This window comes from Hyperoodon ampullatus, assembly GCF_949752795.1.
Source record: "Hyperoodon ampullatus genome assembly, chromosome: 6".
NCBI classification, from domain to species: domain Eukaryota; kingdom Metazoa; phylum Chordata; class Mammalia; order Artiodactyla; family Ziphiidae; genus Hyperoodon; species Hyperoodon ampullatus.
In genome coordinates, this window is record NC_136919.1 from 44,365,009 (window position 1) to 44,485,646 (window position 120,638).

At 37.7% G+C, this 120,638-nt stretch overlaps 1 protein-coding gene and 1 pseudogene across 7 annotated transcripts; one reads left to right on the top strand and one right to left on the bottom strand.

The window, feature by feature from the left end:
* Positions 1-5,232: 5,232 nt before the first annotated feature.
* Positions 5,233-92,997, top strand: KIF27 (kinesin family member 27; the record flags this gene model as incomplete). 6 transcript variants are annotated; one of them, XM_079705699.1, is made up of 17 exons in its annotated part: positions 5,233-5,530; positions 11,624-11,824; positions 15,095-16,038; positions 20,565-20,708; positions 27,088-27,294; positions 34,540-34,706; positions 35,202-35,305; positions 36,918-37,073; positions 40,528-40,733; positions 47,298-47,495; positions 55,270-55,383; positions 58,000-58,176; positions 63,868-64,083; positions 75,449-75,655; positions 77,134-77,332; positions 79,299-79,463; positions 92,516-92,997. In XM_079705699.1, 17 exons carry the CDS (start codon positions 5,233-5,235, stop codon positions 92,995-92,997), a joined length of 4,185 nt encoding a protein of 1,394 aa, XP_079561825.1. The 6 variants fall into 6 exon arrangements, with proteins under 6 accessions (XP_079561825.1, XP_079561826.1, XP_079561828.1 ...); XM_079705700.1 differs by lacking the exon at positions 47,298-47,495; XM_079705702.1 differs by lacking the exons at positions 58,000-58,176; positions 63,868-64,083.
* LOC307054249 (heterogeneous nuclear ribonucleoprotein A1-like) lies at positions 42,623-43,628 on the bottom strand (annotated as a pseudogene). Its single transcript has 2 exons — positions 43,615-43,628; positions 42,623-43,568 (listed from the first exon to the last, which is right to left on the bottom strand). The product of its transcript is annotated as a heterogeneous nuclear ribonucleoprotein A1-like (transcript).
* Positions 92,998-120,638: the final 27,641 nt, after the last annotated feature.

Consider the following 120,638-nt stretch of genomic DNA (forward strand, 5'->3'; position numbering starts at 1 on the left):
TCTGTACATTGATTGGTGAGATTAATACGTACGCTTCTGATGGCTGTAATTGATCAGAATCTGAAGAAGTATAAGTGCTATGGATTTTTTAAAAGACATGTAAATTCTTTTAAACATTTTTTAAATTTACTTTTTATTTATTTTTTGGCCGTGCTGCAGGGCTTGTGGGATCTTAGTTCCCCCACCAGGGGTTGAATCCCCGCCCACAGCAGTGAAAGCCCAGAGTCCTAACTACTGGACCGCCAGAGAACTCCCTAAACGTAAATTCTTGTATATTAATTTTTTGCAAGCTATATGTTTATGGGCCCTTATCGGTTTTTTATTGATTAGAGTAGGTGAATTTCTATTGCCTTTGTAGCCAGATTGTTTATAGATATTCCTATTAAAAAACAAAACAAAGTGAAAACATCTCAATTACACTTGGCACCTTTTATTAACAATTTCATTGGAAGTAGTTAGGTTTAGCTTAACATAGACCATGACTTTTGTTTTAATGTGATGGTATAAAAAAAAAAGAAATAGGGACTTCCCTTGTGGCGCAGTGGTTAAGAATCTGCTTGCCAATGCAGGGGACACGGGCTCGAACTCTGGTCTGGGAAGATCCCACATGCCTGCAGATCACCTAAGCCCTTGCACCACAACTATTGAGCCTGCACTCTAGAGCCCGTGGGCTGCAACTGCTGAGCCTGTGTGTCACAACTACTGAAGCCCACATGCCTAGAGCCAGTGCTCCACAACAAGAGAAGCCACTGCAGTGAGAAGCATGTGTACCGCAACAAAGAGTAGCTCCCGCTCGCTGCAACTAGAGAAAGCCCACGTGCAGCAACAAAGACCCAATGCAGCCAAAAATAAATAAATAAATAAAATTTATATATAAAAAAATAAACTAATCTGTATGATAAAAACTCCTAATATAGGTGTTCAGAGACATTTGGAAGAATCAAGTCATACTACATCCCTGTAGTTTCTTTGGAAAAGTTTCCAGTACCAAATGATTTATTATCCTGGAAAAGATTTACCATATTTATGAGTATTTATTTTTTCAGTGCAGAATTTCACTAGAATGATTAAAACTGCCAAGGTTAGGTGCATGTCTTTGGCCATTAAAGATAGTTTGTTGACTCTGTTTTGGGATTTTACAGCACAGGGGAGCTGATATTTTTTTACTCTCTTTGGACTCTTAGTAGAGTGATGTAAATGTTTTTCTGTTATTGTGATCTTTTTCAGACTGTCCACTCACAAAATTATAAGTGCACAGTATTGCTGCAGAGTTTTTTTAAAAAGCTAGTGAGTATTAGATATGTCTTTTTTTTCATTAATTAACTTACTTTTTGGCGTGTTGGGTCTTCGTTGCTGTGTGCGGGCTTTCTCTAGTTGCGGTGAGCGGGAGCTACTCTTTGTTGCGGTGCGTGGGCTTCTCATTGTCGTGGCTTCTGTTGTTGCGGAGCATGGGCTCTAGGCGTGCAGGCTTCAGTAGTTGTGGCACGTGGGCTCAGTAGTTGTGGCTTGCGGGCTCTAGAGCGCAGGCTCAGTAGTTGTGGCGCATGGGCTTAGTTGCTCCGTGGCATGTGGGATCTTCCCGGGCCAGGGCTCGAACCTGTGTCCATTGCATTGGCAGGCAGATTCTTAACCACTGAGCCACCAGGGAAGCCCTAGATATGTCTTAATTAACATTCCATTGCGTGTAGTGCTGAAAATGTTATTTTAGTCCATTAGTCTGCTACGTTACTTAATGATAGTGTTCAAGACTCTTCTCCAAAGAGCCCAGTCCCATCCCAAACTGATTATTTTTCATCTGCATTTAGACATAGATTAATTGTCACTTTTTAAAAAACTTTTTTATGGTGTAAGCGTAATGCTACCAAGACTGTGAGCATTCATGTACAAGTTTTTATGTGAACATAACATTTTCATTTCTTTAGGGTATATACCTAAGAGCAGAGTTGCTGGGTCAAATGATAACTCTGTGTTTAAATTTTTGAGGAACTGCCAGAGTGTTCCAAAGTGGCTGCATCATTTTACATTCCCATCAGGTTTCCATATTGTCTACCTTCTTGCTAACACTTATTATGATCTGTCTTTTTTATTATAGTTGTGTTAGTGGGAGTGAAGTGGTATCTCATTGTGGTTTTGATTGCATTTCCCCCAAAGCTAATGATGTTGAGCATCTTTGCATTTGCTTATTGACCATTTTTATATCGTCTTTGAAGAACTGTCTTTTCCGATCCTTTGCCCACTTTTTAATTTTATTTTATTTATTTATTTTTGGCTGCATTGGGTCTTCGTTGCCGTGCATGGGCTCCTCATTGCGGTGGCTTCTCTTGTGGAGCATGGGCTCTAGAGCGCAGGCTCAGTAGTTGTGGCACACGGGCTCAGTAGTTGTGGCGCATGGGCTTAGTTACTCCGTGGCATGCAGGATCTTCCTGGACCAGGGCTCAACCCATGTCCCCTGCATTGGCAGGCAGATTCTTAACCACTGTGCCACCAGGGAAGTCCTGTGAACCGTTCTGAATTAACTTTTGTATACGATGTGAGGTAGAAGTCCAACTTCATTCTTATGCATGTGGATATCCAGTTGTCCCATGACCACTTGTTGAAAAGACTATCTTTCCCCCATTGAATTGTGTTGACACTGTTGTTGAAAATCAGTTGCCCATAAATGTGAGGATTTATTTCTGTATTCTCAGTTCTTTTCCATTGATCTTTAAGTCAGTCGTATGCCAGTACCACACTGTCTTGATTACTGTTGCCTGGTTTTAAAATTGGGGAAGTATGTCCTCTAACTATGTTCTTTTTCATTATTGTATTGGCTATTCTATGTCCCTTGAATTTCCATATGAATTTTAGGATCAGCTTGTCAGTTTCTACAAAGAAGTCAGCTGGGATTTTGATAGGCATTCTGTTGACTCTTTAGATCAGTTTGGGGAATATTGCCATTTTAATATGTTAAGTCTTCCAATCCGTGAACATGATATGTTTTTCCATTTATTTAAATCTTTACTTTCAACAGTATTTTGTAGTTTTCAGAGTGTAAATTTTACACATCTTTTGTTAAATTTATTCCTAAATTTATTTGATTCTTTGTAATGCTATTGTAAATGGAATTGTTTTCTTAATTTATTTTTCAGGTTGTTCATTGTAAGTATAGCTACCAATTTAATTTTTTTAAAACATTGTCCCTGCAATTTTTTTTTTTTTTTTTTTTTTTTTTGCAATACGCGGGCCTCTCACTGTTGTGGCCTCTCCCATTGCGGAGCACAGGCTCCAGATGCGCAGGCTCAGCGGCCATGGCTCACAGACCCAGCCACTCCATGGCATGTGGGATCTTTCCGGACTGGGGCACAAACCCGTGTCCCCTGCATCGGCAGGTGGACTCTCAACCACTGCGCCACCAGGGAAGCCCTGGCCCTGCAATTTTTAAAAAATATTTATTTATTTTACTTTTGGTGGCATTGGTTCTTAGTTGCGGCACATGGCATTGTTCGTTGGGACGCACAGGTTCAGCAATTGTGATGCACAGGCTCCAGAGTGCACGGGCTTTGTAGTTGTGGTGCACAGGCTTAGTTGCCCGTGGTGTGTGGGATCTTAATTCCCTGACCAGGGATCGAACCCGCATGCCCTGCATTGGAAGGCGGATTCTTTTCTGTGTGTTGTTAAAAATAATTTATTCTATTTATTTATTTTTGGCTGTGCTGGGTCTTCGTTGCTGCACGTGGGCTTTCTCTAGTTATGTTGAGTGGGGGCTACTCTTTGTTGCTGTGCGCGGGCTTCTCATTGCAGTGGCTTCTCATGTTTCAGAGCAGGGGCTCTAGGCTCACAGGCTCAGTAGTTGTGGTGCATGGGCTTATTAGTTACTCCACGGCATGTGGGATCTTCCTGGACCAGGGCTCGAACCTGTGTCCCCTGCATTGGCAGGCGGATTCTTAACCACTGTGCCACCAGGGAAGCCCAGAAGGCGGATTCTTAACCACTGGACACCAGGGAAGTCCCCCAATATAATTTTTAATGTATTAATTCCACCAGAGATCTTCAAAAATAAGTACCATGTAACTTAGGAGTGGAACAGCAGTTTTTCTGTTACTTTTGGTTTTTTTTTTTTTTTTTTTTTTCGGTACGCGGGCCTCTCACTGTTGTGGCCTCTCCCGTTGCGGAGCACAGGCTCCGGATGCGCAGGCTCAGCGGCCATGGCTCACGGGCCCAGCCGCTCCGCGGCATATGGGATCCTCCCGGACCGGGGCACGAACCCGTATCCCCTGCATCGGCAGGCGGACTCTCAACCACTGCGCCACCAGGGAGGCCCTGTTTTGGTTATTTTTGAATAGAAAATTTAGTTTTAAATTTACATTGACTTATAGAAATCTTTAAAACTATTTTCATGGATTGATTTCTAACATTTGCGACAAAGAGGAGATGTTATTTTTCAGTACATAGCTGTAAAATCTAAGGGTTTGCTTTGCACTACTTGTGTACATGTACAATTACCCAATTATTTCCTTGCCTTATGTTTCTTTTTAATTTATTTATTTATGGCTGAGTTGGGTCTTCGTTGCTGCACGGGCTTTCTCTAGTTGCTGAGAGCGGGGGCTACTGTTTGTTGCGGTGCGCGGGCTTCACACTGTGGTGGCTTCTCTTGTTACAGAGCACTAGGCACGCGAGCTTCAGTAGTTGTGATACGTGGGCTCAATAGTTGTGGTGCACAGGCTTAGTTGCTCTGCGGCATGTGGAGGCTTCCCAGACCAGGGCTCGAACCCGTGTCCCCTGCATTGGCAGGCGGATTCTTTGCGCCACCAGGGGAGTCCTTGCCTTATGTTTCTAATTCCCCAATTATTCAATATTTAGATTGATGAGCTGGGAAACATATTACCACTATAGAAAGAATGGCATAATGGAATCCCATGCACTTATCACTTTGCTTCATCATTTACCAACTCAAGGCTCCCATCCCCTAGATTATCTTGCAGCAAATCCAGACATCGTATCATTTCATCTATAAATTATAGGTATACTTTTTCAAGACAGATTTACTCTTTGTAGCTATCTTATATTAGAACAAAACCTGCTTTAATTGACTTTGCTTTAGAAGTTGCTTAGTTTATTAGGATAGAGAAGTCAATAACTAAATTTTGTTTTTATTTTGATACACAGGGTCCAGATCTTAACGTAAAATGGATGTTTCTCACGCTAGATACTGAATATTAAGTAGAAAATCTATTTAGTAAAATCTAAGCTGCCATGGAAGAAATATCAGTAAAAGTTGCTGTAAGAATTAGACCTCTGCTGTGCAAAGAAGTTCTTCATAATCATCAAGCTTGTGTGAGAGTTATTCCAAACACCCAACAAGTTATCATTGGGAGAGATAGAGTCTTTACTTTTGATTTTGTTTTTGGCAAAAATTCCACTCAAGATGAAGTTTATAATACCTGTATAAAGCCACTAGTGTTATCACTCATTGAGGGCTATAATGCAACCGTTTTTGCCTATGGACAGACTGGATCTGGGAAGACATACACCATTGGAGGAGGCCATGTTGGTAAGATTCTCATACTCTTTGACTTTTATTTCAGACAGTAGAAAGAAGCTGAAATACCACAGTGCCTGACACATAGTAGGTGCTCAGCACATTAACTGAATGAAATAATCAATAGGATAACAGATGTGTTCATAAGATCATCATCTTTGAAAGATTTGTTTTAAATATTGAAATTTCATTAACAATTTATGATTATATTTGCTTGAGGAAAGATGTTTAAGACAATGTTCAGTATGCAGCCCTTTGCTGTTTTTCCCCAGTTTTAAGATATAATTGACATGCAACATTGTATTAGTCCAAAGTATACAGCATAATAGTTTGATATATCTATATATTGCAAAATGATTACTACAGTAAGTTCAGTTAACATCAGTCACCTCAGTTACATTTTTCTTCTTGTGATGAGAACTTTTAAATTCTACTCCCTTAACAATTTTCACAGCTTGGTCACATACTTACAGCTATACTGTTTTTTTTTTAAGAGTCCATGAATACAATTTTAATTCCTTAAGGGAAAAGGTTATTAAAGTTATCTATTGTCCTAAAATATTTTAGCTAAAATACTTCATACCAAAAGAAATAGATCACCATTAGGAAGAGTTTTTGATGATTTTTTCTGCTAGTTTTAAAAAAATTAATGTTCATTGTAAAAAGAATTGCAAGTGATGCTTAAGAAATCTAATTAAACGAATGAAAGCTCCTCTCATTCCCAGGAAATAACAGTTTGATGTATACATTCAGAGTCCTCTAGACATTTTTCTAGGTATATTACAAGTACTCACACATGTAGTTTTTTGGGTTTTTTGTTGTTAGTTTAATTGTTTGATGAGGTATTTCATACCTGTGATTCTGTAACTTTCTTTTTGCAGTTAACGATATAAAATATCATTTCATTTCTTTCCATTTGGGTCATAGAATTTTACCTCATTTTTTTTGGCTGTACATATAATGTTCCATAGTTTGAATGGATCATAGTTCACCCATTCCGGTATTAATGGACAGGATTAATGGTTGGTTTTGATTTTTACTGTTATAAAAAGTTACATTGTATATATCTTTATACATTGAACTTTGCATCCATTTGTTAGTATTTCTGTAGAATAGATTCCTAGAAGTAGATTTGTTGAGTAATGGGTATGCACATTTAAAATGTGGATAGATACTGACAAATTATCCAAAAGTGTGTACCAGTTTATATCCTGCCACCAATATGTGAAAGCCATTTATTTGCTCATATCCTTGCCAGTTACTGGAAATCATAAATCTGAAATTTTTTTTTCACTATCTGATAAGTGAAAAATTGCACTTTGTTGTTTGAAGTTACATTTCTTGGTGTATTTGTGAAAATAGCATTTTTGATTTCCCAGGCTCTCTGTAAGACACCAATTCTGGGTCAGTCATCTGCTGTTTGATTTTTGACCATGCAAATAATGTAGTTTTTTTCTCCAATAAATAATTTATTGGCTTTTGTGGTGGCTAGAGTACCATGCTAGGCACTGTGGTAGATGAAAATCTCTTATTTTTCAATATGATGCTTATTTAAACTACTGTTCATTTCCCTGCTTTTCAGAACCTTGGATTTACCAACTTTTACCAGGTGTAATCTTCTCTAAAAACTTTCATTTGCATACTCTTTAAATAGTGTATAAGTGCTAAATGATGGCTATTAAAGTATAAAACTTTACAGTTTTTCTCTCTGAAATAGTCTTTCAGGAATATAAGAGTGACAGTGAAAATGTGATCTTTAGGTTACCAGAATACATTTTGAAGCTTTATTTGTAATTCAGCTTTTTTTTTTTTTTTTTTTTTTAAGTCTTTTGAGTTACTGTGCTTTGTTATCTGTCGAAGTGGGAAATGAATGAGCTATTTCTGATCAGCCTCATATTCTGGCTAATCTAGAATGCATATATTCAATACATGCTGGAGTTTATAGATAGTACTATTGGCTAGTTCCTGGAAGCTCTCCAAAAGGAATTTTCACTTTCTCTTGTACTGGAAAAACCTGCAGCTTCCCATATTTGCTACATGATGGCAATCAAAGGCGGTCCAAGTTAGTAAGGTTCAGATTTTCAGGATGTTTGTTGCCAAAAATCTGAATATTGGTAATCTTCAACTTGGAAGCAAGTTGTTTTTAAGGTTCATTTTAAGCCACCTTTTTGTAGCTTGGAGTATATTTTCCATGGAACAATGCTAAAAATGGTGGGCAGGTTTCTAAATTGGCCTACAGAAACTTATTTAAGTCCAATTTATTCTTTTTCTTATTCTAAATTTTATCTTGTACATTTTTTTTTACTATTTTAAAAACTGTGGTTAAATAAATAAATGTAAAACAAAATTTACCATTTTTAAGAGTACAGTTCTGTGACATTAAGTATATTCACAGTGTTTTATAACCATCACTGCTCTTTCCAAAATTTTTCATCTCCCCAAATAGAAGCTTTGTACCCATTAAGCAATAACTGTCCTCCCCCCACCATCCCCTGGTAACCTCGAATTTACTTTCATTGACTGTAAGTTTGCCTCTTCTAGATATTTCATAGAAGTGGAATCATACAGTATTTGTCCTCCTATGTCTGGCTTCTGTACTTAGCATAATATATCTAAGGATATCCTACATGTTGTAGCATGTATTGGAACTTCATTCCTTTTTATGACTGAATGATTTTCCGTTGTATGTATAAGTCATCTTTTGTTATCCATTCATCTGTTGATGGACATTTGAATTGTATTCCCCTTTAGGCTATTGTGACTAATGCTGCTATGAACATTGATGTACAAATATCTGAGTCTCTTGTATGCATTTCTATTCATTCATGTTACTGTGTTAATCTGTGTTCTGTGTTGCGGAAGTGATGAAGGAGAAGAGGCAGTGATGGAGGAGAAGAGGTGTAGAGATGTTCCCTTCCTCATTCCTGGATTGAGGTCTTGGCTTGGGCAGAACTGGTCTTTCTGTACCTCTCTTCTGCACACGTCCTTTGTTGCCATTAGACCCTGGCTTGCTCCCCTGTCCCTTTCTTATGCCTGTTTACCCTCAAACTACCTGTACCTTTCCATCCCAGAAATCTCAAAACATGCTTTTTGGCTAAATGTGAAGAAATATGACACAAATAATTTTTTTAAAAGGGTTCTTACTAACATAAATGAGTTACATTCCAATGATTGGGACCATAATAAATGATCTAAAGAGAGATATTTTAGGTACTACCTGTACCTATTTTGAACTTCACTGGTGCCACTTATGCCTATTGCATTCCTGGGGTTTTCAATAAATATTTTCTTATTAAATCTTTTATTTTTGCCTTAAACTGTTATATAAATATCATTTAGTTTTTTTCATGTCATGTCATTTGATTGTAAGCTTTTTTTGTGCTGCTTCCAATTCTATACAGAATATTTAGTTTATTTTTAAGTTATTTATATTTAAAACTTTTATTTTTAGACTATATATATTTATTTCTAAAGGTAAAAATTCAGATATTACAGCCATAAGATAAAAGTTTTCCTTTCTTTTCTCTCCCTGTTCTAACTCCCCAGAGGTAACCACCATTTTTTGTGAATTTTTTCAAAAATATTCTTTGCATAGATATGTATGTTTTCTTTTATGCAAATGAATTTGCTCTGCAGTTGCTTTTTTTAACTTTATGGATCTTAGACATCTGTTTAACAATAGGTGCATGGTATACCATTGTTAACCATTCTCCTACTAATGGATTTATTAGTGTTTGGAATTTTTTATCAATTACAAGAAATTTTTACTGATCCTTATACAACACCTTTGGGTATGTGTATATGTATTTCTTTAGGACTATATCTGAGTCAAAGGGTGATTACGTTTCAACTTTTGATACTATTGATACTAATGTTTCTCCAAAAAAGCTGTGCTGGTTAACATTGTCATAGTATTCTATTTTTTTTTTTTTTTTTTTTGCGTACGCGGGCCTCTCACTGTTGTGGCCTCTCCTGTTGCGGAGCACAGGCTCCGGACGCGCAGGCCCAGCGGCCATGGCTCATGGGCCCAGCGGCTCCGCGGCATGTGGGATCTTCCCGGACCGGGGCACGAACCCGTGTCCCCTGCATTGGCAGGCGGACTCTCAACCACTGCGCCACCAGGGAAGCCCCTGTCATAGTATTCTAGAGGACCAATTTGCTCACCTTGAGAAAATGGGGCATTATCAAATTTAAAAATCATTGCTCACATGACATTTTAAACAGTGAATAATCATAAACAGTGATCACAGTTTTTCATTAATTACATTGATGTTCACAATTACATTGTGAATACAGTTTTTCCTCAATTACAATGATGTGATTTTTAATAGTATTTTAGTGTTAATAATTGAGAGAATGCTGGGTAAATCAGTCTTTATTGTATCTTAAAATAATTAGTTACATTTCTTACTTCCCCTCTGTTTTACCCATCTCGCTGCCATCCACCACCCCACTTCTCTCTGCTCCTCTTTGCAGCAGAACCTTGAAGGTATTATCTGTGACTTGTGGTGTCAGTTCTCCTCTCGGTCTTTCTTACACTCACTCCATTCAGACTTTCACCTCCACTACCACTGACACTGCAGTTATCAAGATATCACAAATGACCTTCACTTTACTAAATTTAGTGGTCAATTCTCATCAAACTGGCCTTTCAGCAAATTAGATGCATGCTCTTCACTTGGTTTCCAGGCCACCATGTTCTTGGTTTCCTCCTACTTAACTGGTCACTCATGCTGTCTTGCTGGTTCCTGATAAGTGAAACAACAAATGATGAAGTGCCCAGGGCTCAATCTTTGGTGTTCTCTTCTGACTCTCAACTTTTCCCCTTGGTCTCATCCAGCCCTATGACATTAAATACCATCTATATGTAGCTTCCAGTTTTTTACCTCCAGTCCAGACGACTGTCTTGTACTCTAGTCTCATATATCCAACTGCCTATTCAACCTTCCCAACTGTATCCCTAATAGATACCTCAAACTTAATAGGTCAGAAAATGAACTTCTGACATTTTCCCCTTAAACCAACTCAACACACACTCTTCCCTATATCAGTTGATGGCAACTCCACTGGCTCAAGACAAAATCTTGGAGTCATCCTTGACTCATCACTTTCTGTCACATTCCATATCCAATCTGTCAGGGAATCTTAATGGCTCTCCCTTCAACATAAATCCAGAATCTGGTCACTTCTCACCTTTCTCTGCTGCCAAGCTTATGTCACCGTCATGTCCACCTCTCCCCCGAACCCTCTAGACTCCTGGATTAGTGCACTGGTCTCCTAAGTGGTCTCCCCACTTCTGCCCCTACCCTTCTATGATTGAGGCAAAATGCAGCAGACAGAGTGGTCTCTTTTAAATCCCAAGTTACTGCTCTGCTCCAGTGGCTCTCATCTCACCCAGAATAAGACCTAAAGTCTATCGTGGTCTACAAGGACCTACATGGTCTTGTTTCTGTCACCTCTCTGACCTCATGCCCTGCTACTCTCCCCCTTGCTCCCTCTGCTCCAACTACAATGGCCTCCTTGTTTATGGATCACACCATTTTAGCACTTTTGCACTTGCTGTTCTGGGACATTCAGATACCTACATGGCTCCTCTGCCACCTCTTTCAAGTTTCTGCTCAAAGGTCAGCTTCTCCGTGATGCCCACCCATCATGACTTTCCTATTTAAAGTTACAAGCACCTCCCATCAAATACACTTACACTTCCAGTCCCCCTTACCTTGCCCTATTTTTTTCTCCAGGCATACTTAATGCCTTTTAATATACTATATAATTCACTTATTGTTTTTAGCTGTTGTCTGCCTCTCCTAGTACAGTTCCTTAAGGGCAGGGATCTTTTCCTTGTTTTGTTCACTGATGGTTCCCAGGGTCCTAGAATACTGTCTGGCACATAGTAGGTACTATATAAATATTTAATGAATGCATGAATGAAGTTTAAGTAAGAGCATGCATGTGAAAACTTTCACTTCTGAACTTTATAGAAAAAAGATGTTTTCTTTTTCTATTTTAAAAATTTATAATAGAATTTTGAGAAAATAAATTTATTGATTATAGCTTTTCTTATATCTTAAATTTCAGATGTGCTTTCTTTCTCTAAATTTTCAGCTTCAGTTATGGAGGGTCAAAAAGGTATCATTCCTCGTGCTATCCAAGAAATATTTCAAAACATCTCTGAAAATCTTAGCATTGACTCTAAGATAAAAGTGTCTTATATAGAAGTATACAAGGAAGACCTAAGAGATCTTCTAGAATTGGAGACATCTATGAAGGATCTTCACATCCGAGAAGATGAAAAGGGAAACACAGGTAAAGTAGCCTACTTAATTGATAGTCTTCATTAGCAAATGAATATGATTTAATTCAGTTTCTGGATATTTTCCAAGGATTCTTTAAAAACAGACATAGAAACAAAATGCATTTGTTTTTGCTTTTAAATTGAATAGCTTATTGATTACCAGTAGCAGTTAACGCACCCGTGTGAAAAGTAGAAGTTCAGAGTGGTTGGTGAGATGAAGTTATTAAGGTGTAATTCCAAATACAGGTGACCCTTGAACAACGTGGTGAGGAGGGTGGCGATTAGGGGTGCCGACCCTCTGTGCAGTCAAAAACCCAAGTATAATTTACAGTCGTCCTTCTGTATCCACAGTACTGCCTCAGTGGATTCAACTAACCTCAGATTGTGTAGTACTGTAGTATTTAGTATTGAAAAAAATCCACATGTAAGTGGACCTGCACAGTTCAAACCCATGTTGTTCAAGGATCAACTGTATTTATTTCCTATAATTGCCACCTCCCCCGCCCCTGGGCTGATCTTAAGAAAGTGTGACATAGGCTAAATTAATTTTTGTACTTTTTTTTCTCCCAGAGTTACCCTGAGGTTGGGGATGGCTTCTCCCTTTGGTGTTTTGGTGTTCATCCAAGTTGATCCAAGAACTCTCCTTTCTTCCTTTCTGATTTTTGTCCCAGCACACCTATTGCTTCCTCTTTTTTTTTTTTTAAATTTAGAGTTTATGTGTTTGCTCCTTCATATTGACATTTACTCGTCCTTTGTTGTGCTTCTCAAGGTCTGACGTTCTGTGCTGTCAACCTGTTAATCTCATTAAATATCTATTTGTTTGGAAATGGGAGAACTTTAGAACGGGAAGGTCAAAATACAAGTATTTTAAAGAATAACACTTTCTGATTTTCTGACTTAAAAGGTAATATGTTCAATGTAGAACATTTTGAAAACATAGTAAAGTATAAAGAAGAAAGTTAAAGATCATCTTTAATCTCAGAACTCAGAAATAGCAACTTCCAATTTTGGTGTGTTTCCTTCCAGATTTCTTTTTCTACACACATCTGATTTAAAAAAAATACACTCACAACCCCACATATTGTATTGCATCTTATTTTTTAACTTAATAATTATATTGTAAGAATTTTCATGTCATTAAATATTATTCAAATTTATGACTTCATGTGGTCATGTAATTTTGTCTTCTGAATATATTATAATAATCGATTTGACTAATAGTCCATTGTTGGACATTTTGGTTGTTTCCAGATTTTCACGATTATTAATAACAGTGACTGTTCTTAGGTGTCTTCTTCTAGAAAACACATTTAGTGGAACCTTCCTCCTTCCTGGAGATAAAGGATCCTGCGAAGGGAGTGATTCCCTGGGTGAATTTCCTGGCAGTTAGGAAAATAAGATGGCTCGCTCCTTCAGCAGCAGCCTGCAGGGGGCAGTAAAACTCGCCTCTTTGTAGGCCCTGTCCTGGCAGCTCTGGCATTGCTGGATGTTTGAAGAAATTGGTTATTGTTTTGTTTTTTAGAAAGAAAGCATACATAGTACTTTGTGACCTTATTAGATAATTTTGTATAGTTTATCTTTTCTGGATGAAATCCAGACTGATGTTTTGAGCTTCTGTGAAATGTAATTATTGAATGTTTTTATCTTTTATTAAAAGTTACCAAAAAAATACATATTTATTGTAAAATAGACTATGGAAGTATACACTGTCACTCCTCATAAACTTAATGATGTCAATACTCCACACCTGATAGCAATCCTGCAAAAATTTTGGTAGGATGTAACAGTCTTAAGACAAATTACCATATATCTTATAAAATATCCCAATCACAACCAAAATGCTTTTGTTTGACATATTTCTTGAGTTTCTCTGTATCAGGTGGTAGTTGGTATTGAACCTGGATGCTGCACAATAAGCATCACCTTGGAAGCTTTTTAAGAAATACTGATTTCTGGGCCCCACTTTTCACAGATTCTAATTTAATTAAAGATGGGGCGTGGGCGTTGGCACTCTCCCTTTTATAAAGCTCCCAGGTGATTTTCAGCTGGGTTTGAGGACCATAGATAGTGCTAAGCTATAGTCTAACATTAGAAAACTTTCAGAAAAGTTACACTATGATTTATGGTTAAATTGTTATATTTTATAATCACTGATAGTTTAGCACTCCCTGTTGTAGTACAGGTACATTAGAACTTTAAATAAACTGGGCTGTTAAAAAAGGTGTCATGATGGAAACAATGCAAGAAAAATGAATATTTTTTAAAGAAACAGTGACATGACAAGATCTGATTAAAGAGGAAGCTTGGTGCTGTAATTCAAGCACAGACTTGGGAGGTTTACTGCTGTGATTCAAATCCCAAATCCACCTACTCCTGTTCGAAATATTTTTGGATATAAACAAGTGACACATGTAGTAAGCTTAGGTTATTTTGGGTTCTATTCTGCCGTTAAAATAGAAACTCTTTTGCCTTTTTTGAATTGCCTTGCACTCTTATATTATGTAGGGGGAAACTTTTTAAAATGAATTAACAGGGCTTACCCTGGTGGCGCAGTGGTTGAGAGTCCTCCTGCCGATGCAGGGGACACGGGTTCGTGCCCGGGTCCAGGAGGATCCCACATGCCGCGGAGCGGCTGGGCCCGTGAGCCATGGCCGCTGAGCCTGCGTGTCCGGAGCCCGTGCTCCGCAACAGGAGAGGCCACAACAGTGAGAGGCCCACGTACCGCAAAAAAAAAAAAAAGAATAAACAACTTTATTTATATTGAAATTTTCATTTATCATTGGTTATTTACCAAAAACTTTAAACCTTAGGATGGCTTGAATATTAACGAAACTCAAAAGAAACTAATTTAATTTAATTTTAATTAATCTACTACTGATTAATTCTTTTGAGTTATATATATAATTAATCTGTTATCTTTCAGTCAGTATATTAGACTCTACAAATCAAAATACTGGAATAAAGAATTTTTCTTTTGTCATGTGTTTTAAAAAATTGAGTGTGATGTGATTCCAAAAAAAAACCACAGATTGTTTAAAACATACATATATATGACATCTTTTAGAATTTAAACATCAAAATGAATGCCATCTATTAAAATAGTCCTGTTAGCAGATTATCTAAAATTATTTAATGAAGTTGCTGATGTTACTTTTATTTTGAAATGCTATGAATTTTTTAAAGGGACTGTCTTAGCTGGGCAGTATAAGCAAATGATAATTGTTTTGTGGTTAATTTAACTCTACTGGATTTTGATTAAAACTTGCTGTTGCTATTTTAAGTGATTGTTGGGGCCAAGGAATGCCAGGTGGAGACTGCAGATGAAGTGATGAGTCTCCTGGAGATGGGGAATGCAGCCAGGCATACAGATACCACCCAAATGAACGAGCATTCCAGTAGGTCACATGCGATTTTCACAATCAGCCTTCATCAAGTGGCGAAAAATAAAGAGGTAGCTGAAGATGGATCGTGGTATTCCCATCAGCATATTGTCTCAAAGTTCCACTTTGTGGATTTGGCTGGATCAGAAAGAGTAACCAAAACAGGGAATACTGGTGAACGGTTCAAAGAATCCATTCAAATCAACAGTGGCTTGCTGGCTTTAGGAAACGTAATAAGCGCTCTTGGGGACCCACGCAGGAAGAGTTCACATATTCCATACAGGGATGCTAAAATTACCCGGCTTCTGAAAGATTCCCTGGGAGGCAGTGCCAAGACCGTCATGATCACCTGTGTCAGCCCATCCTCCTCGGATTTTGACGAGTCCTTAAATTCTCTCAAATATGCCAACAGAGCACGCAACATTAGAAACAAACCCACCTTAAACTTCAGCCCCGAGTCAGACCGTATGGGCGAAATGGAATTTGAGATTAAGTTGCTTCGAGAAGCTTTGCAGAGCCAGCAGGCTAGTAGCAGCCAAACTAGCCAGATCCATCGGGAGGGGACTCCTGATAAAAATAGGATCCATTCTCTTGAGGAGCAAGTTGCTCAGCTACAAGGAGAATGTTTGGGTTACCAAAATTGTTTAGAGGAAGCCTTTACCTTCCTGGTGGACTTAAAAGATTCTGTCAGACTAAACCAAAATCAGCAACACAAACTGCAGGAGTGGCTTAACGTGACCCAGGAGGTCACTTCATTCAGAGGACACCAAGGCATTGGAAACCTGGAAGAAGGACCACAGCATATTACCGTTCTCCAGCTGAAGCGAGAGCTTAAGAAATGCCAGGTACTTAGACACTACCTTTGTAAGTTAAAGACTAAATTTATCTGGGCAAGTAAGAGTCATTTTGGAATTTCAGAAGTTTTTTTGGAAAGGATTATATATAAAATCTCATTTGCCTTTACTCTGTTTCTTTCTCCCTTTTCCTATTGCTTTCTCCTCATAATTCATCTCTTTCTTGGTTCCTCCTCCTTTCTCCTTCAAATGTATTTTAATTTGTTGTATTTATTAAGTAGGCTCTTGTGGGACTGGTCATTAATTTAGAGGATGAAAAGAAACACAGTTTCAGAGCAAAATTAGGTTAAATTTTATTGAGTTTTTAATCCCTCTTTAGATCAGTGCTTCTTGAAAGAAAAAAAATACTTCATTCCTTGAATTTGGTGTTTTGATTTTTTAGACAAATCATCATATTTGATAATATTTAAGGAATGTAGCTATGTACATGTATACATATTGTATATGTGTATATTGAGTTAAAAATTACATTTTCCCACTTTTCATTTGAAAAACATTTGTTATTTAAAGATTATGTGTCACTGGGGAAATAATGGAGAATAGACATACCTAGTTCTGCTTATGTGGAGTTTGCAATCCGGTGGGCAAATGGATATTCCACCATTTTTTTTAAAATAGGAAAACATATAGGTAATAAAATGGCTTTCTAGTTAGAAATCTTTCCTCAATATCTGTTTGTATGTATTAGAAAGAAACCTCTATTACAGCAATTCTCAAACTTTTTGCTCACAAGTTTTCTTTACTTTCTTCAAATTGAGGTTCCCTGAAGAGCTTTTGTTTATGTGGGTTGTTATCTATTGATATTTACCATATTAGAATTAAAACAACAAATTTAAACTATTCACTCAGAACTAACAATAATAACCCAATTACATGTTAATATAAAGAACATTTTTTCATTAAAAATAACTATTTTACAAAACAAAAAAATTTAATAACAGTGGAATTGCTTTATATTTTTGCAAATCTCCTTTCATGTCTGATTTAATAGAAGACAGGTGGATTTTCATATCTGTCAGCATGCAATTTGTTGCAATATGTTGTTTTAGTTGAAGTATATGAAGAAAATCCAGCCTCATCTAGATTTGTAGTTGGAAGAGAGGAATATTTTAATGACTTTTTCAGATAATTGTGCATATTCTTTGACATTACATCAAAACTCAACAAGCGGAAATTTCCTAAAGGTTACCTGCAATGTGGGATTTGAAACCATTTTGTTACATTAACATTCACTGATTTTTATCTTGTACTTTGAATGGATCTTTTATCCACACACGATTTTGAATCAACATGCATTGGACACTTGAAAAATATTGTTTACTAAGTTATGCAGATCTTTCAATGCTGACACATTTCACTATACAGTATCAAAAAAACCACATTCCTTAATATCACCACTGATCTCACCTGCAAAGTCTTTAATTACTGGAAGCTGTCAAGTTTACAGTAGCAGAAGTGTTTTCCAAAATTCTAATTTTTGCATGAAACTTGAATTTTATCATTTGCAACAAATACTATTAGTTGTTTTCCTTGAAATGATGGTTCTGTCACACATACAAGTGTGAATAGTTTGTCTGTTGTTCTTTAGAGTAAAAATAGCACCCTATGAAAAATGTGGTTAGTTCAGCTTGCAACTCAAACAATTGCACAAGATTTTTTGCCCCAGATAACTATCACCCTTCAGTATACAGCAGAACGACTTTATGCATACCTCCCATTTGACACATAGAATACTAAAAAGTGCTCATGTGTTGAGATTTAATAAAATCCTGTTTATTGCTTCATCAAGATATTCTTAAGTGAAACTGGCATTTGTTGGTTTGTTTGTATTGTTAGTGCACAGCAGTGAAGAATACAGTGACTACCACTACAGTTTGGTGACACTTTCTTTATTCATACTAGGAGCCAGCAGTTTTACATATCATTGTTTTTGCACCATCAGTACAAATGACAACATGGTGAAAAAGGCAAATATCATTTTAGTATAACTAGGAAAATGGTTTCAACCTCATGGATACCCTGAAAGGATCTAAGGTTCATGCTAAAAGATTCACTACTGAATACACCATGAGAACTGCTGCTCTTTTACAAAGCTTTGATCTTTAAATATAAACATATAAAGTACTGCTCTTAAAATCATGGATTTTTTTTTTTAAAGGCAGTAACTCTGCTCTGCCTTTTTCTTAAATAGAGCAGGCCTGGCCCTTCCTCTTTGGTATAAGAAACTGGCAGAACATTAAGTACAGGTAATAGGAAGCTTGAACTTTGTGGTACACTATAGGAGTTGGTGGTAGAAAGCATGCTTCTAAGATGACTGATTTTGGAAACCCACAAAACCTATCTGCTTGGGGGTGAGATGGGTAGTAACCTCCTCTCTCCATCTGTTGGAAACTCTACATTTAAACTTGCTCTAGATTATGTACTCCAGATTATGATATCCCAAAGATATTAACAGTCTTGATGAAAACTGGTACCATGATCAGATTGTTTTGGGAAATGCTAGGTTGCAAAAAACAAACAGGTTTCTTAATCCAAAGACTTCCCAGAACTTTGAAAAGTACTGATGTATATTATGAGTCTCCAGGTGAGAGATATAGCATTCAGTGTTTCCCAGTTTAAAAAAATGGATTCCCTTTTTTGGTCTGCAATCTTCTAGGCCTAGTAATCTATGGATACCACTGAACAGCAAATAGACAAATGATTGGTGTCATTCCTTACCCCATATGTCTCTAAAAAATTGTTTTTTAAACTTCATTTTCTGTTCTTTTTTTCTGTGAGAGAATATAGTAGTTAAGAACATAGGTAACAAACTTCCAAGGTTTGAATCCCAGCTCCTCTGTTTACTAGCTCTCTGACCTTGGACAAATACTTAACCTCTCTGTGCTTCAGTTTCCCTACCTGTAAAATGGAAACACTAATAATAAGCTCCGTTTAGTGTTGCTTTGAAAGCTATTAGAGCATTATTAGTTCCCATAAAGTGACGAGAAAGATGCCTGAGCTATAGTAAGGCTTAATACACGTTAGCCTATTATGATCTCCTCTCATTTATTCTTCTTCTACCTGGGCCTAGGTTATACATCTGTGACATCTAAGGGATTGGACTCAGTAGCTGTAGGTAGGGCCATGTGCCAGGGGTTCTGTGAAGGCAGCTCATCCCCTCATAAATACCTCTTAAGGCTCTTTGTTACTTTTTTACTCCATAATTTGAACACAAGGACAGTATGTGAACATGAATATACTCAACAGATAAACACTTTTAAATAAATAATAAACAATAAAACTGTAGCTTATGAAGTATATGTAAAAATATTTAAATATGCAGCCCTGGGAGAGCAGTTACATTTTAAGCTTCTCGGATGGGCAATTAATTGCCCATAGCAGAGAGTATTAATTAATGAGAATTATAGTTATATTTTATTTTAAAAAGAGAAAAGTCATAAAGGTCATATAAATATATAGGGTTATAAGGACCATCAGGGTCATGCGTCCCCTCCTTATTTGGTCATTCAAAGATCCCAAGCAGAGAAAAGAAGGGACTTACCCAAAGTCCCAAGGGAAGGCTGTAGCAAATTCAAGGCTGGCCTCAGTCCGTGGGTTCCCAGTGCAGAGGCCCATCCACCTCCACACCACCACCTGAGAGGTCACGCACATGCTCTGGTTTTGTGAATTAAATCTTGTTTGTGAAGAGAGCACCATTTTGTAAATAGCTACTCATTCTTCTCTTTTCCTGTGGCTTAGCGGAAAGAGCATAGGCTTCGGATCTAGAAAGGCCCTGGAGTTGACTGTCAGGAATTTGGTTTATCCAGTGTGTTGTCTTTGGAAGAGGTGTTAACTCACTGAGCTTTAGTTTCTTCATGAAAAAGGAATCATGTCTATTCAGTGAGATATTTTTAAAATGCCAAGTTACAATCTAGCATAAAGTAGACCCTTGACCAATGTTAATTTTCTGTTTATTTAGTTCAAAATTTGTTTTAAAAGTATTATTTGCATATCCCGAGTTTATTTGGAGACAGGCAAGCTAAGAAAACTATACGTTTAACCATATTTCCAGACATCTTCAAAATATATCTCTTTTTAGTGAAAGGGTGCAAAATTAGCAAATGTTCTTTATTTAAACATCCAAATGCATTGTTATACTCTATAGGTCAGTTTGGGAAATGTGACCTCTTTATTTTTAAAAACCCGCATTAAAATCTCATGGCAATTCTAGAAAACTTATAAAAATCTCATTGAATGTACTCTAGAACTTGAATAACTGGCTTCAATCTTAAAATGCAGGAAATAAAAATAAGGAAAATCTTCCTATCTTCGTGGTGATTAATTCTTACATTATATCAGTAATAGGTCCTCTCAGCTGTTTCCGCCTTTCTTATAAAGAAACCAGAAACAAAGGATAAGAAAATTTTAAGAGATATCTTCAAGGTGTCATTAAACCACAGTTTTTTGGTATTATGTGGGCTCTCTCTCAAGTATTTTCCACATTGAATCTCTCTTGTGCTTTCTTTCCCTCCCCACAGTGTGCTCTTGCCGCTGATGAAGTAGTATTTAATCAGAAGGACCTGGAAGTGAAGGAACTAAAGAATCAAATGCAAATGATGATGCAGGAAAACAAAGGACATGTTATATCTTTGAAAGAAGCGCAAAAAGTGAATAGGTTGCAGGTAGAGTTTTTTAATGTACCTTGCTCTGTATATTTCATTGGAATAGTACATGACTAAATAAAATAGCATTGTAAATGATAAGTGGGAATGTTTGCAAAAATAGGTTTCAGATGGAGTTCTGAACACAAGCACCTGAAAGAGTTATTACAGTTTTCCTCCTAAATTGGTGTGAAGGGAAAACATTTTTATTGTTAGCTTGACTTATATTTCAAAAATACAAAACCTTATACCCAGGAACTTAATTTGCAAATCATATTATGGTTATCATTTCTTTATACTTTCCCTTCCATTGTTTGCCAAAGTAATAGGCAATGTGATATTGTCAAGTGTTGGAAGGTAAACACATAATTTAAACTTTTTGATTTGTTAGATTATCATTTTATACTCCATCAGTGATTTGCTCTTTAATTTTGGCTAAATCTTTCAATTTCTCTATCTTAGCTTTTCTGTATTAACATGGATGTGCCTGCAGAGTAACATGGTATGTCCCTAAATATTATACTCCCTGGCTATGAACCCTACCACCCCCCAAACAGTTAATTTCATTTAAAGCCTTTAGCTTCCAATCAAGGAGTAACTACTGCTCTGAGTAATAATCTGATTTAGGACAAATTAGACTTTGATTTTGACAATATTTTTGTTTTCTTTTTTAACCCTTATAATTCTGTAATAATTTAAAAACATAAAACATATATAAAATAATATGTGTTGTTCAGTGATTTATCACAAAGAGAACAGCTGGGTAACCACCACCAGTTCAAGAAATAGCATACTGCCAACCCCTCGGAAGCCCTTAGTCTCTCCTCCTTGGAGAGAGCTGCTCTCCTAATTTTCATAATGATAATTTCCTTGCTTTGCTTTGTGGTTTTACTATGTATCCTTGAACACTACAGTTTAGTTTTTGGAATTTTTATAAATTTAATCATTCAATATATATTCTTTAGTATCTGGTTGCTTTTATTGAACATTTTATCTGTTCTGATTCATCCACGTTGTTGTGTGTAGCTGTAGCTTGATTAGTTTATAGCTGTACAGGATTTCATTGTATGAATATACCACAATTTATTTTTCTATTCTACTGTTGATAGACATTTTTTTCTATGAATTTTCTTAAACATGTCTCCTGGTGCACACGCACACACATTTCTTTTGGATTTGTGCCTAGGAGTTGAATTGCTAGGTCATAGGGTAGGCAAATCTTCAACTTTAGTAAATGATACCAAACTTCTTTCCAGTTTAAACTTGCACCAGCACTGTATGAGCATTCCTGCTGCTCCACTTGCTTGCCAGCATTTGTTATTGTAAATTTTTAAATCTTAGGCAATCTGGTAGGTATGTAATATTATTTTATTGTGGTTTTAATTTGCACTTCCCCGATGACTGGTGAAGTTGAGCACTTCTTCATGTTTTTTTGCTATTTGGATACCTTCTTTAGTGAAATGCTCATTCGAGTTTCTTGCTTGCTTTCCTATTGGACTGAGTCTTTCTATATTATCTTCTGGGAGCTTTATTTTTTTGCCTTTTACATTTTGCTGTACAGTTCTCCTGAAATTGATTTTTGCATGTGGGGTAAAGTAAAGGTCAAATTTCAATTTTTTTCTATATAGATATCCATTTGTTCCAGCGTCACTTTTTGAAAAGGCCATCTTTTCACCACTGTTCTGAGTGCTGTCTTTGTCATAAGTCAAGGTTCATTCATGCATGCATCTATTGTATATTTCTGGGGCTTCTGTTGTATCCCATTGGTTTTTCTGTCTTTGGACCAATGTCACATTTCTTATTTATTGCAGGTTCCTAATAAGTCTAGATATTCTGTAGAGCAAGGCCTCTGCTCTGTTTCCCTCCTCCCCAAGAATGTATTGGTTGCTCCATATAAATTTTAGAATCAGCTTTCCAAGGACCACAAAAAAAAAAAAAAAAAAAAAAAAACCAACAAAAAAAAACTTTTTTGGGATTTTGGTTGGGATTGCATTAAATCTATAAGATACATTTGGAAAGAGTTAACATCTTTTGATCCTGAGTCTTTTCACTAACCCATGAACATGGTATATTCCTCCATTTACTCATGTTTTCTTTGGTTTTTCTTAATAATGACTTTTTTGAGTGTATGTAGAAGTATTACACATCTTTTGTTAGATTCATTCCCAGGTACTTTATTTTTTTATGTGACTATAAATGGAATCTTTTCAGATTTTCATTTTAATTGTTTGTTGGTATGTGTAACTGTATTGATTTGTGTATGTTGATAGCTTATACCCAGCAACCTGATTAAATTCATTTTTTAATTCTGATATTTTATGTAAATTCTTTAGGATTTTCATTTATAATTATGTCATCTGCAAATGATGACATTTTTATTTCTTCCTTTATGATCCTTATACCTTCTGTTTTTTTTTAACCTTACTTCATTGACTGACATCTTTAATTCAGTGTTGAATACAAGTGTTGATACCAAGCATCCTTGTCTTCTTTCCAACTGCAGAAGAAAAGCTTTCACTGTTTCACTATTAAGTATCATGTTTGCTGTAGATTTTTTTTTTTTTTTTTTTTTTTACTTTTTGGCTGCATTGTGCAGTGCATGGAACTTCCCTGACCGGGATCAACCTGTGCCCCCTACAGTGGAAGTGTGGAGTCTTAACTGCTGGACCACCAGGGAAGTCCCAATATATATATTTTTAAATTTATCCTTTATCAAACCAAGGAAAATTTCTTTGCTGAGAATTTTTATTATGAATGGATATTAAATTTTATCAAATGATTTTTCTTTATCATGATTTCCTCCCTTTCTGTTCATGTGGTGAATTGTATTGATTTTTCTAATTTTTAAACAAACCTTATATTCCTGGAATAAACCTTTCTTTGGGTCATGATGTATTGTGTTGGGGGTCCCCAAGACCACCCTCAGGTTGGATGATGCACTAGGAGGACTCAGCATATAGTTGTGCTCATGGCTAAGATTTATTACTGTGAAAGGAGAGCAGGGAACGGGGACATAGAGTGAAGTCTGGGAGAAACCAGGCACAAGCTTCCAGGAGTTGTCTCCCGGTGGAGTCACCCACATGTGCTTAATTCCCCCAGCAAAGACTGTGACAACTCATGTGAAATGTTGTCTACCAAGGAAACTCAGAAGAAACTCAGGTTTTATTGAGGGCTGGTAATGAAGGCATTCTCTGCCCAGCATGTACCAAAATTCCAGACTACCAGAAGGAGAGCAGGTGTTCAACATAAACCACCTTGTCTGTACAAACACTTTGAGCACAGTGAGCCACTCTTACCAGTTAGGGTGTTGGGAACCCTCTTAGGATCCAAGTTCCCAGACACCAGCCAATGGACAACCTCTTAAGTAGGTCTTTCAAAGGATTGCAGTCAGGTCTGCTGTGTTAACTGTTTTCTACAAGTGTCCTTGATTTGGTTTGTGATTATTTTGTTTAGGATTTTAGCATCTCTATTCATGTGTGAGATTAGCCTATATTTTCCTTTCTCAAAATATTCTTGTTAGATATTGTAAAAAATTAGGTTAGCCTAATAATATAGGTTAGGTAGCATTCCTTCTCTTTCTATACTTTGGAAGAGTGTGTGAAAAATTAGTGTTATTTCTTCCTTAAATGTTTGGTTGAATTCACCTGAAAAACATTTGGGACTGGAACATTTCTTTGTGGAATGTTTTATTATGAATTCAATCCTATTTTCTTTTTGCCCCCCTTTTGATAAGGTTTATTTGTCTAAGAATCTAACAGCTGTGTCTAAGTTTTCATATTTATTCACATAAGTTTGTAATAGTCTCTTATCTCTTTAATGTTTTTAGATGTGTGATGATATCCCCCTTTTCATTCCTGGTTATTTGTGCCTTCTCTCTTTTTTTTTTTCCTTGATCAACTTCACCAGGGGTTTATCAATTTTATTAGTCTCTTCAGAGAAGAAATTCTTGACTTTGTTGATCGTCTCTAGTATATGTTTATTTATTATTTAATTAATTTCTATCCTTATCTTTATTATTTAATTTTTTCTGCTTTTCTGGGGGATAGGATCCTATGCTATCTTTCTAAATTCTTTAGATGGATGCTTAGTTCATTGATTTTTAGCCTTTCTATATATTTTTAGATATAATATATGCATTTAAATTTATATGTTTCCTCCTAAGCTTATTTTTATGTGCATTCCACATTTGCCTCAAAATATTTCCAAATTTTTATTGTGACTTTTTTCTTTGACCTATGGGTTATATAGTTATTTTATTTCCAACACATGGAGGATTTCTTTTTATTAATTTTTAGCTTAGTTGCATTTATTAATTTTTAGCTTAATTGTATGATTTCAGTTCTTTGTGTTGAAAATTGCTTTATGGCTTAGCATAAGGCCAGTTTTTGTAGGTACTACAGAAGTGTTTGAAAAGAAAGTGTATTCTGCAATCATTGGATTCTCTTAATCCTGTTTATCCTGTTATTCAAATCTATATTTTTACTCACTTTTTTTTTTTTTTTTTTTTTTTTTTAGCTAATTGGGCCTCTCACTGTTGTGGCCTCTCCCGTTGCGGAGCACAGGCTCCGGACGTGCAGGCTCAGCGGCCATGGCTCACGGGCCCAGCCGCTCCGCGGCATGTGGGATCCTCCCGCATCGGGGCACGAACCCGCGTCCCCTGCATCGGCAGGCGGACTCTCAACCACTGCGCCACCAGGGAAGCCCTTTACTCACTTTTTTGGGGTCTTTTTGTCATATCAGTGATTTAGAGTGATGTTAAAATCTCCCACTATAATTTTGGATTTGTCTTGAGAATAGTGACCATTTTTGCATTATATATATTTAAGCTCAGTTATTAAGTACATAGAAATGTAGAATTGTTATATCATCCTGGTGAATTGACCTTTTTTTTAAATCACTTTTTACCTCATTTTATCTCTTCCAATGGATTTTGCCTTAAAGTCTATTTTATATTAATATAGTTATACCAGCTTTATTTTGATTAATATTTACATGGTATCTCTTTTTCCATCTTCTTTTTAATCCTCCTGTATCTATTTTAGTTGTGTTTCTTGTAATTAGCAGGTTAGATAATTTTACAATTCTTTCTGACAGTCCTTATCCTTTAATTGGATTACTTAGTTCATTTCTGATTTTAACATGATTACTATTACATTCTGGTTATAATCCCACCATTGTGATTTTTACTTATCCTATCTGCTCTATGTTCCTTTTTCTCTCCTTCTTACCTTCTTTTGGATTAATTGTGTATTTTTAAATTTACTTCATTACCTTAGAAGTTGTACTTTCACTTTTTTTAGTGGTTATTCTAGAGAGTATACCATGCACCCTTGACTTAATACAGTCTAATATTAATTGGTATTTTTACCCTTTTCCTAGAGAGTATAAGGACTCCATTTAATATCCCCTGTCAACTTTTATGCTATTGATGTTTTATATTTTACTTATCTGAATACATGACTTTTAAAATAAAGTTACATTTTATAGCTCAGCATTAACACAGTGAAAGTTTAAGGGTTTTTTTTTCTCCTATTTAAACATTATAATACATGTGAAATATTAAGATGAATGACATTTCTTGTTTACATAATTTTGTGCTTATAAAACAAAGATTGATGTTAGAGCTTTCTAGATTGGATATACTTCAAAATTTTTCTTTAGAGGATATGTAAGAAGCTAAACCACACACGGTGTCTCCCCCCCCCCCCATATAATTTATTCTGCCTTTGATTTCCAAGTTCTTTCTCCCACGACTCTCAATTGCCTATCTTCTATCTCTTTGTGTTTCTGGCTTTCTTTTTCACTGAGTAAAGGCTTTCACTTCACTGCACCTGTTACCACTTTCTGTCCCCTTTGCTGTCACCTCAGCTATTTGCGATTTTCTACACTTTTCAACTTCCTCGTCTCTTATTACTTCATGGATTTCACTCTGAAGGTTCGAACTTTTATAAAGATCAGCTAATCATAGTGCTTCAGGTTGGCAGGCTAACCAATCACTGTGTGGGGCACTGTCTTGCACACTCTTTAGGCAGTATTTATTGGTGCTTACTATTCAAAAGTTTTTACCACTCAGGACAATCCTAAATTCTTGTGAACACCAGAAGGCTAGTCTTTGTTTTTTTGTTTTTAGAAAAAAAAATTTTTTTTTCTTGCCTGCGCCACGCACCCTGCAGGATCTTAGTTCCCTGACCAGGGATGGAACCTGCGCCCCCTGCTGTGGAAGTGTGGAGTCTTAAACACTGGACCACCAGGGAAGTCCCAGAAGGCTAGTCTTTGGATGAATGAGGTTTTACTGTTTTGTTAAGGTAGTTGTAATTTTGGTCGATGTTCAGTTATTTTTAATCATTACACACATACTGAGGTTCTCTGTTTTTAAAATTCTTATCTCTCTTCTACAAAGAATGAAAAAATAATAGAACAACAACTTCTTGTGGATCAACTGAGTGAAGAACTAACAAAACTTAACCTGTCAATGACTTCCTCAGTTAAGGAAACTTGTGGAGATGGGCCAGATGCCAGGATACCTGAAAAGAGACCATATACTGTACCATTTGATACCCGTTTGGGGCGTTATATTTATATTCCAGGAAGATCAGATTCCAGGAAGGTAAAGTCTAAGCATTAATTTCTTTTTTATTATGAGATTTTTAAAATATTGTATATAATATAATATCACAGTGTATTTGTATAGTCTTAGCAGGTTGTTTTTCCATTTGGTTTCATACACTTTTGTTTATACTCTTCTTTTTTGTTTGTTATGTATACTCTTTTTTAAAACATGCTTCTTTTTAATAAAAAAATTAATAGGTAGGAGAATGTATAGATATATTTGGAAGGAATAGTTGAAGATAATGCTTACATTTATCAAGGAGAAAAAAGCTACCCTTTGCCATTGTATTTTCAGACATGACTAATAAGTCTGATATCTTCATGAATTTTTTCTGTCTTTAATTACACCAAGTTGATGAGGTTGGAGGTATTTATTTTGACTTATTTGGTCTGTCTGATTATTTTCAAAATGACATTTATGTGTTATTCAGTCTTGCCAAGTCTGACATAATCAAGACTATATAAAAGTGAATATGAAGTTTCATCTTAATTTTTATTTATTTATAAAAAATATGTGTGTGGGTGGTCAATATGTGCACACACTGATTTCTCTTGAAAAATCAAGGAATCTCCACCATGGAAAAGACTAATTAGCAGATTCATGAATTTTGGTTTCCATTTATTAATTTTAGGACTGGAAATGATTTGTTTGAGATCTATACATTGGTTACAGTCAAAGGGATAAGAAATATGAGAGGTGTCATAGACTTTGCAGTCAGGCTGGCTTGGGTGTGGATACCATCTCTACGGTGTAGGCCTGGATGGATGACTAAAACCGTGTGAACCCCAGGCTCCTTATCTGTCAGAATGGGGGACCTGAGGGGGTGTATGGAGGATTTACATGAGATGGTGACTCCAAAAGTGCCTGGCACACTGCATCCTAACACATGTTCATGGGGTGCCTCTACTATGTCCCAGGCTCCATGCCTCAGAACAAGTAGGACAGATGCTACTGTTACCTCTATAGTTTTCAGTTTTGAGTGGTTGGATTTAAAATTTAAACCATTGTTAACTATTAATTTCAGTTAAACTTTTTAGAGTTATTGACATTTTCTTCTGGTTGAATACATGGTAAATTTGCATAGAACATTTGAGAAGAAGGATAAGGTCTTTGTAGGATTCAAATTGGATATCTATTAATTCAGCTTATTATATATCAAGTCTTCTATATTAAAAAAAATTTTTTTACTATTGGCTAGGAATGTGAAAGAATTTCCTGTTTCTGTTCATTTTTTGTTTTTTTTTAAATTTTTTTTTGGCTGCGTTGGGGTCTTCATTGCTGCATGCGGGCTTTCTCTAGTTGCAGCGAGTGGGGGCTACTCTTCGCTGCAGTGCGCGGACTTCTCATTGCAGTGGCTTCTCTTGTTGCGGAGCACGGGCTCCAGGCGCGCAGGCTTCAGTAGTTGTGGCACGTGGGCTTAGTAGTTGTGGCTTGCGGGCTCTAGGGCGCAAGCTCTGTAGTTGTGGCACACGGGCTTAGTTGCTCCACGGCATGTGGGATCTTCCCGGACCAGGGCTCGAACCCATGTCCCCTGTACTGGCAGGTGGATTCTTAACCACTGTGCCACTAGGGAGGTCCCTAGACCCCTCTGTTCTTATCTCTAGTTGTTTGATTAGACCTGAAACAGCCATGATTGGAATAAAGGCTTCCACAGTTATTGTTTCAAATTAGCAAATTATTATTTTTAAAATTTTAATTAGTTTCATTGCCCCCTTTCACTTTCAAGGGTTTTGGTCTGGAAAACATATTGTGTGGTTACCATAGCTTAGGAGAGGGCAGATATACTATAAGACTTGTAGCTCCTCTGTGGTTACAGGTAATCTCAAAGTTCCCTTATGACCAAGTGGGATTAAGATGTAACAGAAAGAAAGAACCAGTGAGTTTGCCAAAAGATTGCTGTGACATGGAAGGAAAAGACCTGACCAGAGAGACTCTGCATTATGTTGAGGAATGGCAACACTTACTCCTAGTGCTATTTCCTTCACCATGGATGGACATATATTCAAATCAGCAAATTCTTAGTTTTGTTTTTAAAATTTTCCTTCTACCCCTAAAGAACCCTTCTAGCCACTAAAAGAAGGGGAAAAGGGAGAAAATGCAAAGGTAATATGATCAGCAGTTTTGAGAGTTCTCTTGCTCCTATTGTGTGTCCAGGAATCCTGGCCCCCACTCTTGCTTGGACTGGTTACCGCAGCAGACATGAAGGCTTGCATGGAAAGACACAAAACCTGCCAAGCCTTGTTCAAGTCCTGTTTCCTGTTCCGTTGTTCTAGAGTGAGTGGAACGTTTCATATTAAATACCAAAACTAGTTAAATTAAGCTAAAGAAGATGTCTGAAATCTCATTTCATTTTTTCACCATTTCATTTTTTTCTGGATTCCTGTCTCCTTGGCAGAAGTTGAGCTAATATTTTCCAGCTCTAATATTTTCTTTTAGAATTTACCTCAAATATTTTCTTGAAGTAAAAATAGTCTGACAAGGGAAATATTTCCTTGACTTAAAATACTTTCAAAGGAAAAGGGGAACAATAGCTTAATTAGTTTTTAAATTGATTGCATAAAGAGTTTGATTTTGGGCTTCCCTGGTGGCGCAGTGGTTGAGAGTCCGCCTGCCGATGCAGGGGACACGGGTTCGTGCCCCGGTCTGGGAAGATCCCACATACCACGGAGGGGCTGGGCCCATGAGCCATGGCCTCTGAGCCTGCGCATCCGGAGCCTGTGCTCCGCAACGGGAGAGGCCACAGCAGTGAGAGGCCCGCGTACCGCAAGAGTTTGATTTTATTTCTTATATGCTTGTTTATACATATTGGAGGGAAAGAGTGAAAAGATCTCATTTATTTTAAAAGTGTATTATATATATATATAAAACATATATATATATATACTTTTGTAGCTAGCTTTTCTCACTTAATGTATCACAAATGCTTGACAGTCATTAAATATTCTATATCATGATTTTGACAGGTAATAATATTTTATCCTAAGGACATACCATTGTATACTTTTTCCTATTGTTGCACATTTAAGTTGTTTGCAACCATCTCTTAATCTAAAAAGCTTAATTCCAAAATGGAATTTTAGGATTTATCTACTTATGTAGAAATCCTAAAGAAATTGCCCTTCACAACTAAATAGTATAATTTACCAAATTATTAGGAAAAACGAGAAAGAAACTCATTTGTCTCAACAGATACCAGAAACTCATCTAATGTAAACTCATGTAAAATTGAATCTAGATTTAAATTTAAGGAAAAAAATGTAACAGAGGTTTCTATTTTCTTAATGTGGTAAATACCAAAAAGGCACTTTGGAAGGAAAAAATTACAAAGTGGTACCAGTCTTTACTTAGGTTTAAAATAATACCACAGGGGCTTCCCTGGTGGTGCAGTGGTTGAGAGTCCGCCTGCCGATGCAGGGGACACGGGTTCGTGCCCCGGTCTGGGAAGATCCCACATGCCGCAGAGCGGCTAGGCCCGTGAGCCATGGCCGCTGAGCCTGCGCGTCCGGAGCCTGTGCTCCGCAAGGGGAGAGGCCACAACAGTGAGAGGCCCGCCTACCGCAAAAAAAATAAAATAAAATAAAAATAAAAATAAAAAAAAATAAAATAATACCACATATGCTGATGATACTACCATTTTTCATGGATTATAAGACTCACATTTTTTTTTCACTTTATCATCTTTGGTGGTAAGATATGTTTTACAGTTGATGGTATGTCATAGAGGATAGCTTTTTTCTTTCTTGCTGGTATAAAAATAATGGTGTGTCTTACAGTTGATGACATTTTAGATTTGATAAAATATTGTATTATGAAAAGGAAATAAAAGCAATAGGTAAATAATATCACTTTCAGTACTTGACATAATTGTATAGTAAGAAAACCAACAAAAATGTTCTTAAGGGATTTTTTTTTCTTTCTTTCTTTCTTTTTTTTTCTTTTGGCTGCCTCGAGTCTTAGTTGCGGCATGTGGGATCTTTCTTTTTCATTGCGGTGCGTGAGCTCCTCGTTGCAGCACACAGGCTTCTCTCTAGTTGTGGCATGAGGGTTTTTCTCTCTCTAGTTGTGGTGCATGGGCTCCAGGGTGCGTGGGCTCTGTAGTTTGTGGCATGCGGGCTCTCTCGTTGAGGTGCTCAGTAGTTGTGGCATGCAGGCTTAGTTGCCCTGTGGCATGTGGGATCTTAGTTCCCTGACCGGGGATCGAACCCGCATCCCCTGCATTGGAAGGTGGATTCTTTACTACTGGATCACCGGGGAAGTCCCAAGGATATATTTTTTAAACCTTCTGGGATCTCCAAACTCACAAAAGTGGAAATATCTGTAAAATCTTTTCTGTTTTTCCTGAATGAATTACATTTTTATTGAGTCACAAAATTCTTATGCATTAAATCCCATACAATGAAGTCAACAGCCTTTTCAGTTTTCATTAAGATTTTATCTTTCACACAAAGGCCATTTTTTTCTCACAAAATAATTAATTAGTTTTGCTTTTTAATCACTTCTTTGCATAGATTGTTGCTCATGGTGAAGCAGAGCCGTGTGAGATGTGTCTGCTGAGCTTTGACCAGGTTGCCTTGCCAGCCCAGCACTCATTCCTGCAAAACATACCAACTTCACAGTAGCAAAATGACAAAGTACATCTTATAAACCTTTGTGGAACTCTCAAATTCAACTACAAAATTAAATATGTGAAAGCCACAGTCTGCGGTAAATGAGTTGCAACACACCTCATGAAACAAAATCAAATGCATCACTAGTGAGAAGAGATTATCTTATATGATGATTGAGAATATTACACTCAGGTCTGGGTACAACACCTAAGTCAAATTAGATTATTTTTGGAGAACAACCAAGTTGCTGAAGGACCTTGGAGAAAATCTGAAGTAACTCTAGATTTAGTCTGATTCAGAGGAGACATGATAACTGCTTTCAAATATTTGAAGGCCTATCATTACTGTTAGACTTTGTCTCTAGAACTAGGACCAATGAGATACAGTGCTAAGGCAATATAAAGAGGGGTTTATTAGTGAGAACTGTCAAAGTAATATGAGAGTTCTCAGGGCTTGTGCGGGTCCCCACAGTGAATTTGTTTAAGCAGAGGTTAAATGATAATTTGCAGTATTACAGAGGAGAGTCAAACATGGGATGAGTTGAACTCTAATCTTTAAAGTTCTGTCCAGTCCTGTTGCTATGTAATTCTCAGAAAAAATGGTTAGAATAAAAAAATTGCCTTCTAGTTGGATACACTTCAGTTATCTGAATTATTACTCAGCTTATTGAGTACTAACATTGTGATCAGTGTTGCTTGGGGTATGGTTGAAAATGCAAAAATATTCTTTGTTGGGAGCAGGGAGTGCAGAAGCAACTGAAAGAAGCAGGACCCAACACTTAGGTAGGAAGGGGCCAGATTATAGAAGGCTTGGTGAGCCAGAAGGGGCTAAGAACCATTCTTTTGGGTGGAATGACTTAAGGAATTAATTTACTGAATGTTACTCATTGTGGCAGAACCCATTTGGTGTTCATTATTAAGCTGGGTCATTTGCTTTTCTTTGTAAAAAGAAAATTTTAAAGCAAGTTACAATCCCAGAGAACAAAGTTTGATTCTGAACAAAAAGTTTTATTTGCTCCTGAAATAAAGCCCTCCTCCCAGCCCCCACCCCCACCCCCAACAAAGAGCAGCGTTGAATCCTGTTGGTTATGGGGCAGACGGCCATGCTAGGTACAATGTGCTTGTTAGATAAATACTTCTTGAGTTGGTTCTTCTGTAAATAATCTCTGTACCCCAGAATCGGGAGGCCACCTAGAAAACTTTACCCCCCATCCATCATGGTGCTGATGTGACGGATGGTCTTATTAGGTGACCAACAGTGGAGGCACAAAAATCAAGTATCAAGGAATATCCAGTATTAGGTTGGCTTTCCTGGGAGGTGGTGTGTAAAGGACCTACGTCAATTGAATCTTCACACCATGTGATATACACATTCTACTGTGTAGTAATTTTAATAGCTTATAATGATTTATATTAATAAATTGAATGTCTCCTCTAAGATCTTATTATTTACCTTTTTTGAGAAATCACCCTGAGGTTTGGTTATAGAGAAGTGGTTAAAAAGGAAATATTTGGTAACAGAAACTAGAATAAAAGTATAAAGGCAATATCTAATTCATTGTTTTCCAAGGTGAATTTTTGAGAACTTAAGGCCAATAGAATAATAATATAGAAAGTTTCCAGGCTAGTCCATGAAAATCTATTTATCCCATGATACATATTAAGTGTCACTTAGAGCATTAATTCAGCTCTCCCTGACTACTACATGTAAAGTCTGAATAAATACATTCAAATTTCCAAATTGGGAATATTTTGCCCTGGCAGAAGGAGTGGTAGTGGCTCTGGATTTCTTCATGTGGTGGGATTTGGATTAGAGGGGAATTGCAGACCTTAGCAGCACTGCAATTCTCCAAGTGTTCAGAAATGGGAAGATTGCGGTGGGGTGGGTAACAGTTGTCTCCTATTACACTGTGTATGGGCTTCACACTTGTTGGGGAGTGCCTGAGCTATGTTTAAGAGCTGTGATGTTGGGACTTCCCTGGTGGTCCAGTGGTAAAGAATCCACTTACAGTGCAGGGCCTGGTCAGGGAACTAAGATCCCACATGCCGAGGGGCAACTAAGCCTGTGTGCCACAACTATTGAGCTCACATGTCTCAACTAGAGCCGGTGTGCCACAACTACAGAGCCCATGCGCCCTGGAGCCTGCGCGCCACAGCTAGAGAAGAGAAAACCCGCAGGCCGCAACTAGAGAGAAGTACACACGCCACAATGAAAGATCCCGCGTGCCTCAACGAAGATCCCGCATGCCGTGACTAAGACCCAACGCAGCCAAAAATAATAAATAAATAAATAATAAATCTTAAAAAAAATATATTAAAAAAAGCTGTGATGTTTTCACTCATGCCTCTTTTTGGTTTCATTTTTGAGTGCTATTTTCCCTGAAGTTATACAAGCTTTCTAGAAGAGGAAGAGCTGTGTATAGATTCTGAAAGAAGTGTGTGGCCATGAGGCACAATAGTATTGTGAAATGAATTTTGACTTTTTTTGTGGGCGGGGGGGGAATATATATTTTCAGTGATTGGCTATTTTAAGAGTACCTGTCTAACCTCTTTAAAAAACATTTTGAGTGATAGGATAAAAACAAACACTTTAAAAATCACGTTTTTTGTTGTTGGGTGGGGGAATCACTTGTAAGGTCTACACAAGTCCTTCTGTATACTCTCTGGATCGACTAGTTGCCGGATTTCGAACACGAAGTCAGATGCTGCTGGGTCACTTAGAAGAGCAGGATGAAGTCCTCCACTGCCAGTTTTCTGATAGCAGTGACGATGAGTCAGAAGGCCAAGAGAAATCTGAAATTAGGTATGTTAATATAGACTGACTTAATAAACATAATTACGTGATGCAATTAATATATACAGATGTAGGTTTTTTTCATTAAAGTATATCTTTTTCCATTTAGTAGGAGAGTTAAGTGGTTTTTGCTACATGTACTGTCAACTAATGTGTTATGAAACCAGTGTTTGAACACAAGCCATCAGTCTAACAACTGTAAAATAATTTTGCTTTAAAGCATTTATGGTGGTTGAATTTTAATTTTCAGAGAGAATGATTTTGGATTTCCTAATTCTGCTGCCACAGTGGCAACAAACATGATGAATTTTCCACTGGGTCCAACATGGTGGGGGATATCTTTTTATTTTGTGGAATATTAGTAAGTTCCATTTATTTTATATTAATCATTTAAAGAATAATTAATCAATTTAAAGAATAATTTTGGGGGAAACTAATTTGAGGGCAGATTAGAAACCACTAACAGACAAGTTACCTTTGATCCTGATATATATATTTTTTTAGACATAAAGGTTGCTCGTGGATTCAAAAGCCAGGCTCTGTTTGTTCTCTTGTTGAATTGAATGATATTCAGGATCAAACACAAAAGTCAAGATTGGAGAATGAAGGTACACAGACTTTCTCAAGTACTTTAGATCTAATATTTATGACACCTCTCTTTTTCTTCAGGCAATAATTTAAGAAGCATCTGGGAATTCTCCAAGATGGGAACTTGATTAGGAGTGCTTTCCCGGCTTTTCCTTTGTGTTCTCTGCTCTACCTCTGAATTTTTGTTCGTTTTTACTCCTTAATGAAAACAGTTTTTCCACCAATCAATTCAAGCTAGAGTTATAGGCTAAATCTCTCAGAATGGGGATTTTATATTCAAACGTGAATTGATATACATTGTACTCTTGACTTCTTTAAAATGCATCTTAAGTAATTTACTAGCTGTCTACTGCTTCCCTGGCACCCATGCCTACCATTAGTGATATATTTGGCATTAGAGCCAACTTAGTCAAGTGGGTGCTTATAATGTTCACAATTGATGAGAATTTTTATGCATCAAAAAACAGCATAAAAGACATTTATGTTGCAAAAAGTATACGTGGAGATTTTAGCTCATTTCTCTTAGCCTATGTGTGGTCACAACACCAAGAGTAAGAGTACAGAGAATATAAATAACGTGATAAGTCGTACACTGTGAAAATAGCATCTTTTTAAGAGCCTATGGGGGACTTCCCTGGTGGCGCAGTGGTTAAGAATCCGCCTGCCAATGCAGGGGACACGGGTTCGAGCCCTGGTCCGGGAAGATCCCACATGCTGCAGAGCAACTAAGCCCACACACCACAACTACTGAGCCTGCGCCCTAGAGCCCATGAGCCACAACTACTGAAGCCCTCACACCTAGAGCCCGTGGTCCACAAGAGAAGCCACCGCAATGAGAAGCCTGCTCACCTCAATGAAGAGTAACCCCTGCTCGCCTCAACTAGAGAAAGCCTGCGTGCAACAACGAAGACCCAGTGCAACCAAAGATAAATAACTAAAAATAAATTTGAGCTTATGCGTGTAATATTACGAAATGAAATTGAGATAAGTTTTTAAAATGTATAAATAGTGTAGATAAGTGCTACCCAAGTAGCCATTCTTGAACTGTTTGTTACTGGTCTACAACCAGGTAAGAAACTTAATGTCAGGATGTAAATCAGTGCACCAGCTCCTTCACTGAGGAAGTCTCAGTGAAGTGTCAGCTGAGCTAAAAGAGTGAGGTAATTGATTTATGTTCTAGTACAAGACAGAAACAAACAGTGTGAGGCCACACTCTTATTAGCCTGGGGTAGAGGGAGACTACATTCTCTGATTACCGTAAAACTATGAGTTAGTAGGAAAAAAATTAAAACCTCTACCTATCTGGAGATTTTATATCTTTCTTAAATAACTCGGGTTAAAGAAAAAGTCAAATTGCAGAATATCTAAGGGTAATGAAAAACTGTATCAGAACCTACAGGATATGACTAGAGCATATACATATGTTTTAAGGAAAGGAAAACTCACTGTGAGCTGGGAAACTGTCCCAATTGCCATGTATTTTTTCCTTTTTTTTTTTTCTGTCTGTCCCTTCCTCTGTTACCTCTAGACTGCTTGTGTGTCTGCCTTTTTTTTTTTTTTTAACTCTACTTCTGTCAAATATTTCTGAGCAGATAGTTTTTATTTCTCAGTTTTGTTTCTTTTATTTTAAAGATTTAAAGATTGAATGTCTCCAGGAGAGTCAAGAGTTGAATTTGGAAAAATTAAGGAATTCAGAACTCATACTTACTGAAGCTAAACGGAAAATGAGGGAACTTACTATCAACATCAAGATGAAGGAAGATCTAAGTAAAGAATTAATTAAAACAGGTAATAGTATCCTGTGAACCAGCTTATATGAGAAAGAAAAGCTTCTAGGGCTTCCCTGGTGGCGCAGTGGTTGAGAGTCCGCCCGCCGATGCAGGGGACACGGGTTCGTGCCCCGGTTCGGGAAGATCCCACATGCCGCGGAGCGGCTGGGCCTGTGAGCCATGGCCGCTGGGCCTGCACGTCCGGAGCCTGTGCTCCGCAATGGGAGAGACCACAACAGTGAGAGGCCCATGTACCGCAAAAAAAAAAAAAAAGAAAAGCTTCTAAAGTTGCTTCTGACGTTGTAACATTTACTTTAATTTTTGATGCTCAGGACTATCCACGTTAGCTTAGAATTCGTTCTAACAAGGTGTGCTCTAGAGCCAGTATGTGGAGGTTAATTATCAAAAGAACTTTGTTATATTTGATTTCATCTATGAATTTTTCTAACTAGTGTGAACTCTGTGTTGTGCTGAAACTCTATGGCACTTAATGTTTTTTGCCACTTTTTAGAAACATTATACTAGGCATCTGGGATAAGTCTGAGATGTTTTCCGAGTTCATTTTTAGTAAATACTTATTTTAAATTATTAGTCTCTTTTTCTTGGATAGTTCATATTTAACCTTAATTATAAACTTTATATTTTAAATGTAGCTAATTTTTGTTTTTCTGAAGATATAAGGATTTGTCCTTGAGAGCTGTCCTCGTGCGTGAGCCAGGCTTTCATCTCCTCCCCTTAATCTACCAGGTTGGGCATATGTACCACATCCTCTCCTCACCCTGCAACTCCATTAGGCTTGCCCTAAAATGTACATCTCAAGCTTTTTGGGTTCCCCTCACTAATACACTCAAAGTGTAAGCCTTGACTACTCTGAAATTCAGTAAAGAATTGAAGGAATAAGACACACTAGCGTTTCTTTCTCCCAATTTCAATGCAAAACAACTCTGGTCACATTTGGGGAAACTGAAGGAAATACTATCCTCTTCTTCAAGCCCAAGACTATAATCACACTCAAACTACACGAATTGTGGGTCCCAAATCCTCTGCCAGCAAGGAGAAACCTGCCTGGCCTCTCCCTCCTCTTTCCTGCAAGCTTGCCTTCTGGCTGTTTGTCCTCCTTTCTCAACTTCCTCTCCTCTAGCTGCTGTCCAAAGCGTTTTCCTTTCTCATTCCTACTGGTGTATGGGCTATGCATCGTCCCAGCTCCAGTTATCCCAGATGTTTGATTTTGACCATTCTCCTTCCTCATAGGCAAGATCAATGCCAGTAAACCTCTCTTAGGAGTATCTAGGAAATGGTTTAGGGGTTTAAATAGCTTCTCCATCCCCATGATTTTAGGGTAGTGAGTGTAGAAATTGAGGATATTTACCACTCTGAAATAAACGATTTTCTTTCATATAGGTTATCCCACCATGGGATATCTAACTAAACAAGCACACTTTTGTAGCCTGGTATACCCATCCTGGTTGCCTTAAAATAGAGGATACCTGAACTTAAACAGAGAAAGTCCTCTTCTTGTTCATTAGAATGAAGGGAAATTTGGAGCTTTCCTAAAGACCCTTAGAAATGGTGATTAGCAAAAGGGTCAATGTGTACTTACTTTTCAAAGTCCTCTCACTGAAGACTTCCCCAAACTGTAGCTACTTCAGCCAAAATTAATAACAATGACAATTATACTGTATTTCATCAATTTTAATACACACTTTTTTCAGATTTTAATATCTCTGAAATCAGGATGCATCTTTTTTTTTTTTTTTTTTTTTGCGGTACGCGGGCCTCTCACTGCTGTGGCCTCTCCCGTTGCGGAGCGCAGGCTCCGGATGCGCAGGCTCAGCGGCCATGGCTCACGGGCCCAGCCGCTCCGCGGCATGTGGGATCTTCCCGGACCGGGGCACGAACCCGTGTCCCCTGCATCGGCAGGCGGACTCTCAACCACTGCGCCACCAGGGAAGCCCAGGATGCATCTTAAAAATCAGTGGCATTTTAGCATTTTGTCATGGTGTAATTGGTACTGTATTTTTTTTTTCTTAGTGGTTCATAAAATATTGGCCTGTTAAACAATTTATGGGATCACAGATTCATTAAAACATTGTTGTCATATGTATTTTGAAGTTAGTTGAAATCATAGAATTGTAGAGCCAGAAGACAACTTACAGTGCATTTAGTTCAATAACTCCCTTTATTAAAAAATTAAGAGCTTTACAGTATGCCAGTATAACAACCTGTCCTGGTGATTATTCACCCCATGACCTCTAGACTCTTACTTCCCACTGCTGCTAGTTTGCCAGTCTGGTTCAGGACAGTTGACTATTCAGAATAAATCAGAACCAAATTTTTAGGGTCAGTAGCTGGACCTAGAATGAAAAGAGATATAGAAATATCTATATTCTATTTTTCTCTATGTTCAAAATATTCATAAGAAAAACATTTTTTAAAAATTTATCTTTGGGCCTCCCTGGTGGCGCAGTGGTTGAGAGTCCGCCTGCTGATGCAGGGGATACGGGTTCGTGCCCCGGTCTGGGAGGATCCCATATGCCGCGGAGCGGCTGGGCCCGTGAGCCATGGCCGCTGAGCCTGCGCATCCAGAGCCTGTGCTCCGCAACGGGAGAGGCCACAACAGTGAGAGGCCTGCGTACCGCAAAAAAAAAAAAAAAAAAAAAAAAAAAAAATTTATCTTTAACAAGTTCAAATGAAATGAAAAAGGAGAGGGGGCCAGCTCTATATTAAAGGATTCTTAAGAAACATAACAATAAGATGTACTGTGACCTTGTTTGGATTGTGATTAAAATAGACTAATTGTAAAAGACATTTTGAGACAGTTGGGGAAGTCTGAATAGGAACTGGTGGGTATTAGCATTGTTAGGTGTGATAATGACTTTTTGGTTATTTCCATATTCTGTTTAGATGCTTATTGACGTATACATAGGTGATGACATTATATCTGGGATTGCTTTAAAGTTTTTAAGTAAATTGAAGAAAAAAAGGTATAGATGAAGTAGCTGTGGCAAAATCTTGATAACTGTTGAATCTGGGTGATGGACTTTCATTATATTATTTCTCTACTTTTGATATGTTGAAAAACTTTCATAATAGTAAAAGAAAAGAATTCGGAGACAGATTATGGGTGGTAGGAAGACAAAGTGTAGTAAGCAAGAGGCCAGTGAGTCACCCCAAATACCTTTTAACTGAAGTTTGATGCCAGCAAAGGTAAACTGCAAATTCAGAACAAAAGATGAACCAGGGAGAAGATAGAATGGCACCAGATGGGGACACTCATTAAGGAACTAATTATTAAAAGGACAGGTGGCAAGTTGTGTTTGATGGGGATGGGAGGGACAGCTGGATTTTTAATGCTATGCCTTAAATAATTACTGCCCAGCTTTTTAAGAGTAGGGAAATTTTATGTTTTTGGTGTTTTACTTAGTTTTTAAACATAATTTATAATTGTTATTACTATTATTATTATTATGAAGGTAATGATGTCAAGTCCGTAAGCAAACAGTATTCTCTGAAAGTAACAAAACTTGAACATGAAACAGAACAGGCGAAAGTGGAATTAACTGAAATGCAAAAGCAGCTAGAGGAACTGGAAAACAAAGATCTTTCTGACGTTGCTTTGAAGGTAAAATTACAGAAGGAATTTCGTAAAAAGATGGATGCTGCGAAGCTAAGAGTCCAGGTAATTTAAAAAATATAATTGAGAAAACTTACTTAAGGCTTCCTGATTTTGAGGATTATTGTACCTAGTTAGGAAAGAAGTAGTATTCAGTTTTTACTAGCGGGAGGAACTGGATGGCAAGTTTTCTTATCCAGTATGCTGGTGAGTTTACATAATTTTAGTCTGGGTAGTATATTTCCTCATTCAGGAAGTGTGTTATTCTAATCTTTTTATCAAAAACCACATGGTGAGAAATAAAGATAACCACAGAAAATAGTATCCTTTTCTGAAGGATAAAAGATTAACTAATGATTAAATAATATATATAAAACATCTGGTATGTATAAAGCACTTCCTTGACACTCAACAAATATGATAACTGTTTCAGACAGTTTTCTGAAATCATAACTGATTGGTTTAAGAAAGGTTAATAACTTTGAGTACCACATCTTGTCCTTAATTTCCTAATGCTGGACTTTGCTATAACCTCAAATATAGCTACAGTTAAAAAATTCTATTCTTTGAGAAATATTCCATTATAGAGAGATTTTGTGTAGGAAGCCATTCCCAGATGCTTTTGGTATAGTCAGAGTGCTTTGTTAGTTTGCTTATAATGAATTTACTAAAATGCCTTTTCCAGTTCTTTTGATTCATAATCTATTTTTTAAAAATATTTTATTTATTTATTTATTTATTTATTTTTCACTGCGTCAGGTCTTAGTTGCGGCACGCGGGATCTTTCGTTGTGGCATGCGGGCTCTTCACTGTAGTGCGCAGGCTTTTCTCCAGCGCACGGGCTCATTAGTTGCGGTGTGCAGGCTCTCTAGTTGTAACGTGTGGGCTCCAGAATGTGCAGGCTTAGTAGCTGTGGTGTGAGGGCTCCAGAGTGCATGGGTTCTGTAGTTGTGGCATGCAGGGTTAGTTGCCCTACGGCATGTGGGTTCTTAGTTCCCTGACCAGGGATCGAACCAGCATCTCCTGCATTGCAATATGGATTCTCAACCACTGGACCACCAGGGAAGTCCCTGATTCATAATCTATTGCTTTCATATTGTTTCCACTGTACATAGAATGGAATTGTAGTTAACCTAGTCAGAGCATTAGTTATCTATTTTTGAAACTGTGCCACAGTTATTTTCTTTCAACAAGATAAGTGTTCACCGCACACCTCCTGTGTGCCAGGTCCTGTTCTAGGTGGGGATGCAGAAGTGAACAGAGCAAAAAAGTCCCTTCTTCTAGGGTTTTTAATGCCATCTCAAACAGCTGCACATCGCCATTAAAATTTTTTTTTACTTAAGTAGCCTCTCAAGTCAACACCAAGTTAAAATAACGTGACTTGACACTTTGCACTTTCCTTCAGAATACATATTTTCCCTTAGCAATTCACCTCAGAGAGTCTTGTGATCAATTTTTTTAAAGTTCTTGACCGTTAAATTAAGGCTGCGACGTCTAACAAAGTACTCATTTGAACAAAACATTAGTAGAACAAAACAATTAAGAGCTTTCCTTTATGATTATTATGAAATTTATTTATAATTTCATAGGTTTATATCCTACCTTCAGTTCTTTTTTTTAAAGACATTTATTCAGCGTCATGATCAGACTATTACATTTAGCAATCAACAGCACGCGTGCAAAAAAAAAAATCTACATTAAAACCCTTTGTTGGAATGCTTTACACTTTCCGCAGAACAGAAACTAAAATAACCTGTTATGCAACTAGTCACAAATACAGCCCTTGAGGTTTTTTTGCCCATACACATGAGTATTGTCTAAAACATGTCTTCTTTGTAACAGCTAGGCCCTGCCACCGCTGTGCTTGGCCGAGTTCACAAATCTCTTGTAACCTGTAGCTTCCCTGTCACTTTCCTGGCTCTCCTCTCCTGCTAAGCTTTGTTTCCTGGCAGTAATTAAAACCTTCTGCCACAGCCATAGCTACTGCTGCTGCTGGAACTACCAGAGCCACCTTGATTTTGTGGTTTGGCAAAGTATTGGCCTCCACCACCATAGGGGCCAGAACTTCTGCCTCCAAAGTTTCCTCCTTTCATGGGTCCAAAATTTGAAGATTGATTGTTGTAATTGCCAAAATCATTGTAGCTTCTGCCACCTCCAAAATGGCTTCTGTCATTACCAAATCCATTACTGCCATCCCCACTGCCACCATATCCCCCACCACCACGGCTGCCACCAAAGGCATCTCGACCACTGACGTTCCCTCCACGACCAGAGTTGTCATTCCCACCAAAACCCCCCTCCATGACCACCACCAGTTTCCAGAACCACTTCGACCTCTTTGGCTGGATGAAGCGCTAGTCTTCTCTTGCTTAGATAGGGTTTTCCTTACTTCACAGTTGTGGCTGTTCACTGTGTGATATTTCTGAATGACAGTCTTGTCTGCGGAGTCATGGTCATCAAAGGTTACAAAAGCAAAGCCTCTGTTTTTGCCACTGCCTCAGTCAGTCATGATTTCAATCACTTCAGTTTTCCCACACTGTTCAAAATAATCTCTTAGGTGATGTTCTTCAGTGTCTTCTTTAATGCCACCAACAAAAATCTTTTTCACGGTTAAGTGGGCGCCAGGTCTTTGAGAATCTTCTCTTGAGATGGCCCTCTTTGGTTCCCCAACTCTTCCATCCACCTCATGTGGCCTCGCATCCATGGCCGCATCCACCTCCTCTGCAATGGCATATGTGACAAACCTGAAGCCTCTGGAGCGCCTGGTGTTTGGACCCCTCGTTACCACACTGTGAGCGCTGCCTGCTGCTCAGGTGGCTCCTCAGACTCACATCGGTTGTTTCAAAGCTCAAACGTCTGATGAGGAGCTTCTGCAGCTGTTCGGGCTCTTTGGGAGACTGACTTAGACACGACAGCAGTAGACGGGGGAGACTTCAATGATGCTTACTCGGCGGCGTCCATGGGCAGAAAGGTTGTCCTACCTTCAGTTCTGATTGTAATTCTTATACTCAATATTAATAAGTAAGAACTGATCTTGTAATCTGGTAATCTGTCTATTCAGATTTTCTATTTCTTCATGATTCAGTCTTGGAAGACTGTGTGTATCTAGGAATTTATCCATTTCTTCTAGGCTATCCAATTTTTTGGTATATAATTGTTGATCATACTCTGTTTTTTCTTTTTTTTTGGCTGTGTTGGGTTTTCATTGCTGCGCACGGGCTTTCTCTAGTTGCGGTGAGTGGGGGCTACTTTTCCTTGTGGTGCGCAGGTTTCTCATTGTGATGGCTTCTCTTGTTGCGGAGCACGGGCTCTAGGTGCGCGGGCTTCAGTAGGTGTGGTACGTGGGCTCAGTAGTTGTAGCTCGCAGGCTCTAGAGCTCAGGCTCAGTAGTTGTGGCACATGGGTTTAGTTGCTCCGCGGCATGTGGGATCTTCCCAGACCAGGGCTCGAATCCGTGTCCCCTGCATTGGCAGGCAGATTCTTAACCACTGTGCCACCAGGGAAGTCCCTGATCATACTCTTTTATGATCCTTTGTATTTCTGTGGTATCAGTAGTGACTTCTCTTTCATTTCTGATTTTATTCATTTGAGGCCTCTCTTTTTCTCTTCCTGAGTCTGGCTAAATTGTCAATTTTATTTACCTTTTCAAAAAACCAGCTCTTCGTATCACTGATCTTTTCTATTGTCTTTTTAGTCTCTATTTCATTTATTTCTTCTCTGACCTTTATTATTTCCTTTCTTCTACTAACTTTGGGCTTTGCTTGTTCTTCTTTTTCTAGTTCCTTTAGGTGTAATGTTAGATTGTTTATTTGAGATTTTTCTTGTTTCTTGAGGAAGGCCTGTATCACTGTACACTTCCCTCTTAAAACTGCTTTTTTTGTGTCCCATAGATTTTGGACAGTTGTGGTTCCATTTTCATTTGTCTCAAGGTATTTTTTGATTCCCCTTTGATTTCTTTGTTGACCCATTGGCTCTTTAGTAGCATATTGTTTAGTCTTCATGTGTTTGTGTTTTTTCCAGTTTTCTTGAAATAGCCAAAATTATTATTTTTCTAAGGAGGTTATTATATTTACTGTATAAATCTATAGCTTAAGCCTTGTGCGTGGATTTAGCAAAGATTATTCTTATGGTTGTGATTAAAAGGTTAAATGAAAGATTATTAATAGGGTTTGAATTATCATGTTCTTTTTGTTTTCCATGTTTCTTGTTGTGTATCTTTTTCTGCTGAGGGTACTGATGAGGAAAGGAAAGAACTTAATTAAATTCAAAAGAAACATCTCATAGATGGAGGACTGAAAGAAGTGTCCCACGTAGTTTTAGAGATTTCTGTGCCTTTGCCATATGCATGCACAACTGATGGGGATGGGGATGCTAAAGATGATAAGGATGGTGGTGGGGATGAGAAGTGTGATAGTTAAGTATCTACCAAGTGCCATATACATACTAGATGTTTTATATGTATTATTTAAGCATTATTTAATCCTTTGAAGTGGTTTTTTTTTTTTTTTTTTTTTTTTTTGCGGTACGCGGGCCTCTCACTGTTGTGGCCTCTCCCGTTGTGGAGCACAGGCTCCAGACACGCAGGCTCAGCGGCCATGGCTCACAGGCCCAGCCGCTCCATGGCATGTGGGATCTTCCCAGACCGGGGTACGAACCCGTGTCCCCTGCATCGGCAGGCGGACTCTCAACCTCTGCGCCACCAGGGAAGCCCTGAAGTGGGTATTTTTACACTCTTACAAATGAGGAAGCTAAGGTTTACAAAGGTAAAATAACTCACTCAGTCACATAATTGTGATGATAATAATGGTTTTCAGTACTCTAACATTTCATACCATTTTAACATATTGAAATACTAGTGGTTTTATTGGTATAATGAAGTTATTTTAGTTTTTAAAACTTAAAAAATTTGTTTTAATTTAAAAAAATCTAAAATCTGTATTCTTTGTCTTTAGATATATATAGCATTATATGCTGCATTATATGCTCTGTTTAATGCTAACAGAGGTGCACGTTTGAGCATCTGTGGAATAAGTGCAAATGACAACCTATCTCACTTTTAAATAAGATTATCAGTACATATACTGATATTTTCAATATCATGTGGAAAAGACACTAAAATTCTAGTATTAACATTTTTTGCTCCAGTACTGCAATACTGTCAAATATAAGTGACAGGGGCTTCCCTGGTGGTGTAGTGGTTGAGAGTCCACCTGCTGATGCAGGGGACACGGGTTCGTGCCCCGGTCCAGGAAGATCCCACATGCCGCGGAGCGGCTGGGCCCATGAGCCATGGCCGCTGAGCCTGCGAGTCCAGAGCCTGTGCTCCACAACGGGAGAGGCCACAACAGTGAGAGGCCCGCGTACCGCAAAAAAAAAAAAAAAAAAAAAAAAAAGCCAGGGTCCAAATCCAGGCATGGGAAACTGCAGAGTCCTGTGGCCTCCAAGCTAGTAGCACTCAGAGTAGTCCATCTGCAGATAGTTCATTATTGGTCTGCAGTGAGATAAAGGTAAATGGGAGCACAGCTTCTCTCATCAACAAAGTCTCGCATGAAAACATCATCAGCTGAATCTAATAATGTGCTTCATGGTGCAGGCTGACAACAGTCTGTGAGTGGTACTGGTCCACAGACCACATTTTGAGTAGCGCTGCTCTAAGCTACAATGCCTCTGTGAATACTTAGTTTAATTAAAACAAAATGTGTTTATGTCAACAATTTATAGCCAAGATAAAGGAAATAATTAATCGTAGTCTGCATAACTTACAAATGACCTCACCTTAACTTTTTTATGTCACGTAAGAGGTACTTACTTAGTGCAGTGCTAAAGTACAGCATACAAATCTAATATATGTTTGCTCGTTTGATCAGGATTAAATTGAAACACTGGTATTTTATATTAGTAAACTCTTCAAAAAATTTTAATGCTGTCTATGGATAACTTTACCTAGAGAGGAAAAACCTTATTTAAGGTAATTAAAATAGTAATTACAATGGTTGGTCACTCTCAGGGAAAATGGTATCATTTCTGATCATCTTAACTCAGGGATTAATGATTTAGGCTGCAGCTGGATATTAAAGATGAGCACAGTGGGATGCTATGCAGTCATATAGAAAGAACAAATCTATGAGGAAACACTTCTAAGATACGTTAAACAGAAAATAAGGGGAGGTGGAGAATAGTCTACCTAGAACATAAAGTTATTTATGTGCGTATAAATTATTTCTCAAGGAATATTTAAGAAATTGGTAATTTTGTTTCAGGAAACAGGACAGGTAGATTAGGCATCTGAGAGAAGAGTCTTTTTAAATATAAGTTTAGTTTTGTATTGTTTTAATTTTTATTATGTACATAAAATATTTTAAAATTAAAACAATAAAAAAAGCAACGATGTCAATTTTGTTCTGTTTGGCTGTCAGCACCAGGAAGTCTCATTATTCTTTATATCTGGTGAAAATTATGATATTTGCTTGACTGTAAATTAGAAATGTAGAAAACAGTTGTGAAACTATCAAGAATAAATTAAAATCTAGGCAAAAATGCCTACCTGCGTCATTAAATGAAAAGTTTAAGTTTACTGGAGGGATATGAAAGGTGCAGTTTTTCATTTTGAAATATTCCATATGATCCCAGGTCTTACAGAAGAAGCAACAAAATAGTAAGAAATTGGCATCACTGTCGATCCAAAATGAGAAACGTGCTAATGAACTAGAGCAGAATGTAGATCACATGAAACATCAAAAGGTACAGCTGCAAAAAAGACTTCAAGAAGAAAATGAGAAAAGGAAGCAACTGGATGCAGAAATTCAGCGGGGTCAACAAAAAATCAAAGTAATATTGTCATACTTTCCTGCTAAGCATAATATGAAATGTTCAATTGCTCAGAGCTAATGTAACCAAGGTCTTGATTCAGTTGGCTTGTGAGGTATCTCACCTTGGCCTGTCCTTGGCTGCTGTCCTCATTCACTTTAAAACTTTGTTGATCTACATAGTAAAAGCTATTTATTGAATTCTGAGTACTGTCTTGAAGGCTTTGACTTCCCAAAAGAAAGTGCCATGATAATTTCTGTAACTAGGATCTTAACTTCAGTTGAGGCTGTCAAATCACAAATTTATAAAGCTGACTTTCTAAAAAAATATCTAACATTTGAATAGGATTTGCCATTTTCAAAGTGCTTTGACATGCATTGTCCATGCGGCAGCATAGAAAAAGGTACAAGGTAAAATGGTACCATTTCATTCATAGTGTGCAGAAAAGTGATCAGACCTGTATGCCCAGCCGTTCTACAGAATGGATTGGGCTGGGGAGGAACTAGTGGTGTCAGCCTGGGCTCTGGAGCCAGGCTTGCATGTATTCAATCCCAACTCTCTCAGTTCCTGGCTAGATCATTTACTGAGAAAATCACTTACCCTTTCCGTGTCTGTTTATTCTTATCTAAGATGGCCTTATCATACTTGCCTCAGTAGGGCTCTTTTGAAGAAGAGAAGGATGATAATGATCATAATAACAACAACAAACACCTAGCGCTGTGTACCAGGCTCTGTTCTGTTGAAATGTTAAGCCAGACCCAAGGTTTGGAACATAATTGGAGATTTCCTAGATTTTAAACTTTGGAAAATAATATATTCTCAGACCTTAAAAAAAAATGACAGAATTTATTGATGGAAGGGAACTTAAAAGAGCATTTAAGCCAAATTACTGATTCTTTTTTTTTTTAATCAGCTTTATTGAGATATACTTCACATATCATACAGTTCACCCATGTAAAGCATACAGTGAGTTTTGGTATATTACATTATTGATTTTTATAAAATAATATAACATGAAATTGACCATTTTAACTTTGTTTAAGCGTATAGCTCAGTGCCATTAATTACATTCAGTGTTGTGCAACCATCACCACTATCTTTTTCCAAAACTTTTTCATCACCCTTAATAGACACTTGGTAACCATTAAGCAATAATTCCCTTTCCCCTCTTCCCCCCAAGCCCCTGGTAACCCTAATCTACTTCTCTCTTTATGAATTTGCCTCTTCTAGATATTTCATAAAAGTGAAATCATACAATATTTGTCCTGTATCTGGCTTTTTTCCTTTAGCATCATGTTTTCAAGGTTCAGCCATGTTGTAGTATATATCAGAACTTCATTCTTTCTTATGGCTGGGCAATATTCCATTGCATGCATGCACAACATTTTGTTTCAGCATTTATCTGATAGGCACTTGGGTTGTTTCCACGTTTTGGCTATTGAATAATGTTGTGATAAACATTGGCATAGAAGTAACTGTTCAAGTGCCTGCTTTCAATTTGGAATTGAAATACCTAGGTGTGGAATTGCTGAGTCATATGCTAATTCTATGCTTAGCTTTTTGAGGAACCACCAACTGTTTCTGATAGTGGCAGCACCATTTTACATTCCCACCAGCAATGTATGAGGGGTCTCATTTCTCTGCATCTTCATCAACACTTGTCATTTTCTGTTTCTTTTTTATTATAGTCATCCAAGTACATGTGAAGTGGAATCTCATTGTGGTTTTGATTTTCATTTCCAAAATGACTAATGGTATTGAACACCTTTTCATGTGCTTATTGCCCATTTGTATATTTTCTTTGGAGAAATGTCTTTTCAAGTTCTTTGTCTGCTTTTTAATTGGGTTGTCTCTTTGTTGTTGACTTGTGGGAATTCATTATGTATTCTGGACATTAAACTTTATCAGATACACGGCTTCCAAATATTTTTTTCCATTCTGTAGATCATCTTTGCATTTTCTTATTTATTTGTTTGTTTGTTTATTTATTTATGGCTGTGTTAGGTCTTCATTTCTGTGTGAGGGCTTTCTCTAGTTGCAGTGAGCCATCGTGGTGCATGGGCCTCTCTCTCTCGCGGCCTCTCCTGTTGCGGAGCACAGGCTCCAGACGCTCAGGCTCAGTAGTTGTGGCTCACGGGCCCAGTTGCTCCGCGGCATGTGGGATCTTCCCAGTCCAGGGCTCGAACCCGTGTCCCCTGCATTGGCACCAGATTCTCAACCACTGCACCACCAGGGAAGCCCTTTACATTTTCTTGATAATATTCTTTGATGCACCAAAGTTTTACATTTTTTATGAAATTCCAATTTATCTATTTTTCCTTTTGTTGCTTGTGCTTTTAGTATCATATCTAAGAATCCGTTGCCAAATCTAAGGTCATAAGGATTTACCCCTATGTTTTCTTCTGGAGTTATATGGTTTTAGCTCTTATATTTAGGTTCCTGGTCCATTTTGAGTTAATTTTTGTATATGGTGTGAGGTAGGGGTCCATCTTCATTCTTTTGCATTTGGAAATCCAGTTGTTCCAGCACCATCTATTGAAGAGACTATTCTTTCCCTGTTTAATGGACTTGGTACCCTTGTCAAAAACCAATTGGCTGTAGATTTATGGATTTATTTCTAAACTTTCAGTTCTATTCCATTTGTCTATATGTCTATCCTTGTGCAAGTACACACTGTTTTGTTTTTTTGTTTTTTGTTTTTTTTGCAGTACATGGGCCTCTCACTGTTGTGGCCTCTCCCGTTGAGGAGCACAGGCTCCGGATGTGCCGGCTTAGCGGCCATGGCTCATGGGCCTAGCCACTCCACGGCATGTGGGATCTTCCCGGACCGGGGCACGAACCCGTATCCCCTGCATCGGCAGGCGGACTCTCAACCAGTGTGCCACCAGGGAAGCCCCACACTGTTTTGATTACAGTAGCTTTGCAGTAGATTTTGGGAAGTAAGTCCTCCAACTTTGTACTTTTTCAGGATTGTTTTGGCTATTTGAGGACTCTTGAAATTCCACATGAATTTAAGGGTCAGCTTTTCCATTTCTGCAAAAAAGGCCATTGGAATTTTTTTTTTAATGCTTTAATTGTGTTTAATGCATAGTTCTTTTTTTTTTTTTTTTTACAGCAGCACTCAACAAATTTTTATTTTCAAATTATTCCTTTTATGACGATCTGTTCTTGGCTTTTTCTCTGTAGATCCACTTTTTAAAAATTTATTTATTTTCTTTATTTTTTTGGCTGCATCTGGTCTTAGTTGAGGCATGCAGGATCTTTCATTGTGGTGCAGGCTCTTTGTTGTGGCGCAATGGCTTCTCTCTAGTTGTGGTATGTGGGCTTCTCTCTAGTTGTGGCATGCAGGTTTTCTCTCTCTAGTCGTGGCGCGTGGGCTCCAGGGTGCGTGGGCTCTGTAGTATGCAGCACACAGGCTCTCTCATTGAGGCGCGCAAGCTCAGTAGTTGTGGCGCGTGGGCTTAGTTGCCCTGAGGCATGTGGGATCTTAGTTCCCTGACCAGGGATTGAACACAAGTCCCCTGCATTGGAAGGCGGATTCTTTACCACTGGACCACCAGGGAAGTCCTGGCCATTGGATTTTTTTTTTTTTTTTTTTTTTGTGGTACGCAGGCCTCTCACTGTTGTGGCCTCTCCCGTTGCAGAGCACAGGCTCCAGACATGCAGGCTCAGTGGCCATGGCTCACAGGCCCAGCCGCTCCATGGCATGTGGGATCCTCCTGGACCGGGGCACGAATCCGTGTCCCCCACATCGGCAGGCGGACTCTCAACCACTGCGCCACCAGGGAAGCCCGCGGCCATTGGAATTTTGATATGGATTGTGTTGACTATGTAGATCTCTTAGTGCAGTATTGGCATCATGACAATATTAAGTTTTCCTATCCATGAGCATGGGGCATCTTTTCATTTATCTAAATCTTCTTTAATTTCTTTCAGAATGTTTTATAATTTTAGTGTACTAGTCTTTTACCTCCTTGGTTAAATTTATTCCCAGATATTTTATTATTTTAGATGTTTTTATAAATGGAATTGCTTTCTTAATTTCCTTGAGTTACTCATTCTAAATAATAATGGTAATAATCATTATTATAGCAGTAAATAATATCTATTATTTGTCTTCAGTCAGTACTGTGCTAAGCACTTATGTGCTTTATCTCATTTGTCTTTTTCTCTTCCTGTATTTTCAGCTTTTCCTTTTCTCCTAGATTCTTTCTTTAAACATCTTAGACTTTTCTCATCCTAAAATTACTCTCCTTCAACTTTATACTTCTCTCTCTCACTTCTCCCCTTTATAACCAAACTTCTTGGAAAAGTTTACTATATTTGATTCTGCTTCCTTTCCTTTCATTTGTTCTCTTCTCCTCTCCAGTCTGGTTTCTGGGTCTTGGCTGTACCGTTTACTTCAAAGCTCTTGAGAAGTTCACTAGTGCTCTCTCTGTCATACCTCAGATGTATCCACCATAGTTCACCACTCCCTCCATCTTGAAATATTTCCCCCTTTGCCTTTGTGAAATTATACTCACCTTGTTTCTTCTTCTCTGATTGCTTGTTCTTTGTCTTTGCTAGCTTATCCTACACTGTCGTTTCCTTACCTGTGGGAATTACTGAGGGCTCTAGCCTATGCCCTCGTATCTTCCATACTCTGTCCTGGGTGACCTCTCACCTTGTCTTTTTCCATGACTGCAGTTTAACTCTGACAACTCCCAGATTTAATCCTTAATACCAGATTTGCCATTTGAGCTCTGGATTCATATATCCAACCGTTGACATCTTTATTAGGTTGTCTTATAGATGAATTCCCTTACCTATCTCCCCACTATTCCTCCTCCCTGCTCCCTTCATGGGGGAGAAAATATAGTTTTCCAGTGTACTTTACATGACATTTCAATGCATTCAGTTGGGTAGGCTAGAAATTTAGCAGTGATCCTTGACTCTGTCCTCTTCCTCATTATGCATATCCAATGAACCACAAAGTCCTATAAATTGAGTCTTCTAAATATCTTGAATCTGTTCAATTCTCATTTCACTGCCAACAGCCTAGTCTGTTTGTTGCTGCCCTTCCTCCAGTGTGAGGATCAGGCCTGCCTGTCAGTCCTGTGGTCTTTGGGTCTCAGCTTCTCATCTCTCATGAACCCTGGCTTAAACCAACAAGATATAGCACTCTCTAAATCTATGTTTAGGGAAAAGAAAAATACTTTTGAGCAGAATGCATAGTCTGCTGAAATGCAACTCTACCTGTAACTTAAACTTTTTACATTCTTATCTAGGGTAATTTTGTTCCTTCTCTCATTCTAGGGAAATATGGCCCATTTAAGGGGAGAATGAGTATTCCAGAAAAAGGAACAGTCTGCCCCAAAGATATATTGAAGTTTCTACTACTTCATGCAAAAACAAAACCTGCTCAGAGTCCTAAGGGTTATCTTGTCTTCTGTTTGGAGCTAACTCTCTAACATTCCATTTTTCACTTGACTAAACCATTTCCAGAGAATACTATGACTTCTGCATAGGTTCTCCATAGAGCAGCAGTTCTTAACTGAAGACTATGGATGAACTATAAAGGAAAGGTATGGGAACCCCTGAAATGTGACCTGGGCTTTTTACTTCTCTAAGCACCGATTTCCTCATCTATAAAATGGGATTTATAATGGTATCTGTTTCATAGGATTATTGTGAGGGTTAAATGGGATAATTAAATAGATGTAAAAAGCATAGCACAGTACCTGGTAGACAGTTATTTTACTATTTTAATAGAGATTACAATATAAGGTAAAGGTAATAATGTCTAGAGCAACATGCAAAAGAGGGGATTAGACCACCTGCAGTACACTTTCAAAGCATTTGCAGAAGAATAAGAATAGTAGGCAGTCAGCTCCAGTATAAGGTGCCTTTATTTCAGCATCCTGATGTTGCTGTGACTGTGACAGGGGCTAAATTATAACTGTGAACTAGAACTATGGAAGCATGAAAAATTAATGGGTAGTAAATATAACAGGGTCCAAATGCACTCATAATTCAACTCAAGTGGGCATAGAAAATTTCTTTATCTAGTCCATAGCAGACCTGTGTTCCTTATGACACCCCTCCCACCCTGCCCTGCCCAAACCATGTCACGAGAATTTCTGGAAATATCACGGGAACTAACCAAATAACCAGTCTGTCCAAACCTTATTCTGATAGTTTAAACATTTCCTTCAAATAATTCTCAGTTCTCTTGAATAAGAATATTCAGTCTCTTGGCCTCTTCCTCCCCCTGATTCTCAAAGATAGAGTCTGGTATATGTGGTGTTCAGGTGTGTAGCTTTATTGCATCACATGGTGTTGAGGGGGAAGGGACTTTATGAGTTTCATTTGGTCCTTGGATGTGACTGGCTGGAATCTGCTCTCTCTTGTTCACCTTTCCCTGCTGGCACTTGATGTGAAGCCAGTATAGTTCATAGATTGGTCTCACTTTCAGCTTAGAGCCTGGAGGTGCTTTGGCTTCATCTCATCTCCTAATGGCATTATAAATCCCTGTTGAGACTATTAGATCTTCCATCTAGCTTGCTAGCCCAGTGACCTGTCCTCACCTTCAGTTTTGGGGTCAGTTCCCCACAATAACTGACCCCTATTTGTTCTCAACTCAGGATCCTCATCATCTGAGGCCAAGGAGTCCAATTAGTCTCTGTTTCCTGATCATACTTCTCTGTTCTTTCAGCGAGACTGGGCAGATCCATGTGGGTGTGAGGCCTCTGCACTGCAGTCCTCATTTTCTCCGTCTGCTCTCAGTGATACCTTTATTTATCATCCCCTTTCTGGGCCAAAACTCAGAGAGAAGAAAATTGGCACACACATCTTTTTTACTGTCTCTTTTCTCCTTTCTGCCATTTCCAGGGCTGGAAAATGGTAGACTTCCCTTTTACTTACTTTTTATTAGTACTTCTGAAATTACCTATGGAAAAGATACAATTTTCATTTTATTATTCATTTGTTACAGCCCAATACCTTTGTAAAATAAGAACTAATAGGAAAATGAAATAAAAACTAAAATATACAAGTCTATCTTTTAATTATTAGATTCAACAGACATAAAATTCTTCTGTTAAATTGTTGTAAAAGGTTCTAAACACTTACTTTTAATTTCTGTACTTATCCATCATGGACCAGTAAGAAATAGCAGTGCGGACCAGTTCACTTTGAGTTCATGGCCTCCTTCCTGATTCCTGCTAAGCTTTGGTGGTGGATGGCAACATCGTCTCTAAACCCCAGTAGAACACAAGGGCCCTCTTGACTTGACTCTTAAGATGTGAATGGAAACTAAAGGAATTTGGAAAATACTCTTCAGAGGACCATGATCAGTCTTGAAAGACTATTTTCATGCTGCAAAATCTGATTTTTGAATGCTGGAAACTGAATATAACTTTTCTTTTTACATTTCTCCTGTGATAAATTCTAATATCCCCATTGCAGATGGGTGCTTTGGGTGGACTAACTGAAGGTAATGAACTCAGAAAGGCAGAGGAAAAGAGCAGATTTATAATTTTCATACTCTTATCCCTGTTATGCAAATTTGTAACACTGGCAAAGAATGAAAAAAATACCTAGTTTTTCTAGTAAATCCTGATTTTTACTGTGAGATTTTATTGCTTGAATGAGGGGCTAACATTATTTTCTTCTTAAATGGCCCCAACCTTCATTTACTCATTTTCTTTCTTTTTGCAACTAAGAAAGTAAATGTTAAAATGATTATCTGCATAAATATTTAATGATGACCATGTAGTAAAAGCAATAAGGTGTTTTCAATTCCTGTTTCCTATAGGAACTACAATTAAAAACAGAACAGGAAGAAGGTCTAAAACTGAAAGCTGAGGACCTTGATGCATTTAAGATGAAGAGGAGAAAAGGTTCATTTGGAAGTATAGACCAACTCCAGGTTTGTCGATTCTATTTAGTGTTTCCTGGTTTCTCTTCAATTTGATGATTGTCTAAGTAGGGGTAAAAAGTGGTGGACTCTGAATAAAATCTTCAAACACTAGACTTTGCCACTCGAGTACAAAATTTCTAATATTTCTTCTGAATTTTTTGTGTTATTAAAAAATTAATTTCCCATCTGGAAATGTGCTGTATTCTTATTTCAGTAGAAATGGGTTTATCTGAATGTTGTGGAATGTAAACATGAAAACTAGATTGTATTTATTCCCATGTCAAGGCTCGTTTATTCGCCTGGAAACATATATTTCTAAAGGTAAGAGCTCTCTACTCAAGCACAACCAAATTGTATATGCACCATATATAATATATTAAAAAGCTATTGTTTTAGTGCCACATTTAAAAAATGAAATCCATAGATTAATATCAGAGTTCAAAGAAACAAAATTTTAATTTTATGTAAATTAGAAATGGCAGTTCTAAAAGTCTTAAAGATGATTACTGTGCTTAAAACTGTAATTACCCTCAAATGCAAATACATCACCTTAATTTTGAAAAATTTATTTGCTCTCTCTTCTTAAATCTTATATATTTTAATAGTAAAATTTAGGACATGAATGTATTCTCAGTTATTTTACTAGTATATTTTAGAAATTAGTTGAAGAGCTCTCTCACTGACATGCTTGGTAATATTTCTGGGTGGAAGGGTATGTGGGGGAGTAGGTGAGGTAGGAATGCATAGAATAGTTAGACCTGCTTTTCAAAATGTTAAGGATCTAAATTTTAAATGAATACAATAATAGATTCCCACAGCTTGCACTGATTATGTCGGGTTAAAAATAATAATAAAACAAACAAACAAAAACCTTCATGCTTTTTAATGTTGTAAAACATTTTCCAGAATTTGACTCTAAACAGGAACAAGAACAAGATTATAAATTAATCAACATGACTATCCAAAGAGCTTTTAATAGGACATTGATTTGCTATGAAGCTCTCTTATAAGAAAAGAGTAGTTAAAATTGGAACTGTGTGGTAGGAATATTTATTATAAGAAAAGACAGAATAAGAAATTTTCAGAAAAGTTACTAAGATACAGTGAATTGCACAAATCATACCCTTTATTATATCAAATGCAGAAAAATCCATTCATTTATTATTATTTCCCTTAAAAAACCTGTATTATGTTAGCAGACTCCTACCCATTCTTCAAAGCACAGCTAAAATATTGCCTACTCTGTGAGGCTGGCACTGACATTTCTTCCATTTCTCAGACAGAACCGATCCCTCCTTCCATTTTTGCATACATAGTACCTAGGAGTTAGCTGTATACAACATTTATTATCAACCGTCATAATTTTTTGGTTTCTTTCCTGTTGGAATGGAGCTTACAAAATATCTGTTATTCATCTTTCAAACCCCACTCACAGTCAAGAAATGTTTGTAGAATATGTTTTAAGTTAATTGCTAGTCTTCATAGGGTCTCATATATGGAGTTTCTAAGGTATAGCTGGATATAACAAAACTAAAGTATTTCTGTAGTTGCTCTGGTATATGCTTCCTGTTCCTAATAATTGTAGAGCTGCTATTTTAGGCCTCAATATTATTTGGATGTGCTGTTGCTTATAGGACCATACTGTCTAGGTCTGGATGGAAAACTACATAGCTCTGGACCTGCTTTGCCTTGGCCACTTTGCTCTCTTTTTCTCATGCATATTTACTGTCTTATTGTTGTAATATAGATTTCTAGGGACAGTTTTTATCAAGTTTGAGAAGAACTGGAAAATAGTACTATATTGATTTGTTTTCTTATTATTTGTTATTTAGGTGGCATTGCTTCATTACTATGTGCCAGTGCAGATGGGCACTTGGTAGAGTTCATCATGGACAGTCATTCCATTCACATTTTTGTTTGTACTTATTTCTGGGTATCCTTAACTCAAGAGAACACTGAGATGTTTGTTTTGGAAATCTTTACAGCTCAATTTATTTTATTTTGTAATTATTTGATGTTGAGAGGCTACAATGCAGAGTGGATTTCCCTACTCCATCATCTATGTCTTCCACAAGGTGTATTCATTTATTCACCTCATTAGTTGATTGATTGAATCAAGAATTCATTTAATATTTTTTTGAAAGCCAATCATGGGCCAGGCAGTAGAGCAGGCACTGGAGCTAGAGAGGCAAAAAGCACTGTCCCTGCAATCAGTCAAGGAGCTCAAGTAGGAGAGAAAGACTGTAGAACAATCAGGAGTATTAGTGCTGTGAGAGAGGTGTGCACCTCTGTAACAGAGAAGATTTCCAGCATGTTCTCAGAACTAACTCTCAATATAAAGAAAACTGTCCTGACGCCTGAAAAATCTCAGACTCAAACATATTTGTGGAATAAATTTTAATTCCTTATAAAACAACACAGAAAGATGTTAACTTAGAACCACTTATTTCTTGACAGTTTTGGACAGTCACTATTTTATTATTCTCACTGTTCATTTAAGGTATTCCAGATAGTTTTTAAATGTTCATTTAAGGTGTTTTAGTCAATCTGAAGTTATATTATTACCATATAAATTTTATGGTGAAGAAAAACAAATTATAACATTTCTTTGGAATTTTAATGTAGAAATTGGATGAGCAAAAGAAATGGTTAGACGAAGAAGTAGAGAAAGTTCTGAACCAACGCCAAGAATTAGAGGAGCTGGAAGAAGACTTAAAGAAACGGGAGGCCATAGTTTGTAAGAAGGAGTCCCTGTTACAGGAGAAGAGCCATCTGGAAAATAAGAAGTTACGATCTAGTCAGGTATTCTATTTAATATGCTCTTTGATTCTGGTTGTAAGCCTTATAAACTAGGATTTATTTTTCTCTATGAAGTAAATCATACCACTGTAAAGTTAGAAATCAAAAGAAAACTTTTCTGGTTTTCAGTGTATTTTGCTTATAAGTGCTTATTTAATGACTATCACTAAAATCTATTTTGAAGTAAAATGTTCAATGTTCTACCAAGTATGATTTACTTATTATTAACTTTTTTGGGGTATTTAAAAAATTGTAGTATATTATACATAACATAAAATTTACCATTTTGACCATTTTAAAGTGTACAATTCAGCAGCATTAATTACATTTACAGTGTGGTACAACCATCACTGTTGTCTATTTCCAAACTTTTTATTGCCTCAAACAGAAACTCTGTAACCATTAAGCAATAATTCACCATTTCCCCTGGCAGCCTCTATTATTAACCTTAGTGGATATTTAAAAAATAAATTGTACCATTTGATGCTGTAGAGTGAACATTGATAATTTGGAAGAATAGACTTGAAAACGATCTATCACTTACAACTCACAGTTAGGGGTTTGCAGGTTTCCTATAAAAGAAAAAAGATTTTGTATAATGAAGATTTGTTTATTTTTCTAATTATAAAGAAAAGGGGGACTTCCCTGGTGACACAGTGTTTAAGAATCCTCCTGCCAATGCAGGGGACATGGGTTCAATCCCTGGTCTGGGAAGATCCCACATGCCTCGAGCAGCTAAGCCCATGCACCACAACTACTGAGCCTGTGCTCTAGAGCCCGCGAGCCACAACTACTGAGCCCACGTGCCACAACTACTGAAGCCCGTGCATCTAGAGCCTTGCTCCGCAACAAGAGAAGCCATTGCAATGAGAAGCCCGCACACTGCAACGAAGAGTAGCCTCCACTCGCTGCAACTAAAGAAAGCCCATGCACAACAATGAAGACCCAATGCAGCCAAAAAAAATTTTTTTAATAAATAAATAAATAAAGATTAAAAAAAAAAAAAAAGACAAGGGTATCTTTACAAAAAATTTTGTTGTAGGACTTGGGTTCTCTGAGCCAGTCAAAGAAGTGGTTTTATGAAGGACTTCACCTCAATTTCAGGTTTTGAAAAAGGAATGATTGTGGAGGAAGTAGAAGGACCCAGGAGAAGCTTTTTTGGATATATGTATATATATATTAGGTATATACATACTTTCGGTAATAACAGTAGCAACATTAGCATCTAACAATGAACCTAGCTTGCCCCAGACTTGACAAGGACTGTCTACACAAACCTTTGCCTCCAGCTGGCCTTGAGTCTGGGGTCAGTCTATAATATTGAGTCATGGAACAGAGAGATCAGTGACCTGCCCTTTATTAAACCTGCCTGTCATCCAGCATCCAGACCACCGGGATCTGAGGTGATGGTGACATGTTCTTAACTTCTCCACCTCAGTATAACAGGTGGACAGGCATGGGGACCTGCACTTATTTAACCTCTGCTCTGTCCTCTGTTCCCCAAACATGTTGAAATAGCTTTTAGCAGCAGGCTGTTGGACATTGGGGTAGGGGCAGCCCCTCCAACCAGCCTAGTTGCTGGTGCTACATCCAGGTAGCTTGTTTACATTGGCTGTCAGGGTCAGGTTTTAAAAGCTGCGAACCCCGAAAAAGACCCATGTAAATGACAGCAAAGGAGGTTAACAAATGAACGTATCAAGTGAATAAATAGAAGAAAATACCTGGGACCTTTATGATGTGTTCTGTATCACAAAAGAAAAAAGAGGAAAAAATAAAAAAGGAATAAGAAGGAGACTCTTATTTCTGAAATACATTTACTTCAAGATACGGGGGTAAAAAAGAAAAGAAAATAGTGGTTTTCTAGTTTCAACAAGATGTAATATTTAGGAAGTCAGAACATACTGAGGTAAGCAGAGAGTGCAAATAAAGGAAACCCGCAGGAAATCATAGCAAAATTGATTCTTTGAAGTTTGTTTTAATAAAACAGAAGAGAAACTTGAGACATATTTCTGGGTTCCTTTTAAAACAAAAGTTGTAAGAATATTACATATTTTTTCAGTATTTAAGAATTACCATAAGATGCGATCATATGCATTTCAAACAAGAAACATGATATAAAAAAGCTTATATTCATATCATATACAGATTTAACTCAAAATGAATCAAAGACTTAGATGTAAGTGCTAAAACTATAAAATTCTTAGAAGAAAACATAGGTATAACTCTTTGTGACCTTGGGTTAAGCAATGGTTTCTTGGCTATTACACCTAAAGCACAAGCAACAAAAGAAACATTAGGTAAATTGGACTTCATCAAAATTAAAAATGTTTGTGATGCAAAGGACGTTATTCAGAAAGTGAGAAGATAACCCACAGAATGGGAGAAGATATTTGCAAATCATATGTCTGATAAAGGACTTGTATCTAGAATAGATAAAGAACTCTAACAACTGAATAATAAAAAGACAACCCAATTAAAAAATGGGCAAAGGATATAATAGAAATTTCTTCAAAGAAGATTTACAAATGGCCAATAAGCACATGTAAAGATGCTCAACCTCATTAGCCGTCAGGTAAATGCAAACCAAAATTTAAATGAGATACTGCTTCACACCCACTAGGATGGCTATAATCAGAAAAATAGATAATAAGTGTTAGTGAGGATATGAAGGAATTGGAACTCTCATACACTGCTGGTGGGATTGTAAAATGGTGCAGTTGCTTTGGATAACTATCTTGTAGTTCCTCAAAAGGTTAAACATAGAATTACCAAATGACCTAGCAATTCCACTCCTAGGTGTATATCCAAGACAAGTGAAGACATACGTGCACAGAAAAACTTGTACATGAATGTTCATAACAGCATTATTCATAATAGTCAAAAAATGAAAACAGCCCAAATGTCCTTCAACTGATAATATATAAATGAAATAATGGGATATTATTCAGCAATAGAAAGGAATGAAGCACTGATACATTCTACAACATGGATGAACCCTGCCTGAAAACATTATGTTAAGTGAAAGAAGCCAGTCACAGTAGGCAGTTCCATAGAGACAGAAAGTAGAATACTGGTTACTTAGGACTGGGTGGGGGCTTGGTGAGGAAATGGAATGACTGCTAGTGGGCATGGAGTTTCTTTTTTGGGGCTGATGAAATGTTTTAATATTGATTCTGGTGATGGTTGCACAACTTTGTGAATATACTAAAAACCATCTAATTATACACTTTAAATAGGTGAATTGTATGGTATGTGAACTATATTTTAGTAAAGCTATTACTCAAAAAAACTATAAACCCATGAAGGGAAAAAACAGTAGGGGAGACAACAGAGGACAAAAAGTTACCCAAAAATGTAAGATGGAAAGCAGATAGATAAGTGGTTACTGACTTAGCAGAACAGAAGAAGCTGAAATCCAAATGTCTAGAAGAGGGACATCAATGAGAGCCAAGCCAAGTTAAAACTTTAGCTTTTTTTTTTTTTTTTCAATAACAGCTTTATGAGATATAATTCACATAAACATGAAAAAGACTCAGAAATGAAGGGACCATGATTTTTAGACGGCAGGAATGAGGCCTAAGGATGAAAACAGGGCATAGTCAGGAAAGCATCCTTTTCTGATTCTGGGACTAGATGATTTATTTTCTGAAGATTGAACCAGGTACAGCAGAGGGCCGGGGTAAGTCAAAATAAACAGGGAATGAATGAAAGTCTGAATCCTGAGATATCCATTTCCTAACCCCTACTTGGATCCCAAAATGCTGGCAGCCAGACTTATACTTCCCAGCAGAAGATTGGTGGATTTTTCTGAAACAGTCCCAGAAAAAAAGACCTTACAAAATTTACATTTGGGAGCCCCCAACTAAGTGGCCAGATCCCAGATATATCCTATTGTGACACATCTTGCCCACCACAGTTTATCAGGATTTTAATACCTGACTCTTAAGTGTGATGGATATTTCAGGAAGGCTACTAACATTAAAGACAGAGGCCAAAACAAAAGGAAAAAAAAAAAAAAGAAGCTCAAATAAATTAGAGATAGAGCAAGGAGCTGAAAAAACTTCTTAAAAAACCTTATTATCTTCAAGGTGGTAAAAGATGATACTCTATCCATAAAACAAGAAAACATGAAAGAACTTTTGGAAATTAAAAGGATTGGAGGATAATGTCAAGGAAGTATCTCAGAAAGTAAATAAAAAGATAAATAGAAATTAGGAGGAATAAAATTTAATTGGCAGGTAAACCCACAGAGTCCATCATCCAAGTAATAGGAATTCCAGAAAGATACAACAGAGAAAACAGGAGAAGAGGAAATTATCAAAGACATAATACAAAAAATTTGCCAGCACTTAAGATATAAGACTCTGGGTTGAAATAGCTTATCACAGGCACAGCAAAGAGTACTAAAAGCATATCATTGTTAAGTTTTGAGTACACTAGAGGAAAAAATATATCCTGAAAGCTTCCAGATAGAAGACTAGTCACTTGAAAATTTTGAGAGTCAGAATGGCATTAGACTTCTCAACCTTCTTCATTATAAGTTAAAAGACCTGAAGCAGTCTTAAAACTCATAAGGAAAATGGTTTCCAAACAAGGATTCTCTTTTTAGCCTAACTATCAATCAAATGGGAAGGTAGAATAAGGACATTTTCTGGTGAAAAAATTATCTACTACCTAGCCTGTCTCAGGAAGCTACTAGAGGATGTGCTCCTTAAAAATGAGGGTGCAAGCTATGATAAAGGAAGACTCAGTATCCTGCAAATGTTATCTAACTGGAAATTTTCAGGATAATACTAAAGGAAGTCCAGGAACAACTAGTCCAGTTTGGAGCAGGAGGATGGAGGCTCCAGGCAAAATGTTCATGTATTCACAAAATCATGTAAACTGACCATTGGTTTATCTAAAAACTGTAATACAACTTATGTTGGGAGAATAGAGGGAGGGGAAGTACAGAAGAGGAGGCATAGGAGTGCTAAATCCTTGTCTTCCATAATAGATAGTCAGCAGACAGTATCTAAAATTGGTAATGTTATTTAGAAACATGGACATAAACACCAGAAGAAATAGCTTAAAAGGTTAAAGATGGTTGTTTCTAGGGAGCCAGGACTCAGGCGAAAGGGTCGGGTAGGGGACTGCTTTTTAAAAACATTATTAAACCTTATGGCAGTATATACATATAATTACTTTGACAAAAAACTCTTTTTAAGATTATCTTAAATTGGTCATAATGAAGATCACCGTAAATCTAACTGGCCATAATTTTGACCGGAATGGAATAAGAGTAAAAACAAATTGTATGTTTAAATAACAACAAACCAAATGTCAACCTCTAGGAAATGTTAGCATAATTAATTCTACTATGTAACAGGCCAAGAAAGAAAAGTTTAATTTGGAAAATAATACAAAAGAAAAATACTGCCTCTCAAACCTGTGTTGTATAGTCTGGTTTGGCCAAGCAACACTTAGTAATAAATTCATTGTTTGAAAAATCTCCACTTTTTAAGAAAAGGCATTCAACTTAAGATTTTAGAAAATGAAGCTCCCCAGCCCCCCCAAAAAATCCATGGGAGAAAACAGTAATGTAAAAGCTAAAAATATGTTCACTTAGTAATTTTCTCTCTGTTTTTCCTAATTTATTTACAGTCTAGATTTCTTATAACTGATCTTGGGGTGTCTGGTTGATTGTCTTTTTAGGCTTTAAACACAGATAGTTTGAAAATATCAACACGCCTGAGCTTGTTGGACCAAGAGTTGTCTGAAAAGAATGTGCAGCTTCAGAGCAGCACAGCTGAGGAGAAAATAAAAATTTCAGAACAAGTTCAAGCCCTCCAGAAAGAAAAGGATCAGCTACAGAGACGAAGAAACAGCGTGGATGAGAAACTTAAAAATGGTAGTGTGTTATCACCTGAAGTAAGTCAGTATGATTTGGAACTAGAAGTGCTATATGATGGATCACTTGGATGATTTCCTTCATCTTTGTTACTTAAACATAAAAATGATAAATCTAGTCAACTTTGTTTCCTTGAGACTTGTGTCAGATGTAATGAGTCTGCCTGTCACCTGTTTGGTGCCATGAGGCATGCTTGACTAGAGACTGTGATGTCCTCTCGTAGAGGTCCATGAACGTGGCCCCTTCCAGGCATTGCCAGGGACTGGGAGACTAACGTTTCTTTTGAGTATGGTCTTTCTCAGCTGGGGTTTCTCATCTGAAATCACAGAACACAGAAGAAGATTTGAGGGACACTTTTTTTCATTTCTTCCAAAGAGGGTACCTGTCTTCTCTCTATGTATCTTTCTTGAATGATACTTGGTAATTCATCACATATAACAGATGTCTAGGGCATTAAGGGTTAATTCTTTCAGAAAGTATGGGAGCATCTTCCACTCTAAGTCCTAGCCAAGTAGATGCATAAAACTCAAACCCCAATAAAAACACCTTTTAGGATTTTTCATTTAGGGGAGGATATGGCTTCTCTCACCTTTATTTTTTTTAACTATGTAAAAGATGTTTCATTTGTTGGCTAGCAAACTGTCCCAGACTTTGTCTTTTCAAAATTTTACTTCAGTTGGCAGTGGTATCCATACCTTATTACTTTATCAGACAAAGATGAACTTTTTTTTAAAAATTTATTTTTTTTGGCTGCATTGGGTCTTTGTTGCTGTGTGCGGGCTTTCTCTAGTTGCAGCGAGTGGGGGCTCCTCTTCATTGCAGTGCTTGGGCTTCTCATTGCAGTGGCTTCTCTTGTTGCGGAGCACAGGCTCTAGGTTTGCGGGCTCAGTAGTTGTGGCTCGAAGGCTGTAGAGCACAGTCTCAGTACTTGTGGCGCACGGGCTTAGCTGCTCTGCGGCATGTGGATCTTCCTGGACCAGGGCTCGAACCCTTGTCCCCTGCATTGGCAGGTGGATTCTTAAGCACTGCGCCACCAGGGAAGCCCCAAAGATGAACTTTTGAGCCTGGATTTTCTCTGCAAATATTTATAGTTGATGTCCAAAGTAAGGGAAAGCTGCTGAGAGAAAGTAAGTGGCTGGGAATCATGTATCTTGTAGTGTTTTAGATTGAAGCAAGTGTGACAAGAAGTGAAAGGGGCTGGTTAAGAAGGAACAGGGGAAAGGATTTCATGACATTATTGTTCATTGAGTTGATGAAAGAAATTGAAGACAACCTTGATTGGGGGATATGTGACATTATAAGCTTCTACTGCCCTATTTTATAACTTAATTGGGGTAGCTTTGCCAAGGATCACAGAATGAGGTTGTCCTCCTGAGGCTGTTAAATTGGAGCCCCAAGCCTACAGATGTGAAGGTCTGAGAGCCTTAGATTCAGCAAAACATATGAGGATTTAAGGAAATCTTGCCTGCCCAGGACAGTTACTGGGCCCTATGGGAGAAAAGAAAGAAGGAGAAAACATTATGCTTCTCTTGAGGAATTCATACTACATCTGAGGAGACAGACAGATGAGAAACTCTAAACCCTGAAGAACATAAAAAAGCAAGTTATAGATAATGTAATAAAGCTATACTTATTACATTATTTATACAAAACAATGCAGTGATCATTTGGGGAAAGATTCAATTAAGGCAGCATTGGTGGATCAGAATCTTGAGCTGGATTATGAAAAACATGGTATATATTGATAGATATAAGAAAAGCCCATTTTAGATAGAACACTGTTAAATAAGGCATAGAGATGGGAATGAGCAAATTATGTTTGCAGAGTGGTAGAGTGTCCATTCTCTTTTTAATTTTTATTTTTTGTACAATTTTTAAGGTTACACTCCATTTACAATTATTACAAAATATTGTCTATATTCCCTGTGTTGTACAATACATCCTTGTAGCCTATCTTACTCCCAATAGTTTGTACCTCCCATACTCCCACCCCTATAATGCCCCTCCCCCCACACTGGTAACCACTATTTTGTTCTCTATATCTGTGAGTCTGCTTCTTTTCTGTTGTATTCATTAGTTTGTTGTAATTTTTAGATTCTGCCTATAAATGATATAGCATTTGTCTTTCTCTGACTTATTTCACTTAGCATAATGCCCTCCACGTCCATCCATGTTGCTGCAAATGGCAAAATTTTTGTTCTTTTTTATGGCTGAGTAGTATTCCATTGTATATATATACCAATTCTTCTTTATCCATTCGTCTGTTGATGGACACTTAGGTTGCTTCTATGTCTTGGCAGTTGTAAATAATGCTGCTGTGAACAATGGGGTGCATGTGTCTTTTCTAATTAGTGGGGTTTTTTTTTTTTCTGGATATGTACCCAGGAGTGGAATTGCTGGGTCATATAGTAGTTCTATTTTTAGTTTTTTGAGAAACCTCCATACTGTTTTCCACTGTGCACCAATTTACATTCCCACCAACAGTGTATGAGGATTCCCTTTTCTCCACATCCTCACCAATATTTGTTATTTGTGTTCTTTTTGATGATAGCCATTCTGACAGGTGTGAGGTGGTATCACATTGTGCTTTTGATTTGCATTTCCCTGATGATTAGCAATGTTGAGTATCTTCTCATTTGCCTGTTGGCCATCTGCATTTCTATAGGGTCAATTCTTATCTTCAAGAAACATTTAGGTTTCTATTTCATGGGGAATTCTGTAACTAAAAACATTATGTAATGTTTTGTGGTGAAAATGCAGCACAATGCATGATACCTGTTTGGCAGCCACCCTGGATTTGTTTGAGGGAAGGGTGAGCCTCCTACAATTGGTGGGGTTCCATTTAGTCCTGTGAGCGTCTGTGCACCCTGCTTCCACATGGTTGGTTCTTCTTAGTGTAGCTCTGAAATGGGCTCTGCTCTCACCACTGTTTTCACGCCAAGATTGATAGTACTAAATAGATCTCCAGTAGCAGATGTTCGGGAACATGAGATTCTGCTGTGACACAAGACATCAGTAAAATCTAGGTGGAATGGTTTGCTGTTTTGATGTCTTTAAACTTGCTCAGAATTATTTTTTCTTTCCACAATAAATCAGAATATTTTTTCTAATTGTATTACTTCATGGGAAATGATAGAAAGATTTTAGATCACTATACTAGTACAGGATTACCCAACAATTTAATATAGACAAATCACCTCCTTTTTGGGGGGGTAAAATCCAGAAACTAAAATTTAGAAAAAATAAAATATTTGAACTCTATTTTTCTAATAATGCAGAGCAGTTATCTAATAAGTGGAGTATAGGAAGAATACATATGAATATCTATGTTTATTTCATCTTTTACATTTTCAATTTCATGTTTTTTGTTTTTTTTTAAATTTCATGTTTTATCATTAGAAAATGCATATAATTTATAGAGAAATACATGCAGTGCTTGCTCAAAAGGTTTTGTTTGTCGTGTTTGTTTTTTACTAATGGGAAATTTGTGATCTAAAATGTTTGGAGACCACTGCTTTAGATCCTTGTTACTCTCAGTGTGATCTCTGTACCAGCAGCAATAGTATCACCTGGGAGCCTGTTAGAAATGCAGAGCCTCAGGCACCACCAAGACCTGCTGAATTAGAAGTCTTAATTTTTACAAGCTCCCTGGTGTACGTTTGGAAAGCAGTGCTCTGTGACAAAGCATAGTCAACTCTTGATAATCTAAGGTTTGAGTTATGGCAAATTCTTCATCCTGGGACAGCTTCCCATTGCCCCTCATCTTCTCAGCCTACAACCTTTTGCTGGGTTAGATGGAACCACAAATATTTATATGCTGGAGCCTCACTAGAGCGGGCTATCCTCAGGGTTCTATAGATATGCTGCCTTACATTATCTCAGTGCTTCCCTAACTTAGATCCAAAACTACAGAAACTAAATTTGTAGCAAATTGTTCTCAGCCATTACATAAAGGCAAACTCTTTCCACATTTATTTATTTATTTATTTATTTTTGTGACCTTTCTAAACTGTTTTAACTTACAGGTCTTATAAAATGTCAGTTTTATGGCAATAAATATTAGCTCCTGTGCTTGCAGAAAACATGAACTTACTACTTTGCAGGAGAAAGAGTTATCAGCAGAATTATGTCTTTTTCACAAATAATGGGGCTCACTGTGCTCAGGTGTACTAGGTAATCCTTTCTTGTTTTTTTTTGAATTTTATTTTATTTATTTTTTTATGCAGCAGGTTCTTATTAGTTATCCATTTTATACATATTAGTGTATATATATCAATCCCAATCTCCCAATTCATCACACCACCACCACCCCCTGCCGCTTCCTCCCCTTGGTGTCCATACATTTATTCTCTACATCTGTGTCTCAATTTCTGCCCTGCAGAGTGGTTCACCTGTACGATTTTTCTAGGTTCCACATATATGCATTAATATACGATATTTGCTTTTCTCTTTCTGACTTACTTCACTCTGTATAACAGTCTCTAGATTCATCCACGTCTCTACAAATAACCCAATTTTGTTCCTTTTAATGGGTGAGTAATATTCCATTGTGTATATGGACCACATCGTCTTTATCCATTTGTCTGTCGATGGGCATTTAGGTTGCTTCCATGACCTGGCTACTGTAAATAGTGCTGCAATGAACACTGGGGTGCACGTGTCTTTTTGAATTATGGTTTTCTCTGAGTATATGCCCAGTAGTGGGATTACTGGGTCATATGGTAATTCTATTTTTAGTTTTTTAAGGAACCTCCATACTGTTCTCCATAGTGGCTGTATTAATTTACATTCCCACCAACAGTGCAAGAGGGTTCCCTTTTCTCCACACCCTCTCCAGCATTTGTTGTTTGTAGATTTTCTGATGATGCCCCTTCTAACTGGTGTGAGGTGATACCTCATTGTAGTTTTGATTTACATTTCTCTAATAATTAGTGATGTTGAGCAGCTTTTCATGTGCCTCTTGGCCATCTATATGTCTTCTTTGGAGAAATGTCTATTTAGGTCTTCTGCCCATTTTTAGATTGGGTTGTTTGCTTTTTTAATATTGAGCTGCATGAGCTGTTTATAGATTTTGGAGATTAATCCTTTGTCTGTTGATTCATTTGCAAATATTTTCTCCCATTCTGAGGGTTGTCTTTTCGTCTTGTTTGTAGTTTCCTTTGCTTTGCAAAAGCTTTTAAGTTCATTAGGTCCCATTTGTTTATTTTTGTTTTTATTTCCATTACTCTAGGAGGTGGATCAAAAAGGATCCTGCTGTGATTTATGTCAAAGGGTGTTCTTCCTATGTTTTCCTCTAAGTGTTTTATAGTGTCTGGTCTTACATTTAGGTCTCTAATCCATTTTGAGTTTATTTTTGTGTATGGTGTTAGGGAGTGTTCTAATTTCATTCTTTTACATGTAGCTGTCCAGTTTTCCCAGCACCACTTACTGAAGAGACTGTCTTTTCTCCATTGTATATCCTTGCCTCCTTTGTCAGAGATTAGTTGACCATAGGTGCATGGGTTTATCTCTGGGCTTTCTATCCTGTTCCATTGATCTATATTTCTATTTTTGTGCCAGTACCATACTGTCTTGATTACTGTAGCTTTGTAGTATAGTCTGAAGTCAGGGAGTCTGATTCCTCCAGCTCTGTTTTTTTCCCTCAAGACTGCTTTGGCTATTCGGGGTCTTTTGTGTCTCCATACACATTTTAAGATTTTTTTGTTCTAGTTCTGTAAAAAATGCTATTGGTAATTTGATAGGGATTGCATTGAATCTGTAGATTGCTTTGGATAGTATAGTCATTTTCACAATGTTGATTCTTCCAATCCAAGAACATGGTACATCTCTCCATCTGTTTGTATCATCTTTAATTTCTTTCATCAGTGTCTTATTGTTTTCTTCATATCATCAGATTGAAGAATAAAAACTATATGATCGGGCTTCCCTGGTGGCGCAGTGGTTGAGAGTCCGCCTGCCGATGCAGGGGACATGGGTTTGTGCCCCGGTCCGGGAAGATCCCGCATGCTGCGGAGCGGCTGGGCCCGTGAGCCATGGTCACTGGGCCTGTGCGTCTGGAGCCTGTGCTCTGCAACGGGAGAGGCCACAACAGTGAGAGGCCCGTGTACCGCAAAAAAAAAAACCAAAACAAACAAACAAACAAACAAAAAACCCATATGATCATCTCAATAGATGCAGAAAAAGCTTTTGACAAAATTCAACACCCATTTATGATAAAAACCCTGCAGAAAGTGGGCATAGAGGGAACTTTCCTCAACATAATAAAGGCCACATATGACAAACCCACAGCCAATATCGTCCTCAATGGGGAAAAACTGAAACCGTTTCCACTAAGATCAAGAACAAGACAAGGTTGCCCACTCTCACCACTCTTATTCAACTTAGTTTTGGAAGTTTTAGCCACGGCAATCAGAGAAGAAAAAGAAATAAAAGGAATACAAATTGGAAAAGAAGAAGTAAAACTGTCACTGTTTGCAGATGACATGATACTATACATAGAGAATTCTAAAGATGCCACCAGAAAACTACTAGAGCTAATCAATGAATTTGGTAAAGTTACAGAATACAAAATTAATGCACAGAAATCTCTTGCATTCCTATACACTAATGATGAAAAATCTGAAAGAGAAATTAAGGAAAAACTCCCATTTACCATTGCAACAAAAAGAATAAAATACCTAGGAATAAACCTACGTAGGGAGACAAAAGATCTGTATGCAGAAAACTATCCACATTTGTTTTTGGTAGAATATAATCATAGTATGCATTCAAAATTCAAATATTTTCTTGGGTTATTCACTTTTATTTTCTGGTTCTTCTTATTCACCTAAGTACCTTTCAGGATTTAAGTATGTTTTTCTTAAAAAGGCGAATATTATTTTCTTCCTTATGGAGTGATTATCAAATCTTCAAATTCAGTAATTGCACAAAGAAATAAATTGGCTGCTGAACACTTTTTTTTTTTTCCAAAATGGCTCTTTCAGGAGATTTTATAAAATGGCTTTAAAAAAATAAGTGTTATTCAACCTCCCATTGGAATAGGTTATTACCTACCTTTCCCCTGAATTCCAGAAAAGGAGTTCCAGAAGTCATTCTAACTATTCTTTGGGGAGATCAGAAATAGTAACATTATTTTTTTTTGAAATGCTATGGGGAGGAGAGGAGAGAAATACTTGGGTCATGTACCCGAGACATATGAAAATGTTTTTTTCTCCTTTCCCTTCATTAAGTTGTTCAGCAGATACTCACTGAGTTTAAACTATGTAATATGTACTGTGCTAGGCAATAAGGATGTGAGTATGGACAAGACCATCTGCCCTCAGGGAACTTAAAGTTGAGGTGGCCTCCACCACAAGTACGGGGATACAAAAATATATATCCAAGTCTTACCACGTCCAAAATAATTTCTTACCAGAGATTTAGATCCCCCAGATAAGATGTTATTTGGATAATTCAGAGAACTGCTAGGTTTTCTGACAGGAATTCATCAGATTTTTTTCTTCCTACAGAGGAGATCTTTGGCATATGAAAAAAAGGTTTTGCTGCCACTATTTTTAGTGCCTACACTTTCCCTCTAATGACATCTCCTAGGACTCTTATGAAATGTTTCATGTCCTTAAATCCTCACTACTTTTTCTTATACTACACTGTGTTTTTTCCCTAGAGACTCTCCTCTGATCACTAGATCTTAATAACTTATTTTAATATATCTCTTCTTTCCTTCCTAGCAATATATTGTTTTGATAGATCCTTGAAGGGACCCTCGAGGTCTCCAGATCTCAGTGACACATAATATGCACTTTAGGAGCTATGTAGGGAGATAACATGATAACACTGTCAAACCTGTGGGCTGAGGCTTTGTTCAAGTGTATTCCTTCGTGATCAGCATTTGCTTATGATCTTGGGTTGTTTCATAACTCACCTAACCTTCTTCCTCTTCCATTTTACTACCCAAGGTTTACTACGAGGATTCAATGATTATTTGTTATATATATGTGTGTGTGTTTGTGTGTGTGTGTGTACACATAGTGCATTGTGTAGCATAGCAAGCACTCAATAAACATTTTTTTTAATTTAGTAGAAGAATGGTACTGTCCATTAGACTCAAATAGCATAATAAGATCTTAGTATATGACAAAGTCCAAGTTATGCTGTTTCATTTAAAATGAGTGATTTTCATAAAGATCAGATCAGAAATAAATGAAAAAGAAATGAAGGAAACGATAGCAAAGATCAATAAAACTAAAAGCTGGTTCTTTGAGAAGATAAACAAAATTGACAAACCATTAGCCAGACTCATCAAGAAAAAAAGGGAGAAGACTCCAATCAATAGAATTAGAAATGAAAAAGGAGAAGTAACAACTGACACTGCAGAAATACAAAAGATCATGAGAGATTACTACAAGAAACTCTATGCCAATAAAATGGACAACCTGGAAGAAATGGACAAATTCTTAGAAATGCACAACCTGCCAAGACTGAATCAGGAAGAAATAGAAAATATGAATAGACCAATCACAAGCACTGAAATTGAAACTGTGATTAAAAATCTTCCAACAAACAAAAGCCCAGGACCAGATGGCTTCACAGGCGAATTCTATCAAACATTTAGAGAAGAGCTAACACCCATCCTTCTCAAACTCTTCCAAACAATTTCAGAGGAAGGAACACTCCCAAACTCATTCTACGAGGCCACCATCACCTTGATACCAAAACCAGGCAAGGATGTCACAAAGAAAGAAAACTACAGGCCAATATCACTGATGAACATAGATGCAAAAATCCTCAACAAAATACTAGCAAACAGAATCCAACAGCACATTAAAAGGATCATACACCATGATCAAGTGGGGTTTATTCCAGGAATGCAAGGATTCTTCAATATACGCAAATCAATCAATGTGATACACCATATTAACAAGTTGAAGGAGAAAAACCATATGATCATCTCAATAGATGCAGAGAAAGCTTTTGACAAAATTCAACACCCATTTATGATAAAAACCCTGCAGAAAGTAGGCATAGAGGGAACTTTCCTCAACATAATAAAGGCCATATATGACAAACCCACAGCCAACATCATCCTCAATGGTGAAAAACTGAAACCATTTCCACTAAGATCAGGAACAAGACAAGGCTGCCCACTCTCACCACTCTTATTCAACATAGTTTTGGAAGTTTTAGCCACAGCAATCAGAGAAGAAAAGGAAATAAAAGGAATCCAAATTGGAAAAGAAGAAGTAAAGCTGTCGCTGTTTGCACATGACATGATACTATACATAGAGAATCCTAAAGATGCTACCAGAAAACTACTAGAGCTAATCAATGAATTTGGTAAAGTAGCAGGATACAAAATTAATGCACAGAAATCTCTGGCATTCCTGTACACTAATGATGAAAAATCTGAAAATGAAATCAAGAAAACATTCCCATTTACCATTGCAACAAAAAGAATAAAATATCTAGGAATAAACCTACCTAAGGAGACAAAAGACCTGTATGCAGAAAATTATAAGACACTGATGAAAGAAATTAAAGATGATACAAATAGATGGAGAGATATACCATGCTCCTGGATTGGAAGAATCAATATTGTGAAAATGACTCTACTACCCAAAGCAATCTACAGATTCAATGCAATCCCTATCAAACTACCACTGGCATTTTTCACAGAACTAGAACAAAAAATTTCAACATTTGTTTGGAAAAACAAAAGACCCCGAATAGCCAAAGCAATCTTGAGAACGAAAAACGGAGCTGGAGGAATCAGGCTCCCTGACTTCAGACTATACTACAAAGCTACAGTAATCAAGACAGTGTGGTACTGGCACAAAAACAGAAAGATAGATCAATGGAACAGGATAGAAAGCCCAGAGATAAACCCATGCACATATGGTCAACTTATCTTTGATAAAGGAGGCAGGAATGTACAGTGGAGAAAGGACAGCCTCTTCAATAAGTGGTGCTGGGAAAACTGGACAGGGACATGTAAAAGTATGAGATTAGAGCATTCCCTAACACCATACACAAAAATAAGCTCAAAATGGATTAAAGACCTAAAGGTAAGGCCAGAAACTATCAAACTCTTAGAGGAAAACATAGGCAGAACACTCTATGACATAAATCACAGCAAGATCCTTTTGGACCCACCTCCTAGAGAAATGGAAATAAAAACAAAGATAAACAAATGGGACCTAATGAAACTTCAAAGCTTTTGCACAGCAAAGGAAACCATAAACAAGACCAAAAGACAACCCTCAGAAGGGGAGAAAATATTTGCAAATGAAGCAACTGACAAAGGATTAATCTACAAAATCTATAAACAGCTCATGCAGCTCAATAGCAAGAAAACAAACAACCCAATCCAAAAATGGGCAGAAGACTTAAATAGGCATTTCTCCAAAGAAGATATACAGACTGCCAACAAACACATGAAAGAATGCTCAACATCATTAATCATTAGAGAAATGCAAATCAAAGCTACAATGAGACATCATCTCACACCAGTCAGAATGGCCATCATCAAGAAATCTAGAAACAATAAATGCTGGATAGGGTGTGGAGAAAAGGGAACACTCTTGCACTGCTGGTGGGAATGTGAATTGGTTCAGCCACTATGGAGAACAGTATGGAGGTTCCTTAAAAAACTACAAATAGAACTAGCATATGACCCAGCAATCCCACTACTAGGCATATACCCTGAGAAAACCATAATTCAAAAAGAGACATGTACCACAATGTTCATTGCAGCTCTATTCACAATAGCCCGGAGATGGAAACAACCTAAGTGTCCATCATCGGATGAATGGATAAAGAAGATGTGGCACATATATACAATGGAATATTACTCAGCCATGAAAAGAAATGAAACTGAGCTATTTGTAATGAGGTGGATAGGCCTAGAGTCTGTCATACAGAGTGAAGTAAGTCAGAAAGAGAAAGACAAATACCGTATGCTAACACATATATATGGAATTAAAAAAAAAATGTCATGAAGTACCTAGGGGTAAAACGGGAATAAAGACACAGACCTACTTGAGAATGGACTTGAGGATATGGGGAGGGGGAAGGGTAAGCTGTGACAAAGCGAAAGAGAGGCATGGATATATATATACACTACCAAACGTAAGGTAGATAGATAGTGGGAAGCAGCCGCAGAGCACAGGGAGATCAGCTCGGTGCTTTGTCACCGCCTGGAGGGGTGGGATGAGGAGGGTGGGAGGGAGGGAGATGCATGAGGGAAGGGATGTGGGAACAGATGTATATGTATGACTGATTCACTTTGTTATAAAGCAGAAAGTAATAAATAAATAAAGTTTAACCTGGGTGTAAAAATAAATAAATAAATAAAAATAAAATGAGTGATTTCTATTGTATTATATCTAGGAAGAACATGTTCTTTTCCAACTTGAAGAAGGGATTGAAGCTTTGGAAACTGCAATTGAATACAAGAACGAACGTATCCAGAGTCGCCAGAACTCGCTCAGAGCTTCATTTCAAAATCTCTCTCATAGTGAAGCAAATGTCTTAGAAAAACTAATCTGCCTGAGTCCTGTTGAGATTAGAGCTATTCTTTTCAGATATTTCAATAAGGTTTGTTTTTCCGGGATGGAGGATTTTCTTATAAAGAGGGGTCGAGATGCTTATACAGCTCACCTTTATGTAGAATTTACAGCACTGAATGTTGTCATCTGAAATCTTTGCACTTATCCAAGTATGTAGGCCTAACTTTGTGAGGTTCTTAAAGTTGAAGGGCCTTTTGAAAGAAGGGCTTTTGGGAATAGTTTTAAAAACCAAAGAATTTAAGTTATATTCCTCAGTCACTATTTCTTGGCTGTATGTTTTCTAGATTTGATTGTTCCTACTCAGCATTCGTGAAAAATCAAGGGCCCTCCAGGTTTGGGTTCCCTTTCCTTCATTGCTGTAGGGTAGGGTAACCTGTACTTTCTCATTATACCCTATGAATTGAAATGGAGGTGAAATGGTACATCAGTGACAAAGATAGTAATCGATTTTAGCATTAACCTGGATGGGCTTAATATAAATTAAAATATTTTATACAGATTTGACAGCTTACTGATAGAGATGTTTCACAGCATTGAAAACTATATCTCTCTTTTCTCTAATGTCTTCTCTTAAGATATATATTATGAAGTGTTAAACAAGTAGATAACTCTTTTCTCTGAAAAATATGTTCAGTTTAAGGGAATAGCAGACAGTTAATGAAAAATGAAACAGAGAAGTTTTAAAATAAAGTTCTAATTCTGTTAGACAATTGGAATAAAGATGACTAAATTAATGGAAATGTGATACACAGCCCTCCTCTTGGGTAATTACCATCAGTAGTAAGCTTCTATTATTGATGCAAGTGCATCCCATCACTGGTTATGTGGAGGGCAGAAATATGGTGCATATTGTCTGAGGCTTTGATACAGATAACTCTTCTGTGGTGTTCTTAGAGCAAGGGTTCTTAACCCAGAGCACCCAGGTGAAGGTCAGTGGATTTTCTGGTCTTAAGAACTCTTTGTAGAAATGAGTATTTTTCTGGAGAGAATGTCATTACATTATTAACAAGTTCTGTGACACAGATATTGTCTGAAATGTTTTTACTTTATATCAGTGCAGAGAGGAACCCACTAGACTAAATGTACAATCTGAGACTGAACTCTATAGCTTAAAAATTCTGTCACTTATTTATAACATTCATTTTGGAGTTAAAAATGAGAATTATCTAGATGTTACAGAAGTCTTTAGATTCTTGATATCTTTTTAGACTGGAGAAAAGGAGTTGTAGGATTATAAATGTAAACTACAAAGATCATGTCTAAGAAATGATGGAGGGGTGATTGTTAGAGTAGAGCAACATTATATTTAAAATGAAGTTGTTACCAATTCAGAATCTCAACAAATTAAAAAGGCTGTTAGGTTATCTTGTGGGTATATTACAAAGCATTTGCCTAGTTATACCATGGGGATTAAGGGAGTTCATCTTTATGAAGTCTAAGAGAAGTAAATTAGTCTATTAGGCTGTCTAAAACACACTTAAAAGATCAAAAAACTGTCTTTGCTAGGTGGTTAATCTGCGAGAAGCTGAACGGAAACTACAGTTACAGAATGAAGAAATTAAAATAAAAGTTCTGGAACAGGATAATGTGGTTCGTGAGTTGGAATCTACACTGGAACATCTGAAATTGCAGTGTGACCGGAGACTGACCCTTCAGCAAAAGGAACACGAGCAAAAAATGCAGCTTCTGTTACATCATTTCAAAGGTAACTGCCCCTTCTCATCAGTTGTGTAAAGGTGACGTGTAGGAGGGGGATTGGGAAAGGAAGGTAGGACAGAATTGGATCATTTAAAGCCCAACATGCATAAATAGTTACTACTTATATGTGTTTTGTGCTTTACATGTTTTGGTCCACATGTTGGGATAGTTGACTTTGATGTAGGGCTATTCATGCTTGAAATGCCATCTCCTCTGCCTGTCCCCAGTGCCACACAGAGAACTGCTGCAATCCTGTTACTTTGTTGTGGTCTACTTTTTATGTAGGAATGTGGGATGACTTCTGGCTTGGTGGTGTACAGTTGAAAAGTTCCCCATCTTTAGGATATAGAACCTTGATATTTAAATCACTTTCCCTTCATAAAATTAAACTGATAGTTTCTGTCAGATTTCTGGTTATATTTCTTGTTACAGTTTTCAGTAAGTTATAGATGTTATGCATTAAGGTTATAGCTTAGGTCAAAATTAGTCTACCATTGATGGGCACATAGTGTTATCAGTGCACAGTAGTTCAACCGTCAACTGTGGTATGGAGTTGTCATAGCAATTGGTCTTCACAATACCTGGGCTTATGGCTGGTACACACAGTTGCTATGGCAACAAAATCACTGCCTGGCGATAACTTCAACGCCTGGAATGCTTCAGTGCAGGTGGCTTGGCTGTTTAGTCTTGATTCTTATGAATCTATAGCTGGAAATGTGCTAAAAAGGATCTGGAAGAAGCAACCTGAGTAAGCAGAAAATTGGAAAATATATGCATTTGAGTGTTGAGGCAGTTTGCCTCTAAGTTAATTCTGTAAGGAGTTAATTAGCAACCAGTTACCTGATGACAAGATTTCCTTGACTAGATTCCATATGTTATTTCATTCAAACATGCTTTCCTTACCTTATGTTAATTCTGTCTTAAGTCTCTAAAAGTGATATTTGAATAGAATTTTTAATATGTTTTTCAAGTGGTTGGCATTTTACCACAAAAGTTCATGCTTTAGCCAAATGAGAACATTTAAAAAATCATTCATTTCTATTACTGGGACAAGTTTTTCATAACAAAGTTATAACTGAAAATGTTAACAGCTTATGAATTTTCTAATTTCAACTGAATATAGGCCATAAAATTAAGTTCATTTTTATGATATCCTTCATGGGGATTCTGATTTGTGATGTTATTAATTTAAAATGTTTTTTAAACAAGATGATGGGTTAATATAAAATATACAGATATACTTAGATCAATTTTTACAAAACAACCAATTATAACAAAGGAAAATTCCAAACCAGTAGGACCATTTTATAGATTTACCAATAGGAGAGAGTAGGTCTGAAAGTGTGTATTTCTGAAGGTCAGTAAACTGTGTTTTACTGGTTCTAGAAGCTAGCCCAAAGGGGACAGTTTTAGACATTCCTAAATATTAATTAGAAGCTTTAAAATTATATTGTGTCATATACTAGAACTTTACTTATGCTTTCCCCCCCTTTCTCCTTTTTTGGTGGTGTTTTCCTTTGTAATTTAATCTTTCTAGCCTCTTTTGACAGGTTTCCAGTTTTTGAGGGTTTTTTTGGTTATATATTTCTTGGGCCTATAAACTTTAGGCTTATGACTTTCCATATATCCATGGTTCCTGATATAAACTTCAAGACATTGATGCAGCTGGACAGAGTTCCAAATATGAACCTTACTTCTGCTCTTCTGAGGATAAATTTAGTTAGTAGCTACTCAAAAAGTGCTTATGAATCATGAAAAATGCAGTAGTTGGTAGGGATTAGGGTGGAGAAGGGCTCATCCTACTTTGAAAAATTTTACAGGCAGAAGACTCCAAATTGTAGCTGAAAACAAATCCAGCCAAGTAATAGATACATGTAACATACTTCTGATCCTACAGTACAGTCTGGGAGTTCTGTTAGAATTTTCAATCATTTACTTTAAACTGATTTTAAATGTAAATTTCTGTTTTATAGAGCAAGACGGGGAAGGCATTGTGGAAACTTTAAAAAATTACGGAGATAAAATCCAGCAGCTGGAAAGAGAGCTTTATTTCTATAAGAAAACCAGCAGAGATCTTAAGAAGAAACTTAAGGAATTGGTAGGGGAAGCAATTCGGCGACAACTAGTACCATCAGAAAGTAAGAGACTTAGTGTTACTTGTCACACCAACACGGTAGCATGGTTTGTAGTGGAGCCTTTCCCAATTGATTGGATTATTTAAGATTAGATATTTAACTTCTCTTTGTCTCTGTAGACAAAAATAGTTGTCTAGTCTATGTGTAACACAGAACCACTGGAGAAAAGAATAAATGAACAAACGTATATGTGTGAAGGAAATGTTCATATATTGGATTGCCTGCCATGTACCAGGGGCTCTTGTATTCTCTAACTCACTTAATTCTTAAAATAACCCTAAATATAGGATAGCTGTTGTTTTCCTGTTTTATAGTAAATTAAGCCTTCTGATTATCATAAAAATGTAAAATAGAGAATAATAAAAGTAAAGGTAAAATAATATTTATGTATTTCTAAGATCAGTCAGGTTTTTTCATATCATGACCTCTAGAAATTCAAACATATAATAAAACCCATCATTGAGACAGGGGTGTTTTCTTGCATAATTATATGTAGATATGTAGAAATACCATCTTCCTCAATGAAATGATAAAACATGACAAAGAACTTTGCAAAAGCAAGAAGTGCCATGAAGGTGATATACTGTTATGATTAAAACATATTGTCTTACTACCATGTGTAAAATAGATAGCTAGTGGGAAGCTGCTGTATAGAACAGGGAGCTCAGCTCAGTGCTCTGTGATAACCTAGAGGGGTGGGATGGGGGTGGGGTGGCAGGGAGGCTCAAGAGGGAGGGGATACAGGTATACGTATAGCTGATTCACTTTGTTCTACAGCAGAAACTAACACAACATTGTAAAGCAATTATACTCCAATAAAAAGAAAAAAGAAAAAACATATTGTCTTTAAGCCACCAATAGAGAGGAATCAATGTCTCTAAAATAATGTATACTCATTTTATAAAAGAATTAGCCTTCCTTTAGAGAAAGTATTCTTCTAATAAGTTAAGAATGGCTTTTGAAAGTTGACTTTACAGCTCTTTTTAGGAACACAACTATTTTGTACTTGTAAAGAAAACTAAAGATGGGTACAACAAGATATAAAGAGTACACCTGAAACTAATATGTTATATATCAATTATATCTCAACTTAAAAATATAATTATAAAAATGAAACCATAAAAAATATAAAAACCAGTGGAAAATGATATACATGCACAATGAAAAGATATATACTGAATATATAATATAAGCAGAATTAACATAGTTTTAAATCTTAAAACTTAGTAATATTTTAGAAAAGTAGTTCTAATACTACCTTATATTTATTGTATTTATCATTTACAGGCATTTTCCCAAATAGTTCAGTTTAGCCCTCAAACTCAGGGTAGGCCAGTGTATGCTAACCTCATTTTTAGATGAGGAAATTAAAGCTTAGAGCGGTCCAGTAACTCACAAACCAACCAGTAATTAGAGCATGGTCTAAGGTCCCTGGTCTTCTGATTCCTGGTTCTGTGTTCTAGTATAAAAGTCATTTTAGGATAGAGATGTGATACAAACATACGAATTCTGCCAAAGAGACTAACCTTTCTGATTTTCAATGTAGTAATGCAGAGGTATTTACTCATATAATTAAAATATTTACTTGGAATACTGCCTGCAACATATAGCTAAACCTTTTACTTGAAACGCTATCTGCAAAAAAATTAAAATGTAAACAGGTATTAAGTAGGACACAGAGCAATTAGCTCAAAACCATTTTTGCTTTAAAAAAATTCACTTTGAAATTTGAGATATCTGAAATTAGATGTTTACTGTTTAAATGGCCCATGTTTATACTGCTGAGTCTAGTAGACATCTCTTAAAATGACAGTGTGGTATATGGTGGTAAACAGGTTTAAGAAACCTGGATCTGGGACTTCCCTGGTGGGCCAGCGGATAAGACTCCACGTTCCCAATGCAGGGGGCCAGGGCTCAACTAGATCCAGCCTGCCGCAACTAAAGATCCCGCATGCAGCAACGAAGATCCCATGTGCCACAACTAAGACCCGGCACAGCCAAAATAAAATAAATAAATAAATATTTTTTAAAAAAGAAAGAAAGAAAGAAAGAAACCTGGATCCTAATCATGCTCTTTAATGAAACAAATATAAAAAGCTTTAAAAAAGCTAAATAATCTTGGAGATGTGTAAAGTGAGGATAACTCCTGTTTTACCAACTTACCTGGGAAGTCTAGTCTTTTTCTTTCTTTTTTCGGCTGCACCACGTGACTTGCGGGATCCTAGTTCCCCGACCAGGTATCAAACCCCGGCCCCCAGCATTGGAAGCTCAGAGTCCTAACCACTGGACCGCCAGGGAATTCCTGGAAGTCTAGTCTTAAAAATAATAATGTTGAAGATGTTATCTCAGCTAATTTGCTATATCCCCTAGAACCATCTTAAATATATATATTTTTTGGCTATAAAAAGTAATACATAGTCATTATAGAAAACTTTGAAAATATAGAAAAAAATCAGAAAAAAACCACCCATAATCCTACCCACAACTATTAACATTTCAGCATAATTCTTTTCACTGTTTTCCTTATGCTTTAAAAAAATTCACTTGGAATCATATTGGTGGTATAGCTTGTACTATATCCTACCTCAAAATGCAGCTCCAATAAAATGACATTAAATAAGACTTGTTTGAATTGTAAAATATAGCAGTTTAAATATATCAAATTTTGAGTTCCCTAAACTGTATTATATGCTTAATAATCAGTATCCTAATTAATATATAACTGTCTTGGTATTCAGTTGATTGGGTTTTGTTAGTAGTCTTTTCATTGTCTGCCTACCAGACTTTATCTGCCTTGAATATTTTTAGCATTTTCAAATAGCAAAAGAATTAATCTTTTGACTAAAATATCTTGGTAACTTCTAAAAAGTGACCAAAAAGACTAAAAGCACTTGGTCATGCTTCTGTCACAGTGCATCTACTTTCTAACATTTTGTGAGGATAAAATCAGTATATATGGACATGCAGTCTATGTACTTGTTTAAGTATTTAAAACTCTATACTTTTTTTTTATTGAATAATATTTTATTTTATCCCCAAACAAAACATAAAAGTCTTGAAAGATACACAATTTAAGACATAAATTCTTATTTGGTTAAATCCAAGCAACTCTTTAAATTCAGCTTTAGCCATAATTAGAAGAATTTAATTATTGTTTCTTTTCTTTGGAGAGGATTGTTTTTTGAATATAAAAATCCTTATATATCCTTCATTTCAGAGCTTACATTGAATTTCACTGAGAAAGGAAATTCTTTTTTAGCAAAAGGTATGAACTTAATTATAAAATATATAACATTTTGAAGACGTTACACTGGAGCTACAAGTTTATTACACAATAAAAATTTGATGAATGTATATGATAATAAATGCATTAATTAGATTTCTGTGTTATACCATACATTTGTAAATATATAATTTACAATGTGGTCAATTACATTAGTAAAACCATTCATCTTTTTTTTTTTTTACCTTTTATTTTAACATCTTTATTGTAGTGTAATTGCTTTACAATGCTGTGTTAGTTTCTGCTTTATACAAAGTGAGTCAGCTATACATATACATATATCCCAATGTCTCCTCCTTCTGGCATCTCCCTCCCACCCTCCCAATCCCACCTCTGTAGGTGGTCGCAAAGCATCGAGCTGATACCCCTGTGCCATGCAGCTGCTTCCCACTATCTGTTTTACATTTGGTACTGTATATATGTCCATGCCACTATCTCACTTTGTCCCAGCTTACCCTTCCCCCTCCCCATGTCCTCAAGTCCATTCTCTACATCTGCGTCTTTATTCCTGTCCTGCCCCTAAGTTCTTCAGAACCTTTTTTTTGGGGGGGGGGGATTCCACATATATGTGTTAGCATAGGGTATTTGTTTTTCTCTTTCTGACTTCCTTCACTCTGTATGACAGTCTCTAGGTCCATCCACCTCACTACAAATAACTCAATTTTGTTTCTTTTTATGGCTGAGTAATATTCCTTTGCATATATGTGCCACATCTTCTTTATCCATTCATCTGTTGATGGACACTTAGGTTGCTTCCATGTCCTGGCTATTGTGAATAGAGCTGCAGTGAACATTGTGGTACATGACTCTTTTTGAATTATGGTTTTCTCAGGGTATATGCCCAGTAGTGGGATTGCTGGGTCATATGGTAGTTCTATTTTTAGTTTTTTAAGGCACCTCCGTACTGTTCTCCATCGTGACTGTATCAATTTACATTCCAACCAACAGTGCAAGAGGGTTCCCTTTTCTCCACACCCTCTCCAGCATTTATTGTTTGTAGATTTTTTCATGACGGCCATTCTGACTGGTGTGAGGTGATACCCCATTGTCGTTTTGAGTTGCCTTTCTCTAATGATTAGTGATGTTGAGGGTTCTTTCATGTGTTTGTTGGCAATCTGTATACCTTCTTTGGAGAAATGTCTATTTAGGTCTTCTGCCCATTTTTGGATTGGGTTGTTTGTTTTTTTGATATTGAGTTGCATGAGCTACTTGTAAATTTTGGAGGTTGATCCTTTGTCAATTGCTCCATTAGCAAATATTTTCTCCCATTCTGAGAGTTGTCTTTTCGTCTCGTTTATGTTTTCCTTTGCTGTGCAAAAGCTTTTAAGTTTCATGAGGTCCCATTTGTTTATTTTTATTTTCATTTCTCTAGGAGGTGGGTCAAAAAGGATCTTGCTGTGATTTATGTCATAGAGTGTTCTGCCTATGTTTTCCTCTAAGAGTTTTATAGTGTCTGGCCTTACATTTAGGTCTTTAATCCATTCTGAGTTTATTTTTGTGTATAGTGTTAGGGAGTATTCTAATTTCATTCTTTTACATGTAGCTGTCCAGTTTTCCCAGCACCACTTATTGAAGAGGCTGTCTTTTCTCCATTGTGTCTTCTTGCCTCCTTTGTCAAAAATAAGGTGACCATATGTGCATAGGTTTATCTCTGGTCTTTCTATCCTGTACCATTGATCTATATATCTGTTTTTGTGCCAGTACCATACTGTCTTGATGACTATAGCTTTGTAGTATAGTCTGAAGTCCAGGAGCCTGACTCCTCCAGCTCCATTTTTCTTTCTCAAGATTGCTTTGGCTATTTTGGGTCTTTTGTGTTTCCATACAAATCATGAAATTTTTTATTCTAGTTCTGTGAAAAATGCCATTGGTCGTTTGATAGGGATTGCATTGAATCTGTAGGTTGCTTTGGGTAGTATAGTCATTTTCACAATGTTGATTCTTCAAATCCAAGAACATGGTCTATCTCTCCATCTGTTTGTATCATCTTTAATTTCTTTCATCAGTGTCTTATAGTTTTCTGCATACAGTTCTTTTGTCTCCTTAAGTAGGTTTATTCCTAGATATTTTATTCTTTTTGTTGCAGTGATAAATGGGAGTGTTTCCTTGATTTCTCTTTCAGATTTTTCATCATTAGTGTATAGGAATGCAAGAGATTTCTGTGCATTAATTTTGTATCCTGCTACTTTACCAAATCTAGTAGTTTTCTGGTAGCATCTTTAGGATTCTCTGTGTATAGTATCATATCGTCTGCAAACAGTGACAGCTTTACTTCTTCTTTTCCAATTTGGATTCCTTTTATTTCTTCTTCTTCTCTGATTGCTGTGGCTAAAACTTCCAAAACTATGTTGAATAATAGTGGTGAGAGTGGACAACCTTGTCTTGTTCCTGATTTTAGCGGAAAGGGTTTCAGTTTTTCACCATTGAGAATGATGTTGGCTGTGGGTTTGTCATATATGGTCTTTATTATGTTGAGGTAAGTGCCCTGTGTACCTACTTTCTGGAGGGTTTTTATCATAAATGGATGTTGAATTGTGTTGAAAGCTTTTTCTGCATCTTGAGATGTCATATGGTTTTTCTCCTTCAATTTGTTAATATGGTTTATCACATTGATTGATTTATGTATATTGTAGAATCCTTGCAGTCCTGGGATAAACCCCAGTTGGTCACTCTGTATGATCCTTTTAATGTGCTGTTGGATTCTGTTTGCTAGTATTTTGTTGAGGATTTTTGCATCTATGTTCATCAGTGATATTGGCCTGTAGTTTTCTTTCTTTGTGACATCTTTGTGTGCTTTTGGTATCGGGGTGATGGTGGCCTCATAGAATGAGTTTGGGAGTGTTCCTCCCTCTGCTGTATTTTGGAAGAGTTTGAGAAGGATAGGTGTTAGCTCTTCTCTAAATGTTTGATAGAATTCGCCTGTGAAGGAATCTGGTTCTGGACTTCTGTTTGTTGGAAGAGTTTTTTTTTTTTTTTTTTTTGTGGTATGCAGGCCTCTCACTGTTGTGGCCTCTCCCGTTGTGGAGCACAGGCTCCGGACGCGCAGGCTCAGCGGCCATGGCTCACGGGCCCAGCCGCTCCGCGGCATGTGGGATCTTCCCGGACCGGGGCACGAACCCGTGTCCCCTGCATTGGCAGGCGGACTCTCAACCACTGCGCCACCAGGGAAGCCCTGTTGGAAGAGTTTTAATCACAGTTTCAATTTCAGTGCTTGTGATTGGTCTGTTTATATTTTCTTTTTCTTCCTGGTTCAGTCTCAGAAGTTTGTGCTTTTCTAAGAATTTGTCCATTTCTTCCAGGTTGTCCATTTTATTGGCATAGAGTTGCTTTTAGTAATCTCTCATGAGCCTTTGTATTTCTGCAGTGTCAGTTGTTACTTCTCCTTTTCCATTTCTAATTCTATTGATTTGAACCGTCTCCCTTTTTTCCTTGATGAATGCAGCTAATGGTTTATCAATTTTGTTTATCTTCTCAAAGAACCAGCTTTTAGTTTTATTGATCTTTGCTATTGTTTCCTCCATTTCTTTTTCATTTATTTCTAATCTGATCTTTATGATTTCTTTCCTTGTGCTAACTTTGGGCTTCTTTTGTTCTTCTTTCTCTAATTGCTTTAGGTGTAAGGTTATGTTGTTTATTTGAGATGTTTCTTGTTTCGTGTGGTGGAATTGTATTGCTATAAACTTCCCTCTTAGAACTGCTTTTGCTGCATCCTGTAGGTTTTGGGTCATCGTGTTTTCATCGTCATTTGTTCCTAGGTGTTTTTATTTCCTCGTTGATTTCTTCTGTGATCTCTTGGTTGTTAAGTAGTGTATTGTCTAGCCTCCATGTGTTTGTATCTTTTACAGATTATTTCCTGTAATTGACATCTAGTCTCATGGCGTTGTGGTTGGAAAACATACTAGATACGATTTCAGTTTTCTTAAATTTACCAAGGTTTGATTTGTGACTGAAGATATGATCTATCCTGGAGAATGTTCCATGAACACTTGAGAAGAAAGTGTATTCTGTTGTTTTTGGATGGAATATCCTATAAATATCAATTAAGTCCACCTTGTTTAATGTATCATTTAAAGCTTGTGTTTTCTTACTTATTTTCATTTTGGACGATCTGTCCATTGGTGAAAGTGGGGTGTTAAAGTCCCCTACTATGATTGTGTTACTGTCGATTTCCCCTTTTATGGCTCTTAGCATTTGCCTTATGTATTGAGGTGCTCCTATGTGGCGTGCATAAATATTTACAGTTGTTATATCTTCTTCTTGGATTGATCCCTTGATCATTATGTAGTGTCCTTCTTTGTCTCTTGTAATAATCTTTATTTTAAAGTCTATTTTTTCTGATATGAGAATTGCTACTACAGCTTTCTTCTGATGTCCATTTACATGGAATATCTTTATCCATCCCCTCACTTTCATTCTGTATGTGTCCCTAGGTCAGAAGTGGGTCTCTTATAGACAGCATATATATGGGTCTTGTTTTTGTATCCATTCATCCAGTCTATGTTTTTTGGTTAGAGTATTTAATCCATTTACATTTAAGGTAATTATCAATATGTATGTTCTTTTTACCATTTTATTAATTATTTTGGGTTTGTTTTTGTAGGTCTTTTCCTTGTCTTGTGTTTCCTGCCTAGAGAAGTTCCTTTAGCATTTGTTGTAAAGCTGGTTTGGTGGTGCTGAACTGTCTCAGCTTTTGCTTGTCTGTAAAGGTTTTAATTTCTCCGTCAAATCTGAATAAGATCCTTGCTGGGTAGAGTAATCTTAGTTGTAGGTTTTTCCCTTTCATCACTTTCAATGTGTGCTGTCACTCCCTTCTGGCTTGCAGAGTTTCTGCTGAAAGATCAGCTGTTAACCTTATGGGGATTCCCTTGTATGTAATTTGTTGTTTTTCCCTTGCTGCTTTTAATATTTTTTCTTTGTATTTAATTTTTGATAGTTTGATTAATATGTGTCTTGGCGTGTTTCTTCTTGGTTTTATCCTGTATGGGACTCTCTGCGCTTCCTGGACTTGATTGACTATTTCCTTTCCCATGTTATGAAGTTTTCAACTATAATCTCTTCAAATATTTTCTCAGTCCCTTTCGTTTTCTCTTCTTCTTCTGGGACCCCTATAATTCAAATGTTTGTGTGTTTGATGTTGCCCCAGAGGTCTCCAAGACTGACCTCAATTCTTTTCATTCTTTTTTCTTTATTCTGTTCTGCAGTAGTTACTTCCACTATTTTGTCTTCCAGGTCACTTATCCATTCTTCTGCATCAGTTATTCTGCTATTGATTCCTTCTAGAGAATTTTAAATTTCATTTATTCTCTTGTTCTCCATTGTTTGTTTGCTCTTTAATTCTTCTAGGTCCTTGTTTAACGTTTCTTGTATTTTCTCCATTCTGTTTCCAAGATTTTGGATCATGTTTACTATCATTACTCTGAATTCTTTTTCAGGTAGACTGCCTATTTCCTCTTCATTTGTTTGGTCTCGTGGGTTTTTACCATGGTCCTTCATCTGCTGTGTTTCTCTGTCTTCTCATTTTGCTTAACTTACTGTGTTTGGGGTCTCCTTTTCACGGGCTGCAGGTTTGTAGTTCCTGTTGTTTTTGGTGTCTGCCCCCAGTGTCTGAGGTTGGTACAGTGGGTTGTGTAGGCTTCCTGGTGGAGGGGACTAGTGCCTGTGTTCTGGTGGATGAGGCTGGATCTTGTCTTTCTGGTGGGCAGGACTGCATCTGGTGGTGTGTTTTGGAGTGTCTGTGGCCTTATTCTGATTTTAGGCAGCCTCTCTGCTAATGGGTGGGGTTGTGTTCCTGTCTTGCTAGTTGTTTGGCATAGGGTGTCCAGCACTGTAGCTTGCTGGTCATTGAATGAAGCTGGGTCTTAGCGTTGAGATGGAGATCTCTGGGATAGCTTTCGCCGTTTGATATTACATGGAGCTGGGAGGTCTCTGGTGGACCAATGTCCTGAACTCAGCTCTCCCTCCTCAGAGGCACTGGCCTCACACCCGGCCGGAGCACCAAGACCCTGTCAGCCACACGGCTCAGAAGAACAGGGAGAAGAAAAGAAAGAAAGAAAGAAAAATAAAATAAAATAAGTTATTAAAATAAAAAATAATTATTAAAAATTAAAAAGTAATTAAAAAAAGAAACAAAGAAGAGAGCAACCAAACCAAAAAACAAATTCACCAATGATAACAAGTACTAAAAACTATAGTAAAAAAAAAAAAATCCAGACAGACAGAACCTTAGGACAAATGGTAAAAGCAAAGCTATACTGACAAAATTATACAAAGAAGCATACACATACACACTCACAGAAAGAGAAAGAGAAAAAATATATACATATCTATATATATATAAAAAAAAGGAAGAGAGCAACCAAATCAATAAACAAATCTACCAATGATAATAAACTCTAAATACTAAACTAAGATAAACATAAAGCCAGGAACAAATTAGATGCAGAAAGCAACCCCAAGTCTACAGTTGCTCCCAAAGTCCACCTCCTCAATTTGGGATAATTCATTGTCTATTCAAGTATTCCACAGATGCAGGGTACATCAAGTTGATTGTGGAGATTTAATCTGCTGCTCCTGAGGCTGCTGGGAGAGATTTCCCTTTCTCTTCTTTGTTCGAACAGCTCCCGGGGTTCAGCTTTGGATTTGGCCCCGCCTCTGCATGTAGGTCGCCTGAGGGCGTCTGTTCTCGCTCAGACAGGACGGGGTTAAAGTAGCAGCTTATTAGGGGGCTCTGGCTCACTCAGGCCAGGGGGAGGGAGGGGTATGGAATGCGGGGCGAGCCTGCAGCGGCAGAGGCCAGCATGATGTTGCACCAGCCTGAGGCACGCCGTGTGTTCTCCCAGGCTAGTTGTCCCTGGATCACGGGACCCTGGCAGTGGCGGGCTGCACAGGCTCCTGGGAGGGGAGGTGTGAACAGTGCCCCGTGCTTGCACTCAGGCTTCTTGGTGGCTACAGCAGCAGCCTTAGCATTTCATGCCCGTCTCTGGGGTCTGCGCTGATAGCAGCAGCTCTTGCCCGTCTCAGGAGCTCGTTTAGGTGGTGCTCTGAATCCCCTCTCCTCGCGCACCCCGAAACAATGGTCTCTCGCTTCTTCGGCAGTTCCAGAGCTTCTCCCGGACTCCCTCACGGCTATCTGTGGCGCAATAGCCCCCTTCAGGCTGTGTTCACGCAGCCAACCCCAGTCCTCTCCCTGGGATCCGACCTCCGAACCGCGAGCCTCAGCTCCCAGCAACCCCCCCCCCCCCCGGCGGGTGAGCAGACAAGCCTCTCGGGCTGTTGAGTGCTGGTCAGCACCGATCCTCTGTGCGGGAATCTCTCCGCTTTGTCTTCCGCACGCACCCCTGTTGCTGCGCTCTCCTCCGCGGCTCCGAAACTGCCCCCCTCCGCCACTAAAGTCTCCGCCCGCGAAGGGGCTTCTAGTGTGTGCAAACCTTTCCTCCTTCACAGCTCCCTCCCACTGGTGCAGGTCCCATCCTTATCCTTTGTCTCTGTTTATTCTTGTTTCTTTTGCCCTACCCAGGTACATGGGGAGTTTCTTGCCTTTTGGGAGGTCTGAGGTCTTCTGCCAGCGTTCAGCAGGTGTTCTGTAGGAGCTGTTCCACATGTAGATGTATTTCTGATGTATTTGTGCCGAGGAAGGTGATCTCCATGTCTTACTCCTCCGCCATCTTGAAGGTCTCCCCCAAAACTCTATTCTTGTATCAATTTAAACCACTATAAAACTCTGCATGTCAGGATACTAGAGTCAGAAGATCTGGTTGGGATCCTAATTTCTTTTACTGGCTGTGTGACTATGGGTGAATAAATCTTTCTTTAGTTTGTTCCTTCAGTGTTGAAATTCTGGAAGAGGGAAACTTTATATTGTGAGGAATCTAAGTGGGCTTGGGAGTGAGCCTTTCCAATGAGCCCATCTCTGCTCTTTCTCATATGATCTTTAAAAATTAAGATGCCTGGCTCCCTCCCCAAGACACTGTGACCTGGGCATCAGGATTTTTTTTTTCGTTGAAATATAGTTGATTTACAATATTCTTTAGTTTCAGGTGTACAGCAAAGTGATTCAGTTATATATATACACACACGCTCTTTTTCAGATTCTTTTCCATTATAGGTTATTAGGCCAAAGTATTTTTTTTTTAATTTGATTTAATTTTTTTATACAGCAGGTTCTTTTTTTTGTTGTTGTTGTTGGGGGTAGGAGTTTATTAATTAATTTTTGCTGTGTTGGGTCTTCGTTTCTGTGCGAGGGCTTTCTCTAGTTGGGGCAAGCGGGGGCCACTCTTCATCGTGGTGTGCGGGCCTCTCACTACCGCGGCCTCTCCTGTTGCGGAGCACAGGCTCCAGACGCGCAGGCTCAGTAGTTGTGGCTCACGGGCCCAGTTGCTCCGTGGCATGTGGGATCCTCCCAGACCAGGTCTCGAACCCGTGTCCCCTGCATTAGCAGGTAGATTCTCAACCACTGCGCCACCAGGGAAGCCCCAGGCCAAAGTATTTTTAAAAGCTTCCAGGTGACACTAATGTGCAGCAAAGTTTGGGAGCCACTGTGATCACTATGATCAACTTTGTACCTGCTAATTCCACATGAGGATCTATGTCATTTGCTAGTTCAGGTATTTTGTTTGTGAGCAGAATTTTAAAAACCAGAAAATCAATCATTTTTTTCTTTCTTTTATTGAGTAGAGTTGATGTATGATATATAAGTTTCAGGTGTACAAAAGAGTTATTCACAGTTTTTAAAGGTTATATAGAAAATCATTTATGTTTTAAACCAGGGTCACAAACTAAAATGCCTGCAGGAGCCAGGAAGCCAAAGTGAGCGGTGGGACTGCAGCAGTTGTCTAAATTGGCAGGGGCAGCTCTGCTCCAGCTGCTGTTGCCAGGCAGAAATTGTCAGTTTTTCTCATTTTCTTTAAAATCCGGAAATCTGTATTTTTATATGAAACTTTCCACTTTTTAAATTTTGCATCACATATTATTTTATAGGCTAAGTAAAACATGTCTGTGGGCAGATTTGGCTTGGGAGCTGCCAGTGTGCAACTTCTGTTTTTAAACTTGGTTCTTACAGGACCAGAAGTGTACTAATTGCATCATCAACATATGTTAAAGTTGGCATTTTTTCTTTGCATTAGGTCTAGTACCTATATGGACTTCCCTTAAGTAAGTTTTGTCTTTGATATTAGATTATTCTATGATTTGAGGGCCTCAAGCTTTGATAACTTCACTCACTCCTATCACTCATTCCAGCAGGGTGGTCCCCACTGAGGGGTATGCTGTCATTTCCATTTTGATGCTGAAAGCAGTGGCATGTACCCCAGAGTACATTCAGACAGAAGAACCCTGCTCTCATGCTTGGAGTGCCAATCAAGACTAGATTTTCACACATATAATGCCAAGTCCCAGAAGATTCCCTGGAGATATGACCAGGATTTAAAATGTGATTCACCAGTGGCAAGCCCAGCAGAGGCAGGTGTGGAAGGGCACCAGAGAGGCCTAAAGCACCTCTATGTTTCCAGGGGTACCAAAATCTCTAGAAGACTACTTCTCAGTTTTGTTCTATTAATTGAAAGTTCTCAGTTATTCACATGCAAGATGCCTCTAAGTGAAATAAGAATAATTCATGTTCACACTTCTGTTCATCTCAAAGAAGTCACTTAACAAAAAAAGCTGGAAGACAATTTATATTGCATGATAATAATGTAGTTATGTTAAGATATCATGATTAAAATACCTGTTTTGGAGGAAACCTCTAATTTTTTTTCTGCTTTTGGATTATTTTTAGATCATGATGCTGGAAATGGAGTACAGAACCCAGAAGAAGCAGGCATGGTTTCAGAAGAATTAAAATGGGCATCCAGAACTGAAAGTATAAAATTAAGTGGAAGGGAAAGACAATTAGACAGTTCCACAAGCTTAAGAACACAACCAAATCCTCTGAAGTTCTGGGAAGAAGGCCCAGAATTACCACCAATTTATAGCTCTTTAGCACCCACTAGTGGGCATTTGTTAAGCAATGATGCCAAAACAGAAAGGGATGACAATCAGTTTACAAAATCTCACAGTCGACCAACACCCCAAATTCAGCCAGGAGGAAATGTGGCACAGTTGCATAGTGTCACGCCTGTAAAGTTGTGTCGCAAAGAGTTACGTCAGATTTCTGCCTTGGAGCTGTCGTTACGAAGTTCCAGTCTTGGAGTTGGGGTTGGATCTATGACTGCTGATTCCATTGAAGTAGCTAGGAGAACGAGTGACTTAAAAACTTAGGCATTTAATAAGAAAACTTTTAATTTACTAGGTGGGTAAGATTCCTTTTTCTAATCTGTTAGAAATTAAAGCTTAAGCTCACTGGCTGTTCCCTCAGGATAAAAGAAGAAGGGGAGGAAGTAATCCCTAATCCTTTTGTATACCATGGATATGTATATCTTCTATAGTATATTTGAGGAGTTTTAATTTGTATTTCCATAATAACCAAACACATGCTTTATCAAGTAATGGAACATTTAAATGTTTCCACTTCTAAATTTGCTTAAAATTTTTTCCAGGCATATTTGAAGAACAAAACTAAGAGTAGAATAATAAACTAAAATATCCATCAAATGTATATTATTATAATATAAAAGTATATTATTATATTATAAAAGTATGTTATAATACAATAATTATAAAATAAATTTATATTGTTATTCTAAAATACAAGTATATTTTGTTATTTTTAAAAAAAACAGTTAAATATTGCTTATATCAGAGAGAGAGTCACCTGCTGCATATGTTTTGGCTGAAACAGCTGAAAATTTGTGCCAGAATGCACTCTATGGGCTAAGGCAACTGGCTAGGTTTAGGGATTAAGGTTAATTTATGGTCCTCAGAGGCTGAGTGATCATTCCTGACTTTTAAAACATGGTCTCTGCTCTTTTTTTCTGGAATTGCTTTTAGAGTATTATATTATTGGTTTGCTAATATTATGGAATATAGGTTTATCATCTCTCTCCTGCCCTATCTATTCAGCATATCTCTCATTATGCTACTAAAATTGGGAGAAATGAATACAGTTCCATGGAATAGGGAAACAAGGATAGAATAACACTAAAGTATTCTAACACATCAAGGAAAAGGTATCTGGTCATATGGAGTACACCTGTAAAGCTTGAAATCTAGCCAGAGGATCTTTAGCTAATAAATTGATGGGCTTAATCTGAGATTATTTTCCTCTACAACCTGGTTAGTCAGGCCTGTACACAGGCCGCCCAGATTGCACGGGGGTTGTAAATATGTAAATGAAATTTTTTCTTCAAGATATTTTTGGTCTAAATCTTATTATATAATGTAAACCTCAGTTTGGAATTAAGAACTAAACATTGCTTTGTCCAACAAATTTTTCATCGTATTTTTCAATCACAGAAAACATTTCATTATAATGACCAGAGGTATGATTTTGTTACTTATGTTGTTATTTTTGTTACTTTTCCAAACTTTTGCTTGTAAAATAAAGTTTTTTCTTAAACCAATTAATGTTTGGGGGGCAGTAGCAAAATCACCCTGATTTATGGAAGCTTACTCCATGAGAGTAACCCACTTTATTACTGACTCCAACTTTTCCTACCTGATGCTAAGTTTTTTCTTTTGTCCTTTCCTTTGTTGCTATTGACCCTGACCATCTTACCTAAGACCCAGACTGTTGCCCTGTGCTCAAAGACTGTTTTCCTTTTCTAGTTTCTAGCCCCTAGGAAGTAGGGTTCCTTGGTCTTACTGCTAAAAAACAGTTCCTATAGGAGAAGAAAAACAAACCAAAACAAACTTCTAAATTGGTGAATAGTTTCTAGATCTCTTAAGTATGGTATTAAAACTCATTTGAATTCTGGGTTAAATAGACTTCTGTGGACTTAACCTGGAAACGGAACCACAAGTTATAACTTCAGCCCAATGAGAAACTGTTTCAACCAACAAATTTACAAACCAACTTAGAGATTGTTTTTTTAACAGGGACTATTTTAAGTCAGCCTCCTGTTTTCAGCTAGTTTTCTCTTTTTGCCTTTGGTTTGTATGATATGTATTTAATATATATATCGTATATAATGTGTGTTATAGATAGATAAATAGACAGACAATGGCAAAAGGCCAGTGCCTTAGCAAAGCACAGCAATCATATATTTGTTAATATGTACACATTTATTAATGAAGCCCCTAATTTTAAGTTTCTTATAAAATTAGGTAATAATTTAGAAATAATTCATATAAGAATGTATTTTGACATTGGAATTCTGCTTGCCCAAGAAATTGACACATATTTGCTTTACCTGTGGAAATATAAAGACATTTTCTAAAAGCCAGCTCACTAACAAAGCAAGAAAATTTATATTAAACCAACAACGAGTAGATTTGATAATGCAAATGGGAATTGACATCTAAATAACAAAGGTACAATTTTTTTTCTTCCTTTTTTTTTTTTTTTGCGGTACGCGGGCCTCTCACCGCTGTGGCCTCTCCCGCCGCGGAGCACAGGCTCCGGACGTGCAGGCCCAGAGGCCATGGCCCACGGGGCCAGCCGCTCCACGGCACGTGGGATCCTCGCAGACCAGAGCACAAACCCGTGTCCCCTGCATCGGCAGGCGGACTCCCAACCACTGCGCCACCAGGGAAGCCCTTTCTTCCTTTTGGTTAAACATACATCCTTTATATGCTATGATAGATTTCACATAAATACTCAAACAAACACATATAAATAGTGTCCTGGATAATATCTTCTGGGAGTGAACCTCTTGTCTTTCTAGTTTAGTCAGTGCAGTCACAAAGGAAAGAAAAATTGTCATCTCCCCCAAGGCAAGTACAATTTTTTTTACATTAACTAATAATAAATTTACCCTCTGTTTCACATGCTCTCCTTAGTCTAAACATTTTGTCATTGTTTGCCTTTTTGCATGTGTATGAAATATGTTTGTGGGGGGTTTTTTGTTCATTATTTTTTTTCCACCTATAACAGAGCATTTGGAAAGAAACATATTTGCCTCCATAAAGTACTAGTTCTTTCCCTAACTCCAGAGTGTTGTAGATAACAGAGTTGGAGAATTCTATGAGTCTGGGAACTATGGGTGGGAAGAACATCAGTGAAGGTGCTTTTGTGCTTTAATGTTTGTTTTCCTTTGCTAATGTTTTTCCCTCCTTTAGTTCTTCATATCTTCATGAACTCAGTGTCCAAGGAGTCAGCAAAAATATACATATGATCTTCAGTAATGTGGACTTTATTGCCATTGGCTTGTTTGTGATAGTCCAGGTCAATAAAGTGATAAATGCTTATTTAAGAATGGGCATCTTATATTTTAAAACAAAGTGTCATACTAAGTCTTAGAATGAATTGCTAAGAAGTCAAGTCCTTAGTGGGAGTTTGGTTCTATAGTCAACACAAATTCTCATGCATTAAAAGCAAGTGTGACATGTTTTGCTCTTTCATTTATTTCCTTAGGGACATACTTGTGATTTTATAAAGCACTGGAGTATGAATAATGAAAGCTCAGTGTCCACTCATGTCTACAGTTCCTCTCTCAACTTCACTGGAATTTTTTAAAGTATTCATTATGTATATTTTACATTTAAAGATATAACAGGCTGCAGGCTGCCTTGATTAGTATTGATAACACATATTTCTTCTATGTTTATATTTTCAAAAATTGAAAATAAAGTTGAGAGTGAGATATTGCCACAATAAATATCTCAAATGCATTGGGTATGTAGTATTTTGAGCTCATCTGGGCAGTAGTGTTCAAAGGGTGGATATGGGAGCATCTTATGGTGAGGAGTATTTTCTCACTGTCATTGTTTACCTTGATGCTGCTGATAATAAGAAGTAGACTGACTTTTCATAAGTTTCATTGTTTTAAAATTCTCTACAAACAATGCACCCCTTAATGCCTGCATCAGGGGTGACTGCTTCCATTCCTTGCTTTTGGAATGCAGTGCATACGTGGCAGCAAATACTAGAGTGGTGTTTGATTTTTATAATGGCCTTCATGTTGACACCAACAATACCTCAATGTGGTGGTAGTTAGAACAAGAGAAATTATAAAAAGAAAGCTCAGAAAAACTTGATGTTATAATGTTGGCTTTTGATATTTTGCATAGTTCTTTTTGTCCCTTTTTATATCTTCTTTCCTAGGAATGTCCACAATGAATCAACAGAATTGTTACTATTGTAATTTAACTGAACCCAAATATATTGACTTCGATTTAGGTATTAGATTCTACTGGTAAATTATTACACAAAACTCTACTGAGTTATCTCTACAGTACTCAAAGAGAAAAATAGAACAATCTCACAGACTTTGTTATAATGAGCAAGATCCTTATATGCCCAAGGAACAGAACCATTCACAACAGAAGAGTAGAAAACTAAACATCTAAAAACTTGTATACTTACGATTTTTGGAAACTTAAAACTCCATTTATTAGTAAATACTTGTGTAATTAAAGTAGAACAAAAGAAATGCATCTTGAAACAATATTTGCATACTGTATTATTGTGTTTTCAAGCTTATTACAATATATACAAAGCAAGGTATGATTTTTCAAGTCCAAAGTGGTAAATATTGTTAGAATTTATTTGATCTGAGGGGTCTCTTAAAAGAACCACTTCTTGAACCCTGCCCCAAGTAACAACAACAAATTATAGGTAGATTATAGCTTACTTACCCCTCACTCCCCACAGTGTTCCAGGATTCAAATAGCTCTGATAAAAACAGAAGAAAAAGAGGTTTATTTTAAAGCATTCCATAGGCCAGCAAGGAATTTTCAAAAATGTTTTGAGAGAATATATTTTATTTCTCTTGAAGCAACATAAATTTAACTTCGCTCTTTGGCTATCTCTATACCCTAAAGAATACTCCTAGTTAGTATTGAATTTACCATTTGAAAATATACATTCCAGTTTTTAATACTGATTTCTCTTCCTATGATTACTATTAATTCAGGATTGTATGAAAAAAGCCACCCTAGACAGAATTTGAATGGAAATTGTGGAGCCATTCAATAGAGAATTACAAGAAACATTAGTTTTAGATAAATGTCATCAGTTGTAACATAAACTGAAGAATTTAAGTGAAGGACTTAAGTGATTTTACTGTTGAAGAACCATGAAGAATATGCAAAAACAAACACTGTAGGCCGAATTGACAGGATTTATCTTTATAAAACAATACTTAACCATTTTGCTTAATTTTTCTCTCTGCTAAAATATCCCTGAATTTTTCTCCTGAAAAATCTTTGGCTAAAAGACTTCCATTCATAATTACAAACCAGCAGCTCTTAGACTGCCTTGAGAGGCTGAACTGATGTTATTCATTTTTGTTTGTGGCCTGCAGTCGTATTTCATTGTTCACCATGAAAAGGAGTAAGGAGTGAATCTAAATTTATAATTTTGATAATTTATAAGTATTATCAAAGTTTTGTTGTTACTTTCTAGCGTGATCTTTTTTTCTAGATCGGGAAAAGGGCAAGGTATTTGTATACTGAGGTGCCAGTCTTCTTTTGAAATTCATGCCCATCGCATGGGTGTTGGGCAGCATTTAAATTGTTCCATTCGAAGCCTGGAAGTAAGCCTGTCTGTTTCACTGGACATTTTCCCTAGGTGTCACTGGCTGTAAGACAACCAGAACATGATCAGAATGACCCAGGTTATAATCTTATTAATGGAGTACCTTAAATAATTATATTTTCTAAAACACAAAACAGCCATTTCTTTTAAAAGAAAGCAATGTATGAATCACTCCCTTGCATTTAAAATCAAAACCTTATTTTTCAAATGCAACTCTAATTATTTAATAAATTATTTGGTAGTGAAACTACTGTTTTTACTACATATAAATAGTTTGTTGCTTTATCAAATAAATATATAAACGCACTTTGAAAACTAAAGCATCATACATGTTTATGATAGAATTACAAGTAGGTTTTCCATACAGTTGGTTGTCAAAATGTGATAACTTTTTAGCACAAATGTGGTTGCTTATTTTATATATATCAAAAAACATTTTAAAACAAATTCTCAGAGTTTTAATTATATATGTTAGCAACAGTAGAAATAACTAGTCTCTGGGAAGTTTCATGTGAATTCAATTCTCACAAGAAAATATTTTAAAGACTTGGCTGAGTCTATTTTTATAGGCCTCAGAAGTGCTTCATGACTATTTCTTTGATTTACAAACAAAAAAATATGTTTTTACTGGTTTTTTAACCACAGTTTTTGGCCATTTGTTACTTACTTCTTTAGTAACAATTACATTTTTTTGTTATTGATGAATTCTGGCTAGAAAATAACTTTTCTGGGACTTCCCTGGTGGTGCAGTTGTTAAGAATCTGCCTGCCAATGCAGGAGACACGGGTTCAAGCCCTGGTCTGGAAAAATCCCACATGCCACGGAGCAACTGAGCCCATGCGCCACAACTACTGATCCCGTGCGGCACAGCTGCTGAGCCCACGCACCGCAACTACTGAAGCTGGCACGCCTAAAGCCCGTGCTCCCCCTCAAGAGAAGCCACTGCAATGAGAAGCCTGTGCACCACAATGAAGAGTGACCCCTGCTCGCCACAACTAGAGAAAGCCTGAGCACAGCAACAAAGACCCAACGCAGCCAAAAATTAAAAAGAAAAAAAAAAGAAAAGAACTTTCTTTAAAACTGAAAAGTCTAGTTTCTATTTGGTAAATATTTTAAGCTCAATTTTTCCCTCAGGGAAACTGTAAAAGTTAATTTTTTGGTACATGTATAGGTATGTGATCAAATTAACAGCAAAGTCAGTCTTTGGCCTTTCATACTCTTAGCTACTATATATAAGAAGTATGTTAGAATTAAATCTAACATTACCATGACAGTCTCCTTTGTAAGTATTCTGAGGGAAGCTCATTTCCCTTAGTTTGCAAGTATCTGCCAATGTTAAGGAATATTTTGTCTCTATTTAGATCAAAGCACCCATGACCTGTGCAGCCAAGTTATCAAAGAGAAGGCCAAGACTTTAAGTGTAATGGAACCTATAATCAGAAGTATTCTAGTGGATTGTGAACAAATAGAGAGCAAGAATACTAACATACACTTTTCCTGGGAGAGTTACTTTCATTGGTCCTCTTATAAGGTTTATTACAAAGTTCACTATCTCACTAATCACTGAGAAGGGAAACTAGATGTAAGGACCTGATTATGTGAATTTAATTGGCCAGGCTACAGCAAACCAAAACACCCTTCAGAACCAGGCCAGTACCCCGGGGTTTAGTTCTTGTATGGGGAAAAATCTGTGCCTCTTTCAAAAGGTGAGCTGATAATTAAAGTTACTTGTATTCTGAAGACATCACAAAAATGGCATCTATAGACAACTGATGGAAATTTTCTTTAGATATTTAATTTATAGGCATTTTTCTGCTTTATGTTTTCTATTAACCTTTTATCATTGAGGCTAGAGCTGAGAACTAAAAGCCCTATCACTCAAGGAACTTACATTGATTGCAGTGATGAGTACTATGGAGAAAATAAAGCAGGGTAAGGGAATAGAGAATCAAGGATGCTTTTTTTTTTTTTTTGCAGTACGCGGGCCTCTCACTATTGTGGCCTCTCCCGTTGCGGAGCACAGGCTCCGGACGCGCAGGCACAACGGCCATGACTCACGGGTCTAGCCACTCCGCGGCATGTGGGATCTTCCCGGACCGGGGCACGAACCCGTGTCCCCTGCATTGGCAGGCGGACTCCCAACCACTGCGCCACCAGGGAAGCCCAAGGATGCTTTTTTTTAGTTAGAAATTGTTTCTGAGTTAGGCAAACACACAAAGCTGTAAAAACCAGATGTAAGCTCACCAACTTAAAAATTGCTTTTCAGTTGACCCAGTGCATGCATGCTCAAAAGGGGCAATTATCATAAATTGCATCTGAACACAGAAATCCCATCAAGCCAGTTTTTATGGGAGGGGAAGAGCACTAATTTTGCTGAACCATTGGAAACTGCTCTAGATCTACTGTTTTGATCTATACAGTTGCTTAGGACTTATTTCAAGTTTAGGATCACATTTCACTTAAAAATTTTTTGAGATATAATTCACATAACAAAAAATTTACCATCTTAAAGTGCACAGTTCAGTAGTTTTTAGTATATTCACTGTGTCGTGCAATCTTACTAATTCCAGAACATTTTCATCATGCCAAAAAAACCTCTGTTCTTATTAGTAATCAGTCCCAATTTTCGTTTTCTCCCATCCCCTGGCAACCACTAATCTCTCTGTCTCTGTGGAATTGCCTGTTTTTGACACTTCATACATCCTTTAGTGTATGGCTTCTTTTCCTTAGGATAATGTTTCCAAGATTCATTCATGTAGCCTGTAAGAGTATTTCATTCCTTTTTATGACTGAATAATAATCCATTATGTGGATATACCACACTTTGTTTATCCTTTCATGAGTTGATGGACATTTGGATTATTTCTATTTTTTGGCTCTTATGAATAACCATGCTATAGAATGCTATAAACATCTGTGTACAAGCTTTTGTGTGAATATGTTTTCAGTTCTCTTGGGTATATGCCTAAGAGTGGAATTTCTGATTCATATGGTAAATCTACGTTTAACTTTTGGAGAGATTGCTGAACTGTTTTCCATAGCAGCTGCACCATTTTACATTCCCACCAGCAGTGTATGAGGGTTCCAATTACTCTACATCCTTGCCAACACTTGTTATTGTCTGTCTTTTTTATTATACCTATCCTAGTGGATGTGAAGTGGTATCTGACTGTGTTTTGAGTTACATTTTCCTAATGACTAATGATACTGAATATTTTTTTCATGTGTTTATTGGCCATTTGTTTATCGTCTCTGGAGAAATGTCTGTTCAAATCCTTTGCCCATTTAAAATTGAGTTATTTGTGTTTTCAATGTTGAATTGTAAGAGTTCTTTATATTTGCTAGATACAAGTCCCTTATCAGATACGATTTGCAAATATTTTTTCCCATTCTGTGTTGACTTTTTTTTTTTTTTTGGTCTCAAGAAATCTTTATGTTTTTTTATTTTTATTTTTTTTTACATCTTTATTGGAGTATAATTGCTTAACAATAGTGTGTTAGTTTCTGCTTTATAACAAAATTAATCAGTTATACATATACATATGTTCCCATATCCCCTCCCTCTTGCGTCTCCCACCCACCCTCCCTATCCCACCCCTCCAGGCGGTCACAAAGCACCGAGCTGATCTCCCTGTGCTATGCGGCTCCTTCCCACTAGCTATCTACCTTACGTTTGGTAGTGTATATATGTCCATGCCTCTCTTTCGCTTTGTCACAGCTTACCCTTCCCGTCTTTTTACTTTTTTGATGGTGTCCTTTGCATTGCAGAAGTTTTTGCTTTTGATGAAATCTAGTTTATCTTTTTTTCTTTTGGTTGTTTGTGCTTTAGTTGTCATATCTAAGAAACCATTGCCTACTCCAATATCATACAGATTTACACCTGTCTTTCCTTCTAAGAGTTTTATTGTTGGGACTTCCCTGGTAGTGCAGTGGTTAAGAATCCACCTGCCAATGCAGGGGACACGGGTTCGAGCCCTGGTCCAGGAAGATCCTACATGTTGCGGGGCAACTAAGCCCATGTGTCAGAACTACTGAGCCTGCACTCTAGAGCCTGTGAGCCACAACTACTGGCCTGCATGCTGCAACTACTGAAGCCCATGTGCCTAGAGCCCATACTCCGTAACAAGAGAAGTCACCACAATGAGAAGCCCGCGCACCACAACGAAGAGTAGCCCCCACTTGCCGCAACTAGAGAAAGCCTGCGTGTAGCAACGAAGACCCAAGCTGCCAAAAATAAATAAATAAATAAAAGAGTTTTATTATTTTAGTTCTTACATTTATGTCTAGGGTCCATTTTGAATTAATTTTTGTATGTGGTGTGAGGTAGAGGTTCAACTTCATTCTTTTGCATGTGGATATCAAGTTGTCTCAGCACCATTTACTGAAAAAAACTATCTTTTCCTTATTGAGCTGTCTTGGCACCCTTGTTGAAAGCTAATTGAGCATAGATGTTTGAGTTTGTTTATGGACTCTTGATTCTATTCCATTGGCTTATATCTTATGCTAGTGCCACACTTGATTACTGTAGCTATGTAGTAAATTTTGAAGTTGGGAAGTGTTAGTTTACCAGCTTTATCCTTTTTCAATATTGTTTTGGCTATTTGGGGTCCCTTGAGTTTGAATATGAATGTTAGGAACAGCTTACCCATTTCTGCAGAAAAGTCTGTTGGAATTTTGATAGGAATTATATTGAATATGTAGCTATATTTGGGGAGTATTGCCATCTTAACAATATTAAGTTTTCCAGTCCATAAACATGGGCTGTCTTTTACTTATTTATATCATTAATTTCTTTTAACCATCTTTTGTAGTTTTCAGTGTACAAGTCTTATGCTTCTTTGGCTAAATTTATTCCTGAATATTTCTTTACTTTTGATGCTATTGTATGTAAATGGACTTGTTCTATTAATTTCATTTTCAGATTGTTCATTGCTAGTGTATAGAAATACAACTAATTTTTGTATATTGATCACAATTTGTGGTGGATAGTAAATTTGGGTTAGAAACACACCACACCATGAATCAAGGAACTTAGGTAATGTTTACCCATACAAACTGACTGAACGAGCCGAAATCCACCTTTTTTTTTTTTTAATTGGCCGCGCTGCACGGCTTGCAGGATCTTAGTTCCCTAAGCAGGGATTGAACCTGTGCCCCCTGCAGTGGAAGCTCAGAGTTCTAACCACTGGACTGCTAAGGAATTCCCAGAAATCCAACTTTTTTTATTGATGATGATGATAACTTTTTAGCTGATTATTTTAAGATTATTCCTTCAAGAATTATTTCTGTTTTTCTTATTGCTAAGTGAAGGATGGTAAGAGCATAGAGCACCACTAGGTAATTTGGCTTTTGTAGTCTATAGTCTCAGGTCTTTCACATGTATTTTTCCTATTTAAGTAAAACACAAACGGAACAATCCTCAGCACCCTGTCTCTCTGTATCATGAGGATACTTTATGCATATTCTTCAATGCTATATATTTTAAAGATTAATGGTGATGCAGAGAAAGCTAATTTATTCAACCAATTTCTATGTGCTAGGTGTTATGCTAAATGCTAAAAAAAAAAACATAGTTTAATAAATCACAGACCCATCCAACAAGAAGCACACAGTCTGTTGAATAAAGACAGTAACATTTTGACCATTTGAACACATACAAGGAGCCTGGCACTCTAGTGACATACAAGTGAGTAAAAGGCCAGGTTTCTGTTTTAATGGGACTCACAATATAAAGGAGAATATAATGGCTCTGGTAAAAATATAGAGGGCACTATGGGACTATGGAGGAAGGGCTTTTAACGTTCAAGGGTAAGGGAAGGCTTCCTTAAGAAGGTGCCCCTTGTGTCTTAATGGATAAGTTGGGTTTTAGAAGGTATAAGAATAAGAGGAATAGCATTTTAGATCAGGAAACCCCATTGCAAAGGCTAAGAAAGGGGAGACAACACCATATACTCAGGGAACTGCAAGCAGTTTAGTAATGGTCCTAGTGCATTGGGGACTCCAAATAAGGATCTGCTGAGTGACTGAATTAGTACTGGGTGTAAGGGATGGCTGAAGCTGAGGATAGGAAGGTAGCTTAGATCACAAAAGGACCACACTAAAGAATCGAAAGGCTATGGAAAGCCTGCTGCATTTATTCTGTACAATTTACACAGCAACTGGACTGGTTTACTTTTGCTGCCCAAAATCCTTTCTCTTTAGACACAGTACAGATGATGTACAAAATACCAGAAGAGAATTTAAAACCCATTAAGTAGAACTAATTTTTTACAAATAATTTATAGGTGATATCTGTGTCTATATCTATGCATAACATTGATTTTAATTACTGCAAGGCTCCTGAGGAAAATCCTTTTTTTTGGTCTAGTGTGAAAGGGTATTTTAAAAATTAATTATTTTTGAAAGTATAAAATAGCCTTTCATAAAACAATTCCATATTCATGTAGGTCATTTTTCAAATTCAAGTTAGTGACGTTTGACTTCATATAAATAGTACACTATAAATAACACCAAAGTAAGAGCAAGGGAAGGAGGTAGCTGAGTCAAAATAATAGCAAAGCCATATTGACATTTCTATTTTGTAGTGGGCAGTGTGAAGGTAGAATGAAAAAGTTTAGCTTATTTGATTTATCCAATTCTCTTGAAAAAGATATTTTAAAATTAATTATTAATCAGGAATAGTTCTACTTACAATCTTAATATTACTGTAGGATGATTAATGATCAGTCTATTAAATTGACTGAATTAAAAACAATAATACTGGGCTTCCCTGGTGACGCAGTGGTTGAGAATCTGCCTGCCAATGCAGGGGACACGGATTCGAGCCCTGGTCTGGGAAGATCCCACATGCCGCGGAGCAACTAGGCCCGTGAGCCACAACTACTGAGCCTGCGCGACTGGAGCCTGTGCTCCGCAAAAGGAGAGGCCGCGACAGTAAGAGGCCCGCGCACCGTGATGAAGAGTGGCCCCCGCTTGCCGCAACTAGAGAAAGCCCTCGCACAGAAATGAAAACCCAACGCAGCCAAATAAATAAATAAATAAAATTTATTTTAAAACCAAGAAGACAATAATACTACAACATTTCCCTCTTCTCACTTGGCATTAATTTTTTCTTAAGTGTAAGAAAAAATTTTTTTCTTACATTTTTTCTTGTCATTCTTTTCAAAGTGACAGCATATATGGTTTGAGTCAAATAATTACAAGGCTCGTAACAATAAACGGAAGGCCCTGCTCCATTGGTCGTCATTCTGATGCCTGCTTCTCAAAGGAAAACTGCTGTTCTATTTAACTCCACGTTTCTAAAGAGCACATTTCTTTTTTCTTTAAATTAATAGTAATCTTTTTTATTTATTTATTTATTTATATTAATTTTTGGCTGTGTTGGGTCTTCGTTTCTGTGCGAGGGCTTTCTCTAGTTGTGGCAAGCGGGGGCCACTCTTCGTTGCGGCGCGCGGGCCTCTTCACTATCGCGGCCTCTCTTGTTGCGGAGCACAGGCTCCAGACGCGCAGGCTCAGTAATTGTGGCTCACGGGCTTAGTTGCTCCGCGGCATGTGGGATCTTCCCAGACCAGGGCTCGAAACCGTGTCCCCTGCATTAGCAGGCAGATTCTCAACTACTGTGCCATCAGGGAAGCCCTAAAGAGCACATTTCTATTGCCATGGCTTAGTTATTCCGTTTTAGCCATTTTATGCCATTTACTAATTTCCCAATATGCTTATATCCCATTGTTCAGTGTTTATATATTTTAATCTCTATTTTATATATTGTCCACAGCATCCCATGCTATATCAGTCAGGAGAGGTTAATTATGCTGCATTAACAAATTACCACAAAAACCTCAGTGGCCTACAACAATAAAGGGTTATTTCTCATTTACACAGCATGTTGGCGGCAGGCCAGCTGCAGTTCACTCTACGGTGTCTGCATTCAGGACTCAGATGGCCAGAGGCAGCCTCTAACACGTGTCCACCTTGTGGCAGGGCCAGAGACATGACTCTAAAGCTGCTGCCTGTGCCTCTATTTCCCTGGCCACCGTAATTCACCCTGCCAGGTCTGACATCAATGGGGCAGGGAAGTATAATTCTCCTCCAGGAAAGTAACATCAAGTATTAAACAATCATATAGTCCACCACAATTATTTTGTTTTCCCTGGAATTTATAGCCCCCCTCTTCCTTGGGTTGCTTAGTTTTCTCTATACCCTATCACCATTTTATCTCTATATGTTCCACCAGAGCTGTGAAGTTTCTCTCATAAGGTTCAAACACAGTAGGTAATCAATCAGTTCTGTGGTTTTTATAGTTGTTGTTTTTTCCTTGGAGACATCCCTTCTGGAGCCCTCCATCCTCCTGTGTCAGAGTAGACTGTTTGCTCTCCAGGCCTGCTACACAGTTGTCATCCTGGAAGTTCCCTTCACCTTTATCTCAGGAATTCTCCCTATTTTCTCCTTTGTTGGAGCTCCTGTTTACCAGGTTGGTCTTATGTGTTTCTGTTTCTTGCTTTACACCCTTATTTTGATGAGGCATCTCTCTCTATTAGATTCCTGAGCATATGTGAGTTAAAATTTTTCACTTTGACATCTTTTTCTGCTCCCTCCATTGTCTGTTTCCTGTTTTTTCTCTTTTTTTCTTCTTCTTCTTTCTTTCCTTCCTTCCTTCTTTCCCTCCCTCTCTCTCTGCCTTTTTCTTTCTTTCTCCTGTTTGTTCATTTCAGGCTCTTTCATGTAAGGAGGTTTCTTCAAATATCTGGAGATCCTGGACTATTCACTATTGACTAACAGTGGATGAGAGCTTCTGTTGGTAGGAACAGGACTTGTCTACTGTTGGGCTTCATTGTAAAGAGGTAGGTGACAAGCCACATTCTTCATTACAGAACCCCCAATTGTCAATATTTGTAGGCCTTTATTCTTGGACCAGCTGGTTTTCCACCCAGAGGAAGCTTCTAATTCCCTGACATGATCCCAGCATTCCAGAATCTGAATTCAGGAATGAAGCTGGGGTGGGGGGGATATGTCTCATAACTCAACATGCATAACTTCATTTAATTCTGCTTTTCTACGGAGTGAGTCATCCCTGTCCTTAGCTCTGCCTGGGGTCCAGAGGAGCTCTGAGTCAAACTCTCCAGAAAGTAAACTTCCTATCTGCTGAGTTAAGGCAGCAGGGAATGGGTTAGGGACTGGGGGAAGGAAGGATCCCACTGTTCATCATAAAATCTTCATAATAAATTCTCATTCTCAGTCCCACTCTAATTCTGCTTTCAGAGGTGTGGCAGCTCTAGCTTCAGACCCTTTCCAGGGTCTGGGATGTGAAAAGGTTCACTCTGGCTGGGTCAACCTCCTCCCAGAAGCTTAGATATTAAATTTCTTAGTTTGGGTAAGTTAGTTGTCACTCATCCATCTCCTTCCATGTTCCTAAGTTTGTTGACATCCTTCTTCAGCAGGGATCTTTTTTCCTGTTTGCATTGTCTTTATGGGTTTATACTTTTTTTTATCCCTTCACTCTCATTTTAATGAGGTATCTGGAGTGAGCAGAGAAAAACATGTGATCAATGCACCGTGTTTAACCAGAAGTCTCCTTACCATTAACATGAATAGATGTAACGAACATGTTTTCTAAGTGGGAAAAGTCCAACTGTAGTTATAGGCAATTCTATAAGAATTAGATATAGATTAGTACAATAATATACCTAAATTTTATTGAGTGCTTATATGTGCTAAAAAGTCTTTTAAATGCTTATAGGTATTATATATATATATTAATATTTTATCCTCACAATAACCCCATGAGATGGATGCTGTGATTCAACACCTAGCGGTCTGACTCCAGACCACCTATGCTATATAATGGGGTACTTAATGTTTTAAACTACAGGTAATCTTGTTATTTTCAACTTGTCAGGCCCCTAATCAATCCCTATTTATTGTTAGCTTAAGCTATAGCTGAGGTTTTTCCCATAGAATTTTAACATTTACAGCACATTATTTGATGTGGCAAGGCTAGCATCACTTTTGATGTGTCTATTTGAAGATACATGTTGGAGGTAGAAGGAGTAGTTTATGACAAATTTTAAAGCATAGTCATTTAAACTGGGAACGCTGGCATGTGCTTGTTTTATATTACAGACAGATGGGCATTTCCTCTTAAAGAAAGCAGTCACCATCTGTAATCTGAGAGGTCAAAGAGAAGCAATTAGAAATCTCACATTAGTAACAAAACTTTAAAGTGCCTGAAACATGCAAGAGTTTAACATCTTAAATCACTGATGGCCTTGAACACCTTAATTCAGCGCATTCAGCCCCTCATTCTTTGAAGATTTTAGGACCAGGCTCATTATCACTCTCTTCAAGGCTACTCACTACTCCAACACTACTGTCACGTCTGCAGATAATTCTTTGCAAGATATAGATATAGATATAGACATAGATATCTTTCAAATCCTTACTGCCTCTCAGTTCCTTGACCATCTCTCTTGGAACGATCTTTGCCCTCTGCTATCTCAGCTACCCACTCTTATGGTCATTTCCTACACCTTGACATTACTGACATTACTTCTAATTTTAATTTCAAGCCTACTACTCTCCAACCCATCTCTTCTCTTTTCAGGTCATTCTCTATGGTACCTAAACTCCAACAATTCTTCAACCTGATCAGAAACACCATTCCATTCACCCTCCCATCTTTTCACAGTTCCCCACCCCTCTCAAAGCCTTATTTCCTACCACATCTGAAATTATAATGCCTCCTTTGCATCTACCCTCAACTACCCTTTGCCAATCTCTCCCCATCCTACTTGCCCAGCCAAATCTCAGTCCTGGGTAATCCAAAACTGCCTACTCAGTGCTTGCGCATCACATGAGCAACTAAATCTGTCTGGAGAAAAATGCACAACCATACTGACTGGTCTCACTATAAATTCATGCCCACTGACTCAGGTGGGCCCTTATTAGTGCCTGGAAACCTTACCATGTTTCCCTCATCAATTCCCTCTCCCACACTGACAGACTAGTATTTCATCTCTCTTCTTCTCTCCCTCCCCCGCTAACTCCCCCCTCATTACTTTCAGTTAATAACTACATGAGCCACAGTAGGCTAAACTGTTATAACAAACAAAAATGTTATGGCTCCCACTCAACAGAAATTTATACCTTGCTCACAAAATAATCCAGCGTGGGTGTTCCAGGTCAATGGGCAGCTCTCCTTCATCCCTGCACGTTCTTTCTTGTGGTTCTGCCAACCCCAGGGACTTGTAGTCATCTGCATAATCCAGCTGGCAGGAAGGAAAAACGCATGAAGGAGGCACACTAGCCTGGCAGTGGCCGACATCATCTCTGCTCCCATTCCAGTAGCAATAACTTCACATTTGACCATACCCAACTGAAAGAAAGGCTGAGAAAAATAGTCTCTGTGGTCAGGAAGAAAGAGAGAACACATTGTGATGGACAATTAGCAGTCTCCCAAAATGATCTTGTTTCTTATTTCACTGAGAAAATAGAAGCAACTAGAAAAGAACTTCTACTTTGTCCCACTATCAAATCCACAAGCCTACTTTGATATGTCCCATATATGTGGGGACTGGAGGGATTATATTTCTAGGCTGTCCCCAATCACAAAGGGGCAGTTTCCAAGCTTTCAGTTAGAACAACATGGTCATAATGACCACACCACCTAATCACAAAGTTCAAAAGTTCCTTGCACTTTTCGACCTCTGTGGTTTTGGATATTGTGATCAACCCTCCTTCCTGCCCCTGTCTTTGTGAAACTCCAATGTATCTTGCTTTGGTGATTCTGCGTTTCTCTGGTTCTCCTCCCACTTCCTCCTCTCTTTCTTTGCTGGCTTCTCTATCTAGATTAGATCCCTTCTTTATTTGTTGGCTTTTCTCATCTAGGCCTGAGCTTCTTAAACTTTAACGTGATACAAATCACTTGGGGTTCTTGTTAAACTGAAGACTTGATTCAGCAGGTCTGGGGTGGGGAGGGCTGAGATTCCACCTTCCCAACAAACCCCCTGGTGATGAGCCAATGCGGGGCCAATGCGGCTGGGCCATTGACCATGCTTTGAGTAGCAAGGTTCTAAAGATGTTCTCCAAGATTCTGCCCTTTGTTTTCTTCTTTTCTCTCACAGTGATATCACTGCTAGGCTGATAACTTCCCAATCTATTTTCTAGTTCAACCCTCTTACTCTTACTTCAAAACCTTTACATCTAACTTCTCAGTGTCCACCTCTATCTGGCTGTCTCAACAATCTTTCAAACCCTTAAAATGTACAAGTCTAAATTGATTTCTCAAGAAGCAGTTCCTATTCCTATCTCTAATTTTCTTTTTTCTATCTTCTATAATTATCTCCAAACTCAAAACCTCCATTACCTTTTATTCTTCTCTTCCTCCTTCATGTATGTTCTCAAGCAATCCCCTCTTACTGGAAAACCAAGTAATCAAATGCCAAATTCAGTAGATTCTGCTTCCACATCATCTTTTAGCCAAGCTCTTTTAAATTCCTCCTGCCTTACCTTTAGTTCAGATTTATCATTACCTTTTACCTGGCCTATCGCAAGTCTATCTGACCATTTTCCCACCTCTGATTTCTGTATCCATTCACAGAGAGATCAAAGAAAAGCAAGGTTTTTAAACCCCCAAACTTTTAAACCACAAAAACTAAGTAATGATTTGAATACAAATTCTTCCACTTGGCATCCCAGGCCCTATTCTCCTGTGTCTGCCACTTCTCAACATGCCCTAGATCCTTACCATTTGCTTTTCCTGAACACAATTTCCATTGATTCACCTTCATATATGTTCTCATGCTGTCTCTTCTTGCTGTAAAACCATACCCCATCTCCTTCAAGGTCAATCCCAAATGCCTTCTCCTCCTTACTGTCTTTCTTTCCTGATTCCCCAGACAGGTCTGAGCAGTTCCCTGATATTCTGCAGTACTCTGTATTTTTCACATGGCATCTGTCATGGTTTGTCTTTTAACTGTTTTTTCCTTGTTTTATTTCTTAGTTTGAAGGCAAGGATAACAGCTTTAACTCCCCTCTGTAACCCTGCAGCGTCTTACCTATGGGGGTGTCTACTATTAGTTGAAACAAAGTGATTTAGGAAGATAATGTGACGCAATGGTAAGCAGCACAGAATTTGAAGTCAGGACAGCTGTGTTCCGGCTGTGCCGTTTATTAGATGTGAGGCTTTGGGTAAGTCACTTAACTTGGCTTGTAAAATAAGACTCCTACTACCTGGTGGAGCACCAAGGGAGGTAACGTAAAAGTGCTGTAACTCTACAGACAACTGAGCAATGTTCATTATTTTCCTTACAGAGAACTGATGCAGTCTTTCTATTCATATCTTGTTTGCAGGACCAACCCTACTTCACTAACTGGAGGTCGAGCCCGGAGGGGCTGGGAATTCGGGCCCCCACGGTCCACTGGCCCTTTTCCACTGCAGGGCTCTCTAACTGCTCTCCACGATGCAGGTGAAGCCGCCGAACTGCGGGGGAATAGCCTGGAGTCCTATTCCCTCGGGAGGCCTCCGTCCTTCCACCTACTCCGGGTAAGTCCTTCTCTTCCCGGTAACCCCGAAGACCGCGGCGCCGCCGCCTACGTGAGACGTTTGGACCCTGCCCGGCCCCCGTAGCTCCCCTTCTCCAGCAGGTGGGTCTGGTCCTTTCCCCCAACTCCGGGCGCTCAAGTCACCCGCGAACCCCTACCCACGCGACAGCGCCGCAACCAACCTAGAAAATAAACAAACCCCCGCGCGCGGCGGCTGGCGCTCCAGGCCCCTCCCCCGCTCCGCCCCGCGGCTCTCACGCCGCCCCCTCCGCCGGGACTTCCCTCCCGCCCTCAGCTCGCGGCCGCGTTTTCCCCGCCCCTCACCGCAGCCTGCAGCCGCGCTCCCCGCCGCGGTCCGCCCGGCCCGGCGCCCCGGGGCCCGTTAGTGCTCCGCGCCCGCTCGCGGGGCCGCCTGCGACCCTCGCCCGGCGCTAGCCCGCCCCTGCCCCCCGACACTTGACCCAGTGCGGCCGCCCCAGGAGCCGCGGAGCGGCGGCGGCGGGGGGAGGAGGGAGAGGAGGGCCGTGCCGGCGGCCGGGGAGGCCCGGTGAGTACACGGAGGGCGGGCCGCCTCGCGGGGGAGCGCTCCGGGGCCCCTGAGGCGGTCGTGGAGGCTCGGCCGCGCCGCTCCGTGCGCCCCGGTCTCGGCAGTTGGGGACTCGGCCTGAGGCGATGGGCCCCGCTGTCCGGAGCCGCTGGGCAGAGTGCGCGGGAGGGCCGCTCCTTGGGAAGGGCCGCGGCCCCGACGCTCGGCGCTGGTCTCGGGGGCGGCGGAGAGAGACCCGCGCCGACCTCAGGCCCAGGCGCCCGGGCGGTGCCTGCGGCTCCCGAGACCCCGCGGGGGCCGGGGCCGGGGTCGACCGCGGTCGCTGGGCCGTCGAGTGACAGGTGCCGCCGCCCCCTCCCCGCCGCGGGCATCGCGCTCCCGCCCGGGGAGCCAGGCGCTCGGAAATTTCTGGAGCTTCGACCTGACTCGCTGTTTTCTCCCTTTCAGGTTTTGAAGCCGCTTCTCTGCCCGAGTTAGGTCTCGCCCAGCTCTGTTTCCTTCTCTATGTACTTCGCGCGAATAAGTTTTGGAGCATCGGTTAACAGCCTGTGGGTGAAATTTGGCTTTCATTCGTGAATGAGGTATAGTGAATTACTTTTTGAGTAACGTGCTCCTCCTCCTCTCCGCTAACTATTGAAGAGTAAAAGGGAGAAGGATTTTGAATTTTGTTTGTTTTTTGTAGTTATTGTTTGGAACAAGAAGTCTTCCAGAATTTTTGTCATCTCTAGCACTTTGGGTGCTTGGTAGATATTGAACAATGATAAAAAAATGACTTATTAAATTGTTTTTTCTCTCCGCCTTGTTTTAGATTTTTCATTCTTACCTTAGCTAGATTCTACAATTGAGTAGGTGCTATGGCTTTCATTAGAAGCACTAATGAAAGATCGTCTTTCCTCTACTGAAAAGCCAGTGAAATTTTCTCTGCACTGTTCAGTACTATTTCTTTACATAGTAAACGTGCTTGTGATTGTAACCTGAATCATCAGTTTAATAAATTTGACTTGCAGCCATAAGAATATTGAACTTTGTGGCAATTAAAAAGTTTTTAAATCTTTAATCTGTGGAAACGTAGATTTTTTTTCTCAACAGGTTCATAACACTTAAGTTCTCATCAGTCAAATCCTAATTAATGGAAGGTATTGTCATAAATGGTTACAACAAACTTATCTATAAGATAATCAGTCAGGTGGCTTCACTCTTTAAGAGTGAAGAACTCAGAAGTTGACCAAGAGATCACTGGGGCAAATGAAAATACATGTGCTTTATTCATGGGCGAATCCCTTAGGTCCTCAACCGGTACCTGCTTGTACTTTTTGCCTAGGTTTTTCAACCCACAGAAATTAGGTGATGCAGATTGGAGAGGGGAGGCAGTATTTAACTATGAAGAAAAAAAATGGAATTTAGGGCATACCCATTAAGTTTATATGGTTTGTTTGCATTGTTTGTTGCGAGCAAAGTTTTGGTAGGCTCTTGGCACTTACTGGTTGTGAACCTTACTTTATAAGAAGCCAAATTGAAAGATATTGTGTAGTTGTGTTATTTGAGGAACAGAACGTGAAATAATATGATAAAAAAATTTCACCAGGTATTAAGTCACTCATACTCAATGCCATTTCATTTTATGGTTTTTTGTTTTTTATTAATCTAAGCTACATTTCAGTGAGACCACACTAGTTGGTATCTACATGGTATTCACTTCTTTTTTCATCAGGCTTACTGGTCGATAGTGTTAATGGAAGACGACTATCATTCCATTTTATAAAAGGGATATATTTGGTCTTGATTGAGGAACTTACACATATACCATTTTTGAAGTGCCCTAATTGAGGTTCCCTGGACTGAGGTATGGCTACTCCTACCATCTTTCTTGACCTTAGAGGGATCATAGTCTAAAGGGATTACATCATAGTGGCACTGGTCCTCAGAACCTTAGTAGAGGAGCCCAAGAGGATCAGCTGTTTATAAACCCTTCTGCTTGCAGTTTAGGCTATTCATTTTAAAAAGTAGTTTACTTAAGCTCCTCATGTATCCTAGTTCTTTTTAATCAATACTTTGAAACCAGTTGTGTTTCCTAAACGAATATGTTTCCTAAACAAAATTAGTTGTGTTGATAATCAGTTAGTAGAATGGCCCTTACAATGAAGCAACTTTGAACTGCTAATAATCACTGTTAACTCACATTTGCATTCTGGGAATTGGGGATTATCTCTAGCGCAATTTGCATTTTCTTTTGCTCCATTCTGTTTTAGAGCATGTCTTTGAATGCATAGATAGCTGTGTACTTGGGGAATGTAAATATTTTTTAAAAAACCAAATTCAATAAATGTATCTTCTGTGTGCCAGGTCCTGTGGTTTTGTTAGGGGTGGAAAGAAGAAGCTCTTGCCTTTCAGGATGTTGAAATCAGGATTATAAGGGGCTAGGCACAACAGAAAACAGATAATTTTAATTAAATCTATTCAGTAATAAAAGTAAATATAAACTACAGAAATATTACAAAGGAGGGAATGATTAAACAGGCAGGTCAGAGAAAGCGTTATAGAGATCCTAGCATTTGAGCAGGATTTTAAGGAACAAATACAAGTTGTAAGTGGAAGAGATGGAGGGCATTTTAGGCAAAAGGCACAGCAAAAAGATTTGAACAAGTAAAACTAAATGTGTGGTCAGGAAATTTTAAGTAGTTTGTTTTGCTGGAGTACAAAATCTGAGGAAAGACAGTTGCTATAGAAAGCCCTAACATATGCTCTAATATTTAATAAGTAATTGGCTTTTCTAGTATTGAGTATATATAAAGTGGAGACTTCACTATAATTTGATTTTGCTGCGATTTTAAGTATAGAGGAATTAATAGTTTTTACTGATGGATTCATTAAGAAATTATAGAATGTTGCACTTATATGTGATGAGCTGCCTGCATATTTATATTTGTAAACTTGTTTCTTGTGCATTTGACCTGAAACATTTGTTTTCAAATTATCTTTCAAATTTTCTTTTGTCTTCCTTCAACTACTTAAATTAGCCTTTAAATTATTTTTTAAAAGGAGACTCAGGATTTCCCTGGTGGTCCAGTGGTTAAGACTCTGCAGGTTTGATCCCTGGTCGGGGAACTAAGATCCCATATGCTGCGGGGCGTGGCCAAAAAATAAATAAATAAATAAATAAAATAAAAGGAGACTCAAAGGGAAGAGGGAGAAACATAGGAAATAATCATTAAATTTCTGGACTAAAAACCTAATTTGTGTAGTATTTTAGTAATTTGTAACTATTTAACATAGAGCACTAGCCACTGCATTCATAGACTGACCAATGTAGGTAGCTTAGTGGATGTCCACTGTATTTTTGTTTTGTGTACCTTAATTATGTCCTTGTTATTTAAGTGTATGTTTATAAATGAGCATTTATATATACTCAAGTATCTGGATTTTAAAGACCATGTGATGGAGAAAGAAAGGGAAAATAACAGGGGGAGGGAAAAGAACTCTGAATCTCTTTATCCAAGTATCTCTTAGATATGACCATAGGTGGAGATGCAGAAGTTTAGGACACAGGACCTCTAACCCTAGCCTTACAAGAATACTAACCCTAGCCTTTCCCTGAAATAGCATCTTTACAAGTCTAATGTTTTTGTGGTCTGCTTATTTATCTCTTTTTCTCTTCAAGATTTTAAAGCAGTTTCAAATGAATTCCTGGATTGTATAACATGATTATCTTTTTGCAAATTCTGAAAAATTTGTTAATGAAGGCAATGTTCTCTTAAAAACATGCACCATAATCAGTCTTTGACAATTGCTTTGTGTCATTTATCTTCTCAATCACTAACATAAAAGGACCTGAGGCATGTCATTGTTACTTCTGACCTGTAGTTGCCCTTTTTAAGTTTTAACACAGGGCAGAAAAATCAATATTGCATTGATTACATTATGTTTTTCTTTTTTGAATTTGGGTATAGATGACCATTTTTCCTTTTCACGATGAGAGTTTTTTCTTATAGAAGGAATATGGTTGTTACAGAATATTTGGGGAAATAGTGAAAACTATAGAAAGGAAAAGGAGTAGTCCCATGCATTTCCTTCTTTTGGTATGTAAATAAATAATACACATATTTACAAATTGGGGATTATTTTTATATTTTTATTCCCTTCTTTCATTTAAAATTTACATTTCCCCCCTCTTCCACCTCTGAAATACTGGTTAGTGTATGGTATATAGATTTTTGACATAGTATACAGATTTCTCTCATGGCTAATGAGGTAGTTGTGTTGGCTGTTTATCACTTTTTTTTTTTTAAGTACAGCATGAGTACAGATGATGAGCCCTTCCAGTTGTCCCATCTCCTTACTCCCTCAGCTGCTGAGTAGAGCTATTTTTGGCCTTTAATATTTACTATTATGTAGAGTATAGTGCAGGTGGCTACCACTCTCCTATTCTCCTACCTGTACCCCCTACAGAACAAGGGATCATTGGAGGTGAGCATTTCCCCTTTCCATTTACCCTTTCATTAGTTAGAGAAAGTATTTTAACACATGGGTTGCTAAGATGTAACATAGGTAGCTGCCTCAGAAAAATAATTATTTTGAGTGTTTATCACTGATTCTTTTCTCAGTTAACAGTATTTGTTCTAATGCTTTCTTTTCACTTTGTCATTCTTTTATTCTTTTCATTCATTCAGGAAACATTTATTACTTGTTGTGTGTGTCCACTGTATAAGACATAGTCTCTACTATGATTCTTGGGTTTCAGGTAGATTGGTGTTTTCCTTATGCATTATGTTAGGTATAATCTTTAGGTCTCTGACTCTTCAGTGGCCGACTGCTCAACCACAAATTCTCAATGCCTAAAAACTTTTTTCTTTTCATTTCAAAGAAAAAAAAATTCTGTGAGCTTTGGAGACATATTTAGAACACCTGTGAACATTTCACTCATGCAGAACAATCCAAATATGAAATTCACAGTTTTGTTATCAGTCCTGAAATGGAGAGGAAATGTATTTGTGTAAGCTATTGGTGATGATAAGGTTAGATTATATTGCAATAACAACCTGAAAACCTCAGCAGCTTAAAGCAGCAAAGTTGCTTTCTTGCTCAAGCTACATGTCCATTACAGGTTAGTAAGGAGATTTTGTTCATTGTAGTTTTAGACTCCATCAGACTGGACTGTAGGAGGCTTCATCTCAGCATACACTTCCACAATAACAGAAGCAGAGAAAAGAGAACACGGTGAACCATGTTCTGGCTTTTAAAGCTTTTTAAAGCTTATATTTCACTGGTAGTCACATGGCCAGCCTGCATTCAACATGAGAGTGATACGCAATTCTCTTTCAGGGAGGGGCAGTGAATATTTGTGAACAGCTATCATATGCAATTTATAGTTGCGACAGTTAAAATTAAATACAGTAGTTGTAGAACAACTGTGTAGGATTAGTGTACCGAAAGTGGTCAAAGCTACTAAAACTTAACAGGATTTTAACATGGCATGTTGAAGTTGAAGCAGAATTAATGTTTTCCATAATATTTTTGAGTCTGGAATTTCCTTTTCATTTTGTAATATTTTCTTCCTTATAGTAACTTACAAAGCCTTAATTCTCATGTCTGTGGGAAAGATTTAAGCCTAAAAATACGTCATAATTTTAATGGTGTGATGTCATCTCTGTATGTTGTGGTATTTTATCTTAATCCATATGCTTCTGAACATAGGAGCAATAGGTATTAACGTGGTATTGTAATAAAAATACTTTTATTTCATAACTGTTAGATGACATCTTCAAATCTCAGTTCTTCTTTTGATTTTTTTCATTGTTTAACAAAAAATTGAAAGATTTCCAAATAACTTTCTAGATTCTTAGGTTAAGATGGAAGATTGAATGTATGCTTCTCATTTTTGTTCCCTCCTGAAAACATGCAAACTGTAGTGTGTGGTTAGCTTTCAAAATGGACCTCAGTGATCCTCACCTCTTAGTATTCGCACTTTTACACAGTCCCTTCCCACAATGAATAGGGTGGACCTGTGTAAACAGTAGGATATTGTGGAAATAACAGTAGCTAGTTCAGATATGAGCACTGTGACTCGAGACAGACATGATAAAACTATAAAGAAAAACAAAGGAATAAGTAACAAATCAGGATAATAATTATCTCTGGACAGAGTGGGAGTTGGGGGGTTGCTACTGGGGAGAGGCATGGGGTGGGTTACCATTTTGTTAATCTTAGTGCTAGGTACTTGGAGTGTTCCTTTTTAAAAAAATACTTAATAGTTTATTCAGTTATGTACTCAATACATTTCAAAATAAAAATAAACAAGTTTCTCAGTTTCACAATTTATTAAGAGAATCTGTTTCTTTTGAATTGAGAGAGTACTTAGTCTTCTAGTAGTTACAAGGCTTCTTACTTAGAAATTGCAGAGTAAGGTTCAGCGAATCTAGTTTCAGGTCCTGACTTTGCCAGTAACTTGCAGAATGACCTAACCAGTCTAAGTACCAGTTGCCTCATCTGTAAAAAAGGATTTGGGTTAGATATTACTAGAGTACCTTTTTTGTAAAAAAAGTTTTTAATTGGTGTATAGTTGATGTACAATGTTGTGTTAGTTTCTGGTGTACAGCAAAGTGATTCAGTTATATATATATATATATTTTACTAGAGGACCTTTGCTATCCTGTCTTAAGTTTAAAAGGCTCTTAAAAAGCTGAAAGGTACCAACAAGGGATTAATTTCCAAAATATACAAACAGCTCATATAGCTTAACATAAAAAAAAAACCCAATCAAAAAATAAGCAGAAGACCTCGGGCTTCCCTGGTGGCGCAGTGGTTGAGTCTGCCTGCCGATGCAGGGGACACGGGTTCGTGCCCCGGTCCGGGAAGATCCCACATGCCACGGAGTGGCTGGGCCCGTGAGCCATGGCCGCTGAGCCTGTGCATGCCACAACAGTGAGGCCCGCGTACCGCAAAAAAAAAAAAAAAAAAAAAAAAAAAATAGGCAGAAGACCTAAATAGACATTTCTTCAAAGAAGACATACAGATGGCCAACAGGTGCATGAAAGATACTCAATATTGCTAACTATTAGTGAAATGCAAATCTAAACTACAGTGAGGTATCACCTCACACCAGTCAGAATGGCCATCATTAAAAAGTACAAATGATAAATGCTGGGGAGGCTGTGGAGAAAAGGGAACCCTCCTGCACTGTTGGTGGGAATGTAAATTGGGGTAGCCGCTATGGAGAACAGTATGGAGGCTCCTGAAAAAACTAAAAATAGAGTTGCCATATGATTCAGCAATCCCACTCCTAGGCATATATCCGGAGAAAACTCTAATTCAAAAAGATACATGCAACCCAATGTTCATATCAGCACTATTTACAATAGCCAAAACATGGAAGCAACCTAAATGTCTATCGACAGATGAATGGTTAAAGAAGATGTATATACATACAATGGAATATTACTCAGCCATAAAAAGAATGAAATAATGCCATTTGCAACAACACGGATGGACCTACATATGATCATATTAAGTGAAGTAAATCAGAGAAACTCAAATATCATATGATATCACTTACATGTGGAATCTAAAATAATGATACAAATAAACTTATTTACAAAACAGAAATAGATTCACAGACATAGAAAACAAAGTTACACTTACCAAGGGGGGATAGTGGGGGGAGATAAATTAGGAGTTTGGGATTAACATATACACACTACTATATATAAAATAGGTAAACAACAAGCACCTGCTGTATAGCAGAGGGGACTATAATCACTGTCTTGTAATAACCTATGATGGAAAAGAATCTGAAAAAGAATATATATGTATATATATGTATATAAATAACTGAATCACTTTGCTGTACACTAGAAACTAATACAACATTGTAAATTAACTATACTTCAATAAAAGAAAAAAAAGCTAAGAGAGGTAGGGGACACTGAGACTAGTGAACTAAAAGATAATTGTGGAAGGTGATTTTGAAAAGTTTCCTTTGGTTGAGAGAATTTAAGTTCTCTATTTTGCTGTCACTTCTCTAGAATCAAACTTAAGGCAGAATTTGTACACGGTAAGAATGTTCTTTGTTTCCTACTCCTTTTCTCCTGTCTTGGAAGTTGGGGATAAGCATGTAGTTGGACCAATGGTCTCTGTGTGCGGTGAAAAAAGTTATTCTTACTCTTCCATTGTAAACCATATTGATTTAGGATGTTCTCCATAAATACGTATATATTAATCAGATTGAGGATGTTCTTCATAAAT